Source organism: Amblyomma mixtum, chromosome 3, assembly GCF_055824585.1.
Source record: "Amblyomma mixtum isolate Tamu chromosome 3, ASM5582458v1, whole genome shotgun sequence".
In the NCBI taxonomy this organism is placed as follows: domain Eukaryota; kingdom Metazoa; phylum Arthropoda; class Arachnida; order Ixodida; family Ixodidae; genus Amblyomma; species Amblyomma mixtum.
In genome coordinates, this window is record NC_143014.1 from 318,333,656 (window position 1) to 318,455,694 (window position 122,039).

The following is a 122,039-nucleotide window of genomic DNA, read 5'->3' on the forward strand; positions in this document are numbered from 1 at the left end:
TGTTTGTTTGTTCGTGTGCGCAACGCCATCCCAAGAAAGCTATGCACCAACTCGCCCAGCAAGAAGTTCTTCTACATTTCAAATATGTTTGTGTGAAACTTGCTCAATCTTTAAAGCCAAGCCTTGAACCGGAAACGAAACTGTAGCATAACACCTACGTGTTAGCGCACGTAATTCGCAATTAGCCTAAGCGAACTAAATCGTACATCATTTATTTATTTTATTTATTCACTAACTGTATTGCCATTGAGGGAATACAGCAGGGGGAATTTCATGCGAAAAAGAGAAGGTTATACAAGGTATCAATACACGCAAAGCGTGGTAGAAAGTGTTACCGTATGTCATTTGTGCAACATGTGGCGGAAGATTCCAAGCGCGAGCTGTGTGCAGAAAAAAAGATTGCCGAAAGGCGCAAACTTATTTACCTTCAGGTTATTTACCTTTGGAAGGGTCATCTTTCTTTAGGATATATACGAAGGTAGTTGTATATATTTCTTGGAACTAATGCCAGCCTGGTCGATATATGCTACAGAAAGCTTTAATCGCAGATTTCTTCTTCGAGTCTTCAGGCGTGGCCACTGGAGAGTACGTTTAATCGCCGTCGTACTGAGCTTTCTGTCGTATTTCCAAGGACAAAACTGGCAGCCCTGTGTTCTGTTTTTTCAATTTTGTTAAATAAAAGTGAGGTGTAAGAGCCCCAACATAGGCATGCGTACCATTAGGTAGGGAACTGAAACCCAGTACCAAAGGTGCTTATTCGTTAAGTTATTTATGTGGCATCGCAAATTCGAAGTGGTTGAATCTAAAGTAACCTCAGAGACGCGATACTTGTGTTCTTGGTAGGAGAGCTTCCTTGTAAATGTGATGTGCATACATTTTCTTACAATTAATGCCATCTGCCAACGTACACATTACGTTGCCTTCATATCGAAATCATTCTGTAAGGCTTCATAGACACTATGGTTGTCGCTGACTCTGTTCCTACAAGCGGAGATAAATGTACCGTCTTTTAAAGCTGTAACTCTGTTAAGTATAGCGCAGTACCTTAAGGCCGCCGCTAGGGCTTCACTGTTTCGCACGATTCCTCATTTGGTACGAATATTACCAAACAATATTTTCCCACCTTTCTTTTGGTCGGCGCCATCTTGTTTGGTCATGTAGAGAGTACGTGTAAAAAATTCTCGATTCGTATTCGATTTTGTTCTACTAGTATTCGATTAAGCAAACAAGGGAAGGGGAATGAGGGGCTCGTTATAAATATGACAGAAGCCAACAGCCACAGAAACCAAGAGGAACAGGGGATTTTTAATTTTTTATTTATTTATTTTGTGGTGTTGATCAATTTAGAATATTACTGAATATGTCATCGCTTAAAGTAATTGATTAGAAAAGCAGAAGAAGAAACAACCACATGCCGCCGGTAGGATCCGAACCCACGACCTCCGAATTACGCGTCTGGTGCTCTACCTCTGAGCTACGGTGACGGCTGTCAAATCTTCTACTTTCGGGGGTATTTATGTTTACAAGTAACCTAACCTTGAGAGTGTTCATCAGCGCCACCCACGTTCATAAGCGGCGGACGTAGAACGTCCTGATTTACCGCATGTGTGACGTAGAACGTCATCGAACGGAGAGGGCGTAAGCTGCGTGTGAACCCTCTTATGCTTCCTATGGCATAACATAAGAACAATATTCGTATTCGATTCGACAGCTGCGCTAGAGTATTCGTATTCGATTCAGTTCTGAAAAAAAATGCTATTCGCAAACCTATAACAATATGTAGTGCGCATAGAAACTACTCTCGCAATACGGACAAAAGGATACGATTTCACGCGCGCCGATTCTCTACCATGTGTTACGCGGCTCTTCAGCTATATGGCGTCCATTTGGGGACAATAGACGACACGCGCAAAGCACTTCCAGTAAACGAGAGCATTTATATAATCTCAACCAACCTGAGAATCCGTGCAAATGCTGCAACTCACTTTTTACACTCAAAGGCAGTGAAGTTTGCCTTTAATTTTGTACGTGTTGCTCTTACAGCCCGCTACAGTGGCTGAACGGCTTCGGCGTACGGCTGCTCAATACAAATGCACTAGGTCGAATCCCAGCCTCGGTGGCCGCTTGTCGATAGAGGCGAAGAGAAAAAAAAGCCCGTACGTTGTTCGATGTCAGCGCGCGATAGCATTATGGAAAACAACCGGGCTTCTGTGATCGCGCAGGTGCAGCTTCGATTCTAAACACGATATACCATACCATACCATACCATACCATACCATACCATACCATACCATACCATACCATACCATACCATACCATACCATACCACACCGCAGATCTCCGTCTTTAAAAGCAATAAAACTGGGTGCAACCCGCAATGCTTTTAACGTGATGCCGAGGAAGCAGCCGGCATGTTCTTGGGCGCCGGACACATTCCAGAAAGCCCTAGTTCTGCAATAGGGCGAGCCAGATTTCCGTGAGACCGGAAGCGTTCTCACGCGCACGAAGTCCTCCTGCGTAGGCGGTCAGACTGTTACACGATCCCGAAGAACTACCGCTGTCGGGATATGCGTTGTTTGCGAGCGCCGAAAACAATGGGAAAGGAGAGGAATACGAAAAAAAAAACATGTTCATTGCCAGCGCGGAGAAGGTCACATGATCACGCCTGGAGACAACTGTCACCAGAGGGAAGAGTACGTCAGTCTTTCACAGTCGCGCCTGTAAGCCACACGTGCTGGCCAGCGACGAATGATATTCCGATCGCATCTCCGCCTCAGGAAGTTCGTGCACGCTGGTCTTCAAGCCAGGGCCTGGATCCTCAGAAGCCCCGGCAGTACGTCCACGCAGTAACTTGTTCCGCTCTGAATTGCATCTGCATTTGCTGACTCGGTAAGCTAATGATGTAGCGCGTTGCTTGCTTCTGCGTTTAGCGCAGCAAAGTGCAGGGGTGGCTAATACTATGCTTATTTTAAACAAATAGCCGTCACTAACTTCACTGCTGCTACTCCTGCAGCGCTACTCTTTTTATAGGTTGGTTGATCGCTAAGCAGCAGTTCCAGCAACGAAGTGGCAAAATGGCAACGGGACTTTCGATTGCTAGGCGCGCGTTTTATTTTGGGAAAACGCTCGCTTCATGAACGTGGAAATTGTGGATGAGCCTGTTTTTCCCTAGCTTATTGCTTCAATTACTTCTTTATTTGGATCTTGATCTTCGGTGTTATGAAGAGGCTATTCATGGTTTTCTAAGGAGGAGCAGTCAATGAAATGCTCGCTGTGTTAATATTAAAAGGAGTGCGCATCAAATAGCGCTTACGCTAAGAGCTTCTAATTTCGCTGCATGGCGGAGTTTATTTGAGAGACTTTAAGGTTCGTTCCAGTATAGTATTGTATGGTATATTACCGCATGGTATAGTATGGTGTGACACGGCATGACATGGTATGGAATGACCTGGTAGGTAGGGTTTAACGTCTCAATGCTGCACATGGATTATGAGAGACGAAGTACTGGGTAGGTCCGGTTTTGTTTTGAAGCCCTGCGGTTATTTACCGTGCACTGATAACGAGCCTCATATGAGAGCGTTTGAATTTTGTCTCCGTCAAAATGCGGCTCGGGTTGGATCCCGCGATCATGGGCTCAGCAGCCGATCTCCACAGCCACTAAGTCACTTCGGAAGATTTAGTGTTTGTCTAGGCCCATGCAGCGCTTACTGGTCAGGCTTAGAAGGTAAAACTTGAGGAAATAGTTGATGGACATAAGTATTTGAGTTTGTTTAAATAAATATTTTGTTGAAGTGGATTATTTTTATAGACATTAGTGCAGTACAAACGAAATCGAATTACTTCTATAACTGTGTTTGCTTAAAAAAAGAGCAAGTTTTCACTGTATGCGTCTTTAACATCATCACAGGCCAGTTATGCCTATGAACTATGCGATATATTTGTACTGGCCACCGCCTTTTCGAATTTTTACAATGACAGCCTCATACGGCTTAGGCTACCAATCAAGACCCTGTCCTATCCTCGTTTCCTTCTCCGTCGGCTAGCCTTCGCGCCTTCTGAGCAGTTTAGGGGACAGTAATATCTTGGGGGCGCCCTACTTCGGAACATGTAGGAACTGGAGCAGCCGGTAACAGCCGCATTGAGGTTCAGAGGTTAGTGCCGTCAGCCTACCCTGGAATCACTCCAGTCACTCGTACCCTATCACTCCTGTAGTCACTTCACCTTGCGAAAGCCGGGTCGCGGCAACTAACTGGACTGAGGTGCCGGAAGGATTCCATTGCGAAGCTAACGGTGCGCCTAGCATTCAAATAATAGACGAGGTGCTGAACTGGTCATCGCTAACACTTGATTGGAGGAACGCATTCATCATGCCCCGCGACAGGATGGCCAGCATGACCGCTGGCTCCGCATGGGTTGTGACGTGCGCGAGGCGGTTTTACGGTACCTCGCGCATGCCTTCGTAAGCATAAGAAAGCGTTCTGCTAGCATCTAGACGAGAGGGCACATTGATTTACATAAATGACTTTTCAGCTTCAGGTGAAGCCTTGTCGAGCTCTTGTTGAATCAACTGGAAACCAGCTTTAACCCAATGTACGTTGAGCCTACTCAACATCTGCTAAACAAAATTTTGCTTGGTTGTACTGAGCGTAGTCTGTATTGGAGAATTCAAGTTTATTTTCAGTTTCAAAAGCTTTTGCAGAGGACACAAACCGTGAATTTAGGTCCATAGGTGAATTAGTTGAAACAGAGAAAAGCACTCCTTTTATAAAGTATTCGGCAGGCCAAGTACTACGCTATACAGCTTATTTGGATATGTTAGGGGTACGATCTCACATAAATGACGTTACGGAAAAATTGCATATGTTTTGATAGTTGTACTGTGGAGCATTACAATGCTCTGTGCTGACATGTAATCTCATCCGACTGCTCAAATAAGCGACTGTGTCAAATACAGAGAATGTCTTGTTTCTTGCATATGTAGTTGTCGGTTTTCGAAATCCTGTGGAAGCCCACATATAAATATTTTGCTTGCTAACTGCTATTGAGATATTGTAATGGCAAGCCTTGAATAATTTAATTTTAGTAAGAACAAGACTGCGCGAATAGGACAAGGACAAGAGGCAAAGAAAGGACATCAACATCGCACGTGGGCAGCCGGAGTCGCATTCGTACTCGCCCCGTCTTACTCTTCCTCAAAATCAACCGACTAGCTTGCAAGAACGTCCTACTACAGCTTTAATTCTGTTTTGGGCTTTTCATTCGTAGGCTCTGTGAGCAGCAAATTACCAGGAGTTGGCTGATGATGATGATTAGGATCTCCTCCTTAGCGCTTAGCATCTCCTCCATCAGCTGCTTACACAATAGCAAGTGAACAAGGCCAGTAGGCTGTGGTCCGCGGTCCTGGCGATTTCAACAAAATTTTTGCTGAACGTGTTCAACACTACAATTGTTGAGTAATTTCTGTCGAATTCATGTTGAATCGTGCCTTAGGGCATTCGTGTCTAAGCCTAGCTGTATTAAATTAGTTTCACATGCGAGTTGTAAACCGAACTTTATCGCATTGTACGTATTAAGAATGCCTGCAGCACCTGTTAAGACTCTCGTAAACCGCTCAAACTTTTTTCTTGCGCACAAAATATGCCAGTGATGCAATATGCTCTTTCCGGCATCCCTGCTTCGGAGGAATCCTATGTACGCTCATAAAATAGGCGCATATGTAGCGCTTTATTTCTGTTCTGTCTTCGAATAACAGAACGTCGCATCTGAACATGATTACTTCTACTACAGATAAAATAAAAACATAGTCATAGCAATATTTGACATAAGTCTGCTCATCGGCAGGCTGATCGCCAGATCCGGACAACCGTGCGTAGGGCTATATAAGGGTGAAGCTGAGAGAGCGCCTAAGATGGAAAGGTTATAAACTCTTCGTCGGTTCATGTTAGAGCCTCATGTGCATTACTATTTTATGCACTTTATCTGATGGTTATATAGGCAAGAGTGTATGAATTTATATATGTATTTTTGTTAACACACTTGTGTTTGTACGTATGTATGCACCACTACCTGACTGCGGATATCAGCTTCACGTTAGAGAGAAATTGCATCAATAAATGTGAATATACAGCCGAAAACTGCACCAGTAGCCGGTCCATTTAGCGGAATGCGAATATATTCCTGAATTTTTGTTATCACAGCTGATATTCAGAGTAATGTGTTGAATCACCCCAGTTATTTCAACATAAATTCAACTTAAAGCGTTGTAGAAATTACATTGAGAACGCTCAAATCTAGCACGGTGGCCACTTTCCCATTGAGATTCTACACTGCATCAACATTCGACCAACGCAATCTTCTTCTGGTCTTAAAATGAATTCAAGGTAGCATAATGATTCCGCTCAGAACTCCAACACGACCTCAAAGGGCGTTTTTGTAAGGGTTGTGATCGTAAAAATTACGCTGCAATCACCGCGCTTAGCGCCTGTAATTATTGGTCGAAGCTAGCAAGCACAGGAACGCAGAGGGGAGGGCGAGGGCCTGATCGCCTCGCTACAACAAAGCCACTGGGCGCGCAAACGGGGCGACAGTGATGTACGGGCTAGCGAGATCTGCAACTGCCACACCTGTGGCAGCCTTTTGTTGCGCCAAGGGGAAGGAGATGCCTTTTTCCCCACTCTGTCAGGGATACTTACGCAGATTGGTTTCGCCAGAGACAGGAGTAGTAATTGCAGCTCTCCGCGCATGGTCGAATCGGTCCAACAAGTTAGAGCGGCCGAAGCGGAGCGCCAGTGCTGGGAACCTGGAGACAGAAGAAATCGATATTGCGTCCTCCTCCTTTTTGACGGTTTTCACAGCTGCACTGATCATGAAACTAAATTAGTACCTTCCCCCCTTATCAAATACAGCGTCTGTAACATTGTTGGTTACGAAACGAATATCTTTTCAAGTTTTTGAACATTGTTCTAAGAATTGGCACGAAGTTCGAATAAAACTTCACGTAGGTGTCTTGTAAGACTGTTTCAAGGACAGAGCTTACTCCGACACCGCGCAGCAGTTTACTGCGATCGTTCTGCGCGAGAAGGTGGATTCAGCGCTGCGACGCGGTTCATTCATGTGCTGCCGTCCACGATGCTAATACACGGCCTCGAATATTGGGGGATGCGGCAGGGCTCAGGCAGGTTTAGCAAACCTTGCCTTGATGCGCTCGGAATTCATGGCTGATGCGGTGTTCTGGACCCCATCATCTACTGGTGCGGCTCTAGTTTATTTCCTGCCTTCACGAACAGCAAAATTAAAGGCAAACGTATTTACACCACGTTAATGTTGAGAATGAGATATAGCTTACAGTCTGAAGTCCCGTTCTCCGTGACTGCTGCTCGTCGCATACGCAGAGCCTGTGCAGGCGCGACGTCTCTTCAGCGACATACTTCCGTGGTCGCCCTCTCCACTGGCGGGGAATTTCGACTGCGGTAGACACACGTGGCGTGAATTCTGGCTCTATTCCAGCCTGATGCACGGAGCTGTCTAGACACGACTGCACACAACCAAACGCAGCTGCCAACTGCCGTCGCACCTGGAAACCTGGCCATATGGCACGTGTTCTAAAGCTGTCAGAGACAACGGCGGCCAATCAGCGCTCAGCCATGTTACCTGCCAGTGCACCTACCAACTCGGCTGTTTTACGCGGCCTAATGACTTCACACACCCCGCCAAGCAATCAACGCTCAGCCATGTTACCTGACCCTAGGATGTCTTCGTTGTCTCGACCAATCAGCGAACTTTATGACTGACCACGCGGTGCAATTCCCTGGTGAGGTTTGAATGCTGTGGCAATAAAATATACTTTTTTTCTCAGGGCATGTACAGCTTCTATCAAAAGTATAGAGTCCAGAGGCTTTGCTTCTAAGCTGTTTAGCGGGGCTCCCTGGCACATCTAGCAGTCCAAATCTTGGGAGCATTGAGGACGCGAAGCCATGCCTCGTTCGAGAGGTTAGGGCCATTGCGGATGCAGAACGAGGCATACAGCAGGCCTGACAAGCAAACCCGTTGGGCCGTATACTTTTCACTAAGGGGGGGGGGGGGGGGGGGGTGTACATTTCCAAATTTTTTATTGTGAAAGAACTGCTAAAAAGAGAAAAATTGATCCTGATTATTTTTTTATATGCAAACATTTCTGCCTGAAGAAATTCGAAAAATTTTTTGGGCTTCTTGATTTCATAGAAAAAAATCGCAAACACTGTGCAAACATTGACGCATTGGATCCAAGAGGGGCACTTTTAAGTACAATGATGGAACAACAAGGAGTAAGAACTTGAGGTTGAAATATTACCTCTGTATTTAGTGCCCTTAATACTATCGTGAGGAAAATTTTGTGTTTTTAACCGTTATTTAATTGCCGGATGACATTTTCTAAAATTTCAAAATTCCGAGAAGTGGTCAGCTTTGATCCCGATTTTAGACCGACCATCAACGCCTGTTACCTTTATAATTTTGCCTCAAAATACGTTATTACCTCGGAATTCTGGAGCGGAATTAATATTATTCTTTACACTGCTTTCAAGTAAGAAATTAAATGTCCAATCCAGGCCGTACTATTACTGTATTTTGTCCGTTAAAGAGAGTAACGTTGCGAACTAGATTTTGAATTTAATACATTTAGTTGCATTTTTGCTGACACAATTACAGAATTCCGCCAAATAATCTGGAAGCTTATCACAGCCAATTAGCCCCATTTTTTTTTAGTTCAACAATTTTCACGGTTCCGCTTCCGAGTTCTGTTTTCGCCCATTACGTGCTTTCGAGTCTTTATATTGCGCGTTTGGCTGTTCACGTCGTGGTCAAGAAAACAGCGAGCATCAAACTTTTTGGCGTCTTAGATCTGCAGGGCGGAGGGGCAATGTTTCATGCCTTTAAACTTACAAGCCGATTCTCATTTTTCGAATCGTTGCATGGACCAGTTGGATGCATTGCTTCTAGGGGGTTTGTTTATTTTTACCATGCTTGTTTCGTCAAAAACGCACACCTGATTTCTACTTATCTCAGGGTGAAATAAGCGTTGCTTTATATTCGGTCGCGAAAGCTGTGTGCTGATGCGGCTACATTATCTGCTCGTATTGATTTTTTTTTATCCCAGTCGAAGCATCTTGTCCGGAGTACGCATCCCAAAAGTTAAGGACTGGCCAACGCAGCGGCAAATGACCAAGTGCTAAACAGACCCCAGTACCGTTGTCTCGGTCATCTTATTTCTGACTGGATATTAAATGTACAGGCAGCGACGATGTCAACGTAAACACACTATTGGCATTCAACCAATGACTGCTCTACATGTATAAGCTAGGAGGACAGTTTCATATTTTTTTGCGGCTGGTCTTCTTCTGGACAAATAATACCAATACGAATTTCGCTACTTCAGTGCAAAAATAAAACAGTATTTGGTATTGTGTTCGTTTCAAAGAGAGCCTGATACTCAGGTTTACATAGGCGTTCAAGCTAGTTTGATTATTCGGCCTTTGCTGCGAAAGAAAAAAATGATCATCGGAGCTGCCACAGCCGCAAAAAATCATCAAGAACCATTTGCGCGCTATTGATTGAAGCGGCGCCTTTTCGCAGGAAGTTCATTGACAACAGGTGCACATATAATATAAATATATTCTAATGAATATCTTTGAGGAAGCATACGTATTTTAAATGAACTTTGGTGAAAATGCCGCATTAAGGCTGTAGCTTGAAAGCAGTGCACGAACCATAGATTTGGTTTAATACTACAGAGCAGTAAGATATGTTACTTAAGAGTACACTGTCTGGTTTGGCAGGAACGCCGCTGCAGCCTCCACACGAACCTTCCTGTCTTCTACACTGCCAGGACGTCCTTCCTGCTTTACAAGCACAGCATGAAGGCATTGGGCATCTGCACATTGCATCTGGGGGTTCTCTCCGCAAGTGATCGTAGCGACATGCGCCACACTTTGCTGAGAGCCTGCTCTAGACGCTGCAGTCTGTCCTGAGCTGAATTCCTGTGCTCAGTTTTTCATTGTGCCGGTAGTGCAATACAGCTTTCTCGCTGTCTTCTTTTGCCATCAAATCTTGTTTTTTGTTTGATGAACGTAACAGATTCCGTGCTAACCAGCTAACATCCGTGCTTTTTTCTAACATTTCCTTGCGTCGCAGAATTGAGTTCGTATCATTTCACACCAGGCCATAGAATCTTTTCACTACGTGGCGTTTTTTCACAAAAAAAGTTTTATCTAAGAACATCCCGCACAACCTTTGAAAATTGAATGTAGCATATTAGAATGACCTCTGAGAGAGGACGACACAACGAAGATGAATGCTACTAATCATTGGCTTATTTTTCTCTTTCCTTCTTCCTTTTACTCCTTTGGCTTCGCTTCTTCACTTCTTATGGCGGTCGCCGGAACACTCGCAATCAAAACTGGACGCAGAAGAAGATGGCTGAAACTGAACGTGCGAAGGCCAAGCCTGAGGTAATGCCTTTTTTTCGTAAGATTTCACAGAACCTCAAACAAGTGGCCAGCAGGCGCAAAATGCCGCTTGTGTTCTCAGCGCGAACTGAGTTGGCGAAGCTAGGCCTCTGTATCTGCGGTGATGGTAAGCGCAGTTGCAAAAAGCAACACGAAGAAGCATTCGTGAGATGTGCCTTAGGAGTGGTGTACAGAGTCGATCACACTTGTCTAGAGTGCTCGGATGGTGTGCTGCGGAGCAAATCAACTGAAATCTTTTCGCAGCTGCTCTGCTAGCGGTAAGGCATTGGCGACTGGGCGGTTCACGTCTTTTTTCGGCTGCTATCCAGCGCAAGCATTAGCAATGAAAGTCAATGCCTGCTTCGTAATTTGTATTCATTCCCCCCGATGGGCACCTTTCCAGCACTCTAGACAAATGTGATCGACTCTCTACATCGTTGCCTCGACGACCGTTCAAGGAAGCATGCGCAAAACCTAAAGCAACAAGATAAGCTTGCGAATTAAGTTTCTTTTATTTTTTTTTTTCAATTTTGGAAAAACAGCAGCGCTAAAAATGCAACGACAGAAGAAGAAAGAACAAGACACAAGCTCTATGTCTTGTTCATTCTTCTTCTGTGGCTGCATGGTTTAGCGCTGCTATTCTTCTTAAATTTAAAATGCACCAACAAGCCCCAAACGATGTTTTAATGAATTTAGTTTTTCATGTTACTGAGTGCTAGTGGGTGCCACGCTTTCAAGAAGCAAACATTCTGGGCAGAGGTGCTAGTGCTAATTCTAGACTATTGCTAGAGGTCTTTCGCATACGTAAAAAAGGCGGAGCAGTGCATCAGTGTTGTTTTGATCTTATTGTACTCTGCTGAGCGCGATTTTCTGGAGAAGTGTACAAAAAAGATCTGGATGGCTTTCGTCCTTCCTCAGTTAACCAGTGTTTGTTGCTTGATGCTTTGTGTCCAGTCATATCATAACAGTATAAGCCATGACAATAGCATGTTTAGGATGTGATTCTGCTTATAAATAGCATTCCTAGAGCAAAAAATGAACAAGTTATTAATAGCGTTCTCTTTTGTTTTGTCGGCATCTCTTTGTCGTCTTCCTAATAGCGCTACATCTAGCTTTCAAAGAATGAGTGACGAATTAGCCCACTACCAAGTTCCTCTACAAGGAAAGATTAGGCTGAAAACTTTGATTTCCAATGATCATTTCAACATTGTAGTGTCCCAGAGGAAACATGAATTACTTAGATGCCGTTTTACTGAGGACATTTAAAATTAGGCGCTTACAATTTAAGGACAGAAAGTAGCGTTGAATTGTAAAAAGTAAGTAGGGTTCTTAAAATCAGTTTATACCACCAGGTGCACACATAGCGTACAGATAACTACTGCCGTCAACCTTTGAAGGAAAAAAATATTCATGAAATTTTAAATCACCAGTTAGCGAGTGTTTGCGATGATATATTAAATGCGCTCGTCTGCATGTCCCAGAGAAACATGAATTACATAGATGCCGTTTTACTGAGGACATTCAAAATTAGGCGCTTACAATTTAAGGACAGAAAGTAGCGTTGAATTGCAAAAAGTAAGTAGGGTTCTTAAAATCAGTTTATACCAACAGGTGCACACATAGCGTACAGATAACTACTGCCGTCAACCTTTGAAGGAACAAAATATTCATGAAATTTTAAATCACCAGTCAGCGAGTGTTTGCGATGATATATTAAATGCGCTCGTCTGCGTGTCCCAGAGGAAACATGAATTACATAGATGCCGTTTTATTGAGGACATTCAAAATTAGGCGCTTACGATTTAAGGACAGAAAGTAGCATTAAATTGTAAAAAGTAAGTAGGGTTCTTAAAATCAGTTTATACCACCAGGTGCGCACATAGCGTACAGATAACTACTGTCGTCAACCTTTGAAGGAACAAAATATTCACGAAATTTTAAATCACCAGTTAGCGAGTGTTTGCGATGATATATTAAATGCGGTCGTCTGCCGGGAGCGTTCACTACATAAGAATCTGCAAACCATACCTGTCGTTCGAGATATCCACCTCCGAATTTCCAACTTAGTCCGCGAAAAAACAGATGCAAAGCGCTGGGGATTGGCTCGAAATTTCTAGCGGGATTGACGTAGCTTTTGCATATGGCATTCCCTGGATTTCCCAAGCCGAAAATAAAACAAAGGAAATTTCGGCATCGCTACTTGCTGTACGTATTTTGAAAACGAAGCGCCCTACGCCATACCCGTATCGTACCGGGGAGAATTGTGCTCCGATCTTAACCGCCTTGACGGCGTCGTTTTGAAGATTGAGATAGAAATTTGGTAGTGGATATTTCGGGACATGAAATTGGTACAGATAGCGCAGTTTGTGAGTAATATAAAGATTATGATATTTTCCGGTTCCATTATTTTCCTTCTTGACAGTGAAAGCGCTCAAAAAGACAAGGACGACCGAAAAGGAAAGACATACAAAGCGCTTACTTTCAACTGATTTTATTTCATGCGAAAAAAACAACTTTATACTCATAGTAATCACTTGCGCATGCTTACAAGAACATTACCAACGAGTGATAGCTGGCACGTTCTTTCAGATAACCGGCATGCCCGATGTAAGATAGGACATCTCTTTATCCGACAACAAAATTGACGGAGCGCTTACGCAATCATCGCCCGCTCGTGCTATCTCAAGAGCCTCCACAATCTCTCTCGTTATTTGACATCTACTTTTAAAAAGTACCTTACAAAAGTAGATGTCAAATAACGAGAGAGATTGTGGAGGCTCTTGAGATAGCACGAGCGGGCGATGATTGCGTAAGCGCTCCGTCAATTTTGTTGTCGGATAAAGAGATGTCCTATCTTACATCGGGCATGCCGGTTATCTGAAAGAACGTGCCAGCTATCACTCGTTGGTAATGTTCTTGTAAGCATGCGCAAGTGATTACTATGAGTATAAAGTTGTTTTTTTCGCATGAAATAAAATCAGTTGAAAGTAAGCGCTTTGTATGTCTTTCCTTTTCTGTCGTCCTTGTCTTTTTGAGCGCTTTCACTGTCAAGATGGAAAACCAACTCGCCCACTCAATTCCATTATTCAATTATTTTCCTCCACTTTTTGTTTTTTCTGGGAACCGCCGCCATCAGCCTCTTGTTCTATTTGTCCTCCCCTCGATGGCAAGCAGTGCGTTGCATTGCTTGAGCCAGTAAGGGGGAGCGTGAAAAACCAAAATCGGATGTAGTTCAGATATAGTTTTTATAATAAACCGTGGCTGTATTCTGAATAAAAGTTATATTTTGTGCTATAGAATTAAGAATCACGTTCAACGGAAAACTCGACGTTGCCGTTTTCATATTAAGAATCACGTTCAACGGAAAACTCGACGTTGCCGTTTTCATCTCCGTCGTCGTCAGCGTGAGCGAAACTCCCCATAGAAGCAACCTAAGTAGGCAGCCTAGGTCACGTCATCACAACCTGCCCACCGCATCGTGAGAAAACAGCCCACTGCGGTAGATGGCAGTGAGAAAAAAAATTGGAGGCTTATCAAGGTTAAGCCCAGTGGATGCGAAGCATGTCCTTAACGTTTGGAGGCATCTTGACCGCATACACGCCCGGCGCAAAGACGCTGGCGCGGTTGCGGGCACAGAGACTGACGCGACGGCGGGCGCGCGCCGCCTCATCCCTGGCGTGACGTCACATATCACGTGATGCAGCGATGGTGGCGCCGCCGCCGCGTCGCGCGCGACGGCGCGAACCGAAGCGTGGAGGCCTCCGCCGGGCGACGTCCGACGGCGCGATATGAGGCCCCATCTGCAGCCGGTGTGACGTCATCACGTGACGTCACATCATGTGATCTCACTGCAAGGTCAATGGTGGCCACCGCCGGGAGGCGACCGACGGCGCGATACGAGGCCCCATCTGCAGCTGGTGTGACGTCATCACGTGACGTCATGTCACGTGACCTACTTGAAGGTCACTTGACCTACTTGAAGGTCACGGGCGTCGCGCGAAGGCCCGAAACTTACGTTAATATGCTTCGCATAAAATCACTGGTCTCGAACGGCTGCTCGGGAAGAGCAACTTGATTCTCAGAAGCCCTACTGGTGGCTGTTTGAAACAGCTACAGGCTGGGGCAGTGCTGGATCGCTTAACAGCAACGCCACTGCGCTAGAAGTGGCGTGAGCCCTCTCGGGGATCTAGGAATTTAAAGTAGTGCGTGACATATTCTGCATATATGGGCATTATACCACTAACGCCATCGCGTCGTAGCCTTCAGGCGGAGCTTAACTGTCCCCTCAAAGTTTCATTCTTCTTCAGCATGACACTCACGGGGATCAATTTTTCACTTTGCGCCCTCATGGTGGCCTACATGAGAAAGCGATTTCGCGTGCTGCCTCTGTCCGTGCTTTCTATGCAGAGCACTGTCACTTTTCATTGATGCCGAGCTTTGAAGCAGATGGGTACCAAGGAAGGCATTTTTATACAGGCGGTGTTATATTTGAGTCGCAGGCGCGATTAATTCCCTTGCCACACAGGGAAATTTAGTGGAACTGTGAACGAGGAACACTCGGAGTTAATGTTATTAATGCGAAAGCATTTTTATTCTAGGTCTGCGGGGTCGTGTCGCCTAAACGTGTCCGCTGCAGTTGTGACGTTCTCAGAAGAGGTAGCCTCAAACAAGTGGTTTTAATCAAAAGAGCAGGATGTGAGGATGCTGCGCAAAAAAAATTGTCGATAGGATGATTGATTAATTAATTAATTACAGCCTGACTTAATCTACGACTAAATGATGCTGGCGAGCTCGATTGACCTGTAGGTAGACGGCGAATTAAAGAATTCAGAATAAATAACTTCGGCGTACAAGCTGGCCCATGCACGTCAATTTTGGATTAGTGGTGCGTCAGAAAACGTATTGATTTTTTTTCTAGAGCGCAGCTGTTATGTTCGTAATAAGGGCGCTAAACGCACACAATATATTCTCTTCCTTTGCTTAAAGGGCGTGTTTACGGCTTTTCTCGGCATTTATTTGTTTGTCCAGGAATGTCGGGGAATATCTTTTAGTAATAAAAAAAAAAACCTTACGCACCTTTTAAAGTTTCTCTCTCTAAGCGCAGCCATGTTGCGGTCGGGTAGTGGCAGAAGCGTGCGAGTAGGAAGAGTTCGCATAGGCAGCTTAATGCGCACGTGCTACTCAATTCAGAAGGCACGTGCACTTCTAAACAATGAAAAGGTCTTCGAGAGCCGCAGAGCAATAAAAACAATTGCCTAGGGTGAACACTTTTGCAGGGCAATAAAATTTTTGTGTGCGAGTTAAATTTTTGTGTGCGAGTTTTGTGTGCGAGGAGCATTTGCCGCCTCTTTCTTCAGTTGTATCCTACTATAAGACATTACGACTCAGCGTTCATTTCCTGACGTTCTTTACTCTCTTCCTGCATGTTACCTTAAAAAACAACTCTGGGATTTTTTGTTAACATTTTGAGTTAAAAATCACATCACATTCCTTCCCCTCATACTGGTACAGAAAACTGCTTTTCAAAATACCAAGTAGAAGAAGTTATAAAGCTAAAAAAGTAGGAAACCGAAACAGAAAGCAGGTCTGGACCGAACGATGACGTCAAGACAGACCGTCCTATAGCGTCACGGATCCTCTCAAAAAGCCTGTCATGAGCGCGTTGAACGGCTAAACAGGAGGCTCTAAGTGAGGGATTGGGTCATTATTTGTCGGAAATGACTGAAAGCATGCTCGAAAATTTGTCCTTCAGCAAACTCAGAGCAAATGTCTACAGTCATGCATCCAGTGACGTCACGAACGCAAGGTTGCCCGTAGAAATCTCTCCGATTGAGGCCACAAAATGCGAACTTTGAAATTCGTTTACGCAGTAACGAAACACCATATCGAAGCGAAACGTCGCACAAAGGATTAGAAAACTGCGCACACATACCAGGGAAGTTTTAGTAAAATGAGAGGAGGTAAAAAAAAACGCCAGAGTTGCCCTGTAAGGAGATATCGTATTCTTAATGTCCTCAAATTTGCTGAGGGTTTGAGTTCATCGCTCAAACACTTAATTTGGAACAATATTCGAAGTTTTTTCAATTTTCTTTATGTACGCATGCCTTCACATACCAGGTGTTTCAGGAAAGATGATCAGTAATTATCAAAATAGGGTTCTTGAGGTAAAGCAAAGCCTTTTGCGGCATAGTAATATCACTGTTGGCGGACGTGAAAAAACAGGCGAAACATGCGAACTAGCCAAGTTTTTAACTAAATTCTGACAGTTATCTTTTAACTATTACTAATAGGCGCTCGCTTGCAATTAGTGATCGTAGACGGCCGTTTGTAATAACCATATCAGCTTTTAGAATTTCTGAAACGTGATTACCATCTCCACTGTGACTCAACTATTTTAGGGCATTTCTGGAACCATTCGAAAACCGCTAAAAGCGACGCCAATCACAACTCGTCAGTTTGTCACGCGGTCTGCACTGTCTTGCCCAGGCTGGAACACCGTGGCAATGCGCGCCTGCTGGCGCTGCGCCGATGAAAAGTGATAAGGTGCTCCGACGTCACCCGCGGCGAGCATACGATTTGCTGATGCATGGCCAGAGTGATAACATATGAACGCCGAGAGCACATGCATCGCTGTATAAAGCGGCGAAAAGTATTCAGAAATAAAACAAGAATGAAAGCACCGGATAAAGCTTAGGAAATGTCTTCGAGCGGCCACAATTCACTCTCGAATATTGCCATGAGCACCATGCAAACCGGGTGCACGTCTACACCGGCGGCTCAGTGAACCCTATCAGTTCTTCGGGCTCCGTTATCATCCCCACAAGGACTACAGAAATTAGAGTTATGATAGCTCACTAGACTTCCTTGACGGGTGCATTACTCACCGCTCTTCGTGTCGCCGTTGAACACGTCAATCAGCAGCGCCGTCAGCAGTGCCCTATTTTCACCGATTCCAAAGCTGCCCTCCAAGGCTTACAAGCTGCTCTTCGCCGTGGAGCACATGAACAACTGGTCGCGGAAATTTGACAATAATATCACTCTGCCATCAGTAAAAGACACGGCATTATCTACCAATGGCTACCGGCGAACAGCGTTATAGCAGGCAATCACCGCGCGGATGAGCTCGCATGAACTGCTCACCACAACGGCAATTTTGTGTCGACCCCCTTTCGAGATCAGACGCAGCGGGCAGGCTTCGCGCACTTGCGTGGGACATCACGCTTGCCGCGTGGAATTCCGACCAATTTTCCAATTCACGTTTAAAATCCTTGGAGCCAGATCTGGAGCTCCGGCTTCCATCCGGCCTACCACGACACGAAGAAACTTTGCTGTGTCGCCTCTGGTTTGGTGTAGCTTTCACCGTTACTCTATCTTTATCGGTATGGCCCTGCATGTGCCTTCTGTGCGTATGACGAGACTATATTCCAAATTCTTTGTGACTGCCCTGCCTACAGCGCCGAAAGATAGTCAGTCAGCCGTGCGCTAGAACCTCTAGATCCACGTCCACTGACGGAAATGATGATTCTCGGCCACTGACCGCGGCGATCGTCGGCGGTGGAGGCCTCCAAGGCACTGCTCCGCTTCTTTCGAACTTCTGGCCTGCATGCTAGGCTGTCACTTTAACGCAAGCTGAATTTTGATAGGGACTTTAATTTTCTTCTACTCTCTTTTTTTTTCATTTTTGTATTCCCTCACCCCTTTCCCCCTGTGTCGGGTAGCAAACCGATTATTCTTCCTGTTAACCTCCTTGCCGTTCCTCTTCATCCTCCTCCTCCTCCTTGAAAGCAGACTGTCTTCGCGCCAGTTGAGCGCTGACATGGCCGCAACATTTGGAGGCTATTTTTCGACTACTGAAATGGTTGACATTGTTACCGCGTAGGTGCACGCAAAATAGAATGCCACTTTAGCGGAAAGATTATACGAAGATAAGCATCCTGGTTGCCGTGTGCCCTCTCGCTGCATTTTCACAAGAGTCTGCAGTTGTTTTGCGAGAACAGCGTCGGTGCACCCTCAATGTCAAACAAGTGGCTTAGTTTTGAGCGAAGGGTTTGAAACTGGCGCCTAGGCCTATGTGAACGTCAACCAATAGGCCAGCGTGAGAGATATCGGCGATGCATTGGGATGCAGTTTCTCTTCTTTTCGAAGAGTTCTCAAAAGCGCAACATGTATCATAAAAGATATGCCTGCACCAAGCACTGGGAGGGTCTGATTTTCAGACCTTATTTTAGCCCTTAGACAATTTTTAGACAAGGCGATGGGGACCGATGAAGCGCACTTCAGGAATCCGACGGTAAATCTGCACAACGACCACTATTGGTCGGCCGCCAACCCGCATTACTGATTTATAATTTAAAAAATTACTGATCACCTTCCCTAAAACACCTCGTATAAACCACTCAGCCGCGGAAATGAAATGATACCTATTCAGCTTTCACACTCACTACCTTACTTCTAAGGTCAGACTATCGTGGCCATGTTGGCTATCAAAAGTTCTCACAAATCGTTAGCAATTTTTGGAGCCTGTTTAGTATCCCTTGTAACCAACAGTATTGTTTTTTGTTCTCCCTGACAGGGGATTAACAATCCTGTGTCGCCCATCATCAAGTAAGGTGCAAAAGTTAGGCCAGAACGTATCGGAATGCAGATCTAAACGAAATTGTTTTCTGCGCAACTTCATGGAATTTATGCGAGATTCTGTGCTCATGTTCAGCCATTTAAGTGCCGCAGTTCACTATGACATAGACTACGCTACGAATGTCCAACTCTGCCAACGCCACTACGATTGTATCGAGACACTGTGTTCCGCTTCTTTCTGAGTTGACTCGTTCGAGACCTTAATTCACACATTTGCACACCTCATATTTTAGAGAATTCACACATCTATACCAACCGCTGCCCAACACGCCTAATGTTTAGTGTATGCATGACCTTCGACGAACTTGTCAGGCTATGATGTGGAGAGCAGACCTCTATGCCGATGGCCACAGTAAGCCTTAGCTAGCGATAGTAACTCAAACAGCAGGAAAGGACAAAGCTCTAGAAAAGCGGATTAGAACGAAGTTATTCCAAAAGTGGTTGTTTTTGTAAAACAATAACTCTTACTACTACATGTTTACCACTGCTGAATGCACTCCGAGGGGAAAAAACGAACAAAAACACAAGGCAACATTTATGTACTGCTGCAGTTGATATCAGCCGGCACCAGTAGCACCAGTAGGGAAGAACTCCTGGTTGCGCTCGGTAATTTCGTTTCTGTCATTTTCTTGGGTCCTTTTCCAGAAGGTGTAGAATAACGAGAGTATGGGAAGTACTAAAACGCGTATAATTACGTTCAATAACAAATTTGTTCTGGATTGTTGGTGCATACCGAACTGAAGGAAACCAGAGCGCAAAAAGAACGAAGACAAAGACGAAACACACAGACAAGGTGGAACCCCGTCTTGTCTTGTGCGTTCCTTTGGCTTCGTTGTTTTCACGCAGTCGTTTCTGTCAATAAGCGTGTAAATAACCGAACGGCGCACATAATCACACTTCACAACAAAAAAACCCAAGATGGCAGCGATGAGCGTGCTATGGAGAAGGCCCGCGATATTTCTCGATTCCTTGGTTACTTCCACTTGTAGCATACTGTTTTATTCAGTGGGTGACTACGTGCATGCAAGAAAACGTGAAGTCATGGATAGCGATTTGGGTACCAAATGCCACTCTCAAAATTCATTTTCAACCGTGAAGCGCTTTCAATGTATTCAATCACTCGACGACAAAAGTACAAGACTGCTACGTATATTACGCCGGAGGAAGGCATCCTGCTAATGCTTCTTGTGCTGTCGTTAGTGGTGCCATAACTTTCCTGCAGTTTCCGTCAGCGTTCGACATGTCGGACATTTTGGGAAGAATATGTGGTGTCTAGGTCGTCCACTCGACGGCGCAGATAGTCGCACTTCAGAGCGAAAAAACCGAAGATGGCAGCGACAAGCGTGCTATAGAGAAAGCCCGCGACAATTAACGATTTCTTGGCTACTTCTACTTGAAGTATACTGCTTTATTCAGTGGGTGACTACGTGCACGCAAGAAAACGTGAAGTCGTCGAAAGCGGTTCGGATTTCAGAATGTCAATTTTAAAATTCATTGTGAACCACGAGCCGCTTTCAATGCATTCACTTACTCGACGACGGAAGTACCAGGCTGCCACAGTATATTATAGAAGAGGAAGACATCATACGAATGCTCCTTGTGCCGTCGTTAGTGGTGCAATATCATTCCTGCACTTTCCTTCGGCGTTCGACATGCTGGACATTTTGGGATGAATATGTGGTGTCTAGGTCGTCCACTCGACGGCGCAAATAGTCGCACTTCAGAGCGAAAAACCCGAAGATGACAGCGATGAGCGTGCTATGGAGATGGCCCGCGACAATTCTCGATGTCTTGGCTACTTCCGCTTGAAGCATACTGCTTTATTCAGTGGGTGACTTCGTGCACGGAAGGAAACGTGAAGTCGTCGTTAGCTTGTCTTGTTTCAGAATGTGAATTTCAAAATTCATTCTGAACCACGAGAGGCTTTCAATACCTTCACTAACTCGACGACGCAGGTACAGAGGGCAAAACACATGCCTAGAACAACCAAACTCTGCGTTCCGGAGCTCCCAAAGTCGCTGCAACCAAGAAGGCAAAAAATGACGATGAAATTCTAAGAGTTTAACAGCCCATGTTTACATCCAGCCCATTTTTAACCAAATCTAATCGCTAGTTATCGCGTGTTACGCCCGAAACACGCTCAGAGCGTGTTCTAGACATGCGTTTTGCCAGGACAGCAGCTTGGGCATGTTGGTTATTCATTTGTGACGGAACAGCGCAAAACACCGGGACAAAGCCCGAGGTACTAGAAATGAAATTAGCCAGGACAGCAGCTTGGGCATGTTGGTTATTCATTTGTGACGGAACAGCGCAAAACACCGGGACACCGGGATGTCTCTTGTCCCGGTGTTTTGCGCTGTTCCGTCACAAATGCGTTTTGCCCTCTGTACAAGACTGCTACGGTATACTGTGGCAGAGGAAGGCATCCTACAAATGCTTCTTGTGCCGTCGTTAGTGGTGCCATAACTGTCCTGCACTTTCAGTTTTCGTTCGACATGCCGGACATTGTGGGTTGTATATGGTGTATTGGTCGTCCACTCAATGACGCAGATAGTCACACTTCAGAGCGAAAAACCAGAAGATGGCAGCGATCAGCTTGCTATGGAGAAGCCCCCACGACAATTCTAGATTTCTTGGTTAGTTACACTTGAAGCATACTGTTTTATTCAGTGGTTGACTACGTGCTCGGAATAAAAGGTGAAGTCGTCGAAGGCGTTTCGGATTTCAGAATGTGAATTTTAAAATTCATTCGTTATCGCGAAACACCTTCTATGCATTCACTCATTCGACGACGCAAGTACAAGACTTCTACAATATATTACGGCAGATGAAGACATTCTGCCAATGCTTCTTGTGGCGTAGTTTGTGCTGCCATAACTGTCGTGCACTATCCGTCGGCGTTAGACATGCCTGACCTTTTTGGAACGAGTATGTAGTGCTTTGGTCGTCGACTCGACGATGCCAGTAGGATACCTACGCTCGTCATCCGGTCGAAAGCAGGCAAAGCTGAGGTTGGTTCGGTTGTCACTCTCGTCGCCAGCACAACAAGTGGGTTCTGTTGTCGCTCCAGAGTGAAGCTTGCCGCTAGGTGCCGTGCATGCATTAGGGTTGCCCTCTACCACTGCTGCTGTTCATACTTTATATGATAAATATGGAAAATGAATAGAATAAATTAATCTAGGTTATAATCTGTCGTACAGATTAGGCGGAAATGTAGTTAAGCCGCGACTCCCTGGTTTAATGTATGCGGACGATATTGTGCTATTAGCAGATAGCCAGAAAGATTTACAAAGTTGGTTAATTGTTGTGGAGACGAAGGAGGCGCTCTAGGATTCCGTTTTAGCGCAACTAAGTCAGACGTGATGATTTTCAACGATACAACTGACCAGGTGCTTACAATACAAGGGCACGAAATACCCAAACTGGCCGAGTACAAATACCTAAGAATATGGCTAAACGAAGGGCAGATATACACGGAAAAGCATGAACAGGCTCTTAGTGCAAAAGGACGAAGAGACGCCGGGCTAATGAAACATAAGGCATTATGGGGGTACAACAAATATGATGTACTGAGAGGTATTTGGAAAGGAATAATTGTGCCGGGGCTCACTTTGGGCATTGCGGTTCTGTGCTTAAGGGCAGAAGTTCAGTCGAGATTAGACTTAAATCAGAGAGCTGTTAGAATATTAGCACTAGGTGCCCACGGCAAAACCACAAACGAGGCTGTACAAGGGGATATGGGCTGGGCATCGTTCGAAGCATGGGAAGCTAAGAGTAAAATACTATATGAAGAACGCCTGAGGAAACTGGACGATAACAGGTGGGCAGCTAAGGTGTTTAAATACTTATACAGAAAGAGCGTTGACTCAGAGTGGCGGAAAATAACTAGAAAATTATCCAGTAAATATGCCGGTCATAAGGACGGAGATAGAAAGAGCATTAAACGATAGGTCAAAAACGCGGACGTTAAAAATTGGATTAATTCAATAGAAAATAAGCATAGTGTAGAACTATATTGATACTGGAAAAGGCAGATCAGGACAGAAATCTTCTGTGATAACTCAAGAGGCAGTGCCCTACTTTTTGGATCTAGGTCAGGGTGTCTTAGAACTCGCAGCTACAAAAAGAAATTTAACGAAGAAGATGACACATGTGCAGTGTGTGTGGTAGATCTGTGGAAACAATTGAACACCTCATACTCAAATGTGATGGTATCCATCCGGATGTCGATGCAGGCACAGTCACTCTTCCTGAGGCCCTAGGGTTTAAAGATAACAATGGTCATGTTTATAAATCTGCAGTGGAAGTTAGCAAGAAGCGATTGGCTGATTGGTGGTTGAAAAGCAGAGATGTGACTTAAGGGCAGAAGTGTTGGAAACCGTAGGTAAAGAAGATGGCGAATCTTAATGAGAATTGAAAACACAGTTGAACAAAAATAAAGAAAGAAAAGTTAGGTATGGTGGCTATTCCCACCGTCCCGTTTCAAAAAGGGCGCTCCTATCCATCCATCCATCCATCCATCCATCCATCCATCCATCCATCCATCCATCCATCCATCCATCCATCCATCCATCCATCCATCCATCCATCCATCCATCCATCCATCCATCCATCCATCCATCCATCCATCCATCCATCCATCCATGCGTCCATCCGTCCGTCCGTCCGTCCGTCCGTCCGTCCGTCCGTCCATCCATCCATCCATCCATCCATCCATCCATCCATGCATCCATCCATCCGTCCGTCCGTCCGTCCGTCCGTCCGTCGTCCGTCCGTCCGTCCGTCCGTCCGTCCATCCATCCATCCATCCATCCATCCATCCATCCATCCATCGGCCAGCGATATGGCAATAACGTTCCTATTTCTTGGCGCTTGTTTGTGCAAATATCAATAACACCATGCTGTCAATCACTTCGCGCATAACGCCAGCCAGCTCAGGCACGTTCCGTCCCGGACTGACCAGAGGGTGTTAAAGCGTACCCTGATGCGGTCGCTGTAACGTAAGTCCGAGAAGAAGTTACGATGTACATTTTCGGCGCCGACGCCTACTAGACTGAGATGAGCATTCGCTTTCGAGGTCCAGTACCTTTCAGTTTCTAATGGTTCGAGCGGAGGTCTCAAGATGCAGTGTACCTCCTGTACTGGCAGAAAGCACATAACAGTGCTGAGACTGGAGAAATAGATCGAAACTAACACTTGCGCTTTGTACTTGTTTCGTTCCCTTTGTCTAGTCTTAGCGGTGTTACACCCTTTCCGCCAACAGGTACCAGCTAGCCCGTATCAGACTTCTTCAAAAGGTTACTCGTCCAGGTTACTCGTCCCCGATTACATTAACTACCGTAACAATGGCCAATGATGTCTCATGAGAACAAACGATTTTTACTGATTTTTATCTTGAGAATCACATAAAACTCACTCATCTGCCTCAAAGTGATCCCGTCTGTACGAATGTGGCCGAAAAGGTCGTCAGAGTTTACTACTACTGTAGAATCTAGGTATCAAGTACCCGCCTTCGCCAATCTTCGTGTGAAGTGCGTAGGTCTAGTTACGGGACAATTAAAATTTTAACTCCCATCATATGTATGTTCGAAGGTTAATGTTTTTGCTTTTCTATCTGAAAAAAGACCCGACTATTGCTCGGCACCAAGCTAAAGCGTTCACAACGACGTCAATTACGTGTCGAGGTAGCAAAGTGGCTTTTGCATCCTGATCGTAAGGGAGTGGGGTGGATTCCCGCCCGACCAGCCACATTTCGTTCTAGGCGAAATGCAAAAATAATCGCTTTCTGTGTGACATCAGCCCACAATAAACAAACCCAGATGGCCTAAATTAATCTCCACTACGCGTTCCCTGACCGCCCACATGTCATTTAGGGACGTTAAAGCCCACACTCAGAGCAACCTAGTACACGGTTACCGAAATTAGCCAGTGAGAGTAAGGCAGTTTTCAGGCCGATAAAAGCATCAAAAAAGGTAATGCATTTGAGAGAATCTTTTATTGTTTGAGAATAGTTTCGAGCCAGGACGCTTGGACGTGTCTGCTTCCATTTGTCGTCACGGTGCGCGGATGAACGCATTCTCTAAACTTCCGGGGTGACCGCTTGTGCTTGTGGGCCGCGTAGCGAAGCTGCAAATTATGACCCCTGGTGGTTCAGATCCATGAATGGTTGCGGATGCAATTCCGCCTGGCTTTTTAAGATTTTTCAGAGCTGGAATTGCTATTCATTCTACGGCTAGTCCAGGATTGGTGGCACAATGACAGTAAGTCGTCTGGCTCATGCGCACTGGAGCCCACCGTTTTACCTCGAAAGCAGCTAACTGAAGGATTCCGTGGCAGTTTTTGTACCGCATACCCATCTGCTACCCCTCGTCTATTGTATCTGTATTTATTACCTACTTTCAGTGTTTACTACAAGCTCGAAACTCTTCCCAGTACTTGTAATGCATATTCTTCAATTGACAATGTTCACGTTTCTACTAAGGGGTTCTGAATCAGATTTTAAGCTTGGAGAGTAGTAAAGATAGCGGTGGATCCGATGAGATACGCTATTCCTTTCTTTACAGTAAGCTGTTTGGACTAGTAGATACGTCATTACTATTCTACAAAATCTCTATCAACCGACACAGTTCCTACGTCATGAAACCTAGCGAAAATTTTCCCCCTCCAGAGACAAATCCGGTAGCATGCAGATATTGTCCCATTATACATTATATCAAGACAGAACATCCATGTAAATTTTTAGAACATGTTAACTTGAAACATAAAAGTTTTCCTCAAGTCCGACACTTTCCGCAGTAATCTTCACCATGGCCTTCGTCGTGTATTGAACACCATCACACAATTAGCAGAGTTATGTAATGACATCTGTCTTTCTTTTGATATGGGTGAGCAAGTTGACAAGCGATTATGCACTTATCTAAGTTATCTGACACCGTTCCTCACTGAAAACTCTTCACAGCTTCAACGCTGTATTGAAATGCCCTGGTCTTGTAGTTTCCTTTCCTAACGTTCAAAATATGTATACGTCTATTCTACATCATCAGTCATTGACGTTTCATTGGGCTTAGACGTTCAACAGGATTCCATTCGGGGCCCACTTCTTTTCTTCTTCTTCATAATGATCGACTTCTTCATGTATCTATTAGCATAAGCCTGCACACTGAGATTGTGTAGTTTATTATACAATTATTTAACGCTTGAATGATGACCGTAACAAGTATTTGTCAAATTTCTGCAAGTGGTGTGCCACATGGCCAATGACGATTAATTTCTACAAAATGTTTTCATGTCATTCTGCATGCATACGTCTAATTACTTGCTGACATATTGGTTCAAAGACAATTAGTTAAAATGAGCACTCGAGTACAAATACCTCGGCGATACCCTGCGCACAGGGTATGTCCTGATTCCTGATATGAAAGACATCAATGAAATTTTTATCAAGCTCTCCAAAGTCTCGGATACTTGCGCCGCACTTCGGTGCGTTGGTCCAGCAGACGTCCCTGATTCGCCCAAACCTGGAATATAATTGCGTCGTTTGGAAGCTTGAGGATGCAAAAAAATTGGAATCGGTTAACTAAAAAGGCGGTTCATTTTATATTGCACAGACGTAAACAAGGTCACTCACTTTCTTATCTGTCTGACTTTAAGCTTAGTCTACTTTCTTCACGTCGCCCACTCTGGATGTTTCAAGTTCTTCCACACGTTATTTAACTCTCCACTCTTTGAATCAGTTAGGAACTATTTATATTTTCCTAAACCATCATCATTAGGAAGCCCTCAGGAACTTAATATTTCGCCTTTTAGTCGTCGTAATGCTGTGTTGAGGTGCAGTGTTCTTTTACGTGCACTGTAGAAATTTCGAGCTACCTGCCCTACCCAACTCGAGCTCTGTCTTCGAAAGGATTTTTAGAGTCTGTGATTTGTGGCTGACATGTATTTACTGAGCAGTTTCCTTGTGCTTCCGTAGTAACATATACGCCGACTACCAAACTGTTGCCTTATTCATCGATTTCTGAAAGCCTTTTTACACGGTCCTTCACTCTAAAGTGTTATGAAAACTTTTCATCTTTAATAAATCCCAAATAATTAATTTGATTGCCAATTTCGTCTCACACTGCCTCTGCTCTGTTCCCTTTAATTCTGTTTATTCTTGAGTACCTCACCTAACTTGAGGAGTTTCCAACGGCCCTGTTCGTCGCTGCTTTTCTAGAACCTCATATATTCCTGACTTTTAAGAATTTTTTGTGCATTGCCTGTTTACTTAGGCGATGTCTAATGCGAAGCTGCAATATATGACAAAATGGTGGGGGGTTTAACATTTCTAAGCATGAAAAACACGGGCCGCCGCCTAAATTTTGGGCGGGACAGAACCCATTCTGAGGGTGTCCTATGTATGTTGCGAAAGCGGGTAAACTCAGTTTTGAACTTTTCGAGAGTCGACCGACAAAATTTTGGCGGTGGGCCAACTCCTTTTTATTCTATTTCAAAATACTGCAGCTCGATGCAGGGGCTTGAGCAGGAGTGGTCTACACAAGATGCATTACGTTATACAATTTTATGCACCAAGAGCACATAGCAAGAATAGAATACAAACGCAATACCTCCGCATGTGACATCGACTCAATTGCAGGCGCGAAATCAGAAAGCGATAATAGACGTGTGTGGCCCTGTAAAGAGCTCTAACTCAAAACAGTACCTAGAAAGAAGCTGTATTTGACAGTGTTAGTGCGTGCAAAAATTGTTGGACATAAAGTTTATAATGGCCCCTAGTTGCAGACGGTTGTAAAAATGAGATATGGTTACCAACAGAAAGGCAGCACGCAGAATGCACTATAGAGTGGAGAAGCTTTAAGGAATCAGTTTTCCGGTGGGATGTGAGCATACTTAAATTTAGGGAGGACATGGTAGATGAGGGTCAAAAATGATAGCTATAGCAGCGGCAAACAAGCAGCTTTCCGTGCAGATTAAAGTTTATTACTTGCATAGTGCTTATATGGATTCCATGAATTTGAAGAATATTCAAGAATAGCACGCGGTAAAGATCAGAAATTTGGTCTTTTAGGAGCTACCCGTCTGCTGCGCGTCAAGTAACCAAACTGCTTGAGCGCTTTAAATGTGATGTAATCAGTGCGTTTTGATTTTCACATATTGGGAGGGAACATTACTCCAAGATTTTTGCACTCCTGTACCCTTTGCAGTAATGAGTATTCGAAAGAATAATGTGATAGGGTGTTCGTAAAAAACATAACTGTTTCGGTAAAACTGATCTCCATCTGCCACGATTGGTACTAGTTACAAAACAGCGCGAAAAGACTCATTCAGAAGAAGGTGCTCATCGGCAGTGTGAATAAGGATGCAGTCATCGGCGTATAAACTGATGTTAGAGGCTACAGTGTCAGGAAAATCGTTAATGTAGAATAAAAATAGCAAAGGGCGACGAACAGGGCCGTTGGGAGCTCCTCAAAATAGGTGAGGTACTCAAGAATGAACAGAATTAAAGGGAACAGAGCGAGAGCGGTGTGAGACGAAATTGGCAAATTAATGATTTGGGATTTATTGAAGATGAAAAGTTTGCATAACACTTTAGAGTGAAGGACCGTGTCAAAAGGCTTTCAGAAATCGATGAATAAGGCAACAGTTTGGTAGTCGGCGTCTGTGTTAAGAAAAATTTTGGCAGTGGTTTAGCTCTGGTTAAACGTGGAGGATTGCGAATGCAACGACGAGAGGGAGATAGGGGATGGAGAGCGCGCGGCAGCGGCGGCGGCCCTGGCACGCTAGCTATGCGCCGCTGCTGCGCATGCGCAACTGGCGAGCGTGGCGGCGGCGCCTCTGATGGCTACTCCGACGTTCTCGGCGCGCGCAAGCGCGTCGGTTGTGGTCGGACACGTCACGTTGGCGACGCTGCGCCGGGCTGAAATTCGACCCCCTATGCTCCAGCCGCGGCGACGCGAGACCGCATGCGCAGAAATCCATTCGTCCGGCCTCCTGCTCTCCGAGTAGCGGCTACGCGCTCCGTAGACGACGCGAGCGGTGCATTCTCGGCTCGCGGCTTCGATGCGCCCGGCGCAGTATAGGCACATGTTCAATTTTGACGCCAGCACCGTCAGAGCGCTCCGTAGCCGCCGAAGACGTCGGTGGTCAAGCGGCGTTGGAGTATAGAGGGTCTCGCTTTGGCCAACGTGACGTGGCAGTGCCGCGCACGCGCGCGTAACACAGCCTTGAGTCATCCGCGCAGCGACGGCGGCGGCGCGCCAGCTGTGCGCCGTGGGATGTCACTGCTCCTCGTGCATGCGCAGTATGGCCTTTCCTCGGCTTCGAGAAATGGCTCGGCGACTCGCGTAGTGTTGCTTTCGCCACAAAATGTCATGTGAAAATTCACTTAAATGCGTCACTGTAATAAATCCCCTATACGACCTGCGTTGAGCCCTGGACACAAGATTACTTGCTTCAAGAAATTCCCAAATATGCTTATAAATAATGTGCTGTAGGACTTTACCTGAGTATGCTGTTGAAGGAAAGGGCCTATAACTAGAAAGAAGTTGCTTGTGCTTGGACTTAAAAAGTGGAAGTTCAGTGGCGAGTTCTCATGAGGAAGGGACAATGCCGGTTTTTGAAAAAATGATTGAAATATATGGTAAACAAAGGGAATAACGTGCAAGGTAAGTGTTCAGAATACAGTCCGATCCAGCGCATTTTTCTTTTTGTGTCAAGGCATAAAATGAAGTTTAGAATGCCACGACTGGTAATCTATTCAGCCTACAATGGAATTGAAACGGCTTCTCATTATGAGATACATGACGGAAGTCAACAACCAACAAAACCAAGCAGCTGTCTTTTTTTTATTCTGTAGATTTCGTCAATGGGTGAACAAATAAGAGCAGAAGAAAAAACAACTGCAAGCCGCCAGCTGGATCAGAACCCACGACCTCTGAGTTTAGCGTTCGGTGTTCCACCATCTGAGCTACGGCTACGGCTGTCCAGTTTCTTGCTTTCTGGGGCATTTATTTATTTACTTGTTTATTTATTGAAAGTACCTACAGCGCCCATGAGGCATTATTGTAGGGGGGATATTACTATATACAATAACACATGCAAAGAAGATATTGGAAAACATGTCAGCAAGGATAACACAACATATTAAAAGAAGACTAAATGAGTTTACAAGTAGTATGAGTGATGGCACAGCGCTGGTAAACGCACGAGACCTGGAAAAAAATACATCACATTATCGCTTCAACATCACTTTCGAAATCAGGTGCACAAACCACATCATTCGGAAGCTTATTCCAGTCCAGGATTGTGTTAGGGAAAAACGAATACTTCAATACATAAGTGCGGCATTGATGACTATTAATCTTTTTCGTGTTATCGCGTCTCTCCGAAATGTAATATGGCTGTTTTAGATAAGTGTTTTTATTAATACCGGTACAATCATTGTAAATACTTTGCAAAAACTTCAGCCCGCAGAGTTTTCTTTGAGTTACTAAAGTCTTCCAACCAATACTGTCGCGAAGTTCGGAGCTCTTTATATGAAAATTAAAATTTCCAGTCACAAACCTTGCAGCGCGTTTCTGTACCCTTTCTAACTTGTCAATGAGTGTACCCGTGAAAGGGTCCCATGCTACACATGCATATTCCAATAATGGCCTGACATTTGTTAAATGTAATGTTTCTTTTAGTACCTGGGGAGAGCTTTTGAAATTCCGTCGGAAAATTACAAAAGACTAGAAGCTTTGGCAGTTATCATGTCAATGTGGGCTGTCCAGTCGAGGGATGCTGTGAGTATAACTCCAAGATATTTAACCTTATCAATAGTTTGGATAGTGTCATGGTTTAAAAGGTACGATCCAAGAACTTTCTTTTTTTTTGTAAATTGCACATGGAAACACTTAGATACATTCAATTCCATGCCCCACTTCAAGCACCACTCGCAAACTCGGTCAAGGTCAGCCTGTAATACACAAAGATCATCAAGGCACGTGACAGGGGAATACAAAACGCAATCCTCAGCATATAGTCTGACAGTGGATCTGAGGCCGACAGGTATGTCATTGATGAATATGAGAAACAGTAATGGTCCGGGCACCGAACCCTGTGGCACTCCAGATAAAACATCCACAGGCGAAGATGATGCACCATTGATTACCACCTGCTGCTGGCGTGTCCTTAAATAATCTTTTAGCCAACCGAACAGATAGTCAGGGAGACCAAGGCATGACCTTTTTTTTTAGAAGAAGGTGGTGCGGCACAACGTCAAAGGCCTTCTTAAAATCTAGAAAAAAGCGTCTATCTGAAAACAGTCGTTTATCCCGGATACAATGTCATGAATGAACTCAGTTAGCTGCGTTGCACATGACAGCCCTGATCGAAAGCCATGCTGTGCGGATGTGAAAAAACTGTTATCTTGAAGGTGTTTTACAAGTCCACAATAGATGATGTGCTCCAGGGTTTTGCAACAAACAGATATCAAAGATATGGGGCGGTAATTGGAAACCTGGCTACGATCACCCTTTTTGTGAACTGGTGTAACATTGGCTATTTTCCAGTCTAGAGGTAGTTTCGCGGTCTGTAGTGACTTGTTGAATTAAGTAACCAAAAAGCCACTGATATGTTGTGCACAGTGGTTTAGAATATAGTTAGGAATGCCGTCAGGACCTGGTGCGGAATGCGCATTTAGGTTCTGTAGCATTGATTTGACACCTTGATCGGTTATAACCATATCTGGGATTGCATTAAGCTGTTCCTGCTGTTCCGTAATTGCGTCTGAGCACCAAGCTGAGAAGACGGAATGAAAATATGCATTGAAACACTCTGCTCGCACTATGTCGTCATTCAACAGATTATCGCCATCCCTGATGGCCGGAATACCTACAACATCCTTTTTGTTGCATTTGATAAAGTGCCACACTTCTTTTACGTTCGTTTTTAGTTTGTCTGCCAATTAGGATAGATATAAGCTCTTTGCTGCCTTTAATTCGCTCTTAAGGTTTGCAGTCAGGCTTCTGAGGATTCTGAGTCGTTTCGGTTATCTGCAGTATAACTGAAACTTGAGAGTGTTCACCCCCGCCACCATCGTCAATAGACGCCTACGTAACTTGTCCTATTTTACCGCGTGGTCCCGCTACCATGTGATTTGTGTGACACCACTTGCGGCTTTCACCTGATGTTGCTGTCACACTGTTTACAAGGCAAATGAAATGCAAAATGCATATACATTTAAAATTAATCCTAATATAATGCGGCTTCATGAACTACTTGAATGAAGGCGAACAGGTGCTCACCGAGCGCCCGAGACATCATTCGCTTCGGCGTGAAAGTTTCCACTCTGCTCTAACGGTTGCGGTTCCAGGTCTTTACATGGAGAGTGTGCTGCCACGACACATCTGTTTGTCTATGAATACTGCAAGTCTCTATATAAAGCGTAATTTTAGCCTACCTTGTTTTGCTGAAGAGCATGGAGCAATCCATTGGGAATTATCCGTGTAGCAAAAATGACGTTAGGCGCAAGCGATGCTTCACCCGTGCGGTCCACGTCAATCACGCAATTGAAGCAATAAAACAAACAACTTTCACGGGCATTAAGTTTGGCAGACGCGCTAGTTGGCTGTCTCGCTTTAAACAACCACGCTGGCTGGGTGCATCAATAGCAACAAATAGCACACTGCAATGTGTGCGGTTTTAGCCAGACGGCTTCGCAAAGAATGAATGTGGTGCTTGAAGCATAAAGCAGAATGCGAAACGTACATCGCTAATTTTGTCACCTCTTCCACACCATCTGTGACTCGTCTCAGAATGTGTCACTGCTTTCATGTAGCGCATTTCATGCTTACACGTACTCTCCACGGCGAGATAATGCAATTTCTTTATTTTTTACATGAATATTCCAATGAGTCGTATTCTTTTCTTGTGTGTGTGTGTGGGGGGGGGGGGGGGAAGGGGTGTTCTCTGACGACTTCTGAAAAAGCATGAGGTCACTGATATTAATTTTTGAGGACCTTTGACAGGTGACATAGGTGATAACGCATATAAGTTTCACAGGTGCCTGCGTCTACCGATCGTTCTTTTCTGAAACAAAGCAAGAAGTGAAAGAAAATGATGAGCGATCGACAGGGCGCTACCGTTCCAACCTAGTTCCGCAGATGGAGTCGGTTAAATACCTAGGTGTTACGACCACAGTTTGGACTGGCGGCGCCATGTTAAGAACAATGCTAGTAAAGGGGAACATGCTCTGGGCCGGTTGACTCGAGTAGGCAATAAACTTAGACATGCGTTGCGACACGTTGCTGTTTCTCTACAAGGCTTATATGCAACCGATTCTGGAAATCGGCTGCGTGCTGTTCTCTGGTAGCGCAAACTACAAGCTGTAGCCCTTGGCCTTAGTGAAAAGGCGTGCCCTACGGCTTTGCCTCGGGCTCGGAAAATCAGATTTAAGCGCTCTCCTTTGTCCGGAAGCCCGTATCTCCGATCTATATTCCCGCATGGAACTTCTCACGGTGCGTACTTTCCACAGGTCCTTTGACCCGGCCCACGGCGTTAATACTCAAAGTTTTCTATCCCAACCGCATTTGTTTTTTCTCGAATTGTAGACCACGTTATCAGCTTCCGCATGTTAGGTTCACGAAAAACCTCTTAGCACCGCTTCAGCTTGATTTGATCTCTTTGCAACGAGTTGCTGATACACAGGCTGACCCCGTCTTCAAAAACGAACATATTTTTCCGTCCCATGTAAAACATATGCCCGCAAATATCCGATATGGTCTTCTTTCTGAAGACCTACAGAAAGACGTACCAAATATTTCATTGGCATTCACCACCGTACCTTGGCCGATGCCCCCTCCTGGGTATGTGCCATGTTTACTGAGGTAAACAACGACAACAAAAATTCAGGGGGCACTTTGACTGTCTAAAGTGCGCAGAGGTGAAATCGATTTAAGCACCACTTTGACTGCCTCAGTGGCACTGGTGACGTCATCACTGGATGACGGCAGACATAATTATGGACTAATTACTAAGTAATGGGAAATTAATGAATAATGGCTAATTACTGAGTAATGACTAAATACTAATTGACGGCGAATTAATGACGCTTAAGCTTCTCCTTTAGGAGTGGAACGCGACAGCGTGTTGTAGCGCTGCCAGGGAGTTCACGGAACGCCACCACCCGTTCGGCGCGATGCCTTGCCCGTTGGAAAGACCTTCGAACGCAACGCTTTTTTAGCAAAGGAAATGGCGCAGTAATTTTCCGTCAGTGGCCGTAATGAAGAAAATGAAAATTGTATTTTAGGACAGGAAATTACGAAGTAACTCTCGCACATATCTCGGTGGACACCCGTCATCCAGGCGCTGGCCGTAGCGCCGGACGGAGGGGACAATGAGCCATTAAAGGCTTTTTCGCCTTAACAACGACAGGGCGCACAGATGCCGGAACCGGTGGCGAGCCGCGCAGGAACTTCAGCGTCATGCTTCTTCCACAAAAAATCCTCCGTCGCCTGCACTGACAAATTTCTGGTGAGTAACGAATGACCAGATGGCAAACTTGTAGCGATGATTGGGACTACTTGCTTAGGCGCACGTTCGAGTGTCATGTACCATATTCTGTGCTCTGAGAGCCTTGGAATTGGCACGGCTCACCGTTCGGAAAGCCTGTAATCATGGGGAAGCGTCATCTCGTTTACACATGACCAGGGAAAATTGAGAGAGTTTGACGGTATATATTCAACCACTTTTAGTCTGTCATCGAATAGAAATGTCTGCACCGAAGCTCCGCCACAGTCATGAGCACCAGGAAAAGATCCTCCGCGAGAGGGAAACTGTCAGCAGTTCAAGTTTTTCATAACTAAACAAAGATTATATTAAAAAAACCAAAACTACATGATAAAAGATTAGGATGCGTTTGGCTTGTTTTATACTGTCGAACACAAAAAATATGACTTCACTCCTTTCAGTGACTGTGGTTCATGGGTTGTTGTTGCCAGCTGCTGCTGATTTGTGTCCGACTTTAGGTACACGCGGTTCTAACAGCGGGGCAGTCCGCCGCCTAGTGCTCATTAGCTGAACACCGTAGCACTTCAGCCTCGGGCTTCTGTGGGCTGGATTAAATTGATCTTACGTGAGGGTTCCAATCGCGCGCTTTGGCGAAGCGTTTGGGAATTGTATTTCTCGCCTCTGTCTAGTTTGCTCGTGTTGTTTGTGGAGCCTTTGGGCTGCACGCAGTGTTCACACCGAAAAGGTCAGTGGTACTGCGTAGAAGGAAAACTTAAAGCGTAATAAGATTTTCATGTCTTCTAAGTTAGAAACAACGCCCGCTTTATATTCTTATTTTTTGTGTGTGGCATCCTAAAATACAACATACTATATGGATGAAACCTTGGGCACTGCGGCACTTCAACACACGCGTCTCAGATGGCTTCGTCCGTATTGTTGGTATCACCGGTAGCCAGCCGCGAATTAGAGAAAAACTTAATGGGTAAAATCAAAGTATTCTATTTTCACAGGCTGCGACATGAGAAATTTCAATAAGAGGCCGTGAGATGGAAATTACGGCAATATAGATATCTCGTATGATCGAGGCTGTGTTTGAACTAACACTAAAAATTTCCTAATTTTCTTTCCAGTCTTCTTAGAACGCAGTATGTTTGCCTGTTAAACATCCAAATTGTCAACAATTTAATGCCCGGCATTGGAAGATTCCGATGCTTGGAAAAATGGGAATACACCTGACACCTGTCTATAAATATTAAAAGTAAAATATCACACAGGTCAACATACTCCCGATACCTTGACAGTGTGTGTCAGCGATGCCTGCTGCTTTAACATGTCAAATTCCTTAACCGCTAACTGTGAACGACCCGCAAGTCGTTGTTCATTGCTAAACCACAAGATAATGGCCGACTTCTTGCAAGGAACTATCCTCAAGCGTCTTTCACTGTTACATCTGCAGCCACAGTCTAATTTCTCCCTACGGCAGGCTGAGAATGGTGGCCGTTGGGGCCAGCTCATCGCCTTCAAGAACCGGCTGGTGGTGGGCCCTTGAAAGCATGCTTTGTTTAATCGGCTGGAAGCCCCAGCTGGGCCCTAGCTTCAGTGGACCGAGGTGCACATACGCCGCAGCGCCCTGTGCTTCCATCAGATCCCGCACCAGCGCTCCGGACGGCTCACGCATCAGTACAGCCAAGTCGCCAGGCGCAGCGCTGCCAGAAGCCAGCTGCTGCGCCGCTTCACGTATGCCATCGCCATCGTGCTCTCGCTGGTGCTTCCGCTGCCTCGCAACGAAGCCAGGTTAGTGATATTCAAGTGCTAACTGCTGAGGTGCACTTTGTCGCGACCGGTTCACATAGCGGCGCTGAGCGTGAAGTAGCTTATCCACCGCTTAGTGTTCACGCAAGGCATGTACACGTTTCCAGGTGTAATTGCATGAATGATCAATGACAGAGTTTCCGCGATTGTTTGTTGACAGTTACACAGTGATACGTGGCACTAAAAAAAAAGACGTGCGGAAGTTGCACGTATGGTTTACGACTGATTGCTTGCGTTGCGGACGCCCTAGCTAATACGCGGCAATGTTTAGCGCACAGAATGGACTGGAGCACCATATTAGTCGAATGATATACCGCAGGTTCCCGTTGCGATTATCCTGTGAACATCCATATACAGGATGTTGACAGAAAGCCTATCACTAATTTTTGAAAGTAAAATTTTTTTACATAAAGAGACGGCTTTTGAATCAGCAGCATCAGTGTTGGCGGTTGCCAGAAAAGACGCTTGTCATATTAAGTAGTAAAGTGAATAAAAAAACTGTAATAGTCAGTTTTTTAGTTATTACCGATTGCATTTAGAGATTTTTAGCTGCCCAATAGTGGTAGCCATGTCAGTTGTTTAGGATTTAGAAAACGCAATTACCCTCAAAGTTTCATCATTTCTCGCACAATTCAATAACCACGAGCAGGCGGCGCGCGCAAGGCGCTGTACACCAAATCGCACCCCTCCGCGGCGCAATACCACGTGATCATCTCAGCCCTGCCTCGGCTGGAGCAGCGAGAAGCGGTGAACACCTGAGCGCAGGTGGGTAAAAGCCGGTGACCTGGCAGGTTCACAACAGTAATTGAAAGAAGAATTGTAAAATTTAGGGCAGGCCAAACCCAACATTTTGTCCCTGAAAAATAATTTAGCGCTTTGTAGCACTGGACCTCCCATACATTGATTGGCACAATATTTTATGTACAACCCAGCAGCCATGTTTCGTAGTCGCGACCGCAGGATTCTGAACAGCGTGCTCTTCCTTCATACTCTTCTCACGGCGAATACTTCTGATCTATGCACCTATAAACCAACTGAAACTGTGATGGAATCAGGATAGTTATTAGTTACATATGAATCAAATGAACACTGACTCAAACTGTTTTGTTGCCCAAGGCATTCGGCCTCGCCCATGCATGGATGGCTCTGCCTGGTATAGCATTTTTGTGTGCTGAGTGAGGACTAACTCTATCCGACCAGGCGGACTACGCGGCGTGGTGTCGACATAATAACTCAGCCTTTCGGGAACAATTCATTATCATAAGCGTAACTATTATAAGTTAACTGCAAGGCAAATACCTCCTCAAATGACCTCCAATCAACACTTTCCGACGTCAACTGCAGTCACCTTATTCGGCGAATGTGTTTCTCCGGCAGGAACGAGTACTCAGAGCAGATGACGAGGCTTCGGTAGGCGATTACATTCAGGAGCAGACAGTTTGTCCTGTCTTGCATCTCATTGGTGAAATTGGTATGACAAGTGGAAGTTGTAACCAACTGTACGAGTATTACCTCTCGCTCTTTCAAGGAACTTCAGACAAAATAGGCCAGCTATTGTTCAGATCATTTGGAATGCGGAGATAAGGTCTAGGAAGTTTTTCCCTTGTGATATGAACATAGGCTTCTATACCCAACAAAGAAAAGCATGGAAGCGCCTCAGGCTGCGAAGCTCCTCTTTCGACAAACTAGAACAGAATAAAAGTTGGTGTTACAATTCCTTATTTTTCTTGCGACTGTGGGGTTGACGTCGTTACTGAGGGGTCAGGGTCTGTTGGAGATCAAATTAGCACAGAAATGCAAATTCTCAGAAATAGGTCCCTTGCGTCAACCGCAAATATGACAACAAGATGGCATAATTCCAGGTCTCAAGAAGAACCTGTGTCTGAAGCATATCCGCAGTCTCTCCCTTTGTCCAGTTGCACGTGACACATTTGCTAGGGACCTACAATGAATATGCCAGTACATCCCGTCTTCAAGGTTCAGAAGATATTTTCTCGAAATTTATTAGCGAAGCATATATGCGTGCACTTTATACGATGTATTCCCCTTTTGTTCATTGCAAGCTAAGAATGAGAAAACGCTCCATCTCTCATTAGTAACACTTTGAAAGCGGTGATGCCCTATAACATTCGCTTCATCTCCTCCCTGCTACGCATCAGGGCGACCTGTATAAGAGGTGTAGACCGGTAACTTCTAGGCTGTTAATAGAGTATTCATGCACTAGACTGTAAACTGACATCCTCTTTCTCTTGAAGTATAATTTAAGTTTGATGTTTGATGTCCTTTTACGCTTGACACCGTCTGATGTCTATGGTTAACGTGAAACTAGTTCCAAGAAATGTAACTGAGTGTTGAGGGTGTAGGTGTACACAGGGCACACACAATCAGAAAAAAATGCTTTGGCTGGAGGTACCTGGTTTGTTCTGGTGATGTTATGGTTGCTGTGTTTGTATTTTTCTTCACCTTCATTGTTTCCCTTCTGAGAACTACCTGTTTCACTGACTTTCAAAGACGTACAATGGTTTGTAATTCCGGGTGCCTTTATGCCGGATGTAGTTCTGTCAACTATTTTTTACCACTAAGTATTTGCGAATTTATTTAGCAGACTGCCGCTAAGTGCATAGCGAAATCCAAAGTTGTCCGGCACGCACACGAGAGGGATGTTCCTTTTCCATGCTACAAGCGGCCAAGTAGTTATATATGAGAAAGCAGCGGAACTACTTCCGTAGTTTGCCTGCTTATCTGACTGCCGTTATCAGTCATCTTGTGGATTTGGTTGACTGATTCTTTTCACTCGGAAGATGCCGTTACTTGGAGCAGAAAAATAGACACTCAACTTCTCACTCTTTAAGCATGACCTCGTAGATCTGCGCTTTTGGCAGTTATAGCTTTCGTTGAGATTCGAAAAAGAATACCTCCAAAACGAAAAACAAGTTCTAGCTTCTTTATCTGATTTCCGAACAAGCTACATCTAAGAAGAGGACCGCGGAAAGTATATGAGCTCGGGTTTTACTCAAGCTACGTTCTGAAAGCTGTTGACAATTCTAAGCCATCATCAAACGTCATATTCTGGATGTTTGTTCGCCCAGACTGAACGCTTCCTTCAGCATTTTCTATGCCAGCGGTGGCTCTCCTGTTTCCACGCAGCGCTGGCAGTAGGATGAAAGCCGGGAGCAGGACATGGGGCACGCGCAGTTCCCTCACCACCGCAATGGATTGAGCCTCCGAGTAGCGCCGTTCGACGACTTCCAGCTGGGCGCCGCTCGTGCCACTGCGGAAAGCCGTCGTATTGCAGAACTTCCGCGACCCAGCCTGTCCCTCACCAAAAGCATCTGGTGCGTATATTCGGCAGAAGCCGAGGGCTTGAGACGTCGTACTTTTTTGCTGATGCTGCGTTAGGAATGTAGAGATTTTCTAAATCTCAAGAACTGCAGTGAGTGAGCATGGCCCGCTGACAAAGTGGCGGTTAGGGAGAAGGTGTGCGTAGGAGCATCAGATATGTAAAAAATGAGCATTCACACTATCTTTTTTGGATCAAAGTGATACGTAACTTAACCACTGCCGATTGTCCCGTCTGCTCATATTCCTGCTTCCAGAAGAAAAAAGCGCTGTAAACCCTTCATCTGCTTAATGACCGATGACACTTCAACTTTTGGTACACCTCTGGCGTGTCGAAATAGCGCAAGTGCTTGAACTCCCCAAAGATATGAAGGTGGTTAACGTGTACCTTGGTACTGACATTAGAAATCTCGCCTGGCTAAGGCGAGAGCGAGAAAAACAATTTTGGTCACTTAATTTTCTAAAGTTGGGTAAAGCAAAGCAAGTTTTACTTATCGCATAACCTGATTTTTAGATTAATTTTTATGTGGTTTATCTACGATCAGGTGTCGTTGCAGAGCAGGCCAAGCTGTGGCCTCTGCGTTTTCAAACCAGTCATCGCGCGGTGCTAAGCCGGTTGCTCAGCTTGTGTTTGAAGACGCCTGCAATAGCAGCGGCGCTGTCCTCTCTCGCCCGAAGGTTGCGTATATCTAAAAGCAACCTTTTGCCTAAAATAGCCAAGGGATTGTCCGGATATGCTCTGCGCCTTAAAGTACACTTCTTTGCCACTAGTGAAATTAAGTACCGGCAATGTCACTGACGCCGTTGATACGGCTAGTCATCAGCGGCATGCTGATATCACTCTCCGGCTTAGGTTTAATTTGAGTTCAGGTTATTGTAAGCTAGTGGTGGGAACAGACGCGAATGTTCTAACGGAAGTTGCTCCACCGTAGCCGCATTTAGATGTTAATTGGGATCGGGAATGTCAGGCACAGATCCGTGATCGAACAGGTCTATGTCGCCTTGAACAAAGTCGCCCAGAATAGTCATCAACAACTGCTGCCACTATTTAGAGTCCAAATCAGAGCCTCAAAGGAATTTGAAGTTTGAGCAGGACCCGTGCGAAGGCGGTATGTATTAAAGTGGCTTCCGGTATCTTTATTTCCTTGGTTCCGCATGGCGGGTTAGGTGTGCACCACAGGGAAATAAAATGGGTGAACGCCGTTTATTGAAGAATCTCAACATGCGGAGGGAGTCCTGATGGGTTTTCAGACGGCGGTTCATGCGCGATGCTCTCCACCACCTTGGTGCCTAAGACACCTATGTGGGAGTCGTATAGAGCAGGCTTCGAAACGTATAGAGCAGGCTCTACTGCGCAGATTGTACACCAAGCGCAGAGACCTAAGGACAACCTTTGGAGGGAAACCAATGCTGTAACGTTTGAAGGTCAAATTTAATTCCGTCACAATGAAAACAGGTTGCGCCGCACACGACGTTAGCTTCCGTAAGGTTGCCACACTGAGTACGCTTTCAGCCGTTGTTGAGGACACGACTCGAGTAAGGCAGACAGATCAGGCAGTATTCAAAGATGGAATATGGAATGCCGCGGCGTTAGGTTCACTGACCTTGTCCACGGAGCCGTCAGTGAAAACTTGATGACGAGCACATTCTGTTTCTAAATGTTGTAATACGAACGAACGCATTTCCGCCAGTTGAGCACTCCGCTTGTGTTTACACGAGGAATGGTACACGTATAGTCGAGACTTTCAAATTACGGCCTCCGAATGTAAAGACCTAGGGTACTAGGAGTGTTAAGTGCAAAGTAGTGCAGGGACTCTGACTTCTGGAGAAGGTGTAGAAGTGTTCGCCCGGCTAGCAATCTCTCCGAAGCAACCAAGTTCAATTAATAACGTTTTTTGGAGCCACAATGTTAAGAAGTTTCAATCGTGACTTATGAAAAACTCGATTGTTAGCGGCCGCCTGTGGAAATCCAAGGGCCCTTTTTAGGCTCGTTCGGTACGAAAGCTGTGCGGCTAGCGTAAGACGGTAAGGAGCAGTGCTTTCTGCCCGTGACGACCCTGGCTACCTGAAAGGACGTGGTAGCCAGGGTCATCATTATCATCAGCCTGACTACGCCCACTCCAGTTCAAATGGCTCTCCTATATCTTTCCTCCAATTAACCCTGTCCAGCGCCATCTGTGGCCCCCTTAGACCCACAAACTTCTTAATCTAATCCGGGCACCTAACTTTCTGCCTCCCTCTGCTACTCTCACCTTCACTTAGTATCTAGTCCGTTACCCTTAAGTACCAGCCGTTGTCTTTCCTGTCATTGCATGCCCTGCCCAAGACTATTTATTCTTGATTTCCACTAGGATGTCACTAACCCACGTTTTTTCCATGTCCTTCCCTGCCCTCACCTTGTCCCTTAACTTTACACCTGTCATTGTCCGTTCCAAACCTCGCTGGCTTGTCCACAATTTAAGTTTAACCTTTATCGTTAGGCACCTCCTTTCTTCCCCGTAGGTGGGTTCCGGTAAAATACAGCTGTTATATAGTTTCTTCTTGAGGGGTAATAATAAACTGCCATTCAAGATTTGAGAGAACCTGCCAAATGTCCACCACCCTATTCTTATTCTTGTATTTATTCTACTCTCGTGATCCAGATCTGCCGTCACTACCTGCCCTAAGTACGATTCCTTACCACTTCTAGCCCTACGCTATCAATCATGAAATGATTTTACCTTCTAATGTTATGGAGCTTTACTTTGGTTTTCTGCGCATCTATTCTTTAGAGCCATCGTTCTGCTCTGCATGTATAAATCATTGATCATGCTTTGCAATTCATCCCCTGAGTGCTTAGCAAGGCAATGTCATCATTGGGTGCGCATTTACAAACCATTCCCGGAGAGCCAAGGGCAGGCGACGCAGGGAAGTGCGACCACATGACACGATTTTGAGTGAAAAGCGTAGCCACGCGTGGCTAGGCTTCGAAAACCTAGCCGAAGCATCTGGCGCTGCGGAGCAGTGGTGGAGCTGCTAGCTAAACCGCTGCAGACAACATTTCAATTCTCCCGATATGTATTTTTAGCCTTCTTTAATCATAATTCTTTTTTAAATTTCGAGTGAAGATTTCTAGCACTGAACTCCTTCAAGTGCATTTCAGAGTGTTTGATGTTTGGTTAGCTTCAGTAAGCAAGTTCGGGGGCACAGCTGACCATGTACAGGGTGTTTCACCTAAGACTTAAAAGAATTTAAAAAAAATATTCGTTTCGAGTTAGAAGAGCGCTTTGTTCGGCATAGCATTATCATTGGTGTAGTGCATCATAATGCAGCCAAGGGGCGCTAACTAGAGGCTGGTTAACCGAAAGGGATTAGTTAACTTTTTAACTCTTACAATTAGGCGCCTTAATTATTGGGAGGCATGTAGCCAACCATCAGCAATACCCATACCAGCTTTTAGAATTTCGAAAACGCAGTTACTGTGGGCGCTGTGGCCCAACATATTTTGGCTGTTTCGAGGAGTTACGAGCACTGGAGAGCTTGCTTTCCGTGCAAATTTCCCGGAAGCGCATGTGTTTTGGCCCGACGTAACCGAATGTATCATTCCTTCGCGCCTATATAAGGACAGAGCACCGACGTTGCTAACTCAGGGGAAAGTGCATGGTGCGTATTATTTCGCTACGATATTTTTCCACTTTCGAGTATCTTGGGACCAAAGGTGTTACGCAGGATCTTTACGGTAGCAGCGCATAGGCCTGGAGTGGCTGCTGGCGTAGAGGTGCTGCTGTGGTGGTCACCCGTGGTTTTACAGTGGTAGTAGGCTTTGGCTCGGCTTTTTGGCGTACGGAGTGCTCGTAAGGGGAAGTGAATTTTGCAAATAAGTTACAGCACATGATCTCACGCCTCCATGCCCCTCTGCGATATCGTGGCGGAGTGATCTTGGTTTCGATGCCGAGTTTCCGGCATAAAGTTGGCTCAGAGGATGGTCGAGCACTGAATTCGCTTCGCGAACCTAAATATTAACGCTCAAGGTGTGTCCACACGTCATACCATAGTTTTATGTCCTCTTGAGCTCTACCGCACCTGAAGCTGCGGGTGCACTACCAGAGCTCTTAAAGAAAGACGTGTGTATCACAAACAGTTTGAATTTCTCTTTCGTTAGGTTTATAATCTAGAATCTGTGACATAACAGTTGGTACTCAGCAGAAAAGAAGAGGTCTGTCGGGATACATATGCGAAACAAGGAAAGTGTAACTGCGACCAAGAAAAGCATAAAAATAGTTTACGCTTTGTTTTGCAGTGTTTTTATGAGAGAAAATAAAATCATCATTTCACATTTTGTGCCACTTCCATGAACTAAGCAGAAGGCACTGCGCAGGGCTACCACCGGGACTGTAGATGGCTTCGCAGTGGAGGTGATCCGTGCAACACAGCCCGCCCGCCGCCACTCGAGGGTGGCATCCGTCACTGCGGCCGCTCGCGGCAGGGTTGCGGGAGGCCACGTGCGACCCGCATTGGCATCACGTGCCCAGGAGGCGCTGCCGTGTGTCCTGCAATGGCGCCACTTTTGGCAGTTTTGTAGCTTAATTTCTTCATTTTTATGGCCCCTTCGAAGCTTGTGTCGACTTGTGATTTTGATTCCTTAGGGCAAGGACTGTAAGTTAAACCTGATGATTTACTGTGCTTTTCGTGCAATTTGTATACGGTCATTTTGTGCGGGAATTTGCAGAAATTAAAGAAGTTTTGATGTTGTCATTGACTGTTTGTTATTTATTCCTGGCTAAAAGTTCCTAGACAAGTATTGCTACACTGCATGCTGCGCACCAAAACAATGCGCTGAATTGTTTCACTGATGGTGCACGGTGCACTGTGAAAGGTAGTGATAAAATATGCATGAAAGCCTCTTCAAACCTACTGTCGCAGTACCGTACTTAGCCTGCAGTGTAAACCGTCTGATCCCCTAAATGTTAGCTTATTCAAGCCGTTGAAAACTTAGGGAATCAGACAGGAATTAGACAGGCCAGATGGAAGTTGGCATATAAAATTAGCAGCGAATTAGATCGAACCGCAGAAATTATTTTTCAGTGCCCATAGAAACATATAATAGTGTCAAAAATAAATTCCTTTCATTGGCAATTGAGCAGTGTGGAGTTTTTACTGGGATGTTCATTTTTATTCTGAATCTTGTGGCTTGAAGACACTACCAGGCAGTCAGAAGCAATATTAAGGTCCTTTGTTCTCCTGTCAAGTGATGCCAATAAGATAGTGCCGTCTGTGCTACGTCCTGCTGTCGCGCTGTCATACACTCTTCGCTCACTTTTGTTCTGAACGGGCAATGCCTGGTCAATCAGTAGCATTCAGTGCATCCTTTTTTCAGAACAAAGCATAGACGCCGAGTTTTAAATCTGCCGGGGGGAAGCTGGGGTACAGTTAGCGCCCTCCTTTTTTATTCGTTCCTCTCCCCCTGGAATGCTCTTTGACAAGAGATATGCACAGATTGAGAGGCTATATCCGTGAATATGTTTAATTTGTCTCTAGCCGAGCGAATGTGTTAAAAAAGAATCACCTCATGGCTCTCAATACACTAAATAAATGAGCGAACAAAAAACCCTGAAAAATACGTATACTGTTCGTGGGAATTCCTAACTTGCTTACTCGAAGAGAGAAAAAACAGTGGGTAAAGAACACAAAATTTCTGCCATAAATTGCTGCAATTTACAAATCACTGCATTGTTGAGAACTTCCGAAAAGTTGACAGTTGAAAGCATATTTGCCAGAATCTTAAGATGAAACTGGTAGTATACATACACCGTAGAGAGCCTTATGCGTCCGAACGTAAAGAGTCTGCCTATATCAGTGTTCACGGTCCTGCTTTCAATAGTTTGGTGCGCGAAAAAATGTTCGCTCATCTAGCATGCCACAACAAAACGTAGACAGCATTTCTAATGATTCGTAATGCATTCATTCATTCATTCAAGAAGCATCAGAAGTCTGTGCTGAAATTCCTTTAGTAAAGTGTTTATTTTATCGAAAAAATAAGATTTTATGTCTAACAAAAAACAAAGCAGTATTTTTGAATTTTTTGTTCAAAAGCCCGATTTCTACCCGAATTTCATAAAAGGCTTGAATAAAATTTTGACATTCAAATTACGCAAAAAAGATCGAGAACACAGGACACCCTGTTGTGACACTTCAATAACGACTGTCTTTTTTGGATTCAGGAGCCTAAAAGGTACAGCGCAGCAAGGTATGGAAAGAAAAATGACAGGTGTAACGTTAAGAGGCCAGAAAAGGGCGGAGTGGGTCAGCGCTCAAACACGAGTTAATGATATCTTGGTCGAAATCCAGGAGAAGAAATGGGCGTGGGCAGGGCATGTAATGCAAAGGCAGAGATAACCGATGTTTTTTAAGAGTAACGAAAGAGATTCCGAGAGAAGGCAGACGCAGCAGGGGGCGGCAGAAAGTTAGGTGGCAGACCAGATTAAGAAGTTTGCTGGATGAAAATTACGGTAATACCGTTCACCAATTCATCAACCTGACTACAACCACTGCAGGGCAATGGGCTATCCGATGTGCTACTGTTATTTTCATCCAGCAAACTTCTTAATCTGATCTGCCACCTAAATTCTGCCGCCCCCTGCTGCGTCTGCCTTCTCTTGGAATCTCTTTCGTTACTCTTAAAAACATCGGTTATCTCTGCCTTTGCATTACATGCCCTGCCCACGCTCATTTCTTCTCCTGGATTTCGACCAAGATATCATTAACTCGTGTTCGAGCGCTGACCCACTCTGGCCTCTTTACCTTGCTGCGCTGTACTTAAGCTGAACCCTTTTCGTTAGCCACCACGTTTCTGCCCCATACGAGGGGGTACCCAAAAGAAACCGGACTAAATTTTTTGGTCGGCAAACATTCTGTGGTACCGCGTTTTGCCACAAGGAGCACATAGAACGAGCATTTCAGAGTCAGTAAGCCAAGTGCCGTCGTTGAAAGAGGTCAGACTAGTTTAGGCAGAGTTTTACATTGACGACTCTGTTTTGTGTGAATGTCGTTTTTACAATGGCTGATTTTCGTGAACAGCGTGCGCCGGCTAAATTCTGATTTTTGCTCGGAAAAAGTAGAATGGAAACTCTTGAAATATTAAGAAAGACGTACAAGGACGACGCTATGGGGACAACTCAAGTGTTCCTGAATCGAATCCTGAATCAAAGCAACAATCATGCCAATGGAAAACTTCAAATTCATCTCGCCTCAAGAAAGCACGTCAGGTGAAACCAAACCCCAAAACAATGCTGATTTGTTTTTTTCGACGTGAGAGGAGTCGTCCATTGAGAATTTGTTCCGCAGGGTCAGACAGTTAGCCAGAATTTCTACTTGGATGTTTTGAAAAGATTGGGCAACAGTGTGCGGTGGAAGCGGCCAGGTTTGTGGCGGTCGGGTGAATGGTTTTTCCATCATGGCAATGCCCCCGCTCACACAGCCCTGTCTCTACGGCAATTTTGAACCAAAAATGGCATGCCCCCTGTTCCTCAACCCTCATACTCTCCCGACCTTGCCCCGTGCTACTTTCTTTGTTTCCCAGAATGAAAAAATAGGTGAATGGAAAGCGTTTCGCTGATGTTGCTGAGGTGAAGAAAAAAACGACGGAGGCACTGTCAAGCATCACAAAAGAGGAATTTAAACAATGTTTTGAAAAATGGAATGAAAGATTCGACAAGCGTATCATTGCAAGTGGGGAATACTTTGAAGGAGATTGAAGGTCTGTGCTCAAAATGTGAACAAATAAGTTCAAACAAAAATAAGTCCGGTTTCTTTTGGGTACCCCCTCGTATGTGAGTACCGGTAAGAAACAGCTATACTTCTCTCTTGTGAGATATTGGTAAACTGCCATTCATAATCTGAGAGAACCTGCCAAATGCGCTCTACTCCAATCTTATCCTTCTAGTTATTTCGCTCTCGTGACTCTAATCGGCGGTCACTTACTGGCCTAAGAAAACGTATTCCCTTACCACTTCAAGGCCCTCGCTACCAATAATAAACTATTGTTCCCTTCTGAGGCAGGTGCACTTTACTTTGGTTTTCTGCATAATAAATTTTAGAAGCACCGCTCTCCTCTGCCTCATTCATTGATCATTCAGTGCATTTCATCTCCTGAGTGATGTAGTAAGGCAATGTACGAGCGAATAGCAGATTATTAAGGTACTCTCTGTTAACACTTATGCCCAACTGTTCCCAATCCGGGCACCCTAAAAGCTCCTCTAAACAGGTGGTGAATAGCACTGGCGATATTGTGTCCTTCTGCCTGACAGCCTTCCATATTGGAGTTTTATCCCTGACTTTATTGACGTCTACGGTAGCTGTGCAACCGTTATAGGCATCATCCAGTATTTTTACGCAAGGCTTTCTTACACTCTGATTACCGCAATTACAGCATGACTATTGAGATTTCGACCGAGTCAGATGCTTTCTCTTAATCTATGAAAGCTACAAACATGGTGTTTCTTCTAAGTCTTTTCACAATTTTTAAAAATAGGTTTTTTGAGATAGAATAGCGATTTTTTCGGCACAGCTTTGTCAGCGATGCACTACATCAGAATACTGCTAAGGCGTGCTAGAATGGTTAACTACTATTGAGTAGTTAACTTTTTAACTGTCACTGTTAGGTTGCTTAATTACTGACAGGCGTGTAGCCCGGGGTAAGTAATATCCACCGAAGTTCCTAGAATTTAGAAAACGTGGTTGTCCTCGACGCTGTAGGTACACAAATTGTGGCTTCATCGCGCCAAAATACATGCGCTTTCGAGAAGACTGCAAGCAAAGCAACCTTTCCAGTGCACGCAACTCGCCGAAATAACCTAAATTTGTTAGACCACAGCACCGAGGGTAAGCGCGTTTTAAAAATTCCGAAAACTGACATGGATATTAAATCCAGTGGGCGGCAGCCTCTAATAGTTAAACAGCCTAACGATAATAGTTAAAAAGTTAAATATTAAATTTTAGTTAACCAGCCAGCTAGTTAGTACGTCTTATATATATTCTGATCTGCTACACCGCTGACAGCGCTAGGCGGAAAAAATGCGCTATTCTAGCTCACAAATCCTATTTTCAAAAATTGTGTAAAGTTTTACGAGAAACACACTGTATACGGTTTCATTGTATTCTGCACACTTCTCTCTCACTTGATCGATGGTGCGAATATGGTCTGTTGTCGAGTATCTATTTCGAAAGCCTGACTGATCATTTGATTGATTGAAATCGAAGCTTGTCCTGACTCTATTAACGATTACATTAGTATATACCTTACATGTAATGGACAGGAAGCTGATCGGTCAAGTCGCTGGCATCTCATTTCTTATCAATTAAGAGTATACTAGCGGTCTTCCAAGCTTCTGGTACGCTCGAGGTCATAAGGCCTTGCCTATATAGGGCGGCCAGATTTTTTAGCACATCTCATCTCCATCCTTCAACAGGACTGTTCTTACCTGATCCTCACAAGATGCTTTAACCCGTTGCGATGTTCCAAAGGCTTTCATTACTTCATCTTTCCGTACAGGCGCGATGTCCCACTGCTATACGACACTTCGTCTCTCATTTACGCCCTGATTACGCTGGATACTGTACAGATTTGTCTGGGACTCTTAGGCTACTTCAAATATATCATCCATGTTGCTAAAGCCATTGCACTCTTTGTCTCTTAACGCACACATCTCATTTTTCTTATACCTAGTTTCCTCGGAACCGATTTTGGCTACATGCTTTCTTTAGAGCATGCTCAATTCGATCCGTGTAAAATATTCCTATTTTATTTAACTTGCGCTTATTTAGTTGCTCGGCCAGCTCTATTCAGTCTGTAGGCTTTGGTGCTTTTATGTCTTGGCGTTTCTTAATAAGATCTTTCGTCTCCTGAGAGAGCTTGCCGGTACCCTACCAAACCACACTACCGCAAAGTCTTCTGCACACTCTGTAATGGCAGCTGTGAGGTTATCGTCCTGAGCGTGAACATCAAATTCGTCGTCCTCAGTTAAAGCCGAATATTTCTTCAGACGCGAAATCCTGAATGCCTCTACTTTCCCTCTTACCGCTAATTCCCTAATGGGTTTTCGCTTCTCTAGTTTCTTCCGTTCCCTCTTCAAGCTTAAGCTAATTCGTGATCTTACAGTTCTGTTGTCGCTACAATGGACCTTTCCGATGACCTCCAGATCCTCTACGATGCCAGGATGAGCGCACAGTATGAAGTTTACTTCATTTTTACTCTCACCATTGGGGCTCTTCTACGTCCACTTGCTGCTGGCTCGTTTGCAGAAGAAGGTATTCATGATCAGTAAATTATTTGCCCCTCCGAACTTTGTTAACACCCCCTGCCATTCCTACAGCCTATGACATAGTCGCCAGCCTGCTTCTTGCTACCAGTCCGCTTCCAATAGCTCCACTGTGCTTCATTGCAGACTGGAGCTACTTTGGCATTTAAGTCACGCGTCAGTACAATGTATTGTGTTTTTACTTTTCTCATTGCCGATTCCACGCCTTCATGGAAGCTTTCGACGATGTGATAATTGTGGCTTAATGTAGGCGGGTAATCCTGTACCACATTCAGCGTGCACCTCTTATTAAGCCTAATTACGATAACTGCCACCCTCTCGTTAATAGTGGAGAACTCTCTATGTTGCCGGCTGTATCCCGATATATGAGGACTCCCACACCTAGTTCTCGTCTCTCCGCTGTCAGTCAGACTTGCTGCCAGATTTATTTTTTCCGCCTACTAACGACACCGATCGGTAACAGCTCCGCTCGCTTTATTGCAGCACCCAGAACTCAGCACTTCCATTGAAATAAATCTAAATATGTTGCTTTTACACGAAAACGTAACCCAATAAACTCTGTGTACTCTCTAAATTCTACTCCGCTGAAAAAAGTTTCTGAATTTAAGTACCTCGGGGTACATTTCAGAAAGGACCTCACATGGAGAACCCACACTGAATATGTTGTAGGCAAATCTTCCAGAATGTTGAATTTCTCCCGGCGTGATTTCCATAAAGCCCCAACAAATATAAAAGAATTGTTGTACCTCACACACACCAGACCTATTCTTGAGTATGCTAGCGTGGTGTGGGATCGATGTATGATTACGTAATCGGATGCTTTAGAACGCGTACAGAACCGTGCAGCGCGTTCTGTCGCCAATGATTGCGACTTTCGACACAGCGTTTCAGTAATAAAGGAATCTCTTGGTTGGAAACTTCTTAGTAAGAGGCGCATGCCCAGTAAACTAGAAATGCTATATCGCATTTATTTCCTCAAAACCGGGATTGACAAAACTCTTTATGCTCAGCAGCCACATTTTGTATCTGCACGTTGTGATCATGCTTTTAAGGTGCGTGAAATCAAATGTCGAACAAACGTTCATCAGAACTCTTCCTTTCCGTATGTCAAATCAGTCTGGAAGAAATTCCCCAAAAACGTCGTTGATTCAACATTTGTTGAAGCATTTCGTGCTTTTATTCGTGATCTTATTCATTTAATCACCTAGTCTTAACTCTGTATCAATAATGTACGCGTGTGGGTGCTTGATTTTGCTGTATTTTATGACTGTTCTGAGTGTTCGAATTTCTCATCACCTGACTATAGCACTACTGGTGCTTGATTTCGTTCTACGCCCCCCCACCCTGCGATAATGCCTTCGGACGCTGCAGGTATCTGTGAATAAATAAAAGCTTTTCAAGAAATATAGCTAGAGTAAAGTTTTTTATCAGCTATTTAACAGCAAACTAAACCTAGATCCTGGCTTATACCTACAGCCTCCTCGAAGACTATCGCATCGTATTAATCATCCATATCCAGTTATGACCTACATACCAAGAGTTGATGTTTTTAAGTATTCTTTGCTCCCCAAAAGAATATTAAATTGGAATAACCTTCAGCCGCAATCATTTCTTCACACTACATCAGCAGAGAATTTTGTGCAAAAATTTGAAACATGTGCTAAATAAGAACTATGCTTCCTTGTATACGTGTGTATTCAATGGCTGTCCGGGTATTATAGTCATTCCAGCCTTGAATTACGTGTATTTAAAAAAAAACTGTTCCTCTCAACTTTTGCTTGTTTTCTTTGTTCCCACCCTGTAACAGCCCGAAAGGGCATACGGTATTGAAAAAATGAAATAAAGATATTTCAATTTTACAACTGTGCATTGATTTGATGTGATGCGGTTTATGCGGGTTCAACGTCCCAAAGCGACTCACGCTATGAGGAAGCCCTAGTGATGGGCTAAGGAAATTTTGTACACCTGGGGTTCATTAACGTGCACTGACATCGCACAGTCCACGGGTCCTATAGAACTTCTCGTTCACCGCCATAACCACAGCGGCCGGGATCGAACCCGCGTATTTCGGGTCAGCGGCCGATCACCATAATCACTGAGCCACCGCTGCGGCCCCAAAAGTGCTTTGAATAGGAGAGATGCCGGGCTGGTAACGGTCGTGCATTTCAGAACATTTTGTCAGCAGTACAAGGGAATTTGTCCGAAATAACACTGTTTGAAATTTTGAACCGGAAAACTCATGGAGACATTTCTGAGGAAGAGTTGTTAAAATGCATTTCTTATATTACGCCACGTATTCCTACCTTACTACTTTATACTATACTATACTATACTATACTATACTATACTATACTATACTATACTATACTATACTATACTATACTATACTATACTATATTATACTATACTATACTTTACTATACTATACTATACTATACTATACTATACTATACTATACTATACTATACTATACTATACTATACTATACTATACTATACTATACAATGCTGTATAGGGTAGAGTGGGTGTTTTGCATTGCCCGAATTAGAAAATTCGTCTGAGACACTCTAGCGGGCTTACGTACAGGAATGCGAAATCATGTCGTGCTTTCGCATTCCCGTACGTAAGCAGTCTTGAGTCTCTCTGCCGAGTTTCCTTATTCTGATCATGTCTTTTTTTTTCGAAGTGTGAGAACACCAACACACACGCGCGTATGACACTATCCGGAACGCTGTACGACGAAGAGTTGCATCACAATTCTGATAGAAAAGTATAGGAGGGCCCACAAGTGAAGGTGCATATGCTGTCGGTTGGAATCCCTGTTCCTAGCTAGCCTCCCATATAAGGAGTACATGAAAGCTATGTGCAATGAGAAGGTGCGCGACTCCAGCCGGAACGCTGTACGACAAACGACTGCGTCACACTTTTGGCGTGAATGTCAGGCAAGGTGGCGCAGCACCTAGGTCGGCCAGTGGCAAGTATATATATATTGTCACGTTGTAGTGACGGCAGTCCAGCGGTCAGGAAGACACCAGAAATACTTGCAAACGAAGCTCTTTATTTGGGCTGACTTGCGCCTGCAAAAGAACTGACTCACTCGGTGGCGGTGTAAGCAACAAGCGTGCTCGTCAATCGTCGATCTACGAATGCCCGCCGCTCGCGGCATCGCTCAATTTAAAGCCGGCAAAGAAACTTCCAGATAGCAGGACAAGATCATCTACAGTAATCTGGAAAAACCTAGATGCAGCCTTTCATGGCTGCGATCAATCGAGATCAGACTGGTCGCTTCTCGCGCCACGAACAAAAATGATAACAGCCCTTTCCTGCAGCCTTGAGCGTGAACGAACAAACACTACAATGATACGTGGCAATATACATATATACGAATGACATGTATAGCATTGTTTGAAATGGCCGCGCTCGGCTTGCTGTGTTCGCCATATGGCTGATGACGTAGGCACATTTTTCTTGCCATTGCTCGGATTTCCTGCACTGCCCGCGAGTGCACATACACGCCACACAAGCAGGCTTTTCCCGTAGAGAAATTAGCAATGCTTGCGCATTAAAAATCGAATATGTGCAACCGGAACCACCCCCCGATTGAATAGAAAATTGGCTCTTTTATAGTATTCCCTGAGTTGAGAATCTCAGACAAAGCACTGTGAAATCTATTACGAGAAACAACCAGAATTATTCAGGGATAAATTTTTGTTCCGAAGAGAATGCCGCATGACCCTCCGCACTTTCAAGTTCACAGAGTTATCAAACCATATCATATAACGTACAAATTTCAAACGGCAAAATGGAGGCGAAAATTTGGTCTCAAACTACGGTCCATGACAGACGTCGCAGCCAAGCCCATGTAGACAAAAGAACGCTGGGTCTCTAGGCGTACAAAGAGCGAAACAAAAAATATTGCGAAATTGTTTTTAAGAAACGTTTTTCCAAATTAAGGAGTAGTGTTTCTCGACAATAGTACTGTTATTGTGTGTTAGCGATCTCCTCGTTTCAATGAAGAGCATCTGCTGGTACATGAAAAAAAAAAAGTTATTACTGCTGAAGTGAAATCTTTAAGGCTTGCACTAAGACATGATGCGGTAAAAACTGATTACCGCGCTGACTTATATCAGGCGTAATTTATCGCTGCGTGGAAAAATGGTCGCGAAAGTGACCTACACTCCCGCTTCTGAGATCAGGACTGAACGAGTGGAAAGATGTTTAAAGGTCTGCTTCGTAGCGTTGTCAATCCTGCATAAGATGGAACACGATGACAATGAATTAGATGAGAAAGGGATCAAAAAGAAGGTGTAAATCGGACCAGGCTTTGATGTTTTGGTCCTGGTTGCAGCTCAGGGCTGTTCACCGCGTTCTTGCGGCGGAGGAAGTCTACTATAGATGGCTCGAAGCGGGAGAGCAAAAGAACGCCAAAAATGGTATGCGCGTTTAAGACCACCTGGTCGACGGTCTGTTTCGAAAGACCAAATTTCCAATGAATCAGAGCTTTCGAATAAGAGAGCAGACTTCCGGAAGCACGAGGAAGCAAGAGGAAAAATATAGGTAAATTTTCTTGTAGCCCATTGTGTTCAAGTTGGGCGGTCATTCCAGAATTTATCCCTAATTTGATTTCCCGTAAAGAAGGGGCGAAGTCTAGCCATTTTAAGATCACAAGTTTTAAAAGTATTCCTCTCCTTTATGTTGCAACTGCGTCAAAAACACATACGGCAAGGAAAACCGATCTTATTGATTTAGCGTCTCACAAACTCACCGCATTGTTGCAATTTCGTCTCTACACAAACCATATATAACATTCATATTGTTTTTCGACGATAATTTGGATGTTCGCCGTTACTGCTCTCTAACCGGTTAAAAATATTTATTGGCGCTTTGGCTGGATAGCTACGCAAGTTCAATCAAAGCAAGCTGAAAAGGGTCCTAAAACGAAAATGCAGCGTTCACGTCTTTGGAGAAATTACTTCTTTGTGCATATACGAAGCTTTACGATGCGGCGTATTTGAGTTTACATACTACGTTAACAATGTGCAACAACACCAACGGGAGGAAAATAACTCACAATGCCACATGCTGTAACTTTCTTGCGCTCCTCGTATGAGGCTTTTTCGTGCATATTAGCTTAACCATGCCCTTGCACAATAATTACACCTTTTTTCACCGCTTTTTGTGTAATCCTATGTAGCTACGAAACTATGTTAGCTGAAGAATTAAGGGAGTGCGGTCTGCTTTCATACGAGGGGGGGGGGGGGGGGGTGGAAATATATGGGAACAAGGCATACGGACTACCACGCTTGCTGATGCGTAGTGAAAGCATCGAACTAGAAAGCTGCTGCTGCTGCTGCTCCTGCATGTTCCTCGGCCCCGGAAACGTCCCAGACGTGATCTCGCCAGAAGGCAAGGGGCAATATTTCCGTGTGACTGGTAGCGCGTCCTCGCTGAGCGGTTCCCTTAGCGCTGTGCACCTAGGCTGTTACGTGATCCGTGAGAACGACAGCGGCTGCGCTCTGCTTCGGCCGGGGACGCCGCGATCAGTGGGAAAGAAGAGCAATAGAAAAGCAAGAGATTCTTTGGCGTCTTCTAGAAGAACACTTTACTTTACCAGGAGGCATGGTCGGCGGAGGAAAGCGTAGACAGCAACCTGAAGCATTCGGGCTTGGAACCCCGAGTTAGACTTGTTTTGTTAGCGCTCATTTCTTATAATCAAACATATGCGCTCTTTCTTCGCTGCAGCATGCTTTTGATATTAGCTGGCATCTATGAGCCTCCTTTCCGACAGCAGTAATAAAAATATTTTCTTCTCAATAAGAAGAGTCACTGGGAGAAGAAAGATACACGCACTTTTCTAATTTTATAAACACCAAGCAAATCTTAAGCACGAGGGCTAAAAAGAGCCCCAACTCGAGTTCCATGCCGCATACCTTTGGAAAGAATTCAAGGGTTCCAGCCTTGATGATGCAGGTGCTTATAAAATTGGAATAAAATGGCACGCTCCATGAGAGAGTGAAAGGTTAGTGCAGTCAGCTAAAATATTATTACCGCCAGCCTCTCAGAAACGAGATCATTCCATGAAAACTGATTTTGCTGAGTAAGAACCGGAACCTTATGGTCTATTTCTGAGTGTGTCTGGCAAAGAATGCCAGGCCTTTTGTTACCTGAAGCCTCTCTCACAGACAATGGCAGTCGAGCCTGTCCGGTGGTTGTTGTCAGAGCCCAGGTGCTATGGCTTCGAAAATGGGGACGCTGGAGAGTTTCGACAGCGGGAAAGTGTCACTATTTTCTGAACAGTTTACAGGGAGTATATACTGCTGTTGATACTACCGCAGTTAACCCGCGGCCGGCCTAGCGAACCGCCTCAAGCTGAATCTGGTCACATGACGTCCCCGCAGCGGAGCGGCCACGCCTTGCGCCATTCCTCAGCAGACAAAGAGCTCGCCACGGAGGGCCGGACCGAACGCGCCAAAGCGATGAAGGTGTCCGTCTTGTACTACACCGCTGACAATGCTATGCCGAGAAATGGGCTATGCTAACTCAAAAAGCACATTTTTAAAAATTGTGTGAAGTGTTACGAGACACACCCTGTATACGGGTTGGTTATTTTCTGCACATTTTTCTGTCATCTGATCGATAGTGCGAATATGGTCTATTGTCGAGCATCTTGAATTAGAAATGTTATAGCGCAAACAAAGACACGGACAAGAGAGACGAAACACACACACAAGCGCTATTTCGAAAGCCTGCCTGGTCATTTGGTTGACTGAAATCGAAGTTTGTCCTGATTCTATTAGCGTATACCTTAAACATTATTACATTATACGTTATACATTAGTATATACCTATACATTAGTATACATTAGTATATACCTTAAATGCAACGGAGAGTAGGCTGATCGGTCAAGGCCTAGGCATCTCATTTCTTATCGATTAACAGTACCGGGTGTTTTATTTTAGGAGGTCCAAAATTTTTAAAGAAAGGTAAATTCCTTTAGATTTATTTTAACGCTGGGGCTATACTGAGGGCTACGGCGGACACCAGGTAAGCGGCAAACTACTTTAATTAGTTCGCTGATTAACTGAATACGTTAATTAACTTTTATAATTTTTATTTTAGGGGATATGTTGTATTAGCAGAATTGGAGATTGTCTTCCAAACAGTCCAGCCAAGAAAAAAGATTTTCATGAAAAAAATTTTTGCGCGCGTAACGAAGCGAGAAAAAGTCACCCTAGTAGGCAGCTTCACACTGTAACCCAGCGTCTGTGAGCGCCTGTGACGTAGCTCGCTCCGCCCTGCACTTTGTGTCAATGCGTTTTTGTTCCAGCGCGGCATTCCGTGAGGCCGCGGAGCGAAGCGAGATAAGCAGCGATAGCGCAGGCCGCCAGTCCGTGACGCGTGACGCAAAGCGCAGGGCGGAGTGAACTACGTCAGAGGCGCTCCCGCCGCTGCGTTACGGTGTGAAGATGCCTACCAGGGTGACTTTTTCGCGCCTTCTAACGTGCGTGAAAAATTTTTAATTACAATTGTTTTTTCTCGGTTGGACTGCTTGGAGGACGATCTCCAATTCTGCGAATACAACATATCCCCTAAAACAAAAATTAGAAAAGTTAATTAACATATTTAGTTAATCAGCGAGCTAATTAAAGCAGTTTTACTCTTGCCTGGCGCCCGCCGTAGCCTCCAGTATAGCCCCAGTGCTAAAATAAATCTAAAGCAATGCACCTTTTTTTTTAATTTTGGACCTTCTAAAAAAAACACCCGGTATATGAGCGGTCTTCCAAGCCTCTGGTATGATCGAGGTGATAAGGCGTTGCGTATATAGCGTGGCTAGTTTTTCTAGCACATCTCCCCTCCGTCCTTCTACAGATCTACTGTTACCCGATCCTCACCAGATGCTTTCCTCTTTGCGGTGCTCCTAAGGATTTCTTCACTTTATCTTTCCTTACAGGCGGGATGTCCCGCTGCTGTACGTTACTGCATCTCCCATTTACGCCCTGATTACACTGGCTACTGTACAGATTCGTGTGGGACTCTTCGGCTACATTAACTATACTATCCATGTTGCTAATGAAATTGCGCTCTTTGTCTCTTAACGCATACATCTGCTTTTTCGTATACCTACTTTCCTCAAAACCGCTTTTAAGCTACCTTCGTTCTTTAGAGCATGGTCGACATGTTCCATGTTTAATTTTCTTATTTCAGTTACCTTGCGGTTATTAACTTTGAATGCTCTGCAGTTCTATTCAGTCTGTCGGGTTTGATGCGTTCATGCTTTGGCGTTTCTTAACAACATATTTCGTCTCCTGAGAGAGCTTGCCGGCATCCTGTCGCACCTTTCTACCGCTTCGTCTTCTCTGCAATCCGTAATGGTAGGTGTGAGAATATTGCCCATAACGTGAGCATTAATTTCGGCGTCCTCAGTTAAAGCGAATATTTGTTCTGACGCGATATCCTGAATTCCTATACTTTCCCTCTTACCGCTAATTCATTAATGGGCTTCCGCTTCATTAGTTTCTTCCGCTGCCTCTTCATGTCTAAACTAATTCGCGACCTTACAGCACTGCTAGATTAGCCCCACTGGATAAGGTTTTAGAATTAAATGTTGCCAGGTTGAGTTCCCCATGGCGGCCTGTACGAATACAGAAATTATTAGCACCCTCCGCTATGTCACAGGTCTGACCGCCGCTGGTCAGTTGCTCCTCAGCCGTTGAGGACTGAGGACCGAGGGTTAATTGGTTGAGTCATTTTGGAGGTTGTGACCAAGTGCTACACCAGAGTGGCCAAATGCAGTTCTGGTCAGGAAGTACTATCGAGAGCAAAAGTGACAGACCCCTGCCAGCGAGTGCCGTCCGCGCTGAACTGGATGCGAGCGCCGCCTGAAAAAGCACTCCTGGTGCCGAGACCAGCGCAGTGGCTCGCGCCCATCTCGAGGAGCGCTACGCATTGGGCAGGCTGCGGCGGTCTCGGCACCAGGAGTGCTTCGTCAGGCGGCGCTCGCGTGCAGTTCGGTGCGGCTCGGCACGCTCTGGCTGGGGTCTGTTACTTTTGCTCTCGGTAGTACGTTGTAGGTTCTAGTGAGAGCGATCAGACCGCATTCCAGGCCCGGTGATGCAGTTCCTTTGACACACGAGTTTTTTTAAAACCCCGTTGAGGATTGTGTAGCACCTCGATTCGAACTCCGGTATTCTTGCATGTGAGGCGGGTGCAATATCTGCAGGCCATTGCTACCGTTACGTCCAATGATTGTAGCCTTTGAAATTTTTGAAACTTTAGAAAGATCGGCAAATGCTGGCACACTCCAGTAGCAACATAGTAGAGAGAGGTTGGTCAGGTGGTTTTTGATAATCGCAAAGTGAACAAGTGCGGGAAAAAGTTCAGGGTTGTTGCCAACGTTTCGACAAGTGGACTTGTCTTCGTGTGGGCAAAGCGTTCATCACTGGCGGAGTTTAAATGGAGTCCTTCCTCCGAGGAGGAAGGCCCGGTGAGTGAGAATAGGGTGTGAAGTGGGAATGCAAAATTGAGAAAAGAAAAACGCCCGCTCAGCGGAAAGGAATCCGGTGATGCGGAGGGTGAAGAGAGAGCGGCCATGGACTTTATGGACTGTGTGTCCAGTTCCTGCAACTCCACCAACTGTCCAGTTGCTGGAGTTGGGATCCAAACGACAACATGTGGTTGTTTTTCTTCTGTTTTTATTAGTCTCCCATTGAAGAAAACCACACATTAAAAAAAAATCTCCTACCCTCCTTGGCTTCAGCGACTATTTGCTTCCCTCGTAAAAAAAAAAACGCAACTTGTCCAAAGCGTCCGGGTTCGTAAACTAGCCGTCACCAAGAGGAGCACCGGTAACCAGCAGAAGCTGTTTACCGGAACGGCTAGCATATGGCAGGGTGAGAGCAAATTATTACTCACTGGCGTCCACCCAAGCACAGCCATACGCTGTCCTGGTTAGATTAGGTGGTAAATTTATTGCTCCCGTGAAGCCATGTTTCCGGAAACGGTAATAATAGAGTCATTGTTCACGCTCTAAAGATGTTAATAAGCAGGACAGGAAACTGGGGAAAAAATTCTATTTTACCCAAGAGGGGGACGGGGGAGGGACGCTAGCACATTTCTCGTTGTTTAGCTTTGTTTATCTCTGCTCAGGTTTTCATAAGCTTGAAAATTTGAGTTACACCAATATGTTCTAGCAGTCATTACTCGCCTATCCTCTTGCGATAAGCCAGCTGAGCGGTTCGTTGCGATTCGAGTCGCTGTTCGATTCGAGTCGCGTTGCGATTCTAGTCGCATTCTCTGAAGCCACTTCCACGCGCCTCCCGACGAAAGGTTTATGCCACCGACTTCATCATTCACCTCTTCTTCGCGCTCTTCGTGTTTATCGCAATTCAGGTGTGTCCGCATTCAGTTTAGCAAGGTTATACTCTCTTCGCCGCTCTGCTTCGGCCTGCTGCCTCGCTATGTTCACTGGATCGGATGACTCATATCGGCGCTCTCCTTTTCCGTGTCTGTACAGCTCGCCTTGAACGTCGTTCGGATTAGGCCTGTGTCGAAGGGCCGGCTTCATCCATTATTTGCCGATTGCTGCACTGAACGTGTCTCAAGCGACTAGATCATTCGCTTATTCTTTCTGGCATTTGCACGTGCACGCATTCAAGTTCCTCGCTTATAAGAGGGCGTTTTGTCTGAGCAGAACCTAGGTCGCTTTGCAAAGCCCAACAAAGGTTCAGGCCAAACGTCCGGGCTGTGAGCGAGCATCACACCTCTAGATCGTCGTCGTCTTTCACACACACAGCTCATAACAGTGAACGAGCGTGGCTGCACGCTCTTCATCTTCTTTCCTTCAGCTTCTGTCCTTCCTCCGAGCACAAGCGAGCACTCATTGACTGAAGCTGGTGCAACGCTCCGTCGAGCTCATCCGAGTTACTCGGAGGCTTCAAACACAGACTGGATATCTTTTTCGCTAGCAAGGCATGTAGTGTTAGCTCTTTAAAATACCTACACAACAACTGAAAAATACACCTGCAAGAAATAACGAAAAATCCCCCAAATATTGTGAACGAAGAGCAGTATTGGCAAGCGGCAGATCTTTGAAATCTTACCTTTTTAAATCCCTCCAAGAAGACCCCGGGGATGAAGAAAAAACACAAGAAGCAGCAGAAGCGTTTTAACGTTGACACCTTCCATTTACAGCAGCCTGCTCGCTGATAATATGGCGAGAATGGGAGAATGCAAGTACCGAAGCTGCAGATAGTGGCGCCTGATACGCACTAAGCAGCCTCTTGAACTCAAAAGAAAATTCAGAACGAATAGCGAAGAGTATGCAGCCCCTCGGCCGGAGGTCCAGGAAGAGCGCCAATTAAAATTGAGATTCAAGTAAGGAATTTCGTATGGTTTGTGCCTTAGGTACAGGAGCGCTAATCATCGAAGTGGCCAATTATCCGACTTCACTTCTACGTCCTGTCAGATGGGAAGTACTATTGGGGTCCCACGTTCCATTTCCTTAAAACGTTTTGGCCAAACCACTTCCAAGAAGAACTTGAAAGCATTATTTGAAAGCAGAAGCAGTGTTCTGGACTCCTTGACAAGGTCTTTATCCCGTAGGATTCCATAAACATGTAATTGCTATAAAAAAAAACATCCCTTCGAGACCTGCGTCTCCGTAAAGGGGTAAGAAATTGTTCCGTTTCAAGTTTGACATCAGAGCGCTTCCGTTTCAAAAGGAAATGAACCATGGTACTTTGTCACTTTCAGATTATAAGAATATCACAACATGTCTTTGAAGACATGGTGGAGCAACGATTGAATTATTTCTTAAAAATCGAGGAGACTAAAGGTGGTCTTCTTTACGCGTAGTTCTAAAATTATGCCACCTCAGCAGATTTGTTTGTAATGAGGTTCATTTTTCGACATAAAACGCGCTATCTGCTTGAGCAGAAATTAGCAGTAGCATTTGTAATAGAAACCTCAGTCACACTAGAAAGTTTCAACATTTTAGCGGTCCTGGTGCGAAGAATTAATGGTTTAAACATGGAGTAACTTTCAAGTGGAGCCGTGTTTCAAAGTGATAATTACAAAAAATCATCATTAGAGACAAGAAAAAGTGCACTGTCTGAATAATTATTATTACAAGTGCCAAAAGAAAAACATATGGGTCACTAGATACAAAGGATGCCATCTTGAGTCGGCCAAATTTTTAAGTTTCTTGATATCTGAAGCTCATCACATGCGTTAGGCCGGATTTGCGAATTACTTCGGGAAGAAACAAAAATTAAGGAAAAAAATTTTGAGGTTTTCATTTTCATGGTATCCTGTGAGCATATAAAACATGTTTGACCTCTGACTTGATACAATTTTTTTAAAATAGGCTTATTGATTTAAAAAGAGCGCTTTTTTCGGCATATCTTTGCCAGTGGTGCAGCACGTAAGAATAGTGCTAAGACGAGCTAATTAGAGGGCTGGTTAATTAATATTGAATAGTTGACTTCTTAACTATTGCCTGTAGGATCTTTATTTACTGAGGTGTGTAGCCCAGCATAAGTAATACGTATATAAGTTTATAGAATTTCGAAAACGCGGTTACGCTCGGCACTGTGGCGAATCATATTTTGGCTACATGGAGACAAAATACATGCGCTTTTGAGAAACTTGCTGGAGCAGCAAGCTCTCCAGTGCAATAAATCGTCGAAATAGCCATAGATTGTTGGGCTAAAGCGCCAAGGGTAACCGCATTTGCGAAATTCTAAAATCTGATGTGCATATTAATTACAGTGGGCTACACAACTCTCGGCAACTAAGGAGCCCAAGTATAATAGTTAAAAAGTGAATTACCCTGCTAGTTAGCCCCTCTTAACCATGTTCTGAAGCGCTCAACTGCATGCACTGCTAGGAAAAAAACAGCTGCTTGAAATAAAAAGCACATTGGTAAAAATTTATGAAGTCCTAAGTGAAACACCCTGTATGTAGTTTGGTCACCAACAGCAATATCAACCGTAAATGCATGTTAAATTTCTAGCGAAGATGCTTTGACTATCTGAGGAAATTTTTCTTTTCTCCATCAGCAAATACGAAGGCACTGAATAATGCGAAATTTTGTTTCAAACTTATGATTTCATTGTTTAAAAAATGTAGGTGACCTAGAACAAATACCCGCCGCGGTGGCTCAGTGGTTACGGCGCCTGGCTGCTGACTCGAGACACGCGGGTTCGATCCCGGCTGCAGCGGCCGAATTTCTTTGGAGGAAAAATTCTAGACGGCTGTGCACTGTCTGATGTCAGTGCACGTTAAAGAACCTCAGGCAGTCGAAATTTCCGAAGCCCTTCCCTACGGCGTGCCTCATAGCCGGAGTAATTTTGGGACGTTAAACCCCAATAAACCGCAACCGAAACCAGAATAACACTCTAGAGTTGGTCTGGAGTGGCTGCCGAAAAAAAAACATACACAGACGACAGCACGAAGTAGACACAGCGCTGCGCCATGTACCGCCCGCGTTGTTCTCTCATCTGTGTATGTTTACTTTTTTTGCGCCAACCATACCCTCTAAGCATATAGCGACTATCCAGCAAGTATGATCTGTGAATTGCCCAGGTTAGGCGCCTGTCCCAGGTTCGATCCCCGGACCAGGACGAATTTTTCACTTACGGAGTTTCTTTCGAAGGTGTATAGCCTGACTTTGCAACCGCATAACTGCGCTTGGGTGGGTGCTGATAATTAATTACTGCCTTCTTAAAAATTTGCTTCATTTCCGGCTATTCCCCTGAAATACGACTATCATTTTATCTTGAAGGCTTCACAGAAAAGTGAGTTTCACAAAGTATATTTCGATGCAGTGGTGGCAGCAGTCCAGAGAGCAGGAAGTTGGCGAAATTTTCTGCTAAACAAAACTCTTTATTTGGGCTGACTTGCGTCTGCAAAGGGCTGAATGAGTCGGCGGCGGCGTAGCATCAAGCGTGCTCGGTGGTCGTCGAACCGAATGACCGACGATCTCGGCCGTGCTCTACTTAAAGCTCATAGCGAACTTTCGAGATAAAGCGCGGAAAGTTGCTAGAACATTCAGGAACAACGTAGAATCGGCTCCGCCCGGATGCGATCAATCGGATTAAATCTGGGCTCGTCTTGCATCACAAGCAATGCGATAAGGCGACGGGCAGGCAGCTTTGAAGAATGAGCAGACTACAAAGGTTCGCGGCATTATGAAAGCTGGCTCCAAAGCTTTATTCCAAGTACGCATACTTCTTTATCTGTTCGATACCCGCGGCTTGGGCTTCAATTATATAGATATCGAACTCCTAAAAAATATGTAAACCACGAACATGTAAACCAAATCTGGGTTTAGCACAGCAAAAACTCTGCTTACTAAAATGAAACTTCAGAATGGTAACTCTGATGTTAAACTTAGAGCATAGAAAGCTTATCATAACCGTCCATCTTTGCAGTATGCAGCCGACATCTGGGACATCAATCTACAGTACCTCATTTATAAATCAGAATGGGTTGAAAGACTTGCAGTCAGGTTTATTTTTTCCCCGACCAAAGACACCAATCGGCAACAGCGCTGGTCGCATTACCCCAACTCCAAGAACTAGCACTTGAAGAAAGATATCCCGAGTAAAGTTTTTATATCAACAATTTAACAGCAAACTAAACCTCGATCGTGGCTTGTACCTGAAACCTCCTGGAAGACTATCCCCTCGTATTAATCATCCGTATGCAGTTATGACGTACGCACCAAGATTTGATGTTTTTAAGAAGTTTTTTGTCCCAAAAACCATATTACATTGAAATAAGCTTCCTTCTCCCGCTAATTATTTGTTCACACTACATCAAGGGCGCTATGCTGGAAGGCCCGAGTTTGGCGCTCGCCCGAGTTTCATCCGAGTTCGCGATGACGGCAGTCAGTGAACGAAGATAGCGCGGAACGTGCCCACGCAGCGGAGAATGAAATGTAGAGATAAAGCCAGGTAAAGGCGATACAAGCGCACCCTGCGCGCCTCTTTCACACTTCAAACACAATACACTGCGCAATACCAGGCCGCAGCGCTACCTGAAGTTATCAGCGCCATATCAGCAATCGCGAAATCGTGACTTCTCTGCTATCTATCTGCATACTCGCCGCTAGCTGTTTGACACGCCTTTTCGGGCGCGTCAAAGGCGTGCATAAGGCGTGTCTTTGCTTTCAGGCTCTATCTGTCTCTCCATTTCCGAAGACGAACAGTGCGCACTAGGTGCACTCTTGTACCAACCCTTTCTCTGCTCTCGAATACGTTAAAAGGCAACATATAATATTATAAACGTTTTGTTCATTTCCAAATGTATTTTTAAAATCTGAATCTAATGAAGCGTTGTTGAAAAGCATAGCTTTAGGAAATTAACAAAGATTTGACACTTTCTGCCGCTAGTGGCGATAGTGAGGTCATTGCTTGCAGCGTGGCTTGCATACGAACTAGAGCGGCAGCCCACCTTGCCGAAAACGAGAGAGCTCCTGCGTTGACACGCCGCCGGTAGCGCTACCTTCGACTGGAATGACTGGGCAACTACTACACGCTGAATCTGTCTTATTTTTCGGCCATTGCGATAATATATTTTATTCTGTCGTATATCAAAATATAACAGTCATGCATCTTCCGGCTTGCATAATACACAAAAGCAAAAAACTGAATGCACTGCATCCCCGCGTCACTGCTGCTCTCTGCAGTGACCTCACGTGGAGTTCTCCGCTGCTACGGCCGCTGCCGCACCCCGTTATGGCCAACCTGTGCTTTTAGTACGCTTTTGGCGAATCTCAGCGGTAGAAATTGGCCGTGCGAGCGGCTGTGATGCGGTGTGAGAAAAAAATTGCTGTCTGGCTGTATTCAATGATTCATTACGTATGCCTGTTGTGTGTGACGCCTCTTTAGTGCACTGCGGATGCGAAGATCGTGCTACCCAGCGACACAACTTATCCTATGTCATCAGACGCTGACAAAGCTGTGAAGGTGGTGGCGCGCGTATCTGCGTAGTATTTGTTTACGTCGCGCACTTCAAGGTTTTGAGGACTGGTTTTGTCACTAACGTCGATCGCCGTTGTATACCGCAGTGACATCGCAATAATATCGTTCGGGCAGGTGAGGGATCCTGTTTGTAATAATGGAATCGGACTTATAACAGAGAAAGGTGTTACGGTTGTGAAGTACGCAGTGCTTGCGTGCTGGAAATTACAAACTCTTTATTGCACTGGGTCTGGAGCAGCGACCGTTTGTCAATCCCGGATGTTTTGACACATTGATGCTGAGCTTTATCACCGATGGAAGGGCGGCCAAGCCAAACACCTGGGATGTGATGTTGGAGTAGGACGTGCGCCAAGCACCGTTTCGTCGTCGTGCGCCGTGTTTGACGCCTTGCAAGCGGGTGTGACGCGCCCTCAGCGTTGTGCTGTGTCTTACGTGGTTGCAGCAGGCTATAATGTTGCGCAATCTTGGTATGCGAGCGAAGAAATCGGCGGCTGTCGCCACGTTGCGTGTGCTTTGCAGAGGAGCTTAGATTAATCAGCGAAGACGTCCGTTTTGCCTGTTATACTTCGATGGTCAACATCGTCGATGTGTGTCAGCAATCAGCACAGCCGCGCAGCATACCTGTAGCCGGCAGGGATGTTGGGAGTGGCCCACCCATAGCGCGTACGCCTATAATTTATGTACGGCACGCCGGGGGTGTGACCAATGGTTTTGATTGACAGGTGAACTCGGAGCTAAACTCGTGAACGGTGAAGTGCCTCGAATTCATCTCGGGACGGTCATGGCGGCAGCAGCAGCAGCCTGCGTCATCGCTTCCTCTGACGGCAAATGTCAGTACGGCTGGCTGGACCCGTTTACTGCCATGGCCGACGGCGAATTCCAGCGACATTTTCGCCTCTCCAAAACATCGGTACGATGGTTGTGTAAAGAGTTAGGTGACGACCCACGCCTGCGGAGAGTGCGTACCGGGCCTCATTCGCATTCGGCCGAAGAGCAAGTCCTCTGCGCCCTCCGGCTCTTGGCAATCGGAAGCTTCCATGGGAGCGTCGGCGCAGACCGCTTTATTGGACGCCACCAAAGCAATGTCAGCCGCTGTGTCAGGGACGTCTCTGACGCACTTATCGACGCTGCTGTGCAGAAGCGGTGGCTCGCTTTCCCCACAACTGCGGCCGAGCGTGCGTATGTTAAAGGCCGATTCACACGACGGACCGTTCGTCCGCGGCCCGCGCAGTACGTGTGCATACGTCAGCACTTTGAGAGGCGCGCTAGATGCATGGATGGATGGCGGCCGACAGCGCGCCTCTCAAAGTGCTGACGTATGCACACGTACTGCGCGGGCCGCGGACGAACGGTCCGTCGTGTGAATCGGCCTTAAGGAGCACTTCCTTCTGCGCGGCGGCATCACAGACGTCGTGGGATGCGTCCACGGGACCTAAATTGGCGTAAAGGCCCCTTCGAAGTCCAGCCCTGACATGGTGAAGGCCAACTATTTCACGAGGAAGGCACATTATGCATTGAACACAATGGTTGTAAGAATGCTGTGTTTTTGCTTTCATGCATGTCATGGTTAATAGAATGTTCTCCCATTGATTAGTGATAGTGATCCGTGTACTGTGCAGTGTCAGTGGATGTTAAGGAACACCATATGGTCGAAGTTATTGGCAGCCCTTCACCATGGCATGCCTGATCGCTTGAGTTACTTTGGGGCATTAAACCTCAAAAACCGCTTCCGTTTATCAGTAACTGAGCAGTTTTACACACAGTGTAGATAATTTTTTGTTTTACCTCATGTTTGCGCATGTAATAAGTGCGTGGATTTTTCCAGCTATTTCATGGATGCATTTTAATAGGTTTTTAAATGGTAGCTTTTGTGTCACTTGGCAGACTGCATTCTTATGCAATATGTATAGTCGCAATAAACATTTCACTTTGGCTGAAGTGGAAAAGCTCCTGCGGGAAGCACTGGCGTCTGTAAGCCAGGAAAACTGGCAAAACTGTTGTGTTCATGTGGAGCAAGTTGAGGCTGAAGCATGGCACCGCGATATGATTGTTGACGCTGAAATTGAACCGGTTGTCTTCAGCATTTCTGACTCGTGCAACTCCTCCTCTGATGAGTCGAGCACTGATTCCAGTGATGAAGATTTGAGTGATTTGATTTAAGTGATTCCAGTGATGAAGATTTGAGGCTTTCGTTTTATCAAATAGTGTTGTTCGATGGCTCCACATTTTTTTTTTCAATTTTGGAGCACTTGAATGATTGTGTGTTGGTGCACATCCGTGCACGTGTCCTTTAATTTGTATGCACTGTGATCCATGCCACTGGCTGTTTCCAGAATAAACCATTTCTCTCAAACACTGCGGGGTCAGCATTCTTTCTTGTCCTGTCTCATTTATTGTTTGATCTTTCGAAATATTTTTTTCCTAGCGTTGTACAACTTTTTCTGCATTCTTAGTTGACGCTGCCACAGTTTGGAACTCTTTTTACCTGGCTGCATGAAAATCCTGCCTGAGCAGCTTCTGCTCTTCTAGGAGAGCAGGGAAATCGAGCCAAGCTGACTCTTGAGGCAGTACTATTTTCTGTCACTGTGTGAATCAACACTATGTTCAAAATTTAACACTTAACACGGGAAAACAGGCCTTATCGAGGTGGTGTGTGTAAAAATAATTTGACCAATCGGTTTAAATATACTGCTCTTTTGCCGCATATAATAGCCAAGTTATAGAGCTCTCTTCAATGACAAAGGAAAACGCGCTTTGCTTAAGAACGAGAGATATCTTAACAAAAACAAAAGAATTGCAGATATGCACAAGAATGTGACACATATACAGTGAGAAAATAGGCGATTAAGAAGTCTAGAACATGTTTTCTGCGCTCCGGCATGATAAACCAGCATTCTAAATTAACAGACACCTTGCTTCTGAACTTTGCGATCAGTAAAAAATAATTGTTGTCGCCAAGTCCTTTGGGCTATTCTACAGCACAGTGCCAAAGTCGGTCCCAGACTATTTTGGCGAAGACTGGATCAGCCGCTAACCGGTTGCACAGAACAATTCATAACATGCCAGGTACCTTAAGAGAGGTTCAAAAAAAAAGTGGGCTCCTCGGCAACGGTGAAATCGAAAGTTGCAGACGGCCACTTTTTAATGGGGCAACTGCAGAGCACTCACCACGGTGCTGATTAATTAAACCCGACGAATGAATGTCATCATCCGCACAAACCTCTCGCCTGCGTCTAAAAAGTATGGTCACAGTGCTGCAAAATCGGGAAGAAAGCCGCCACTGCTGACCAAAAGCCGGTGCGAATTCATTAACAACGAATTTCGGACAGCTCACATTAACGCGGTATGCATCAAATGAACAGATGCATGCAGTTAATTTCAGAACAGGGAATAATATTAAAGCGATTGAAAACAAAACGAGTTTTCTCATTCAGGTCACGCGAAATTCAACTTGCGATTAAAAAAAAATCTGCGAAAAAATAAGTTTCACCATGCGCGATTTGAACCCACGCACTCCCATTCCCTGTCGGCTCTCCGGAGCGACGCGTTAGACCACACGGCCACAGAACAGCGCGGAGTAATACACCTCTCTTTATTTTTTTTTTTTTGCGGACTACTTCCGTAGCCTTCACAGCGTTGCACATGTGTCTCGTCGCCATTGGCAAGTCAGCTGATGACGGGACCGTAGCGTTGGTAGCGTTCCCTCGCGGTACAAAGCAAAATTTAATAATGCATTAATCACTCTAAAGGGCTTTAAATCCAAATCTTGCACACTATAAAATCCTTATAAAGATGTACTAAGTGCATTATAAATTTCAACAAACCTTGTTTGTCTAATTGCACACGCAATGCACTTGGTGGAGCGACACACAAATGATAAGTGTACCGGCGGTTGGCTCACGTGACCCGTTCTTTGTAGACCGCCCAAGAAGCCCGTGAGGTGGCGCCGATGTGATGATAAAGCACGGAATATATCCAGATAACCCAATGAAGTTGGAGGCGTGACGGGGGTGGGATTTTGTCTTGCTACCATTAGTTCACTCATCCGAGGGCGTCGCCAGAGCTCGGGAAGATTCCGAGTTTCAGCAAACTCGGGCCTTCCAGCATAGCACCCCAACACAGAATTTTGAGCAGAAATTTGAAACACGTGCTAAATGAGAACTATGCTTCCTTTTATACCTGTGAATTCAATGGCTGTCTGGGTATTGTACTCATTCCAGTCTTGCATTACGTGTATTAAAAAAATGGTTCCATTCAACTTTTTGTTGTTTTCTTTGTTCCCACCCTGTAACAGCACGGAAGGGCTTTCAGTATTCAGAAATTAAATAAAAATATTTGAATCTTTCAACTGTGCACTGATTCGCGTGATTCGGTTTATGGGGGTTTAACGTCTCAAAGCTACTCAGGCTATCAGTGACGCCGTAGTGTAGGGCTCCGGATATTTCGACCACTTGCTGTTCTGTAACTTGCCCTGACATCGCACAGTACACGGGCCCTAGAGACCTTCTCCTTCATCCACATAACCACAGCGGCCGGGATCGAACCCGCGTACTTCGGGTCAGCAGCCGAGCGCCATAACCACTGAGCCACTGCGGCTGCCTGCAAATGTGCACTGAATAGGATAGATGGCGGGCTAGTCACGGTCGTGCATTTCAAAACATTTAGTCCTCAGTACAGGAGAATTCGTCCGAAACGATACTTTTTTTAAATTTGGGACAGGAGAACTGATCGGGATATTTCTGAGGAAGAGGTGTTGAAACGCATTTCCTTTATAACGCCACGTATTCCTACGATGCTAGGCTATACTATACTATACTATACTATACTATACTATACTATACTATACTATACTATACTATACTATACTATACTATACTATACTATACTATACTATACTATACTATGAATTACCATACTAGAGAGGCTAGAGTGTGTTTTTTGCTTTGTCCGAATTAGAAAATTCGTCATAGGCACTCAAGACTGCTTACGTACGGGAATGCGAAAGCATGTCGTGCTTTCGCATTCGCGTACGTAAGCAGTCTTGAGTCTCTTTGCCAAGTTTCCTTATTCTGATCATGAGTCTTTGTTTTTTCGAAGTATGAGACCACCAACACACACGTGAACATGACACTATTAGGAACGCTGTACGACAAACAGTTGCATCACAATTCTGGTAGGAAACTATGGGAAGGCACACAATTGAAGGTGCGTATGCTGTCGGTTCGAATCCATGTTGCTAGCTAACCTTCAATTTGACGATTACCTGAAACCTATGTACAATCAAAAATCGTATGACACCAGCCGTGAAGCTGTAGGAAAGAGGAGTGCATCATAATTTCGGTGTGAATTTCAGGAAATGTGATGCCGCACGGAGGTCGCCCAGCGGCGACCATATATAGACGAATGACATGCATAGCATTGACATGCATAGCACGGCTTATGACGTAGCCTTATCTTTCTTGTCATTGCTGGGATTTGCTCCATTACCCGCGAGTGCTCATGCACACCACACAAGCCAACGGTTTTCGTAGCGGAACTAGTAAGGCTCGCGCAATAAAAATCCAATACGTGCAACTCTAACCCCGAGAATGAATAGAAAATTGGCTCTTTTTTAGTATTCCCCGAGGAGAGATTCCTAGACAAGGTACCGTGAAACCTCTTAAAAGAAAAGACAGGAATTATTCAGGGATAAAATAATGTTCCGAAGAGAATGCCGCATGACCCTCCGCTATTCCAAATTCACAGAATTACCAAACCCTATAAAATAACGAATAAATTTCAAACGGCAAAATAGAGGCGAAAACTACGTCTCACACTGCGGCCCAAGTAAGACGTTCTCAGCCAAGCCCATGTAGAGAAAAGAACGCAGGGTCTCTAGGCGTCCAAGGAGCGGAAGGAAAAAATTTCAGAAATTGTTTTTAATAAACGTCCCTCCAAATCAAGAAGTGGTGTTTCTCGACAATAGTGCTCCTATCTGTTTGTTAGTGATCTTCGTGGCTTAATGGGGAGCATCTGCTGGCACATTGAAAAATATTTTATTATTGCTGAAGGAAACTCTCCAAGGTTTTGCATTAAGACCTGATGGGGTAAAAAGTGATTACCGCGCTGACTTATGGCACTCGTAATTTGCCGCTGCGTGAAGAAATGGTCGCGAAAGTGACGAACGCTCTCGCTTCTGAGATCAAAAATGAAAGATTGAAGAGATGTTTAAACGTCTACTTCTTAGTGTTGTCAGTGCTGCAGAAGGGAGAACAGGATGACAATGGATTAGATGAGAAAGGAATCAAAAAGAAGGTTCAACTTTGACCGGGCTTTGTTGTTTTGGCCCTGGTTGCAGCTACGGGCTGTTGGCCGCGTTATTGCGGCGAAGGAAGCCTACTATAGATGGCTCTAAACGGGAGAGCAAAGAGAGCCGCGCAAATGGCATGCGCCTTTATGATCACGTGGTCGACGATCTTATTTCGAAAGACCAAAGTTTCAAGGAATCATAGCTTTCGAATAAGAGAGCAGACTTCCTGAGCAGTAGGAGGGTGTAAGATGGAAAATATATTTAAGAATCCTTGTAGCAAAATGTTTTCAAGGTTGGCGGTTATTCCGGAATTTATTCCTTATTTGAGTTCACCTAATGAAGCGGCGAAGTCTAAACATTTTAAGGTCCCATGCGTCAAAAGTATTTCTCTTCTTTGCATTACAGCTGCGTTAAAAACGAGTACGGCGAAGAATGCTGATGTTATTGATATTGCGTCTTCCAAGCTCTACGCATTGGTTGAATTTCGTCTTTACACAAACAACATCTGTTATTAAGATAGGTTTCCGGCTGTAATTTGTCTGTTCACCGTTTTTGCTCTGTAATCGGTAAACAATTCTTACGGGCCCATGGGTTGGATAGTTACACAAGTTCAATCAAAGCAAGCTGAACAGGGTCCTATGAAGAAAAATCAGCGTTGCACGTCTTTGGACAAACTTATTTCTAACTTTGTTCGTGTGCGGGGCTTTACGACCCGGCATATTTGAGTTGGCATACTACGTCCACAATGTGCAACACCACCAACGGGAGCAAAATTAATTCACAGTAGCACCTGCTGCGACTTTCTTGCGCTGCTCGTACAAGATCTTTTCGTGCTTATTCGCCCTACCATTCCCTTGCACTATAATTACCACATCTTTTTTCACCGCTTTTTGTCTAATCCTATGAAGCTACGAAACTATGATATCTGAGGCACTAGGGGAGTCTGGTCTGCCTCCGTACCAGGGGAGGGGGGGGGGGGGGACGAAAATATATGGGAACAAGGCAGATGCACTACCAAGCTAGTCGATGCGTCATAAAAGCATCGAACTAGAAAGCTGCTGCTGCTGCATATCCCTGGTTACCGGAAACGTCCCAGATGTGATCACGCTAGAAGGCAACGGGCAATATTTCCGTGCGACCGGTAGCGCTGCCTCGCTGAGCGGCTCCCTTAGCGCTGTGCACCTACGCTGTTACGTGATCCGTAAGAACGACCGCGGCTGCGCATTGCTTCGGCCGGGGACGTCGCGATCTATGGGGAAAAAGAGCAAAGAAAAGCAAGAGATTCTTTGGCATCCTCTGGAAGAACGTGAGATCTTGCCAGGAGGCACGGTCGGTGGAGGAAAGAGTCAACAGCAGCCTGAAGGGTTCATTCTTGGAACCCAGAGTTGGAGACGTGCTTTGTCAGCTCTCATTTCTTATGATCAAACATATGCGCTGTTTCTTCCCTGTAACATGCTTTTGTTGTTAGATGGCATCCATGAGCCTCTTTTCCGGCAGAAGTAATAAAAATATTTTCTTCTGAATAAGAAGAGTCACTGGGAAAAGAAAGGTACACGCACTTTTGTAATTTTATGACAACAAAGCTGATGTTAAGCACGAGGGCTAAAAAGAGCCTCAAGTCGGGTTCCATGCCGGACACTTTTGCAAAGAATCCAAAGCTTCCAGCCTTGATGATGCAGGTGCTTCTACAATTAGAATAAAATTACACGCTCCATGATAGGGTGAAGGTTAGTGCAGTCAGCTCAAACATCATCAGCGTCAGCCTCTCAGAAACGAGAGCATTCCATGAAAACTAATCTTGCTGAGTAAGGATCAGAACCTTATGGTCTCTTTCTGAGTAAGTGTTTCTGGCGAAGAATACCAGGCCTCTTACGTGAAGCCTCTCGCAGTCAATGACAGTAAAGCCTGTGCGTTGGGTGTTGTCAAAGCCCTGATGTTGTGTGTTCGAAAATGAGGACGCTGGAGAGTTTCTACAGTGGAAAACTGTCAACTTTATCTGAACAATTTACAGGCAGTCTGCACTGCTGTTTATACAAATGCAACAAATCCGCGGCCGGCCTAGCGAACCGCCTCAAGCTGAATCTAGACACGTCACGTCCCAGCAGAGGGGGGGGGAGGACGATTTTGAACCATTCCTCAGCAGACAAAGAGCGCTCCACGCTCGGCCAGACCGAACGCGTGAAGGCGAAGAACATGCCCGTATTCTACTACACCGCTGACAATGCTATGCAGACAAATGGGCTATTCCAAGTAAAAAAGCCCATTTTGAAAAACTGTGTAAAGTTTTAAGTGAAACACCCTGTATACGGGTCGGTTATTTTCTGCACATTTTTCTGTCACCTGATCGATAGTGGGAATACGGTCTATTGTCGAGCATCTATTTCTAATGTATGCCTAATAATTTGGTTGATTGGAATCGAAGTTTATCCTGACTCTAATAGAAGTTACATTAGTAAACACCTGAAATGCAACAAACAGTAAGCTGACAGGTCAAGTCCTAGGCATCTGCTTTCTTATGGATTAAGAATATATTAGCGGTCTTTCAAGCTTACGGTGCGCTCGAGGTTATAAGGCTTTGCATTTACAGGGTGGCTTGTTTTTCTAGCACATCTCCCCTCCGTCCTTTAACAGATCTACTGTTACCCGATCCTCACCAGCTGCTTTCCTCTTTGCGTTGCTCCTAAAGCTTTCTTTACTTCCTCTTTCCGTACTGGCGGGATGCCTCACTGCTATACATTGCTGCATCTCTCATTTACGCCCTGATTACATTGGCTATTGTACAGATTCGTGTAGGATACTTCAGCTACATTAACTATATTATCCGTCTTGCTAATGACATTGCGCTCTTTGTCTCTTCACGCAAACATCTGATTTTTCATATACCTTGTTTCTTCGTAACCGCTTTTAGGCTACCTTCCTTCTTTAGAGCATGCTCCATACGCTCGATGTTAAATTTTTTTACTTCAGTTACCTTGCGCCGCCGCAGTGGCTCAGTGGTTATGGTGCTTGGCTGCTGACCCGAATGACGCGGGTTCGATCCCGTCGCGGCGGTTGAATTTCTTTGGACGAGAAATTCTAGAAGCTCGTGTACTGTGCTATGTCAGAGCATGTTAAAGAAGCCCAGGTGGTCGAAATTTCCAGAGCCATCTACTACGGCGTCTCTTATAGCCTGAGTCGCTTTGGGACATTAAATCCCATAAACCAACCAACCAACCTTCAGTTACCTTGCGCTTATTAATTTTAACTGCTCTTCCAGTTCTATTCAGTCTGTCGGGTTTGATGCTTTCATGCTTTGGCGTTTCTTAACAAGATATTTCGTCTCATGAGAGAGCTTGCCGGTATCCTGTCGGACCTTTCTACCGCTTCGTCTTCTGTGCAATCCGTAATGGTGGGTGTGAGAATATAGCCCTTAGCATGAGCATTAATTTCGGCGTCCTTAGTTAAAGCCCAATATTTGTTCTGACGCTAAATCCTGAATTCCTATACTTAACCTCTTACCGCTGATTCATTAATGGGCTTCCGCTTCACTATTTTCTTCCGCTCCGTCTTCATGTCTAAACTAATTCACCACCTTGCAGCACTGCTACACTAGCGCCACTGGATAAGGTTTTAGAATTAAGTGTTGGTAGGTTCAGTTTCCAATGGCAATCGTAGCCCCCTATGCTGCGTTCCAGGTCTGACCGCCGCTGGTCGCTTGCTCCTCAGCCGTTGTGGACTGAGGACCGAGGGTTAATTGGTTGAGTCATATAGGAGGTTGTGGCCAAGTGGTACCCCAGAGTGGCCGAATGCAGTTCTGGTTGCAGGGTCTAGTGACAGAGATCAAATCGCATTACAGGCCTTGTTATGCAGTTTCTTCGACACAGGAGTTTTTTTAAAACCGGGTGGAAGGTTGCGTAGCACCCGGATTCGAACTCCGGTCTTCTTGCACGTGAGGCAAGTGCTATACCTGCAGGCCATTGATACCGTTGCGTCCAGTCATTGTAGCCTTTGTGTTTTTGAAATTTCCAGAAAGATTGGCAAATGCTGGCGCACTCTAGTAGCAACTTAGTAGCGAGAGGTTGGTCAGGTGGTTCTTGAAAATCCCAGAGTTAACAAGTGAGGGATAAAGCTCAGGGTGGTTGCAAACCTTCCGACAAATGGACTTGTCTTCGTCTGCTCAAAGCGTTCATCGTTAGTGGGGTTTAAATAGGGATCTTCCTTCTCCGAGAAAGGCCCAGTGAGGGGGAAGCGGGTGGGAAGTGGGAATGCAGAACTGTGAAAATAAAAGCGCCCGCTCAACAGAAAGGAATCCGGCGGTGCGGAGGGTGAAGAGATAGCAGGCGTGGGCTTGAAAGGCTGTGTGTCCAGTTCCTGCACAGCTTTCGCCCCCACCGTTCGATCACGTTGCTACGTGGCGCTCGCGGTAAAACAGGACGTACTACGTCCATCGCTATGGGCGAGGGTGGCACTGGTGAGCGCTCTCAAGGTTCGGTTACAGTACGCAGAAATGCCCCCGAAGGGAGATAATTGGACAGCTGTCGCCATAGCTACTTTGGGAGAGCACCGGACGCGAAATTCGTAGGTCTTGGGTTTAGATCCCACCGACAGCCTGTGTTTGTTTTTCTTCTGCTGTTATTAATCTCCTGTTGATGAAACCCATACACTAAAAAAATATCCCCTATGCTCCTTGGTTTCGGTGACTGTTGGCTTCCCTCGCAAAAAAAAAAACGCAAGTAAACTATAGCGTCCGTATTCGTAAACTAGCCGTCACCAAGAAGAGCGCCGGTAACGAGGAGATGCTGTTTACCGGAACGGCTAGCATAAGGTAGGGTGAGAGCGAATTATTACTCACTGGCGTCCACCAAAGCACAGCCATATGGTTACAAACGAAAGCTATACAGCTTCTGCGGAAACTTGTTTCTCTACCATATGCTAGCTGTCCTTTTTAGCTTAGGTGGTAAAGCGAATGCTCCGGTGAAGCCTTGATTCCGGAAACCGTAATAACAAATTCATTGTTCCCGCTCTAAAGATGTTAGAAGGCAGAACAGTAGACTAGGGAAAAAATTCTATCTTAACCGAGGGGGCCGAGGGAGGGGGGGGGGGGAGGGCGCTAGCACGTTTCTCCTTGTTTAGCTTTGTTTATCTCTGCTCAGGTTTTCATAAGCTTCAAAATTTAAGTTACACCCATATGTTCTAGCAGTCATTCCTCGACTATCCTCTTGCGATAAGCCGGCTGAGCTGTTCGTTGCGAACAGAGTCGCTGTTCCCTCTGCTCTGCATTCTCTGAAGCCACTTCCACGCGCCTCCCGACTAAAGGTTTATGCCAGCGACTTCATCATTCACCTCTTCTTTCGCGCTCTTCGTGTTTATCGCAATTCAGCTGTGCCCGCATTCAGTTTAGCAAGGTTTTACTCTCTTCACCGCTCAGCTTCGGCCTGTCGCCTCGCTATGTTCAGTGGATCGGATGACTCATGTCGGGGCTCTCCTTTTCCTTGTCTGTTCAGCTCGCCTTGAACGTCGTTCGGATTAGGCCTCTCTCGAAGGAACGGCTTCATCCATTATTTGCCGATTGCTGCACTGAACGCACCTCAAGCGACCACATCCTTGGCACTTCTTTCTGGCAATTGCATGTGCACGTATTCAAGTTTCTCACTTATAAGAGGGGATGTGTCTCATCAGTACTTAGGTCGCTCTGCAATGCGCTACAAAAGAGGGAGAGAGAGAAATGACAGAAAGGCAGGGAGGTTAAACAGGCAATGCCCAGATGGCTACCCTACACTTGGGGAGGGGAAGAAAGGGCAAAAAAAGGAAAAAGAGCTGCAATGAAAGGTTCAGGCCAAACGTACGGGCTGTGAGAGAGCTTCACACGTCTGGATCGTCGTCGTCTTTCACACTCAGTTCATAACAGTGAACGAGCGTGGTAGCTACAGTAGACGCTCTTCTTCCTCTTTCCTTCAGCTTCTCTCCTTCCTCCGAGCTTAAGCGTGCTCTTATTGACTAAAGCTGGTGCAAGGCACCGACGAGCTCATCCGAGTTACTCGGACACTTCAAACACAGAGAGGACGGCTTTTTCCCTACCAAGCCATCTAGTGTTAGCTCTTTAAAATACGTACACAACAATTGAAAAATAAACTTCCAAGAAACAGCGAAATGTGCCACAAATATTATGAACGAAGAGCAGTATTGGCAAGCGACAGATGTTTCAAATTTTACCTCTGTAACTCACTCCAGGAACACTCTGGGAATGAAGAAAAACCAGAAGAAGCAGCAGAAGCGTTCCATCGGTGAGACCTTCCAATTACTGCAGCCTGCTCGCCGATAATATGGCGAGAATGGCAGAATGGAAGTACCCAAGCTGCTGACTGTAGCGGCTCATACGCACTAAGCAGCCTCTTGAACTTAAAAAAAAAAATTCAGAAGAAATGACGAAGAGTATGCGGCCCCTCGGCCGGAGGTCCAGTAGGAGCGCGAATTAAAGTCGATAATCAAGTAAGGGAATTCGTATGGCTTGAGCCTTAGGTACAGGAGCGCTAATTATGCAACTGGCCAATTAACCGACTCCATAGTTACACCACGCGAGCCGGATATTCTCGTAGCGAAACAAGTAATGCTTGCGCATTAAAAATCGATTATTTGCAACTTTAACCCCGCGATTGTATATAACATTGGCTCTTTATTAGTGTTCCCTGGGGAGAGATTCCTAGACAAGGTACCGTGAGACCTCTTAAAAGAGAACGCCGGAATTATTCAGGGATAAAATAATGTTCCGAAGATAATTCCGCATGACCATTCACTATTTCAGCTAGCTGGGAGGCGAGAGGGGCCATAGCGAGATTGAAAAGGGTAGGAGAGAGAACAGCACCTTGAGGAGTGCCACGGGTGAGGTGGTGTGGGTTAGACAAGTGGGTATCTACTCGAAAGCGAGCCACACGTTTAGAGAGGAATGAGCGGATATAGGAGTACATGCGGGAGCCACAATCCAAAGAGGCGAGTTGAGAAAGGATATGATCGTGGCAAACACCGTCAAAGGCCTTGCGAACATCGACGGTCACAAGTGCGTAAATTTGAGTGGGTGTAGGGGACAGAAACGTTTGCTGGAGAATCAGAAACATGTCCTGTGCACAGACGCGGCGTCGGAAGCCAATGAGAGAATGGGGGAAGAACTCCCGTGCCTCAAGAAAATCAGAGAGGCGAGTCAGAGCCATTCGCTCAAGGGTCTTACCAACGCACGACGTCAGGGAGATTGGGCGGAGGTTAGAGAGAGAGGGAGGTTTGCCCGGCTTTGGAATCATAGAAATAAGGGAGGATGTCCAGGAGCTCGGCAAGCAGCCGCTCTGCCAGGCCTCATTGTAGGTTTGGAGGAGGAATTCTTTGGCGCAGTCAGGAAGGTTACGAAGTGTGGTGTATGTAATGGCATCCTCACCGGGAGCCGAGCGTGTAGCATTAGCAGCCAGAGCAGATTCGAGCTCCCGGAGAGTGAAGCATTGGTCCAGATCGGGGTTAGGTCCACCTGAGTACATCGGGTAGGAGGGTGCCAGAGGGGGCGGGAAGTAGAGAGAGGCGAGTTGATCAAAAACTTCGGAGGGAGTCCCCTGAGTGAGGGCTTTAGCTAGAGTGGGAGCAAGGGCAGGCTTAGTGCCAAGGAGGGATTTAAAGAGAGACCATGCGGATCGCGAGTGCAAAGAAGAATCAAGGCCATCACAAAGAGCACTCCAACGAGAGTGCTCGAGGGAGGCGCAGTGGGCGACGATCTCGGCCCGCAGAGCAGTGATCCGGGAGGAAAGTTGGGCATTGTGTGGTTGGGAGCGAAAGGAGCGTTGAAGACGTTTACGGCGACGCCATAAACGGAGAAGGTGAGGATCTGGGTCTTGGATTGGGTAACGAGAGCGAACGCGACGGCTACTGTACGTGAGCGCTGCAGAGATGCGCGACGTCCAGTCGTCGTAGGATTGAAAGGAGTCGGAGGCGAGATTAGTGCGAAAAGCATGCCAGTCATTGTGAATAACCGGATGACAGCGAGGGATGTGGGAAAGAGAAGCGGTGATATGGATGAGAAAGTGGTCACTTAGAAGAGTTTCGGCTGTCACCTGCCAGTGAAAGGAAAGTGAACCCCGAGAGAAAGTGAGGTCGGGTGTCGTAGGGCGTTGTGAGGCAGTGCCCGCTCGAGTAGGAGAGCCAGGAGTATTAAGAAGGGTGAGGTGGCGTTCCTGGGACAGACAATGGAGGAGGCGGCCGGGTTTGAGGGTTTGTGGGTAGCCCCACAATGTGTGAGGGGCATTAAAGTCACCACCAAAGAGGATATGGGAGGTAGAAGGAAGAGAGTGAAGGAATTTACCCAGAGCAGAGAATAAAGAGGAAGTGACAGGGGGGTTATAAAAAGACAAAAGGACGAGTGAGATGCGGGAAGAAGGGTGGTAATAAACCACACCAACTAAATATTTAAGGAGGGTGGAGGGGATGTCAATTTGCTCTACGAGCACGTCACTGCGTACATAAATAGACGCAAGTGGTGTGGCCGTAGTGGCATGGTAGGCGCGGTAGCCTGGAACATTGCGGGCCGTCCGGGTCTCCTGGAGAAGGAGAAAATGAGGCAGAGAGGGGCGGGTGAGTAGATACTGGTGGAGGGGGGTCTTATTGTGGCAAAGATTTCGGCAGTTCCACTGCACAATCTCGAGGTCCTCGCCAAACGCCATTATGATAGTGGAGAGGAACGCGATGGTACGCGTTCCTTCTTTTTGGCCGGGGGCAGTGACTCATGCAGGGATTGGAGCGTAGAAGTGAAGGATTCTAATTGTTTGGATTGTGCTTGGAGGGTGGTAAGGATCTGGAGAACCGAAGTTTCCAGCTGAACCAAGCGAGTGTGATGGGCCTGTGTGGTGGTTTCTACAAGGTCAGCCAAAGGGGCGACCTGGGCGCTGGAGGAAGGAGTGGTGAACATGGCAAGGTGCTCATTTAGCTTGCTAAGCTGGGAGGTAAGAGAGGAGGTGGTTGTCTGGAGGGTTTGAGTCAATGCATGTATCTGCTGTTGTAGATCGTGGGAAATGCGCTGCTGCTCTCGCTGCTGGCGTTCCAGCATTGCCAGCCGGAGGTCGAAGGAGCGTCTCTCGTCAGTCAAGGATGGAGAGGGTGGTTTAGTGGAAGAGAGGGACGCTGGCACCGAGGATCCTTTAACTATGGCGGCGTAGGAGCCTGGTGGTGACGTGATCGGAGCTGATGGAGATTCATGATTAGAGGAGGAGGAGGAGGAGGCGGGGGAGGAGGAAGGGGTGGTGGGTTGAGTGGCCCGGCGCAAAGCTAGGCGTCGGAGGTATGCAGTTTTAGCACACTCGCGTTGTTTAGCAAGGAGAAAGGGGCAAGTGGGGTCGAGGGAGGGGTGGGTGTTCACCTTGCAATGAACGCACCAGGGCTGGGCACACACATGAGCGGAAGGGTCAGCGGGTAGAGGAGCAGCACAGCGACGGCACTTGGCCGGAACGCTGTGCTGGGGGCATTGGTGGGCGCGGTGGCCTAGAGTGAGACAACGGGTGCATCATATATTTTACGCCGATGACATCACTCTCTGGTGTTCATCTGGCTCTCCCGGTCACGTACAGGACACCCTGCAACGTGGCCTAGATCTCATCGACTCCTTTCTCACCACCGCTGGCCTCTCTCCTGCTCCTGAGAAATCCGAGCTTCTCCTTCTGAACCATTCCTCCTACCAGCGCTCACACAACCACTTCGTCTCTCTCCACCTTTCTGGCTCTCCCATTCCTGTCGTCACACAGTGCAAAGTTCTTGGCTTCCCTTTGCATGCGGCTAAGAATGTGCAATCCCTTCACCGCGCTGTCACCACCTGCCACTCTGTAACTCACCTCCTGCGGCGCGTGGTCACTCGACGCTCAGGTCTCCACGAGGCTCACGCGTGCCGAGTTGCCCACGCGCTGGCCCTCAACAAGGTCTTGTACTTTGCACCCTACGCTTCCTTCACTCAGACTCAACTTAACGCTCTCGAGACTGCCCTTGTGGGCCTCTACAAGGCAGCTCTCAACCTCCCTATCACTACCTCTACCACTAAGCTCTTTGCCACAGGCCTCTTCCATCCTCTTCGTTCTCTTCTCAGTCTCCATCGTGACTCGCAGCTTGCCCGCCTTTCCCTTACCCGTCAGGGTCAGTGGTTATTGACTCAAGCGGGTATCTCGCCCATTCCAATCTCCCCGTTTACCTCTCCTATTCCCACCCCCGCCCCCAATCTTCGTATCCTTCCCCTCCCGACCAACATGTCCCCCGTCCTGCACGCCGGACGTCGTCATGCGGCCGCGAAGCACCATTCCCCTATCTTTGATACCCAGGGTGTAGCTTACACGGATGCCTCTTTCGTGGCTCCTCGAGGTTCCTGTGGCTACGCCCTGTACCATCCACACCTCCCTGCTCCTGAAACCCACACCAGCGGGCCGTATCTACACCCTCCAGACGCATTGTCCCTCGAGGTTCTCGCCATTGCGCATGCCCTCCAGTCATTTGCCCTCCTTCCCTCTCTCCAAGAGTACACAGTCTATTCAGACTCACAAGCCGCTATACACCACATACAGAAACGCACCCTGACCCCTTCTCTCCAACAGGAGGTCGAACGAGCGGTCTCCGCACTGCAGCCTTCCATCGTTTTCCTCCGCTGGGTCCCTGGGCATTCAGGGATTGACGGCAATGAGCTGGCCCATCACCTCGCCCGCGACACACTTTTCCGGGCACCGTTGATCCCCTGGCCCAAGCCCTCGGAGGACGGTGGGAGACTCACCCTTCGCCGCACCATAAAAGAGGTCTACCTTGAGCTCCGCCTCGACAAACGCCTTTACCCTCCCCCTCATCCATCACTCACGGTGCCGGAGTCTCGCCTTCTTCGGCACATTCAGATGAATGCAGTTATCACCCCGTCCCGCCTCTTCCTCTATCGCTATCGATCGGACCCTTCCTGTCCCAACTGCCCCTGTATCTATGCGGACCTGGCCCATTGCCTCTTCTATTGCCCGGCTGCTCAGCAGTCGGGTTCCTTCCCCCCACCCTCTCTATCCATCACCACCTGGCTCGACTGGCTTGGCGCTGAAGGGGAAGAAGAACAGCGGCTTCTGGTCGCCCAGGCGGTCGAAATGCTCGGCCTATAAATTTTGGTCGAATAAAAGTCTTTTACTACTACTACTACTACTACTATTTCAAGTTGACAGACTTATCAAGCCCTATAAAATAAGGAATGAATTTAAAATGCTAAAATAGAGGCCAAAACTACGTCTCACACTACGGCCCATGTAAGCCGTTCTCAGCCAAGCCCATGTAGAGAAAAGAACGCTGGGTCTCTTGGCGTGCAAGGAGCGAAACGAAAAAATTTGCTAAAACGTTTTTAAGAAACGTTCTTCCAAATCAAGGAGTAGTGTTTCTCGACAATAGTGCTCCTATCTGTGTGTTAGTGATCTCGTCGGCCCAATGGAGAGCATCAGCTGTCACATGGAAAAAAAATTTTGTATTGCTGATGGAAACTCTTTAAGGTTTTCCACTAAGACGTGATGGGGTAAAAAGTGATTACCGGGCTGATTTATGGCACGCGTAATTTGTCGCTGCATAAAAAATGGTCGCGAAAGTGGCGGACGATCTCCCTGCTGAGATAGGGAATGAACTAGGGGAAGATTTCTAAAGCTCTACTTTGTAGCATTGTGAATGCTGCAGAAGATGCAAAAGGACGACCATGGATTAGATGAGAAAGGGATCAAAAGGAAGGCGAGATGCTGACCCGGCTTTGTTTCTTTCGTCCTGGCTGCAGCTACGGGCTGTTGGGCGCGTTCTTGCGGTGAACAAAGATTGATATAGATGGCTCGAAACGGGAGAACAAAGAGAGCCCCACAAACGGTGTGCGCCTTAAAGACCACGTGGTCGACGATCTTATTTCGAAAGACCAAAGTTTGAATGAATCACAGCCTTCGAATAATTGAGCAGACTTCCTGAAGCAGTATCAGGTGTAGGAGGGAAAATATAGGTAACAATTCTTGTAGCAAAATGTTTTCGAGGTGGGCGGTCATTCAGGAATTTATCCTTGATTTGAGTTCACCTATTTCAGCGGTGAAGTCGAAACTTTTTAAAATCACACGTTTTAAAAGTATTCATCTTCTTTGCGTTACAACTGCGTCAGAAACGCATACAGCAAGGAAAGCTGATGTTATTGATTTTGCGTCTTCCAAGCTCTAAGCACGGGTGAAATCTCGTTTTTAGACAAGCCACATCTGATATTCGGATTGTTTTCCGACAGTAATCCGTATGTTCGCAGTTATTGCTCTGTAACTGGTTAACAATTTTAATGGGGACATAGGCTTGATAGTTACACAAGTTCAATCAAAGCAAGCTGAACAGGGTCGTAAAACGAAAATGCAGCGTTGCACGTCTTTGGAGAAATTATTTCTAACCTTGTGCATGAACGGGGATTTACGACGCGGCATGCACTACCAAGCTAGTCGATGCGTCGTTAAAGCATCGAACTAGAAACCGTCTGCTGCTGCATCTTTTTCGGCACCGGAAACGTCCCAGACGTGATCACGCTAGAAGGCAACGGAGAATATTTCCGTGCGACCGGTAGCGCTGCCTCGCTGAGCGGCTCCCTTTGCGCTGTGCACCTAGGCTGTTACGTGATCCGTGAGTACGACAGCGGCTGCGCTTTGCTTCGGCTGTGGACGTTGCGATCAGTGCGAAAGAAGAGCAATAGAAAAGCAAGAGATTCTTTGGCAGCTTCTGGAAGAACGTGTGATCTTGCCTGGAGGCACGGTCGGTGGAGGAAAGAGTCAACAGCAGCCTGAAGGATTCATGCTTGGAACCCACCAGAGTTGGAGACGTGCTTTGTCAGCTCTCATTTCTTATGTTCAAACATATGCGCTGTTTCCTCCCTGCGACATGCTTTTGTTGCTAGATGGCATCCATGAGCCTCTTTTTCGGCAGAAGTAATAAAAATATTTTCTTCTGAATAAGAAGAGTCACTGGGAAAAGAAAGATGCACTCATTTTCTAATTTTATAATAACCAAGCTGATGCTAAGCACGAGGGCTAAAAAGAGCGCTACTCTTGTTCCATGCCGCACAATATTGGAAAGAATTCAAAGCTTCCAGCCTTGATGTTGCAGGTGAGCCATATTTGGAATAAATTGACATGCTCCATGAGAGGGCGAAAGGTTAGTGCAGTCACCTAAAACATTCTTATCGCCAGCCTCCCACAAACTAGAGCATTCCATAAAAACTGATTTTTGTGAGTAAGAATCGGAACTTTATGGTCTATTTATGAGTAAGTGTTTCTGGCAAACAATGCCAGTCCTTTTGTTACCTGAAGCCTCTCACATACAATGGCAGTAAAGGCTGTCCGGTGGTTGTTGTCAGAGCCCTGGTGCCATGGCTTCGAAAATGGGGACGCTGGAGAGTTTCGACGATGGGAAACCGTCAAATTTATCTGAACAATTTACAAGGAGTATATACTGCTGTTGATACCAATGCAACAAATCCGCGGCTGGCCTAGCGAACCACCTCAAGCTGAATCTAGGCATGTCACGTCCCCGCAGCGGGGCCTGAGACGCCTTGCGCCATTCCTCAGCAGACAAAGAGCTCCCCATGTTCGGACAGACCGAACGCGTGACAGCGTAGAACATGCCCGTCTTCTACTACACCGCTGACAATGTTATGCCGAAAAATGGGCTATTCTAACATAAACGGCCCATTTTTAAAATTTTTGTAAAATTTTATGTGAAACGCCCTGTATACGGGTTGGTTATTTTCTGCCCATTTTTCTGCCACCTGATCGACAGTGCGAATATGGTACATTGTATGGAATATATTTCTAAAGCATGCCTGATAATTTGGTTCATTGGAAACGAAGTTTGTCCTGACTCCATTAGCGATTACATCAGTAAATATCTAAAATGCAAAGGACAGTAATCTGATCGGTCAAGTCCTAGGCATATTCTTTCTTATCGATTAAGAGTATATTAGCGGTCTTTCAAGCTTATGGTAGGCTCGAGGTCATAAGGCTTTGCATATACAGGGTGGCTAGCTTTTCCAGCACATTTCCGATCCGTCCTTCAACAGATCTACTGTTACCGGATCCTCACCAGCTGCTTTACCCCTTTGCGCTGCTCCTATGGCTTTCTTCGCTTCCTCTATCCGTACTGGCGGGATGTCCCACTGCTATACGTTACTGCATCTGTCATTTGCGCCCTGATTACATTGGCTATTGTACAGATACGTGTAGTACTCTTCGCCTACATTGACTATACTATAGATCTTGCTAATGACAGTGCACTCTCTGTCTGTTAACTGATACAACCGATTTTTATATACCTACTTTCCTCAGAACCGCTTTTAGGCTACCTTCGTTCTTTAGAGCATGTTCGATACGTTCCATGCTAAATTTTCCTTTTTCAGTTATATTGCGCTAATTAACTTTCATTACTCTGCCAGTTCTATTCAGGCTGTAGGGTATGATGCTTTCATGCTTTGGCGTTTGTTAACAAGATATTTTGTCTACGGAGAGAGCTTGCCGGTATCGTGTCGCACCTTTCTACCGCTTCGTCTTCTTTGCAATGCGTAATGGTCGGTGTGAAAATATTGTCCACAGCGTGAGCATTAATTTCGGCGTCCTCAGTTAAAGGCGAATATTTGTTCTGACGCGAAATCCTGATCCTATACTTTCTCTCTGACCGCTAATTCATTCATGGGCTTCCGCTTCACTACTTTGTTCCGCTCCCACTTCATGTCTAAACTAATTCGCGACCTTACAGCACTGCTAGACTAGCCCTACTGGATAAGGTTTTAGCATGAAATGTTGCCAGGTTCAGTTTCCATTGGCCGGCTGTACGGATACAGAGATTCTTAGCACCCTCCGCTGCGTCACAGGTCTGACCGCCGCTGGTCAGTTGCTTCTCAGCCGTTGTGGACTGAGGACCGAGGATTAATTGGTTGAGTCATATTGGAGGTTGTGGCCAAGTGGTACGGCAGGGTGGCCAAATGCAGTTCTGGTCAGCAAGTATGTTGTAGGGTCTAGTGACAGCCCTTATGAAAATGAAATTTGCCTTTTTACTTCCTTTCTTTTTCCTTCCTGTTTCCTGAACAGACTTTCTACAGACTTTTCCTTTCTTTTGACTAAAGGCAGTTCACTTTTAACTGACTTTGTTCAGACTTTCCTTTCTTTTGACTGAAGAAAGCTCACTTTTAACTGACTTTCTTTAGACTAGTTTCAATGCAAATACTTGTTACCTTCCTTCCTTTGTCCTTAAGTAAAAAGGAAATAAATTCAATTTTTTTCTTTGCATATTGTTTTGACCTCATGCTTCCTCCTTTATTTCATGAGTTCCCAGGCATTTCTGTTCTTTCACCTCCGCATTTATGTTTTAGAATATATATATAACTATCACATATCACACATTGAGCAAGAATACACATCACATTCGTTCCTTTATCCCCAAGTAAAAAGGAATTCAGTTCATATTCCTTTCTATGCATGGTCTTTTGACTTCATACGTCCTATGTTTTTATGCAATTACATAGCATTTTTTCTTTTGACCTCTGAATTTTTCATCATACAGGGTGTTGTACCTAAGAATTTACATGTTTTAAAATTAGGCTTTTCTAGTTAGGCTAGTGTTTTTTTGGCATAGCATTGTCAGCGGTGAAAGACATGAGAGTGCAGCTAAAATGTGTTAACTAGTAGGCTGGTTAACCAATATTGAATAGTTAACTTTTTAGCTATTACTGTTAGGCTCTTTAATTATTAAAAGGCATGTAGCCCACCGTAAGTAATAACCACATCAGTTTTTACAATTTCAGAAATGCGGTTACCCTTTGCGCTGTGGCACAACAAATTTTGGTTATTTCGACAAATTACGTGCACTGGAGAGGCTGCTTTGCATACAATCTTTTCAAAAGCCTCAGGTATTTCGTTGATGCAGGGAAAATTTGTTGGGCCAGAGCGCCGGTGGTAACAGAGTTTTCGAAATTCTAAAAACTAACATGGATATAACTTACGGTGGGCTACACACCTCTCAGTAATTATGGACCCTAACAGCAATCGTTCAATAGTTAACTATTCAATATGAGTTAATTAGCCTGCTAGTTGCACGTCTTAGCTGTATTTTGATGTACTACACTGTTCACAATGCTATGCCGAAAATAGCACTCTTCTAACTCAAAAAGGCTATCTTCAAAAATTGAGTAAAACCTTTGGTGAAGCACCCTGTAAATATAAGTATTACATGTTGGGAATAAATATGCATCACCCTCCTTCCTTACTCCTCGAGTCAGTAGAAAGTAAGTTCTTTTGCCCTTCTATGCATAATCTTCCAACTTCCTGTTTATATGGTCACTTTGACTGTTTTTTTCCCAGACTCAAACCATGTTGGACAAACACATAACTTTTTTGTGCTCTTGTAAGAAAAATGATTCCCAGCAACAAAAAAAAAATTGCGTGCAGTTCCAACTTTTTTTGTGCAACTTTAATCCCTCATGTATGCAGGTCTGAATAATATACATTTAGAACCCTGCCTTTTTTGCCGAGGCAACAGAAAGCAATGCAATGGCTATCCCTTCCTGCTCTCTTTTTTCCAGTACATACTAGAAAAAAAACAGTACATGCACAAATAGCTCCATGTGGTCACATTTCTGTTTTTTCATACGATCATCATGGGGCATACTTGCAAATCGCGAGGTTTACCGTCCTCAAGCGACACGCTGGCAACCAGGGTCACCATAGTGAAAAGCTCTCAATTCATTTAGATCACTTGGGGTTTAGAACATGCACTGACACAGCACAGTACATGGGCCTCATTCTCACAGCCATTTAGGTTTGAACAAATGACATTGAAAAGCGACTGGTATTTCTAGTGCAGTAAAATCATGAATTCTGGAATGGTTTTAATGACTAACAAAAACATTGAGTATTGCAGACTAAAATCATGTCTACCATGACAGCCTTCATCCAGGCTGCCCTTAATTGCTGCGTTGAAATTAATTCAATGCCAAAATAGGTACCATGCCACGAGCTGATTGACTGCAACAGTTAGGCCTTGCTTGCTGAGCTCCTTGCAAGTTACAGCATGCATAGAGTCAGGCACACCAAACATGTGAGTGCGTATTTGTCTAGTCTTACCCTCCCTACAATCTGTGAGCACTGATTAGTTCAGAGTTACATCATAAAGCTGCTCCACTTCAACTAGTGATATCACCAAGCAGGTAAATTTGTGTTCCAAATATACCGGCCGTGACGTTTTATAAGTTAGCTTGCAAGTATGCTGTTTTGTACATGCAGCAAGTATTGACACTCAGTTTGGGCTAGCCATTAAAATAGATAAAAATTTTCCTCACCACAGGAATGTGGCTACAGTACCTCAGGAACTGGATGTACTAATACTGTCAGTGAAGACACCAAGACACTGCATTAGCTGGTTGGAATTTTGGTTTGCTTAGGTGTCAGTCAAATCACACATTTCCTGAGAATAAAGCCGGCAGACCTCACTAGCTTGCAGTCAGTGATTACTAAGTAGGGTGAGAAGCATACTTTTCCCATTTCTATTCAAAACCATTATTCCTTTAATACAGTTCCATGCCCGACACCAGCGACAAATTTGGTTGAGTGTAGAGAGAGGGATATTTTTCATACTGCTCGCACCTGTGCGTCACACTAAGCTGCAAGTTCATTTAAAAAGTCTGCAGAAAATTTGAATATATATATACTATAAAGAGGCTCCCGCAGTATGAAATGATGATTTCAGAGAAATTAACAAAATAGGTTTTCAGTTGAAAGCAACAATTGAATCCCATTTTACATCTCTGTAGCTCTATCCATAAATTGAATAAAAAGGACATTAAATGACATGTGAAATTATCATGAATACCTCAATAATTACATCCATGCTCTACTTCTCTTGCGGGGCCATGCAAGCATTTATACTGTAGTGTGATCTTTGTCAATGAAAGAAGACAATTTGCAACTGGGCGCTGTAGGAATGCAGTTTCACAACAGGCAAAATGAACATTTTAATCGAGTAAATGTCATGCTACATGATAATACAGTGACAGCAGCAAAACACATCTACCAAAGCAGTTCACACATTTTTACAAGGGCACACACACAATATACGTAATATACATAATACAAATAAGTACAGTCAGGCCGGAATGAAACGCGAACAGCGCATGTCAAAGAAACAAAATATATTTCCTGCCTACTTTCAGCTGTAATGTACAACTAGCCTGATTCATGTGTCTGGGTGAAGTGTCTATCGAAGTGCATAATCATAAATCGGTTGGAGAAGAATCTCGCTGCAAAGTAGAAGTGTACGACATACGAGGTCTGTTAGAAAAGTATCCGACCTTTGGGCGAAGAAAAAAAACTGGCACAACTGGAGCGTTGGAAACCTAATCACCTTCAAAGTAGCCTCCTTGGAACTCCACACACTTCTCGCAGCGGTGCTGTCATTGTTGGAAGTATTCTGAAAAGGCCTCTTTCGGAATGGAGTCTAGCTCAGCTGTCGTTGCAGCCATAATGTCCTCTCTTGTCTGAAAATCGCGCTCCTTTCAATGTCCTCTTGACTTTGGGAAACAGCCAGAAGTCGCAGGGGGCCATATCACGAGATTAAGGAGTCTGTTGAACTACAGTAGTCTGGTTTTTCGCCAAAAAAGTCTGAATCAAGTGCGAGGAATGTGCAGGAGCATTGTCGTGATGGATGCGCCAATTTTCTGTCGACCTGAACTCCGGTCTCTTGCGCCGCACAGCACCACGTAGGTGACGGAGGATGGCCCTATAGTACTCTTTGGTTATTGTTTGACTCTGTAGGGTGCGTACTCGTGGTCTGCCACACAGAGGGTGTCAAAGAAAGCTGTCAGCATCACTTTGACATTGCTGCGCACTTGGCGGGCCTTCTTTTTTCTCGGTGACATGAAATTCTTCCACTGTGACGACTGGGATTTGGTTTCCGGGTCATACCCGTACACTCAAGACTCGTAACCAGTGATTATGGTGTTTGTGAAGTCGGGGTCACTGTTTGTGGAATCTAGTATATCCTGTGAGACTTCAACACGGAGCTGCTTTTTCTCCACCGTCAGCAGCTTCGGCACGAACTTCGCCGCAACTCTTTCCATGGCCAAATCTTCGGTGATAATGGAATGTGCAGAAAAATTGCTGATGTCCACCTCTTCCGCAATTTCTCGGATAGTCACGCGACGGTCCCGCATCACCACAGCGTTCACTTCGGCAATTACCTGGTCATTTCGGCATGTTGATGGCCGACCGGAGCGTGTCTCTCTCTCCACGGATGTGCGGCCGTCTTTAAACCAGTTGCACCACTGCATAATCTGTGTGCTGCTCATAGCATCATCACCGAAAGCCGCCTGAACATTTCGAATGGTTTCCACTTGGCTATCGCCAAGTTTCTGGCCAAATTTGAGGTAGTAGCGCTGCTCCTCTCGCGCCGCCATTTTCCTTGCAACAAAAAACCGACGAGAGCACTGCGCACTGCCTCACTCAAACGCTGCTTCCCAGCGACTGACGCTATCGGCAGGCCAGAAAATATTCGTACATGCGCACGAAGGTTCAACGTCGCCTGGCGCAAGCGAGCTTGTTTCACATCCATCAGGTGTTCGCAAAAAAAAATAAAGTCGGATACTTTTCTAACACACCTCGTATGCGTGTTCGCGTTTCATTCCGGCCTGACTGTACATACAAGGTGATGAACACACTTGAACATCATCAAACTAAAAAGACAATGTCACAAATATACCAAGCCCAGAACATACCAGGGGATCAGCAAATGCAAATCTGGTGCACTTCTATAGCAAATAAACTAAGCGCAAATGCTTTGTGCTTGTTGGAAACCCATTACAAAAGATGCTTCATCAGCATGATAAATATTATGGTTTGCAGCCTTGCACTTGCTCCCTTTCTTCACCACAGTTACTGTTAGAGCTTATCATAAACATCTTTAGCAAAGACAGTAACCTACATCCCTTCTCTGCATTAAGATGCTCCTTGCAAATGGAACGAGGGAAGCCATGGTTTTAATGAGATAACTTTGGAAGTTGCATCCAAAGCGCAAACTTCTCCATGCAGGGGGAATGATGACAGCAGAACAGATCACAACATATGGTATATCAAAATTATCAGCATAAAGAAAGACATTTCCCTCTAAGCCTGAGTCCCGAATACACAAACAGCCTCAGTGAAATCATTAATTTCAGGCAAATTAATATGCAATATGGTAACGGGATACAAAGCTCAAACTATATCACTGCATCACAGATGAACACTAATAAAGAAAACCAAAGAAGATGGTATGAATTTGAAACTGCAAACAGTGAAATAAAACAAGACACAAAAAAACCCACAGAAAGATTTTGACTCACTCATGTTCAACTGAAGTTGCTGCTAGGTCAGACGGCTTGTTACTACCATGCTATAGTCAGATACAACTTAAGTCTGCAGTGATACCCGGCCCAAATTCCACCTTGCAACACAGAATTCCATTATGACAAAAGGCAGTCTGTTGTTAAAGGTTGACATGTTACATGAACAAGAACCTAATAAAAAGAAAATGGCTAGCTCAACAATTTCGAAGCCTTTGGACTGTGTACTGTTCAGTATAGTAAAACATTAAAAGCTGATTCCGTTTACTCTTCTCACTGTTCACCATAGTAATACAGGTCACCACAGACCGAATCGTGAATGGTCCGAGGTGACAAGCTACCACGTCATGCAAACGTGACTAATTTGAGCAGCCAGCACCAAGTTCTGGCCACTGAGCATGGCTCAAAAGCGACGTTAGCATCATGTGGTAGATGGCCCCTCTGGTCACTCGTGATCTGCTCCCCTCGGCTGAACCTAGCTTTAGCAACAGCTGTTTACAGCTGCTTTATTATACTACAGTTCCAGCAGCATGAAAGTGCCTGCGCATGCATTTCCATTACACTGCTTCAATGGCATAGCTACTGTGTAGTGGAGACAGAAAAAGCTTGTCTTCAAACTTCAGCGCAACACACTTGCGGATCTTGGCTGCATCAACCTTCAAAGAACGACAGGTTGCCTCAACACGAAATATGTCATTTACAGGACAATTTGTTCGTTGAACAAACATTGTCTGTTTGACACTGAGCTCTTTCAGAACCAAAAACACTTGGGGTTTGCAGCTGCAAGGCTCAGTATGCAGCTGGCATGCTGCACGGATGATTGAGGTGATTCGTCCAAACGTTGGGGAACCTGTGCCCACCTGAACATAGGAATTGGTCCTACGAGCCTTATCGAGTTTTTCTACACAGAGCACGTATGCATTTACTGCGACTTTAGAAAAGTGCCAACCTTGTTCTGAGTGCAGCCCTTTTCCAAAAAAGGTGTACTGTCCTGATGTGCTGCAGTGCACTCTTAACTTGTAGCCTTTTAACATTGAGTTGATTATACACTTCACAGGCTGTGAAAGAGGATGTTTAGCACAAAGCCTAGGCATTGTTGACAAAATCAAAAATTTCTCGACAATTTGTAAATGGGCATGCCTTGTTCCATTAACAAACTTGGAAAGGCGTCCATTCATGTTTTCGTATGGGTATGCCGAAAAATTCCACAAGGGACCCCACTCTCGGACACAGTCCACAAGGTGGAGAAGGGAGTGCGCATTGAACGTCATGTGTTGCTTCCCATAAAGTTCCTGGTACTCCTTGAGGAAACTGACCATTTCCTTCTGTACTGATCTCAACTGATCCGATGGAACTGAGTCAGCAAGAAGGAAATGCATCAGGCGCACAAATTTGAGCCAGTTTTTCAAGTATGCAGATGGAAGAATGCCATACAAAACAACTGGCGAGAAGTACAGAAGCCAATTGCGCCACTCGGACGACTTCCAATATTTTCTGAGGGTCAGCGATCTCGGTAAGCGTGACATTTCGCTGACAGGCTGCACCCTTTTCAGACGCCTGTCTAGCTCTCCTATGCGGCTGCCCAGGCTGTAGGGAAATGATGCTTTGTGCTCTAACCACATGCATGCAGTGGTCTTCACAAAGCCAGAGCACACTGCATGCATGTAGTCAACCCCAAAGCAAAAAGGAAATTTGAAAAAAGAGAGCATCATCAGGATGGTGCTCCCTTTGATGCCCTTTACTGGTACCCCTTTCCTATCTGCTTGGCTAGCATGCTGTCTTACTGAACTGTCTGTCCGCATTGCTACCTTTAATGGCTTGACCGAGTATGACCTGATGAGGCCTTCCCCTTTGCGAACAACTTCTCCTTTTTGTGTGCACCAAGCACACCCGTGTTCTCCATTGAACTGGTGCATGTTCAACACCATGGCTCGTGCAACAGTGTCAACTACACAGGGCCCTGGAAACACACGGGTGTGCTTGGTGACACCTTCCAGATCGGTCCAAGAAAAACCTGCACTTGACAAGAAATTCATTTCCTCAACAAATGGCTTTAAGAAGCACTCCACAACTGGCTTGCTCTCCCCAAACCACAAACCAGCAAGAAACACCTGCTTTACCCGTTCTTTGAACGGTAGCTCATTTATTTGCAGTTGGAGAGGCCAAATTGAATATTTCGACGACTTGAACAATGGTGCTCCATCTGTGTTCCAAGACACAGAGAGATCGCCATCTTCAAGTCCGAGCTCACTGTATGCCTTGCTTTGAGTGATGTCGCAGACATCAATGGATCGGTTCTGCTTTGTCAGCAATGGGTGCACACTCTGGTCTAGCAACATGTTTCGGAGTTGTGGCTCTATTCCAAGGTAAAAAAAATAGGAGCACTCCTCTGTCAAGTTCTTAATGCTGTGCATTGCACTGCAAGCAGTACACTGGATTTGTGTTAAATTTTCCTGCACTTTTCCCAGGTAACACTTGCCAGTTTTACAATCGAACATTGTCTGTGGCTGCTCTCCATCTGCAACGAACTGTTTAAAAAACAAGTATTTTGTCTTTGAAAAAGCTGTACCAGGAGGGAGGTGCTGGTCTATAACCTCTAAAAGGCTCTCCGTTGCCTCCCGGCTGTTCTGATGCCGCAGGATGTGGCCCATGAGGAGGAGTAGGCTTTCCTGTCGGGTGATTTTGCAGCCCGCGTACAGTAGTTCACTCTGTAAGAGAACAGTGGCATCATTCAAAGTATTGGCAATGCCAGGCACATGCTCCTGCTTTTAATACTTTGTGAGGTACTGGATGCTAAGGCATACGCGAGTATGCGCTATCGTAGGAATTTTGGTCTCCAAGGTACTGGACACCGGTTGTGCTGCAAGAACATGCGCCAAGTACGGGAAACGATAGTGAAATGGTAAAGGTAACAAGGAGCAAACATTGGTAGCATTAAAATTTACTTCGTTGATAATTGACAAAGATCAACGTAATGCTACCAACCACAAATCTTCCGCGGCGCTACCAATGCCTGAAGTTTTTTTAGCGCTTCTGAAATCGAAAGCGGCCAGCGTTAGTCGCATAAATGTTCAGGAGTTAAATATTGTGAGGAAATCGCAAGCGTTATGTCGACGATCGACAGAACGCCCACTGGTCAGTTTCCTTGCAAACATCTGGAAAACATGCGTTGCGTACCGTCTCCGCCGCTCGTGCATTTAACAGCTGTGCGCTGCTGCTGTCCTCATCGCTTTCGCAGGCCACTGCTTCGATGGCGATGCTTGCATGAGGTTCGGCGCAGGGCTGGCAAGGTTCTTCAGTAGTTGCGTCGGCACTGCAGTCTGGTGACTCTTGGCTGGCAGCGACGCTGTTTGACTGCGCCGTTTGCTTCTGTCGAGATTTAGTGCGTCTTGGAACGGCGACGCTAACGTCCCGCAAGTACTCTCTATACCGCTTCCGTTGCGGCATTTCTGATGCCATCCCGCGAGCACTCTTTAGCTGCGATGGGCAGGTGGTTAGAGCAGCACCATCAATAACGGACCGCTTCACAAACCTCTCAGGCGCCACCAAATACGGCACGGTTCACGAATGTCAAGCTTGCTGCCTAAATCTGCAGATTTAAGCAGCACGCGGGAACAAACACACCACACATGGACCAGCAGCGCAGGCTTGCAGCACGTAACCTCGGAGGAAAAAAAATGAAGACGAGAAACCTGGTGAGATTGCAAAGAGAAGTTACCGTGCATCGCACGAATTCCGCATGTACAACAAACGGCGCTGCAGTAGGTAGCGACAATGTTGCTTCTATGATTTTGCATTTCGGCAAACACTTACATTAACTAGCAAAATAAAAAAACATAAAATCACTGCTTTTTATTATTTTTGTTATTAAAAATTGGCACAGTTTTTAAGAAATAAGTTATAAAACACTTGTTTTCCTTAAACCGCACTTGCTACTTTAGCGCTATTCGCGTTTTACAGCAGTTGGCTTACTTCACTATATATTTCATGACCGCGGATGTGTTTTGTTGTCAATGCTGCATGGGAATATGGGTGATCACGTTGTGGTGAAGTGGGTGCCCTTATGAAAATGGGAACGTCCTTTCAATTCAAAGTTAACTCAAAAAAGGTAATAGGAATCAACTGCCTTTGAACTGAAAATTGGCCCCCAACTGTGAGTTCAATGTGAATAGACTTCCTTTGAACATCCTCCAAATGTACATTCTTTGTCCCTTCTACATCCTCAGGACACACAAAGCATAAAGGATGTACATTTGGAGGATGGTCAAAGAAAGTCTATTCATGGTGAATTCAGAGTTGGGGGCCAATTGTTGGTTCAAAGGCAGTTCAAAGGAAGCACTCCTTCCTTTGAACTTCCTGTGAACGGAAAGTTGAGGGTGTGTAAGTTCAATTTAAATGTACTTGCTCTGTCCTTTCTAAAGCAGTCAAAGGAAGTCCATTCAGATTTAATTCACAGGCAGGTGTCAAACGTTGGTACAAAGGCAGTTCGAAGGAAACACTACTTCTTAACTTGCTGTGAATAGAAAACTGCTCACTGCACACCAACTAAATATGAATGCACATCCCATGGACATCCTGAATGCAATGAAACTAATTGACTTGCCCACACCTGCTGTGCACTTATCTATCATCAGAAGTGCCAGCAGAGACTTCATTTCACACAAGAAAATTATCTGTAACTCTCAAAACGACATTTAATCAGTTTTGCGACCACGTGCTAGCATTGTGGAAAGAGTTCCGGTGACGACACGGGAAGGCACTCCATACAGCGAGCACGTGTAGGCTGCAAAAAGAAAAAAAAAAGGAAACATTAGAAACATACACAACATTCCTTAATTTTTGTACAATAAATCTGCAAAGCACAAACAGCACAAACATGAGGCACCAGAGTGCTGTGCTTTCAGGCAAGCATTATGGCATTGACCATCCGTGAATAAACAGCTGTCAAAGCCACATTTTTGATTGCAGGGCAATGCAGAAGCGCCCCATATGGACTTACAGATAACTGAATCCAGCTTTGTTCTGTCCAGTGCCTTCTTCGGTGCTTCCTCTTTCCTAGCATTGCAAATTCGCCCGTATAACGAGCTCTCTGCTAGCTCTTCTGCTGAAAATACAGCTCTCATCAAGCTCCGTGCAAATTTTGTAGCCTGATTATTCGCACTGTGCTTGATCCGGTCAAGCAACTGTTGGCTGATCATGACATTATTGCCAATGTCCACCTGCAAGCATAAAAAGAAAGGAATAACACTCTGCTTAGTATCTTAACATGCAACAATATTCCTTTACATGCATACAAGAATAAGTCGCCTTTACACAGGAAATAAAAAAAACTGCCGCCAGTTTCAGCAGATTCAAGCAAGCCGCACAGCTCTTAATCAGGGCACTTTGTTTTCGGGTCAAAACCAGTACTTTTTTTCTATTGTTAAACCCAAAACAGACTTCTTAAAAAAAAATGCATGTAGCAAGCCGCACTTTGTCAATGCAAAAGACAACAAAAAAAAACGAAGTCAAATCACAGAAACTATGGATGTGTACATGTTCCCGAGTGGAGTTTTGAACTAGTTGTGGATGATTAACCTTTTTTAACAGTTCCTTACCACAGCATAACTTAACCGGAGTAAGTGTGAGACAACTCAAAAGACGGGAACACAAGTAATGACTGACAGGCAGTCTTTCTGGCATCTTTAATACCATGCTACCGCTGACAACGTTCTGCTGCAAGATTATTATGCAGTTAAAATGTGATGTTGAATATTTCAGTACTGTGCAAACAAAGGCAGAGGCATTCTTCCTAATGAAAGCAACCACCAAAGAAATCAACAGGCACTAAAAACAAACGAAGCAGAGGGGAATTTTTTTTCTCATTGCTGTTTGACAAACATTATGGCAGTCTTTTCTTCTAGTTTCTGGCAAATTGTCATTCATTTAAAATGATTATGCTATTAATTACTCAGTGTAACCGACAGAGCCTCATAAAGGGCATTATCTCATGCTTGTCTACTTTAAGTTACTCCAAACTTCGCTCTCATGAATAATAAGGTCCTCAGTTCTCTACTCTTGCATGCTTCACACTGAAAGTGCATGACTTATGACAATGCTATTATAAATCTAAGGCCAAGTTCCTCTGTAATCCTTTGTGAAATTTTGAGTGAGAAAGGCAACAATTCGAGAGGAACAATAAACTAATGCAACTAACCTGAGCCTCAGGTGTCGACACAGCTGTTTCTCTGGGACGCACAGCATTAACAGTCTCTGTGAGCCGATTTACCAACTCTGCAGCGTCTGAAAAAAAAAGAATAAATAAAAAAGCTTAAACCCACTACCTCGTCACGAGCAACAGCAGACCGTGCAGTACCTACAGAACGACACAAGCTTTTCCTTGATCCCTCTAGCTGACCCTAGCTGTCCTGTGCCAGCTGTGACCACATTATACCCATAAACTTCTTGACCTCAACTGCACACATAATTCTTTGCCACCCCTTTATGTTTGCCTTCTTTTGGAATCCACTCTGCTACGTACCCTACAGGTTGACCTGCATGGCAGAGGGGACTGCAGACGAAATTAATGTGACAAGGGGCATTACAACCATCCGACAGCAGTTCCAATATGCATGACATACAGCAAATTGGAAAGAACACTTAAGCTCTGCCAGCACTTAGAGGCTTGTACGGACACTTGGGAAGGAAATTAAGATGAAAACAAGATGCTATTCATTCTACACACGGGCGTCCGTGTGTACGTCTCTTCCTCTTGTCCGTGTCTTTTTTGCGCTGTTTTAGAATGAACAACCACCAACCCGCCCCAGCTTCTACCATAAGATGCTAAGCTCTAGTTTTACACCTCGCTAGGGAATAAAGTCAAAGAAAATCCAAAAGAGGTTGAAAACTCGTTAAGACCACCAGCAAAAATGAATGTGGATCTCATGGTCACTGAGTGAACGGAGCAGCTCAGAACTCTGTCGAGAATTCACCATGTGCACTCCGCATGGCACCACCATCCCGCCAGATTTGATGTACATACGGTGCTTAAGCAACTCGAGATATGCTTGGATATATGATGTGCCACTGTCCCACTAATGTAAAGGTCGTCTCAATTTGGCTGCACATTCTGCACTAGGTGACAAGAGTGCCGTGCCAGTGCAGTAACAGTTAGTGCGGCGCGAGTGTAGACTGACACTAGTGTTCTCGGTTTAGTGGTCAAATCGAGTGCAAAAGTGCAGAAACGCTCGCCTGCTGTGGCCGTGCGTTCCTGTTTGTCACATGACATGATAATTGTATTGTGATAGTTGTATTGAAACAAATGAACGCTGTGCATTTGTTTGAAGAGGTGCATCTCGTAGTGAGGTCATGAAATTCGTTACTTCAAAAAGTGATGAATTTGACACCACTCTTACGCTCGTGTTGTGAAAAGTGTCATGGGGCAACCATCACGAAGTATTTTGAAGAAGCAACAAACTTTGAATTCAAGAGGTTATTCAAACTGTCGCTCTAGATGACCTTTGACAATTTATACACACGGTTCAGGCTGTTAGCGTTCTATCTGAAAAGTGTCCACGGTTGTCCACCGATTACAGCAGAAAAGAGTTGCCTAACTTGTCTGAAGTCAGCAACTCTCGTTCACTGTTGGCAGAAGGTGGCGACGAATGACTATCAAACTGACTGGCAGGCGAAGGCTGAGTGTGACCTCAAAGCTACGGAAGTGGAGGTGCGGATGTCACAGTGAGTCATCATAAACGCTGCGCTCACCCATGCATTAAAAAAAAGTATCGCCACCTGCCTCTTATAGAAGTGCTACATTGTGCTGCGTGTAAAAATATTTGCACACAAAAGAGAAATGTAACACAATATGCGAGCTAGGCTGGGCAGAAAAGAGAGGACCCATATGCAGTGTGCCTGCCAGCCAGTCACTTACATGCACTTACACAGACACACGCACACTGTCATTTCAGCTGCTTGATGAAGGCACGGAGGAGATGGCACATCTAGCATGGGTACATGGCAGTCTCAACACTGCTAACAAAAACAAGTAGCTCTACTTCCTCCATGAAAAAAAAGCATGGCCGTGGAGCAGCCTGCTACTTGTCTGCTACAGAGCGCGCCAAGCACCTTGCCCCGTCGAGAGGCTTGTGCAGAACTCATGCAGCACAAAGTCAAATCGAGTGCCGAAGTGCAGGTGACACAAGTTTCACTGGCAAACAGAGTGCAAGAGTGCGACACCTCCTGAAGTGGTGCAGAAAGTGTAGCCAAAGCGAGGAGACCTTATTGTGACTAGATGTGTTGCAAAGGTGCACACAAGAAGAGCATCAGTCTTAACTCTCAGTCTAGTTTGAATTCTTAATCGAAGCAACATGCTGTTACTAGCACTATTACTAGAACACGCTACAGAACAAACTGCTCATTCAAAAAGGTAGCACTTCAATACACTGTGCTCTATGTAGTATTTGTAGACACAGAAAATAATGGCAGTGCCAGTCCTATGGCAACAGAAAAAAACATTTGAGTGACTTAAGAAAAAAGTAATCACATACCAAGCATCTGACGTGCTTCATTCCTTGCTGCCTTGTACTTCCTCATTTTTTTTGGGGCAGATTCCAATTCTGACTCCAGCTCAGAGATTCTTTTTTTTTGCTTCCGCGAGCAGAGAGACAGCATCACAGCTGCAGTTCTCCTGCAAAGACATGTGGGACGGCCTGTACACTAAAAAGCTACTTAACACAAACAGGTCAAACAAAAATGGTTCAGTACCTAAAGGACTACAGACAGCCGAATTTAGTTGCATATTTTCTTTTTTCAAATGATGCATTAGATACTACAATACATGGATCACCGTGTGGTAGTCGCCTACCGCCACTAAATAATTTAGAACTGAATTTCTTCTCTCATGCTGTTTCGGTTTCATCAACTGAACGATGGCAGTGATGTGAAGTAGACCTTTAGGTCAGGTGCGGCACAAAAAAGAACTGCAGTATAATGCAAGCAGCAGTCTATAGTCCTTTAAGATCAGTAAAATAGTGACAAATAAAGACCACAGACAATAGAAAGGCGGCACGGACGCCATTTTTCTAGGCACGGGTTCAATGCCAACACTCCTTACGATGGAACCCTGGGTTCCGAAAGTTAGTGCCAATTTTAAGGACACTGCAATGTTTAGCTGCAAGCTAGCATCACCAAGCATCACTGGTCCTCAACCATGCAACCTTTTCTAGGCTTGGTGCAGCAGTTGTGGACAGTATTGCATTAATGCATTTCCACAAGAACTGCCATCATGCACAATCAGTGCCTGTGCAGTCTTTCTGTAGTCCACGATCATTTGTTTGTTTGGTTTCAGCAGTCACAACATCAAACCAAATTTAGCCCTTAGTCAAAGAAACAGTCTCTAGAAGGTCACATTATGTTAGTCATTAATCTATCTACTGCAGGCCAAATGCCCCTCCTATACTTTCCCAATTAACCCTGTCCTGTGCCAGCTGTAGCCAGTTCACCACTATAAACTTGAGAAACTAATCTTCCCTGCGTACCTAACTTTGCTGCTCCGCTGCTACATTTGCCTTCGCTCGGAATCTATTGGAATCGCAATCAAAGATCTTAACTATGAACATCCTTGCCATTTATCTTTTATGCTGCTATAGCTGTGGGTATCAATTAGCATATTCCTGCTATTTTTCCTGGCCCCGTACATCTATGCACAGTATACATGCACTGCACGTTACCTTTCCTTTTGTGGCCACCCCTGCGGTCTCCAATGGGCATTCAGCAGCCAGAGTTGTCCTTTTTTTTCCATGGCAATCGCTGAGCCTGGAATATGGATACTAAATAAACCCGCAGTTCGTCTGCCACACGTACGCATCGGGAATCGTGGCGTTTCTTAAATAGCTGTCGATAATCTGCTTGTGCAACATGCAAAACGGGCTCCAAGCATTGACAGGTCTATTCTGTGGACATACTGACATTTATTAGGAAATGGCAATGCCTGTAGCGTGGCCACGATGCGGCAAGTACTGGGTTTTAATGTCGCAAAGCCAAATAAGCGCATAACCACGGCGGCTACTGCGAAAGTTCAGTGCTGCAATGCGTTGCAGGTTGTAATAGAAACCGCAAAGAAGATTCAAACAAAATACTTGCAATTACAGTGCCATGCAACTGTTAGCGCACGAAGCTCGCTGTCAAAACAAAGGCCCTTGGAAACCGCGATTTCAAAGGCCCAAAAAATGCCCTCTGCCGTGCAAGCCTTCGGTAGCAGTACAGCAGCCACATATCATCGACTCATTATTTCCTTGAATTGTTTTCATTAAGCATATTATTTTGCATCACGAAACTGCCAGTATCGACAGTCGAGTCAACAGGACCACCTCCAGCACCACGTGCATTGCTATGACCTGGTTTACCGACTGCGGTCGTATAATGACCGCGGGCATGCAAAGCACTTCACAACACAAAAGCCTCACCGCAAGTAGCAAAGGAAGGCGTTTAAATTTACAAATAAACGCTATGCAAACGCGGAAATGAAAAGGAACCAGGGAACGTTTGACTACTTACCCACTCCAAGAATATACGCTGGTGCGTACGAACCGTTCGCCCATTCAACCTCCACTGGAGTATGCTGTATCTTGCGCCAGTGCTTGCGGTCATCGAGCAATTTTGTTTGGAGATCTACACATTGAAGGCGTCTAATGGGGTACACATCCCATTTCTGAGCCGTCACCCACTTCACCACAACGTGATCAGCCATATTGCCCACGCAGAAATGACAACAAAACACATCCGCGGTCATGAAATATATAGTGAAGTAAGCCAACTGCTGTAAAACGCGAATAGCGCTAAAGTAGCAAGTGCGGTTTAAGGAAAACAAGTGTTTTATAACTTATTTCTTAAAAACTGTGCCAATTTTCAATAACAAAATAATAAAAACAGTAATTTGTTATGTTTTTAATATTTTGCTAGTTAATGTTAGTGTTTGCCGAAATGCAAAATCATAGAAGCAACATTGTCGCTACCTACTGCAGCGCCGTTTGTTCTACATGCGGAATTCGTGCGATGCACGGTAGCTTCTCTTTGCAATCTCACCAGGTTTCTCGTCTTCATTTTTTTTCCCTCTGAGGTTACGTGCTGCAAGCCTGCGCTGCTGGTCCACGTGTGGTGTGTTTGTTCCGGCGTGCTGCTTAAATCTGCAGATTTAAGCTTGACATTCGTGAACCGTGCCGCATTTGGTGGCGCCTGAGAGGTTTGTGAAGCGGTCCGTTATTGATGGTGCTGCTCTAACCACCTGCCCATCGCAGCTAAAGAGTGCTCGCGGGATGGCGTCAGAAATGCCGCAACGGAAGCGGTATAGAGAGTACTTGCGGGACGTTAGCGTCGCCGTTCCAAGACGCACTAAATCTCGACAGAAGCAAACGGCGCAGTCAAACAGCGTCGCTGCCAGCCAAGAGTCACCAGACTGCAGTGCCGACGCAACTACTGAAGAACCTTGCCAGCCCTGCGCCGAACCTCATGCAAGCATCGCCATCGAAGCAGCGGCCTGCGAAAGCGATGAGGACAACAGCAGCGCACAGCTGTTAAATGCACGAACGGCGGAGACGGTACGCAACGCATGTTTTCCTGATGTTTGCAAGGAAACTGACCAGTGGGCGTTCTGTCGATCGTCGACATAACGCTTGCGATTTCCTCACAATATTTAACTGCTGAACATTTATGCGACTAACGCTGGCCGCTTTCGATTTCAGAAGCGCTAAAAAAACTTCAGGCATTGGTAGCGCCGCGGAAGATTTGTGGTTGGTAGCATTACGTTGATCTTCCTTTGTCAATTATCAAGGAAGTAAATTTTAATGCTACCAATGTTTGCTCCTTGTTGCCTTTACCATTTCACTATCGTTTCCCGTACTTGGCGCATGTTCTTGCAGCACAACCGGTGTCCAGTACCTTGGACACCAAAATTCCTACGATAGTGCATACTCGCGTATGCCTTAGCATCCAGTACCTCACAAAGTATTAAAAGCAGAAGCATGTGCCTGGCATTGCCAATACTTTGAATGATGCCAATGTTCTCTTACAGAGTGAACTACTGTACCCGGGCTGCAAGATCACCCGACAAGAAAGCCTACTCCTCCTCATGGGCCACATCCTGCGGCATCACAACAGCCGGGAGGCAACAGAGAGCCTTTTAGAGGTTATAGACCAGCACCTCCCTCCTGGTACAGCTTTTTCAAAGACAAAATACTTGTTTTTTAAACAGTTCGTTGCAGATGGAGAGCAGCCACAGAAAATGTTCTATTGTAAAACTGGCAAGTGTTACCTGGGAAAAGTGCAGGAAAGTGAAACACAAATCCAGTGTCCTGCTTGCAGTGCAATGCACAGCATTAAGAACTTGACAGAGGAGTGCTCCTATTTTTTTACCTTGGAATAGAGCCACAACTGCGAAACATGTTGCTAGACCAGAGTCTGCATCCATTGCTTACAAAGCAGAACCGAGCCATTGATGTCTGCGACATCACTCAAAGCAAGGCATACAGTGAGCTCGGACTTGAAGATGGTGATCTCTCTGTGTCTTGGAACACAGATGGAGCACCATTGTTCAAGTCGTCGAAATATTCAATTTGGCCTCTCCAACTGCAAATAAATGAGCTACCATTCAAAGAACGCGTAAAGCAGGTGGTTCTTGCTGGTTTGTGGTTTGGGGAGAGCAAGCCAGTTGTGGAGTGCTTCTTAAAGCCATTTGTTGAGGAAATGAATTTCTTGTCAAGTGCAGGTTTTTCTTGGACCGATCTGGAAGGTGTCACCAAGCACACCCGTGTGTTTCCAGGGCCCTGTGTTGTTGACACTGTTGCACGAGCCATGGTGTTGAACATGCACCAGTTCAATGGAGAACACGGGTGTGCTTGGTGCACACAAAAAGGAGAAGTTGTTCGCAAAGGGGAAGGCCACATCAGGTCATACCCGGTCAAGCCATTAAAGGGAGCAATGCGGACAGACAGTTCAGTAAGACTGCATGCTAGCCAAGCAGATAGGAAAGGGCTACCAGTAAAGGGCATCAAGGGGAGCACCATCCTGATGATGCTCTCTTTTTTCAAATTTGCGTTTTGCTTTGTGGTTGACTACATGCATGCAGTGTGCTCTGGCTTTGTGAAGACCACTGCATGCATGTGGTTAGAGCACAAAGCATCATTTCCCTACAGCCTGGGGAGCCGCATAGGAGAGCTAGACAGGCGTCTGAAAAGGGTGCAGCCTGTCAGCGAAATGTCACGCTTACCGAGATCGCTGACCCTTAGAAAATATTGGAAGTCGTCTGAGTGGCGCAATTGGCTTCTGTACTTCTCGCCAGTTGTTTTGTATGGCATTCTTCCATCTGCATACTTGAAAAACTAGCTCAAGTTTGTGCGCCTGATGCATTTCCTTCTTGCTGACTCAGTTCCATCGGATCAGCTGAGATCAGTACAGAAGGAAATGGTCAGTTTCCTCAAGGAGTACCAGGAACTTTATGGGAAGCAACACATGACGTTCAATGCGCACTCCCTTCTCCACCTTGTGGACTGTGTCCGAGAGTGGGCTCCCTTGTGGAATTTTTCGGCATACCCATACGAAAACATGAATGGACGCCTTTCCAAGTTTGTTAATGGAACAAGGCATGCCCATTTGCAAATTGTCGAGAAATTTTTGATTTTGTCAACAATGCCTAGGCTTTGTGCTAAACATCTTCTTTCACAGCCTGTGAAGTGTATAATCAACTCAATGTTAAAAGGCTACAAGTTAAGAGTGCACTGCAGTACATCAGGGCAGTACACCTTTTTTGGAAAAGGGCTGCACTCAGAACAAGGTTGGCACTTTTCTAAAGTCGCTGTAAATGCATACGTGCTCTGTGTAGAAAAACTCGATAAGGCTCGTAGGACCAATTCCTATGTTCAGGTGGTCACAGGTTCCCCAACGTTTGGACGAATCACCTCAATCATCCGTGCAGCATGCCAGCTGCATACTGAGCCTTGCAGCTGCAAACCCCAAGTGTTTTTGGTTCTGAAAGAGCTCAGTGTCAAACAGACAATGTTTGTTCAACGAACAAATTGTCCTGTAAATGACATATTTCGTGTTGAGGCAACCTGTCGTTCTTTGAAGGTTGATGCAGCCAAGATCCGCAAGTGTGTTGCGCTGAAGTTTGAAGACAAGCTTTTTCTGTCTCCACTACACAGTATCTATGCCATTGAAGCAGTGTAATGGAAATGCATGCGCAGGCACTTTCATGCTGCTGGAACTGTAGTATAATAAAGCAGCTGTAAACAGCTGTTGCTAAAGCTCGGTTCAGCCGAGGGGAGCAGATCACGAGTGACCCGAGGGGCCATCTACCACATGATGCTAACGTCGCTTTTGAGCCATGCTCAGTGGCCAGAACTTAATGCTGGCTGCTCAAATTAGTCACGTTTGCATGACGTGGTAGCTTGTCACCTCGGACCATTCACGATTCGGTCTGTGGTGACCTGTGTTACTATGATGAACAGTGAGAAGAGTAAACGGAATCAGCTTTTAATGTTTTACTATACTGAACAGCCCAAAGGCTTCAAAACTGTTGAGCTAGCCATTTTCTTGTTATTAGGTTCTTGTTCATGTAACATGTCAACCTTTAACAACAGACTGCCTTTTGTCATAATGGAATTCTGTGTTGCAAGGTGGAATTTGGGCCGGGTATCACTGCAGACTTAAGTTGTATCCGACTATAGCATGGTAGTAACAAGCCGTCTGACCTAGCAGCAACTTCAGTTGAACATGAGTGAGTCAAAATCTTTCTGTGGGTTTTTTTGTGTCTTGTTTTATTTCACTGTTTGCAGTTTCAAATTCATACCATCTTCTTTGGTTTTCTTTATTAGTGTTTATCTGTGATGCAGTGATACAGTTCGAGCTTAGTATCCCGTTACCATATTGTATATTAATTTGCCTGAAATTAATGATTTCACTGAGGCTGTTTGTGTATTCGGGACTCAGGCTTAGAGGGAAATGGCTTTCCTTATGCTGATAATTTTGATTTACCATATGTTGTGATCTGTTCTGCTGTCATCATTCCCCCTGCATGGAGAAGTTTGCGCTTTGGATGCAACTTCCAAAGTTATCTCATTAAAACCATGGCTTCCCTCGTTCCATTTGCAAGGAGCATCTTAATGCAGAGAAGGGATGTAGGTTACTGTCTTTGCTAAACATGTTTATGATAAGCTCTAACAGTAACTGTGGTGAAGAAAGGGAGCAAGTGCAAGGCTGCAAACCATAATATTTATCATGCTGATGAAGCATCTTTTGTAATGGGTTTCCAACAATCATAAAGCATTTGCACTTAGTTTATTTGCTATAGAAGTGCACCAGATTTGCATCTGCTGATCCCCTGGTATGTTCTGGGCTTGGGATATTTGTGACATTGTCTTTTTAGTTTGATGTTGTTCAAGTGAGTTCATCGCCTTGTATGTACAGTCAGGCCGGAATGAAACGCGAACACGCATACGAGCTGTGTTAGAAAAATATCCGACTTTATTTTTTTTTGCGAACACTTGATGGATATGAAACAAGCGCGCTTGCACCAGTCGATGTTGAACCTTCATGCGCATGTATGAATATTTTCCGGCCTGCCGATAGCGTCAGTCGCTGGGACGCAGCGTTTAAGTGAGGCAGTGCGCAGTGCTCTCGTCGGTTTTTCATTACAAGGAAAATGGCGGAGCGACAGGAGCAGCGCTACTGCATCAAATTTTGCCAGAAATGGGATGACAACCGAGTGAAAACTGTTCGGAATATTCAGTGCGGCTTTCAGTGAAGATGCTATGAGCAGCACACAAATTAAACAGTGGTACAATTGGTTTAAAGATGGCCGCACATCGGCGGAGAGCGAGCCACGCTCCGGTTGGCCATCAACATGCCGAAATAACCAGGTCATTGCCGAAGTGAACGCTGTGGTGATGCGGGACCGTCGTGTGACTATCCGAGAAACTGTGGAAGAGGTGGACATCAGCAATTTTTCTGCACATCCCATTATCCCCGAAGATTTGGCCATGGAGAGAGTTGCGGCAAAATTCGTGCCGAAGCTGCTCACGGCGGAGCAAAAGCAGCTCCATGTTGAAGTCTCGCAGGATATGCTAGATTCTACAAACAGTGACCCCGACTTCATAAACACCATAATCACTGGTTACGAGTCTTGAGTGTACGGGTACGACCCGGAAACCGAATCCCAGTCGTCACAGTGGAAGCATTTCATGTCCCCGAGAAAAAAGAAGGCCCGCCAAGTACGCAGCAATGTCAAAGTGATGTTGACGGCTTTCTTTGACTCCCTCTGTGTGGCACACCACGAGTACGCACCCTACAGAGTTAAACAATGACCAAAGAGTACTACAGGGGCATCCTCCGTCGCCTACGTGGTGCTGTGCGGCTCAAGAGACCGGAGTTGAGGTCGACAGGAAATTGGCGCATCCATCACGATAATGCTCCTGCACATTCCTCGCACTTGATTCAGACTTCTTTGGCGAAAAACCAGACCCCTGTAGTTCAACAGGCTTCTTACTCTCTTGATATGGCCCCCTGCGACTTCTGGCTGTTTCCCAAAGTCAAGAGGACATTGAAAGGAGCGCGATTTCAGACAAGAGAGGACTTATGGCTGCAACGACAGCTGAGCTAAACTCCATTCCGAAAGAGGCCTTTTCGGAATACTTCCAACAATGGCAGCACCGCTGGGAGAAGTGTGTGGAGTCCCAAGGAGACTACTTTGAAGGTGGTTAGGTTTCCAACGCTCCAGTGATGCCAGTTTTTTTCTTCGGCCAAAGGTCGGGTACTTTTCTAACAGACCTCGTATGTCGTACACTTCTACTTTTCAGCGAGATATTCTTCTCCAACCGATTTATGATTATGCACTTCGGTAGACACTTCACCCAGACACATGAATCAGGCTAGTTGTACATTACAGCTGAAAGTAGGCAGGAAATATATTTTGTTTCCTTGACATGCGCTGTTCGCGTTTCATTCCGGCCTGACTGTACTTATATGTATTATGTATATTGTGTGTGTGCCCTTGTAAAAATGTGTGAACTGCTTTGGTAGATGTGTTTTGCTACTGTCACTGTATCATCATGTAGCATGACATTTACTTGATTAAAATGTTCATTTTGCCTGTTGTGAAACTGCATTCCTACAGCGCCCAGTGGCAAATTGTCTTCTTTCATTGACAAAGAACACACTACAGTATAAATGCTTGCATGGTCCCGCAAGAGAAGTAGAGCATGGATGTAATTATTGAGGTATTCATGATAATTTCACATGTCATTTAATGTCCTTTTTATTCAATTTATGAATAGAGCTACAGAGATGTAAAATGGGATTCCATGGTTGCTTTCAACTGAAAGCCTATTTTGTTAATTTCTTTGAAATCATCATTTCATACTGCAGGGGCCTCTTTATAGTATATATATATATATTCAAATTTTCTGCAGACTTTTTAAATGAACTTGAAGCTTAGTGTGACATACAGGTGCGAACAGTATGAAGAATATCCCTCTGTCTACACTCAAACAAATTTGTCGCTGGTGTCGGGCATGGAACTGTATTAAAGGAATTATGGTTTTGAATAGAAATGGGAAAAGTATGCTTCTCACCATACTTAGTAATCACTGACTGCAAGCTAGTGAGGTCTGCCGGCTTTATTCTCAGGAAATGTGTGATTTGACTGACACCTAAGCAAACCAAAATTCCAACCTGCTAATCCAGTGTCTTGGTGTCTTCACTGACAGTATTATTACATCCAGTTCCTGAGGTACTGTAGCCCCATTCCTTTGATGAGGAAAATTTTTATCTATTTTAATGGCTAGCCCAAACTGAGGGTCAATACTTGCTGCATGTACAAAACAGCATACTTGCAAGCTAACTTATAAAACGTCACAGCCGGTATATTTGGAACACAAATTTGCCTGCTTGGTGATATCACTAGTTGAAGTGGAGCAGCTTTATGATGTAACTCTGAACTAATCAGTGCTCACAGATTGTAGGGAGGGTAAGACTAGACAAATATGCACTCACATGTTTGGTGTGCCTGACTCTATGCATGCTGTAACTTGAAAGGAGCTGAGCAAGCAAGGCCTAACTGTTGCAGTCAATCAGCTCGTGGTATGGTACATATTTTGGCATTCAATTGATTTCAACGCAGCAATTAAGGGTAGCCTGGATGAAGGCTGTCATGGTAGACATGATGTTAGTCTGCAATACTCAATGTTTTTGGTAGTCATTAAAACCATTCCAGAATTCATGATTTTACTGCACTAGAAATACCAGTCGCTATTCAATGTCATTTGTTCAAACCTAAATGGCTGTGAGAATGAGGCCCATGTACTGTGCTGTGTCAGTGCATGTTCGAAACCCCAAGTGATCTAAATGAATTGAGAGCTTTCCACTATGGTGACCCTGGTAGCCAGTGTGTCGCTTGAGGACATTAAACCTCACAATTTACAAGTATGCCCCATGATGATCGAATGAAAAAACAGAAATGTGGCCACATGGAGCTATTTGTGCATGTACTGTTTTTTTTTCTAGTATGTACTGGAAAAAAGAGAGCAGGAAGGGATAGCCATTGCATTGCTTTCTGTTGCCTCGGCAAAAAAAGCAGGGTTGTAAATATATATTATTCAGACCTGCATACATGAGGGATTAAAGTCTGCACAGAAAAGTTGGAACTGCACGAATTTTTTTTTTGTAGCTGGGAATCATTTTTCTTACAAGAGCACAAAAAATTTATGTGTTTGTCCAACAGGGTTTGAGTCGGGGGAAAAAAAACAGTCAAAGTGACCATATAAACAGGAAGTTGGAAGAGAATGCATAGAAGGGCAAAAGAACTTTCTTTCTACTGACTCGAGGAGGAAGGAAGGAGGGTGATGCATATTTATTCCCAACATGTAATACTTATATTTACAGGGTGCTTCACCAAAGGTTTTACTCAATTTTTAAAGATAGCCTTTTTGAGTTAGAAGAGTGCTATTTTCGGCATAGCATTGTGAACAGTGTAGTACATCAAAATACAGCTAAGACGTGCAACTAGCAGGCTAATTAACTCATATTGAATTGTTAACTTTTGAACGATTGCTGTTAGGGTCCATAATTACTGAGAGGTGTGTAGCCCACCGTAAGTAATATCCATGTTAGTTTTTAGAATTTTGAAAACTCGGTTACCACCGGCGCTCTGGCCCAACAAATTTTCCCTGCATCATGACGAAATACATGGGGCTTTTGAGAAGATTGTATGCAAAGCAGCCTCTCCAGTGCACGTAATTTGTCGAAATAACCAAAATTTGTTGGGCCACAGCACAAAGGGTAACCGCATTTCTGAAATTGTAAAAACTGATGTGGTTATTACTTACGGTGGGCTACATGCCTTTTAATAATTAAGGAGCCTAACAGTAATAGCTATAAGAGTTAACTATTCAATATTGGTTAACCAGCCTACTAGTTAACACATTTTAGCTGCATTCTCATGTCTTTCACCGCTGACCATGCTATGCCAAAAAAACACTAGCCTAACTCGAAAAGCCTAATTTTAAAACATGTAAATTCTCAGGTACAACATCCTGTATGATGAAAAATTCAGAGGTCAAAAGAAAAAATGCCATGTAATTGCATAAAAACATAGGACGTATGAAGTCAAAAGACCATGCATAGAAAGGAATATGAACTGAATTCCTTTTTACTTGGGGATAAAGGAACGAATGTGATGTGTATTCTTGCTCAATGTGTAATATGTGATAGTTATATATATATATTCTAAAACATAAATGCGGAGGTGAAAGAACAGAAATGTCTGGGAACTCATGAAATAAAGGAGGAAGCATGAGGTCAAAACAATATGCAAAGAAAAAAATCGAATTTATTTCCTTTTTACTTAAGGACAAAGGAAGGAAGGTAACAAGTATTTGCATTGAAACTAGTCTAAAGAAAGTCAGTTAAAAGTGAGCTTCCTTCAGTCAAAAGAAAGGAAAGTCTGAACAAAGTCAGTTAAAAGTGAACTGCCTTTAGTCAAAAGAAAGGAAAAGTCTGTAGAAAGTCTGTTCAGGAAACAGGAAGGAAAAAGAAAGGAAGTAAAAAGGCAAATTTCATTTTCATAAGGGTGACGGCTCAGAAATGGGATGTGTACCCCATTAGACGCCTTCAATCTGTAGATCTCCAAACAAAATTGCTCGATGACCGCAAGCACTGGCGCAAGATACAGCATACTCCAGTGGAGGTTGAATGGGAGAACGGTTCGTACGCACCAGCGTATATTCTTGGAGTGGGTAAGTAGTCAAACGTTCCCTGGTTCCTTTTCATTTCCGCGTTTGCATAGCGTTTATTTGTAAATTTAAACGCCTTCCTTTGCTACTTGCGGTGAGGCTTTTGTGTTGTGAAGTGCTTTGCATGCCCGCGGTCATTATACGACCGCAGTCGGTAAACCAGGTCATAGCAATGCACGTGGTGCTGGAGGTGGCCCTGTTGACTGTAGATACTGGCAGTTTCGTGATGAAAAATAATATGCTTAATAAAAACAATTCAAGGAAATAATGAGTCGATGATATGTGGCTGCTGTACTGCTACCGAAGGCTTGCACGGCAAAGGGCATTTTTTGGGCCTTTGAAATCGCGGTTTCCAAGGGCCTTTGTTTTGACAGCGAGCTTCGTGCGCTAACAGTTCTATAAGTTGCATGGCTCTGTAATTGCAAGTATTTTGTTTGAATCTTTTTTTGCGGTTTCTATTACAACCTGCAACGCATTGCAGTACTGAACTTTCGCAGTAGCCGCCGTGGTTATGCGCTTATTTGGCTCTGCGGCATTAAAACCCAGTACTCGCCGCATCGTGGCCACGCTACAGGCATTGCCCTTTCCTAATAAATGTCAGTATGTCCACAGAATAGACCTGTCAATGCTTGGAGCCCGTTTTGCATGTTGCACAAGCAGATTATCGACAGCTATTTAAGAAACGCCACGATTCCCGATGCGTACGTGTGGCAGACGAACTGCGGGTTTATTTAGTATCCATATTCCAGGCTCAGCGATTACCATGGAAAAAAGAAGGACAACTCTGGCTGCTGAATGCCCATTGGAGACCGCAGGGGTGGCCACAAAAGGAAAGGTAATGTGCAGTGCATGTATACTGTGCATAGATGTACAGGGCCAGGAAAAATAGAAGGAATATGCTAATTGATACCCACAGCTATAGCAGCATAAAAGATAAATGGCAAGGATGTTCATAGTTAAGATCTTTGATTGCGATTCCAATAGATTCCGAGCGAAGGCAAATGTAGCAGCGGAGCAGCAAAGGGAAGATTACGCAGGGAAGTTTAGTTTCTGAAGTTTATGGTGGTGAACTGGCTACAGCTGGCACAGGACAGGGTTAATTGGAAAAGTATAGGAGGGGCATTTGGCCTGCAGTAGATAGATTAATGACTAGCATAATGTGACCTTCTAGAGACTGTTTCATTGACTAAGGGCTAAATTTGGTATGAAGTTGTGACTGCTGAAACCAAACAAGCAAATGATCGTGGACTGCAGAAAGACTGCACAGGCACTGATTGTGCATGATCTGTTTAACTAGACGTCTGCGTTGGCTGGCTGGTTGTATAGTATGCCTGGGAGCTCAAATGGCAGTTCTTGTGGAAATGCATTAATGCAATACTGTCCACAACTGCTGCAGCAAGCCTAGAAAAGGTTGCATGGTTGAGGACCAGTGATGCTTGGTGATGTTAGCTTGCAGCTAAACATTGCAGTGTCCTTAAAATTGGCACTAACTTTCTGAACCCAGTATTCCTTCGTAAGGAGTGTTGGCATTGAACCCGTGCCTAGAAAAATGGCGTCCGTGCCGCCTTTCTATTGTCTATGGTCTTTATTTGTCACTATTTTACTGATCTTAAAGGACTATAGACTGCTGCTTGCATTATACTGCAGTTCTTTTTTGTGCCTCACCTGACCTAAAGGTCTACTTCACATCACAGCCATTGTTCAGTTGATGAAACCGAAACAGCATGAGAGAAGAAATTCAGTTCGAAATTATTTAGTGGCGGTAGGCGACTACCACGTGGTGGTCCATGTATTGTAGTATCTAATGCATCATTTGAAAAAAGAAAATATGCAACTAAATTCGGCTGTCTGTAGTCCTTTAGGTATTGAACCATTTTTGTTTGACCTGTTTGTGTTAAGTAGCTTTTTAGTGTACAGGTCGTCCCACATGTCTTTGCAGGAGAACTGCAGCTGTGATGCTGTCTCTCTGCTCGTGGAAGCAAAAAAAAGAATCTCTGAGCTGGAGTCAGAATTGGAATCTGCCCAAAAAAAAATGAAGTACAAGGCAGCAAGGAACGAAGCACGTCAGATGCTTGGTATGTGATTACTTTTTCCTTAAGTCACTCAAATGTTTCTTTCTGTTGCCATAGGACTGGCACTGCCACTATTTTTTGTGTCTCCAAATACTACATAGAGCACAGTGTATTGAAGTGCTACCTTTTTGAATGAGCAGTTTGTTCTGTAGTGTGTTCTAGTAATAGTGCTAGTAACAGCATGTTGCTTCGATTAAGAATTCAAACTAGACTGAGAGTTAAGACTGATGCTCTTCTTGTGTGCACCTTTGCAACACACCTAGTCACAATAAGGTCTCCTCGCTATGGCTACACTTTCTGCACCACTTCAGGAGGTGTCGCACTCTTGCACTCAGTTTGCCAGTGAAGCTTGTGTCACCTGCACTTCGGCACTCGATTTGACTTTGTGCTGCATCAGTTCTGCACAAGCCTCTTGACGGGGCCAGGTGCTTGGCGCGCTCTGTAGCAGACAAGTAGCAGGCTGCTCCACGGCCATGCTTTTTTTCATGGAGGAAGGAGAGCTACTTGTTTTTGTAAGCAGTGTTGAGACTGCCATGTACCCATGCTAAATGCGCCATCTCCTCCATGCCTTCATCAAGCAGCTGAAATGACAGTGTGCGTGTGTGTATGTGTGTCTGTGTAAGTGCATGTAAGTGACTGGCTGGCAGGCACACTGCATATGGGTCCTCTCTTTTCTGCCCAGCCTAGCTCGCATATTGTGTTACATTTCTCTTTTCTGTGCAAATATTTTTACACGCAGCACAATGTAGTGCTTCCATAAGAGGCAGGTGGCGATACTTTTTTTAATGCATGGGTGAGCGCAGCATTTATGATGACTCACTGTGACATCCGCACCTCCACTTCCGTAGCTTTGAGGTCATACTCAGCCTTCGCCTGCCAGTCAGTTTGATAGTCATTCGTCGCCACCTTCTGCCGACAGTGAACGAGAGTTGCTGACTTCAGATAAGTTAGGCAACTCTTTTCTGCTGTAATTGGTGGACAACCGTGGACACTTTTCGGATAGAACGCTAACAGCCTGAACCATGTGTATAAATTGTCAAAGGTCATCTAGAGCGACAGTTTGAATAACCTCTTGAATTCAAAGTTTGTTGCTTCTTCAAAATACTTCGTGATGGTTGCCCCATGACACTTTCACAACAGGAGCGTAAGAGTGGTGTCAAATTCATCACTTTTGGAAGTAACGAATTTCATGACCTCACTACGAGATGCACCTCTTCAAACAAATGCACAGCGTTCATTTTGTTTCAATACAACTATCTCAATCACAATACAATTATCATGTCATATGACAAACAGGAATGCACGGCCACAGCAGGGGAGCGTTTCTGCACTTTTGCACTCGATTTGACCGCTAAACCGAGAACACTAGTGTCAGTCTACACTCGCGCCGCACTAACTGTTACTGCACTGGCACGGCACTCTTGTCACCTAGTGCAGAATGTGCAGGCAAATTGAGACGACCTTTACATTAGTGCGACAGTGGCACATCATATATCCAAGCATATCTCGAGTTGCTTAAGCATCGTATGTACATCAAATCTGGCGGGATGGTGGTGCCATGCGGAGTGCACATGATGAATTCTCGACAGAGTTCTGAGCTGCTCCGTTCACTCAGTGGCCATTAGAGCCACATTCATCTTTGCCGGTGGTCTTAACGAGTTTTCAACCTCTTTTGGATTTTCTTTGACTTTATTCCCTCGCAAGGTGTAAAACTAGAGCTTAACATCTTATGGTAGAAGCTGGGGCGAGTTGGTGGTTGTTCATTCTAAAACAGCTCAAAAAAGACACGGACAAGAGGAAAAGACGTACACACAGGCGCCCGTGTGTAGAATGAATAGCGTCTTGTTTTCATCTTAATTTCCTTCCCAAGTGTCCGTACAAGCCGCTAAGTGCTGGCAGAGCTTAAGTGTCCTTTCCAATTTGCTGTATGTCATGCATATTGGAACTGCTGTCGGAAGGTTGTAATGTCACTTGTCACATAAATTTCGTCTGCAGTCCCCTCTGCCATGCAGGTCAACCTCTAGGGTACGTAGCAGAGTGGATTCCAAAAGAAGGCAAACATAAAGGGGTGGCAAAGAATTATGTGTGCAGTTGAGGTCAAGAAGTTTATGGATATAATGTGGTCACAGCTGGCACAGGACAGCTAGAGGGATCAAGGAAAAGCTTGTGTCGTTCTGTGGATACTGCACGGTCTGCTGTTGCTGGTGACGAGGTAGTGGGTTTAAGCTTTTTTATTTATTCTTTTTTTTTTCAGACGCTGCAGAGTTGGTAAATCGGCTCACAGAGACTGTTAATGCTGTGCGTCCCAGAGAAACAGCTGTGTCGACACCTGAGGCTCAGGTTAGTTGCATTAGTTTATTGTTCCTCTCGAATTGTTGCCTTTCTCACTCAAAATTTTACAAAGGATTACAGAGGAACTTGGCCTTGGATTTATAATAGCATTGTCATAAGTCATGCACTTTCAGTGTGAAGCATGCAAGAGTAGAGAACTGAGGACCTTATTATTCATGAGAGCGAAGTTTAGAGTAATTTAAAGTAGACAAGCATGAGATAATGCCCTTTATGAGGCTCTGTCGGTAACACTGAGTAATTAATAGCATAATCATTTTAAATGAATGACAATTTGCCAGAAAGTACTAGAAAAGACTGCCATAATTTACCAGGTTTGTCAAACAGCAATGAGAAAAAAAATTCCCCTCTACTTCCTTTGTTTTTAGCGCCTGTTGATTTCTTTGGTGGTTACTTTCATTAGGAAGAATGCCTCTGCCAGAATGTTGTCAGTGGTAGCATGGTATTAAGGATGCCAGAAAGACTACCTGTCAGTCATTACTTGTGTTCTCGTCTTTTGAGTCGTCTCACACTTACTCCGGTTAAGTTATGCTGTGGTAAGGAACTGTTAAAAGAGGTTAATCATCCACAACTAGTCCAAAACTGCACTCGGGAACATGTACACATCCATAGTTTCTGTGATTTGACTTCGTTTTTTTGTAGTTTTTTGCATTGACAAAGTGCGGCTTGCTACATGCATTTTTTTTTAAGAAGTCTGTTTGGGTGTAACAATAGAAAAAAAGTACTGGTTTTGACCCGAAAACAAAGTGCCCTGATTAAGAGCTGTGAGGCTTGTTTGAATCTGCTGAAACTGGCGGCAGTTTTTTTTATTTCGTGTGTAAAGGCGACTTATTCTTGTATGCATGTAAAGGAATATTGTTGCATGCTAAGATACTAAGCAGAGTGTTATTCCTTTCTTTTTATGCTTGCAGGTGGACATTGGCAATAATGTCATGATCAGCCAACAGTTGCTTGACCGGATCAATTTGCCCGGAGCTTGATGAGAGCCGTATTTTCAGCAGAAGAGCTAGCAGAGAGCTCGTTATACGGGCGAATTTGCAATGCTAGGAAAGAGGAAGCACCGACGAAGGCACTGGACAGAACAAAGCTGAATTCAGTTATCTGTAAGTCCATATGGGGCGCTCCTGCATTGCCCTGCAATCAAAAATGTGGTTTTGACAGCTGCTTATTCACGGATGGTCAATGCCATAATGCTTGCCTGAAAGCACAGCACTCTGGTGCCTCACGTTTGTGCTGTTTGTGCTCTGCAGATTTAATGTACAAATATTAAGGAATGTTGTGTATGTTTCTAATGTTTCCTTTTTTTTCTTTTTGCAGCCTACACGTGCTCGCTGTATGGAGTGCCTTCCCGTGTCGTCACCGGAACTCTTTCAACAATGCTAGCACGTGGTCGCAAAACTGATTAAATGTCGTTTTGAGAGTTACAGATAATTTTCTTGTGTGAAATGAAGCCTCTGCTGGCACTTCTGATGATAGATAAGTGCACAGTAGGTGTGGGCAAGTCAATTAGTTTCATTGTGCATTCAGGATGTCCATGGGATGTGCATTCATATTTAGTTGGTGTGCAGTGAGCAGTTTTCTATTCACAGCAAGTTAAGAAGTAGTGTTTCCTTCGAACTGCCTTTGTACCAACGTTTGACACCTGCCTGTGAATTAAATCTGAATGGACTTCCTTTGACCGGTTTAGAAGGACAGAGCAAGTACATTTAAATGGAACTTACACACCCTCAACTTTCCGTTCACATGAAGCTCAAAGGAAGGAGTGCTTCCTTTGAACTGCCTTTGAACCAACAATTGGCCCCCAACTCTGAATTCACCATGAATAGACTTTCTTTGACCATCCTCCAAATGTACATCCTTTGTGCTTTGTGTGTCCTGAGGATGTAGAAGGGACAAAGAATGTACATTTGGAGGATGTTCAAAGGAAGTCTATTCACATTGAACTCACAGTCGGCGGCCAATTTTCAGTTCAAAGGCAGTTGATTCCTATTACCTATTTTAGTTAACTTTTAATTGAAAGGACGTTCCCATTTTCATAAGGGAGAGATCAGACCGCATTCCAGGCCCGGTTATGCAGTTCCTTCGACACAGTAACTTTTTTTAAAACCCAGTGGAGGAATGCATAGCACCTGGATCCGATCTTCGGTCTTCTTGCACGTGAGGCAGGTGCTATACCTGCAGGCCATTGCTACCGTTACGTCCAGTCATTGTAGCCTTTGTGTTTTTGAAATTTCCAGAAAGATTGGCAAATGCGGGCACACTCCAGTAGTAACTTAGTAGCGAGAGGTTGGTCAGGTGGTTCTCTATAATCCCAAAGTGAACAAGTGAGAGAAAAAGCTCAGGGTGGTTGCTAACGTTTCGACAAGTGGACTTGTCTTCGTCTGCTCAAAGCGTTCATCGTTAGTGGGGTTTAAATAGGGATCTTCCTTCTCCGAGGAAGGCCCAGTGAGGGGGAAGCGGGTGGGAAGTGGGAATGCAGAACTGTGAAAATAAAAACGCCCGCTCAACGGAAAGGAATCCGGCGGTGCGGAGGGTGAAGAGATAGCAGGCGTGGGCTTGAAAGGCTGTGTGTCCAGTTCCTACACAGCTTTCGCCCTCGCCGTTCAATCACGTTAAAACGTGGCGCTCGCGGTAAAACAGGGCGTGAAACGTCTGCCGCTATGGACGAGGGTGGCGCTGGTGAGCGCTCTCAAATTTCAGTTACACTACACAAAAATGCCCCCGAATGAGATTATTGGACAGCTGTCGCCGTAGCTAACTTGGCATAGCACTGGACGCGAAATTCGGAGGTCATGGGTTCGGATCCCACCCATAGCATGTGGTTGTTTGTCTTGTGCTTTTATTAATCTCCCGTTGATGAAAACCACACCTTAAAAAAATCCCCTATGCTCCTTGATTTCGCCGATTGTTGACTTCCCTCGTAAAAAAATTCAGGGGGCACTTTGGCTGTTTACAGTACGTAGAGGCGAAAGCGTTTTCCGTATCACTTTGACTGCCTCTGTGTCACTGGTGACGTCACCACTGCATGATGTCACACATAAATAATGACAAATTACTAATTAATGGCTAATTACTGGCTCACCACTAATTGCTGATTGATTGCTAATTAATGACGCTTAAGCTTCGCCTTTAGGAGTGGAACGCGACAGCGTCTTGCAGCGCTGCCAAGGAGCCCACAGAACGCCATCGCCCGTTCGGCTCTACGCCTTGCTTGGCGGTAAATTGATTTTTGAGGAAAGTAAATGTATCTGTCTCGAATATCTCGGTGGGCACCTGAACCTCGCCGCAAGTAAAGGAAGGAAGATGGGAATGGACGAAGACACCGTATTCACTAGACGCGCCTTTGTTCATTCCAAACCATCGAGCTGGCATGGCGGAGGGGCTAGCGTGATCGTCTCCCACTCCGCCGACCCTATTTCGATTCCCCAACTCGACAAATGTACTACTCAGTTTTATTTATTTATCTGGTCCTACTAGGAAAGTTAATTAGGCCAATTGGTTAATTAACTAATGAAGTAAACTCAGTCCCACTTACTTGGAGCATCACTATACCATCCATTTAACTGGTCGCATGGTTACTAGGCAAAGTGGAATTGGCCACGTTTGAAATTCGGGCGCATTGACGTCACGAACATTTCAACCAATCTGAAACGCGAACACATTTGCTAGCACGTCTTGGTCACGACAGTATGAGGCATTAAAGGCTTTCGCCTTAAAAATACGCAACTAAACCAAAGGGTCCGAGTTGGTAAACTAGCCGTCACCAAGAGGAGCGCCGGTAACGAGCAGAAACTGTTTACAGGTACGGCTAGCACATGTTAGGGTGAGAGCGAATTATTACTCACTGGTGTCCACCCAAGCACAGCCATACGCTGTCCTGGATAGCTTAGGTGGTAAAGTGACTGCTCCGGTGAAGCCATGGTTCCGGAAACGGTAATAACAGTTCATTGTTCCCGCTCTAAACATGTTAGTAAGCAGGACAGTGGACTACGGAAAATATTCTATCTTAACCGAGGGGGCCGAGGGAGGGGGGGGGGGGGGGGAGGGCGCTAGCACGTTTCTCCTTGTTTAGCTTTGTTTATCTCTGCTCAGGTTTTCATAAGCTTCAAAATTTAAGTTACACCCATATGTTCTAGCAGTCATTCCTCGACTATCCTCTTGCGATAAGCCGGCTGAGCTGTTCGTTGCGAACAGAGTCGCTGTTCCCTCTGCTCTGCATTCTCTGAAGCCACTTCCACGCGCCTCCCGACTAAAGGTTTATGCCAGCGACTTCATCATTCACCTCTTCTTTCGCGCTCTTCGTGTTTATAGCTATTCAGCTGTGTCGGCATTCACTTTAGCAAGGTTATACTGTCTTCGCCTCTCTGCTTCGGCCTGCCGCCTCACTATGTTCACTGGATCGGATGAGTCATGTCTGCGCTCTCCTTTTCCGTTGCTGTTAAGTTCGCCGTGAACGTCGTTCAGTTTAGGCCTCGGTCGAAGGAACGGCTTAATCCATTATTTACTGATTGCTGCACTGAACGTGCCTCCAGCGACTAGATCATTCGCCTCTTCTTTCTGGCATTTGCATGTGCACGCATTCAAGCTCCTCGCTTATAAGAGGGGGTTGTGTCTGAGCAGAACCTAGGTCGCTCTGCAAAGCCCAACAAAGGTTCAGGCCAAACGTACG

The 122,039-nt window shown here is 45.1% G+C and overlaps 1 protein-coding gene and 1 long non-coding RNA gene across 8 annotated transcripts; one reads left to right on the forward strand and one right to left on the reverse strand.

Moving 5' to 3' along the window:
- The first annotated feature begins 2,716 nt into the window (after window positions 1-2,716).
- On the forward strand, window positions 2,717-44,486 carry LOC149355737 (uncharacterized). Of its 7 annotated transcripts, none has more exons than XR_016291567.1 (5): window positions 2,717-2,889; window positions 9,813-10,484; window positions 36,085-36,395; window positions 39,561-39,748; window positions 44,110-44,486. It is a non-coding gene; the product is annotated as an uncharacterized LOC149355737 (long non-coding RNA). The 7 variants fall into 7 exon arrangements; XR_016291565.1 differs by having other exon boundaries at window positions 36,247-36,395; XR_016291568.1 differs by having other exon boundaries at window positions 10,443-10,484.
- A 52,881-nt stretch (window positions 44,487-97,367) lies between these two features.
- LOC149355738 (uncharacterized) lies at window positions 97,368-103,441 on the reverse strand. Its single transcript, XM_089577685.1, has 6 exons — window positions 103,228-103,441; window positions 102,402-102,486; window positions 101,220-101,359; window positions 98,888-98,973; window positions 97,691-97,910; window positions 97,368-97,474 (listed from the first exon to the last, which is right to left on the reverse strand). The coding sequence occupies exons 1-6, from the start codon at window positions 103,418-103,420 to the stop codon at window positions 97,386-97,388; spliced, it is 813 nt and encodes a 270-aa protein (XP_089433811.1). The 5' UTR covers window positions 103,421-103,441; the 3' UTR covers window positions 97,368-97,385.
- Window positions 103,442-122,039: the final 18,598 nt, after the last annotated feature.

Excerpts from the sequence above, each read along its gene's own strand:
- LOC149355738 (XM_089577685.1), bottom strand. The coding sequence starts at position 103,420 with ATGGCTGATCACGTTGTGGTGAAGTGGGTGACGGCTCAGAAATGGGAT. Across the intron at positions 101,360-102,401 it reads GGGTGGCCACAAAAGGAAAG|GAGAACTGCAGCTGTGATGC; the intron begins GTAACGTGCAGT and ends ATGTCTTTGCAG. Across the intron at positions 98,974-101,219 it reads TGAAGCACGTCAGATGCTTG|ACGCTGCAGAGTTGGTAAAT; the intron begins GTATGTGATTAC and ends TTTTTTTTTCAG.